The 141,657-nt window shown below is 45.5% G+C and overlaps 2 protein-coding genes and 1 long non-coding RNA gene across 3 annotated transcripts in view; 2 read left to right on the top strand and 1 right to left on the bottom strand.

Moving 5' to 3' along the window:
• Positions 1–29,150: 29,150 nt before the first annotated feature.
• Siah3 (siah E3 ubiquitin protein ligase family member 3) lies at positions 29,151–97,929 on the top strand. Its single transcript, XM_052732727.1, has 2 exons — positions 29,151–29,425; positions 93,649–97,929. Exons 1-2 carry the CDS (start codon positions 29,291–29,293, stop codon positions 94,315–94,317), a joined length of 804 nt encoding a protein of 267 aa, XP_052588687.1. The 5' UTR covers positions 29,151–29,290; the 3' UTR covers positions 94,318–97,929.
• Positions 97,930–108,200: 10,271 nt separating this feature from the next.
• Positions 108,201–118,071, top strand: LOC128107872 (uncharacterized). Its single transcript, XM_052734223.1, has 2 exons — positions 108,201–108,659; positions 113,663–118,071. Exon 2 carries the CDS (start codon positions 114,139–114,141, stop codon positions 118,069–118,071), a length of 3,933 nt encoding a protein of 1,310 aa, XP_052590183.1. The 5' UTR covers positions 108,201–108,659; positions 113,663–114,138.
• Positions 118,072–135,668: 17,597 nt separating this feature from the next.
• Positions 135,669–141,657, bottom strand: part of LOC128107881 (uncharacterized) — an 8,655-nt gene continuing 2,666 nt past the window's right edge. Inside the window, exons 3-5 of the long non-coding RNA XR_008217236.1 lie at positions 138,776–138,829; positions 137,147–137,297; positions 135,669–135,836 (exon numbers count right to left, since the gene is read on the bottom strand). This is a non-coding gene — a long non-coding RNA (uncharacterized LOC128107881). The remainder of the gene's footprint in view (positions 135,837–137,146; positions 137,298–138,775; positions 138,830–141,657) is intronic.

Raw genomic sequence — 141,657 nt, 5'->3', positions numbered from 1 at the left:
GCATATTGCCCCAAATTCCATGTTCTACTGTGGAAGTAGTTATGGCATTTTATTAGTGACAGAACACAGAAGCCATAAATCAAGTCATTTACCAAATACAATGGTGAGGTCCACAGGTGGGTAGGTTACAGCTAAGCAGGGGTGACTCTGCTAAGTGTTGTGCCTGCGTCGCAAGACCCCCAAGTAAGACCACCACAGAGCCGATATCCGATGCAAAACACACGGGTTTATTAATAACAAGCAAGCCCAGGCTTGGTCTGTGTCCAACATTCAACACAGTGGGTGGAGGAGGATGGCCCTGAGCTCTCAGGGTGAGGGGTTTTTAAAGGGAAAACTGCAAACAGGGTGGTACAAGCCTTAGCATCATGTGATTGGGTGAAGATATGTAATCTTTTAATTTACTAGTTGGGGGTTACAGTTGTCATTTTTGGGCAGGCCTGGACAATCCCAGGCTTCGTCCTTGAGCTGCCATGGGGGCTGGCTGGCCTCACATGTTTACATTGACCCATGCACGTAGCTCTAAGTTGGTTAGGGGTCCCAGACAGTAAACAACTGACTGAACCTTGAGCAGTCAGAGTACGTGCAGAAAGGGAACTACTGCAAGGACTATGTCTTTTGTTCATGGCCCTCCCAGAGACTGCTTGCTCAAGTGTCAGGAAACTGAAATTGAGGCCTGATCTCTGAGAGAAGACTGAGCAGCCTCTTACGGCATCCACTTGGTCCTTTCACTAAGCAGTTGCAGAGGCAATCTGATGCCTCTCTTAGCTTTGGGATTGGTGGAGCCAGTGGTCTGCTAAAAATATACCTAAGAGGTATGGATAGTCACAAGGATGTTAGGTCAGACCTAGAGGTGGTAATAGGTGGCTGGCAAAGGGACTAAAATAGCCCCAGATAATTTGGCTCTCCTCTACATTTTAATTCTTGTAGAATCTTTGACACAAGTGAGGTTTTTTTTCTTGGAACTTCAGTTCACACCAGTTGGGGAGATTGAGGCTAGCCTGGGTTACATGATGAGTCTCTGTCTAATAAAATAAATAGATTGACAATAAATAAATAGATTGATAAATAAATAAAAAATAAATGAATGAATAAATGGCATGACAGAAAAGTATGAAGGTAATCAGTGCCATGGAACTATACACTTTATATCGTTAAAATGGTAAATTTCATACTGTGTCTATTTGACCACAGCTTTTTAAAAGAATGTCAAATTGTTTCCCAGGGATCATATGTCAGATGAAGCAATGATAATAATATGGAACACAATGAATGCTCTCAAGTAGCAAGGGGATCCATTTGGGTTTTTCATTAGTCAAGGCAAGGGCAAGCTTCATCCCAGCTCGGTAAAAAGACGTCGTACATTTTGCAAAGCCCGGGAAGGAATGGGAAATGACTACATCGTACAGATCACGAGCCTCTTTCCCAGTCCCCTGGAGCTAGTGATCTTACACACACAGCAGCCAGGCTTTGGGCTACCTGTAAAACACAGGGATTTGATTTTCTCATTAGCATTCCTAGGTCCTGCGAGGAAGGTATGTTATCTCCATGGACTCACAGTCATTAGACAGCCATGGCTCTGGCATTGGTTTTTGTCTGGGCTGCCACATCTTTGAAGGCCTTCTGACTTCTTGTGCCACTCCGACACTGATTCTGAGGACACTTTTTTTCTGCTGGAAGATGTTTGTCATACATAGCATGGGTTCTAGAGAGACATCAGGAAAATCATTGTTAGTGGGGCTTGCAGGATGGTTGTATCATGCTCATACTTAAAATGGAAATGCTTCATTCTTTAGTAAGTCTTCCACTACAGGGATTGGGTTTTTGTTTTCCTTTAATCAAAATTGCTAAGAGTAGCTGGGATGTAGCTCAGGCAAGAGTGCTTGCCTAGCACACACACAGTTCTGGCTTTGTTCCCCAGCATGGCACAAACACTCGGGGAGCTGGCACACAACTATAATTCCAGCACTTGGGAAGTGGGCGCAGGAGGATCAGAGGGTGGTCATCTTTCACTACATAGCGAGTTCAAGGCCAGCCTGGGATACATGAGATCATATCTCAAAAATATTTAAAATAAATAAATAAAACATAAATTGTGAGTGTATGTGAGTTGTGTGTGTGTGTGTGTGTGTGTGTGTGTGTGTGTGTGTGTGTGAGAGAGAGAGAGAGAGAGAGAGAGAGAGAGAGAGAGAGAGAGAGAGAGAGAGAGAAAAGCTTCAGTGACACACCCTTGATATTTTCCAGGTGGATATTCAGTCCAGCTGTACACACAGGGAAATGATGTTTATCCTAAAACTGAATGGAGCATAAAGGAGAGTCTTCCAGGGAATTCTCCTCATGAGGCTGAGCCAGCCATCCCCAAGTGGCTTCTAGAGTTTCGGGAGGGAGGGAGGGAGGGAGGCCAGGACACTATGTGCCTGGGCTGAGGGCCATTTTTCTGCTGAGGAACGAGGCTCCAGACACCACTCTGGCACAGCACCCAAGAGCCTGTCCCGGGTACCTGGCTCCAGCACCCCTTGGTGGAGGGGTGGGCAGTATTTCTGGACCTCCCTGAGAATGACATTTACTCATGTGTCTTATCTCTCTACTTTTGCATCACATTGGCGGCGTAGGTACAATTATGTTCATCTCCTACAGTGGGGGATGGCCCAGAGCAACTTCCGGCTCAGACATAGCCAGTGGGTGCTAGCATGCTCTGTCTCCGTGCTGTCAGGGCTTCCTTTGGCCACCTCAGAGGAGGGAGGAGAGCAGAACCCATGGGAGGGGTTTATCGTTTGGATGGCACTGGGAAGCAGCTGTGGAGCCTAGTGCCTCTAAAGCAACCAAGCAACCAACCAGTGAGACCAAGTTCCCGGGAACAGGGGCGGGGCAAGGGGCGGTGCAAGGGGCGGGGCTTTCCCTTCTAGGATGTGCCCCTCACTAGCACTGAGGGATCAAGGACAGTCACTGACAGCCTAACAACACCACAGTGGTGTCTTTAGGAGCGTTCCTCCCACAGGGACCAGGGACAAGCTCAAAGGGAACGCCAGTGGTTTGGTGAGGCTGCAGGATTTGGACTTTCCCTGTTTTCTGAAAAGTAAGGCTTTCTCCTGTACTGCACACATCCCCTCCTGGGAGCAGGCAGCACAGTGAGCTGGTTAGGAGTTCTGCCAACTTCTACCTCTATATAGCTGTGTGACTCGGGGGAAATCAATTTCCCTCTCTGTGTGTAGTTACTTCTTCTGAAAAAATGGGCAGGATAATATCTACCTCATTCGGCTGTTATAGAAAGGAAAAGGAGCCACTTAACACATGGAAGAATATTACATATCTGTAATCGACAGCCCTTGTTATCACAATTAAGACTGGGTAAAAAGCACGTTGATTCCACTATGCCTTGGCAAGCAAGTCCACCCTCTAAAGCAAAAGGAGGGGAAGATTAATTGCTTTGTTTTCTTCCATTTCCAATCCCTCTCTCCAAGCTCCAAAACCCAGGAACTGTTTGAGCACTCATTCATTGGCAAAATCTGACCTGAAATCAAGGGGTATGGACTGACTCTCACCAAGTGTGAGACCCGTATCTTGCTGCTGAAATGGCCACAGGTTTGCAGAGGTGTGGGCACAGTGCCAAGCTCTTTGCTCAGACACCCCTTGGAAGATGTTGTGGACGTATTTCTAAGATGTCACTGGCTTCTGCAGTCAACAGACTCTGAAGAGACTAGCTAGCCTCTGAGGGTGAGCGGGCCACACGCTAAGTTCAGGAAGCTAGAAATCAGAGATCAAGGTGTCTGTATATTCAGGTTCAACTGAGTCCTCAGCCAACCTATTCTTTGATGTCTCCTATTTAAAAATGTATTTTTATTATTACTAGCCTTATAATAAGTATTGCTATGGGTGTGTGTGTGTGTGTGTGTGTGTGTGTGTGTGTGTGTGTGTGCATGCGCGCATGTGTGCTGTAGCAGGAATGTAGAAGACAGAGGACAGTTTTGTGGAGTCGGTTCTCCCCTGACATCTTGTGGTTTCCAGGAATTGAACTTAGGTTATCAGGCCTGTGAAGCAAGCACCTTTACCCACTGGGCCATTTCTCTGGCCTAAATAATTGCTTTGGGTTAGGCTGGTTTGTGGTGGTGGTAGTGGTGGTGCAGGAATTGAACTCAAGGCTTCTTAAATGCTAGGCAAATACTCTGCCCTTATGTTTGTTCCTAGTCCCTGTTGGGTTTTTGTTTGTTTGGTTGGTTGGTTGGTTTAGCTTGATACTGGGCATTGATCCAAGAGCCTGGTGCATGCCACACAATTGTTTAGCATACACAAAGTTCTGGGATCAATCTTCAGTACCACAACAAACAAACAAACAAAAGTGTGGTGGCACACACTTGTCATCCCAGCACTTTGGAAGTGGAGACAGGAGGATCAGAAGAAGTTCAAGGCCATCCTAAACTCCATAATGAGTTCAAGGCCAGCTCAGAAACCAAAAACTAAACACAAAACAAAACAAATACATCTGTGTATCATATTAATGTAACATGAATCTTAGAAGGTCTTATAATAAAAATCAGAGCCAGATATTGGGGTGAAAGCTGAAAGATCAGAGAGGCAGAACAGTAGCCAGTCACTAGCTGACCTCTACAAAATCCTCAGCCTCAAGAGAGTGAGTTCCTGTTTCCTCACACCTTGTATACCTTTCTGTGTCCTACCATATTACTTGCTAGGATTAAAGGGGTGTGTCACCACTGCCTGGCTCTGTTTCTCTGATGTAGCCCAGTGTGGCCTTGAACTCACAGAGATCCAGACAGATCTCTGCCTCCTGAGTGATAGGATTAAGGGTGTGTGCCACCACTGCCTGACCTCTATGTCTAATCTAGTAGCTGGCTCTGTCCTCTGATCCCCAGGTAAGTTTATTAGGGTACACAATATATCACCACATATTAGTACACAGCTGGAACTTCAGCTGATATATGCTAAGCAATTATCTCACAGCTCTATGATGGAAAAAGGGGAAATTTGTCGCCCTTATTTTCAGTTGAGTTAAGAGATTCAGCGTATCAAAGTGACCGTGACCCTCAAAGACTACAGTGCTAGAGGGGAGGGTGCCTGTGAGCCCCTTAGGGATGAGCGCCATCTGATAGGTGGAGGCTTACCCTCTTTCCCCAGATTAAGCATTTTGTCTGTCTTTGGTGGTCAGTGCTTCCTGGGACTGTATTTGGTCCACTGGCCTTATAAATGATCTTGTGACTAATTAACTCTGCTAACCACCGTGAGTCTTCGCCTCCAGCAGTGCTACAGACATCAAGGGTCTTGCTGGTAAACCACTAATCCAAGTCTATTGGTTAGTTCAAGGGCTTTTAAGCATTCTAAGAATGTAAAGTTCTGAGCTTGGTGCATGATGGGTAACAACTATTCTCCAAATGAGAATTGCTAGGGTTCTTCTTTCAGCTCCAACTCTCTTCACACATATGGCCAATGTAAAGAGCAGACGTGGTCTCTTTCCCTTCACTTTTTATTTTTGAAATCACAAGTCTTTATAAGAAATGCATCGCATTAGGCAGGTGCTCTAGCAGAACAGTGCTGATAGACTGAATGTGTTCTGAGGGGAATCTCTTAGATTGGGCCACACAGCAGGGCTGGAACAGGCAACAGGAGCCATCTGCACACTGAAAGGTTGAGACCTCAGCACCTGCTCAGTCCTCAAAGCTGGGTGTCTTTCATTCCACTGCTGGTGCTCTGGAGCCTTCCTGAGAGCTGTGGACATTCAGGCCACATGGAAGGCTGAAGACGCTGGAGTCTGATGTTGGGGAGGATGTTGTCAGAAGTAGTGACTTGGGAAGAAGCAGGAGAAGCAGCACACACTGTTTTCCTCAGATCCCTTTCTTCCTGTCTGACAGTTGGGAGCTGTGACTCAGTCCGAGGGTGAATCTTTCCCCTTCTGGCAATCCTCTCTGGAAATGTCCTCACAAACACAAACAGAAGTATGTCTTCAGGTCGATTTAAATTCCAATTAAGACCAACCATTGCATATATTTTTACTAAATTGTATGTAAGCTGGTGGAGGGGAGATTGATCAAAACGTTAGACTCTTCACATCCACACTGGTCGGTTGCATGTAAGAGCCAAACCCACAGAAGTTCTGTCCTGTGTATACAGAGAAACACCAGCCAGGCAAGGAAACAGGGCAGCATGGTTGTCAACCCCAGCCTAGAACAAAGCTCTTGCCTGTCATTAATGGAGCAGTCCATAGACCACTGAGTAGTTACAGAGAGGGGACAAACCTCACACGTACAGTGCTGAGTGTAAGTGATCTCTTTGTGAGCATCTCAGACTAAGCTACACAGAACTCAAATTCAGGATGCACTCCTCTCCACCTGCCCTGCCGTGTATACATGGGTGGTAGGATCAGAGAGGTAATGGGTTATAATCATATAAATCAGAATGGCAGATGTGGTAGTTTGAATGCAATTGGCCTTTATAAGCTCATAGGGAATGGCATTATTAAGAGGTGTGGATTTGTTGGAGTAGGTATGGCCTTGCTGGAGGAAGTGTGTCACCGTGGGGGTAGACTTTGAGTTCTTCTTTGCTCAAGCTTTGCACAGTGTGACACTCAGACCACTTCCTGTTGCCTGTGGATCAAGATGTATTAACTCTCAGCTCCTTCTCCAGCACCATGTCTGCTTGCATGCCGGCATGTCCCACCATGACAATAATGGACTAAACCTCTGAAACTGTAAGCCACTCACTTAAATGTTTTTCCTTTATAAAAGTGGCTGTAGACATGGTGTCTCTTCACAAACAGTGGGGTAGCAGAGTTGGCCCAGTGGTTAGGAGCATTTGTTGCTCTTGCAGAGGACCTGAGTTCAGTTTCCAGCACCCGCATGACCACTTACAACTGTCCTTCTCTCCAGTTCCAGGGAACCTAGCACCCTCTCCTGGGTATCGTGGGCACCAGGCACATACGTCAAGCTTGCATACATGCAGGCAAATCACTCATGCTCATAAAATAAAAATAAATAAATCTTCTTTTAAACATCAGGATGGTCTTGTCTTTACAGGGAGGGAAGAGAAAAGGGACGGGTCCAGAGCTGGAGTCCAGGGTACTGACTGTGTTCTGATTCTGAACTGAAATGATGGGGACCCAAGTTTCTGCTTTCTTAGTTTCCAAAATACATCAATCATACACATACTGCCGGGAAGTTAATATATTTCACAATAAAAGTAAAGGCTGGAAAAATAAACAGAAATGTGTTTTATGTCTCACCTCAATACCCACGCTCATATATCTCTCTGTGTGTGAGCAATGCTAGAACAAAAATGCCACCAAGAAGCTGACCTCTACCATGTAAAGCTCATTCTGATATGTTATTCTATTCTATTTGGTACTATTCCCCCTTCCGGTGTGTGTGTGTGTGTGTGTGTGTGTGTGTGTGTGTGTGTGTGTGTGCTCGCTCACACACCAGCTGTAAAGCACTAAACTAATTTCAGAGCCCACTAACAGATTACACAACCCACTGAGAACATTGTCTTAGACTGAAAAGCATTGTTATGAGCATCCCCCTTCAGCTGCCCCAGAAAGGCTGTCCAGTGTGGCAGGCAGCCCTTGTTCTCTGAAGAGGTTTGGCCCCTTATCTGTCCTTTGTGGTCCAAGAACTTAAGCTTTGCCTCTGTGGCATCTACCCAATAAGGGACTGCAGATTGTCGTGCAGGATGTGGCCCCCGAGTCACCTGGTTCAAATAGCCGGGAAGAGCGGTGGGGGTGGGAAGGAGAGAGGTAGTGGTGGAGAAAGGAGGCAGTCCAGGAGATGGCTCCACTGGTGAAGGGCTTTGCCACGCAAGCTTGAGGACCAGCACTCATGTGAGAAGCCAAGTACAGTGTTGTACATCTGTAATCCCAGCTCTAGGAGGCAGAGAAAAGTGGATTCCTCCAGGTCATTGGCTAGCTTAGGTGAATCAGTGAGCTTCTGTTTAAGTGTCTCAAAAAAATTAGATGGAGGTTGCAACAATAAAGACACTCAATATCCACCTCTACCCTCCACAGGCACCTCCACACATGTGTACTACTTGTATGCAGACACACACACACACACACACACACACACACACACACACAAAATGCAGAAGTTTGGGCTCTGTGACTGGAGTAGAACTAGCATCCATAGGATCATAGGAGAGATCAGTGAAAGTGTATCCTCAGGAAATAAATGAGAGGCAATGGGCACAGTTGACATGCAGGAGGAAGGGATACTTCTGGCAGACACTTCCAAAGGCTCGGGGCTGCTGAGATGGCAATGAAGCTGTAATTAAGCCTTCTGTGAAGATCACCATGTGCAGGGCCCATCCTGGTGTGGTGGTGAATTACACGGAGAGGGTGCCTAGTGGATGAAAGAGCCTCCTGCTGACCAGACAACAGAAAGAATCAACAGGCAATTTGGGAACACATCCTCAGAGCTAAATTAATTACTCGAGTGCTTCTGTAGGAACACATCTTTTGAGTGTGGCTCAGGACAGAACAAGCCAGTTCCCTTGACCCAATACACAGGAGTCACACATTTGCTGGGAGATGAGCAGGCACCAGCTTAGACAAGCCCTCATGCCTTTCAGAATCCACGGAGTGAAGGCAGGTTGACCTCTGACCATCATGGACTCTCTCGATTCCAGCAAGCACGGACTCTCACCAGAAGGCAGACAAAGGTCGGTGGAGTTCTGGAGTCCTCTTTCCAGGCCCCCAGCCCTCCAGCAAAGCCCCCTGTGGCTGCTGTAGGGAACTCTGCTCTAGGCTGCTCTCAGATCAGAGAGATCGGAAGAAAATGATTAGAAGATGGAGACTGTGATTGTTTCTAACTAGTGTGGGTCACACTCCACTGAAGCTTCGAAAAAGTGCCTGGAGTCCGCACCCAGGTGTTACCTCTGGAGAGGTCAGTTAGCTGCTGCCCAGTGCCAGCCTTGAGCCGTAAGGAGGTGGGGTAAAAAGCATCTCACTGACAAAGTAGTGACTGGTCAGTCGGGCTAGAGCCCTAAAAAGCAAGAGCCCTCGGTACAGAGTGGGTTTGAGGCAGGCGTGACTGAACAGGAACCAGATAACAGCCAAGAGCCCCAGCGGCAGAGACCCTTGAGCTAAAAACCCTTCCAGAAAAGGTGGTCTGCTTCCTGACTATGCCAGCTTGTGTTGAACAGGGTCTCGTTTCATCCCTGGATTTTCTGAAGCCCTTGTCTGTCCACAACTCAGGAATAAATGTAGGGAGAGAACACACATACAGGCACCCCCCACCACCACATATGGATACACACACACACACACACACACACACACACAAACACACACACAAACACACACACAAATACACATCCATAGACACAGACAGACACATACACACACACAGACACAGACACACACACACACACACACACACACACACACACACACACACACACAGCTGCGGTGTTGCATCCTCTTTCCCCATGAAAGAAGCATTAAGTTTTTGGAAGGGGCCATATGCCATGTTATCTCAGTGGATGTTCCACCAGGGACACTTTAAGATGACAGATGTCCCCAGTTCTCTGCCTTCCTTACGTAGCCCGATGCAGAATGAAGGCTGTGCGTCGACACCGGCTGACTATGGAGGATGGTCTTCTTTCCATGTAAGTGGCAGAGGGCTCCCAATGTGGCAGGACAGCTCTCCTCTTAGCGAGAAAGAGGAATGGCAGAAACCAAAATTGTGTTATCCTGACTGCCAGCTCGTGTAGTTTGGGAAGGACAGGGGAGTAGAGAGTTTCATTCTTTCCTCCTCTGTCTTGCTCCCCATTCTTGTCCCTGTCATCCCCATGCCACTCCTGGGTTAGACAAGACTCCTCCTGAGTTAGCCTGGACCCCTTCGGTCACCCCATCATCACTGGAGATGCCTGAACCCCAGTAACACCTGCTTTGAACCCATTCCATAGAGAGGGCCCATGTGTTTTTAGGGAGTCTCTAAAAGAAAAATTAACTTTTGAGAAGACAAGTGTGTCATAAAAGCTTTATTAAACAAGGACAGTGTATCACAGTAGGTGCATACTCCTTAATTAAAAAAAAAAATGAAAATTAAGCCATGGTGGATTTTTCCTGTCCTGCTTATAAATTCACCCAGAGGGTAATAAGCCAGGAGCACATCCAATAACTTTAATAATTGAGTAATAAATAAGCATTGTGTCTGGGCAGTGTGTATGAGAGAGAAATGCCAACTAGCTGGGGCAGACTCTCCCCAGGGTAGCACAAAGGCAGGTTGAGACACAGCTAAAGGAAATATTAGGATAACCCTCCATGGATTTTTCTGACCTTGGCATGTGTCCAGGACAAGTGGCCACATGCAAAGAAACTCCTCCGTGCACAGCGAGCACATGCCACCAGACTCCTCAAAGCCCCGAGTGGGACCCCTGAAGAGGTGGGGGTTGTTTTAGTGTGGGTTCAGGACAGTCACCGGCAGCTGCCAGCCAATTGCCTGGAGTGCTTAGACCGTCACAAAATTGGATGGATTCCGACTTCAGCATCAATCAGCTCCTCCACCAGGAGAAAGAAAAATATGTGTGACGGGGGCAGGGAACTGGGTTATTGAGTTAGAAGAATTAACATAATGGAAAGAGATGAGGAACCACATGATTCCTTGGCATATATAACTCACTCCTTGAAGCTTTGTTCCTCTTTGTGATGCCTGGCAGGTCTGGTCAGAGATTTGGACAGTGGGTGAGGCTCCATTTAATCAGAGAAACAAGGGCAAGTGGATTTCTCCAATGAAGAAGAAGCAATGGGCGACCGGGAGTAGGGAAAGCTGGCTGGAGCGTGGAATGGAGTGTGTAACTTCTTAGGGGAACTCAAGTAGGATGCTACCTAATTAGAAGTGACATCCTTCCCCCACCCCCAATTTCTGTAAGAGAACCAGAAGACAGAACTGCCCTTGTGAACCCTGACAGGCACCCTCGATGCCATCAGGTCCTGTGGGTATGTGGCAGTGTGCTGGTCTTCCCGCCCCCAGCTCCTTCCCTCCACGTGGACCCTCTGTTTGCTGATGTTTAAGAAACACAGTGACTTGTGCCCTTCTCTGTCCCTTTCTGGCCTTGTGTGTCAGGATCTAAAAGTCTGAGGCCATTTTGAGGATTCTTCACATTTGTGGGGTCAGAAGACTCGGTCTCTGATTGTCAGTCAGCAGTCCAAGAGAAGGGGGTAATGCGATTATCCACTGACATTTCTGTAGTGTCCAACCTATAAAGTGCCGGCTGTTTTCTGCACTCTGAGCACTCAAGGTGAACTCTGCCAGCGTGGCCAAGGAATAGCATCATTGCAGTCCCCGCTGTTACACATGCTGGCAACCCCAGACTTCAGGGGCAGCAAAGAGGAAGTAAAGAAACAGGCCTTTCTCACACAACACACAGGCACCCTCGAGGTTGCTTGATACAGTCTTTGTTTATGTTCCAGAGTTCTGCTTTTTGCTATTAGCCTTAGAATTTTCTTGATGAAATTAAGTTAACAAACCATAAAGAAATACTGTCTTTATGATAATGAGGGTGCCCAGGCCTCTGATGGAATTAGCAGCTGCTTTATTTTACTACCAAGACTGCTCGGGAAGAGTCATCCAGTGTGGGTGTCTGAGAGGTTACCATCAACATTAATGTTAAAAGGACAGTGGAGGGTGAAAAATAGCAGATGACACTGAGAACCGTTCCCCTTCTGGGTGCATACTCCAAACACACGGAGCAAAGCCCTTCTAATTGGAGGTAGGATGCTCAGAGGGCAGCCAATGCCAGGGAAAAGCACTTTTCCCTTTAGTTTTTAATTATGTGATAAATGTATTTCTCTCTCTCTCTCTCTCTCTCTCTCTCTCTCTCTCTCTCTCTCTCTCATGCATGCACATACAAAATGCATGTCATCTTCTTGTCTGTTTGGTTAAGACAGGGTCTCGCTAGGGGGCCAGGCTTGCCTTGAAAACGCACTCCTGCCTCAACTAGGGACTGCAGGTGTTTGCCACCATACCCAGCTCACTTTGTTATTTCTGATGATTAAATTTTCTGCTCTTGAAATGATGGTGATTCATTTCGCACACTTGCCTGTCTTTGCTGAGGGTGGAACTGGAGGCCTTACTAAGTGTTGCCAGCCTGTCCCTGGGAAACGTTCTGGTCTACACACACAGAGTCTCGGGGTGCCCCTGCCTACACCGATAACGGGCACCTTCCTCTCTGTGTGCCACCTTTGTCCTTGGCTTCTGAGCCTAGACCCACTCCTTTTTTGACAGTCCATCACAGGAAGAGCTCAGCACAGCTTGAGGGCATCATACAAAGGGAGACGGGCTGGCAGCCAGAACCTGAAGGAGTAACTGGGATGGGCTGTCAAGACCTGGTGTGATTCTGCTCAAGAGCAAAGGAGAAAAGAGCCAGGTGTCCTCAGAGACAGTGCTCAGCTCCTCCTTTCTGTGTTAAAAGCAGCCAGAACTCGCGTCCATATTGCGCCACGCATCTGGGAAAGTCACATTACCCCACCAAGTTTTGTCTTTCAACTCTTTTCCAGGTTCAAGTGTTCACTGACACTGGTACTGTACTTCTACAGCGACCATTACAGGATATCTTCTGCATTCACATAGCAAGGCGGCCCCAAATTCAGGCTCCCTTTAAATATTTTCTCTTTCACATAGTGCATAATGCAGATGCATAGATGTATGCATATAGATTATATGTGTCTCTCTCTATAGATGTATGTATATTATATGTGTCTGTATCTCTATATAAATATCTTATGCAGTACGTGAAAGAGAAAATATATAGAGATACAGACACATACAATATACATACATCTATATAGGTAGATAGATGATAGGTAGATATATAGACAGACAGACAGATGGACAATGTACATACATGCATACATATGTATGTACTAACCTTGGGTCTGTGGTAGAAATGCCTTTTGGTGTAGATATCGTGTCTTGTTTCATTTCCTCCTTATATTTATCACTTTTCTCAATGCTGTGTCAAAATACCAGACAGAAACAACTTCAAAGAAGAGAGCTTCATTTGGGGTCACGTTTTCTGCCCAGTGTTGTGGGAAGGCAAGTGAGGAAGGAGGGGGCACAGATGGGGAAAGCAGGATGGTGAAGATGGGGTGGGAAGGCCTGGTGGGGAAGGCTGGGTAGAATGCAGGAAGTTCGTGGTAATGGGAGTGTGTGGTCGAAGCTCCTCACATCTTGGTAGATCAGGAAGCAGCAGAAAAGAGACCAGAGCAGGACTGGGTTGTAACACTGAAGGCTGACCCCCAGTGGAGCCTATGCTGGTTAAATCGGTCCTATGCCCAAAGGCCCCCAGCCTCCCATAACAGTGTCATCGGCCAACAAGACAGTGCCATCCGCCGAGAACCAAGTGTCCAAAATGTTCTCATATGAGGAACACTTCATTTAATATTCCAAACTGTGACACTTCTAATGAAGCACAAATAAAGGAAAACTAAAATCTTTAGCTACTGGATAGGAGCCATGCTGCAATCGCTTCAGGAGGACCCTGTTCCCTGTGCGTGTGACTCCTCAGGGTCATGGCTACTAACTTGTCAGGAGGTTCATAGCATCCAAGTGACCCACACTGGGATAGTATTCTAAAGGTTTCTTTGATGGTTGATTTTATATGTCAGCTTGGGTAAACTGTAACACCTGGAAATTTGCCCAAACACTAGTGTAGCTCTTTCTGTGAAAATATTTCTTGGGGACTGGAGAGGTGGCTCAGTCAGAAAAGTGCCTTCTAGAAATGCCTGAGGATCTGTTTGGATCCCCAGCACACACATAAAAGCCAGATGAGGTGGAGGACATCTGTAACCCTAGCGCAGGAGCGTGGGGTGGGCGGAGACAGGAGGAGCTCACTGGCCAGCTAGCCTAACTAATCAATGAACTCTAGGTTCAGAGACAGAGAGATGCTGTCTCAAAAAAACAGAGTGGAGAGCCGTCAAGGAAAATCCTCAACATTGACCTCTGGCCTCTGAGTGAACATATACAGGTATACGAATGAATCTATACATTAACACCACACACACATTAAAATTTAAAAAAGAAAGCACTTTTTCTTTCTTTTTTGTTTTTATTTTGTTTGTTTGTTTGTTTGTTTGTTTCTTTTTTGAGACAGGGTTGGGTGTCCTGGAAATTGCTCTGTATACCAGGCTGGCCGGGAACTCACAGAAATCCACCTGCCTCTATCTCCTAAGTGCTGGGATTAAAGGTGTGCACCACCAGCACCCATCAAGAAAGCATTTCTTGATAAGATCATCATACACAAGGCAATTCTGGTCCATAGTGTGGGTAGGTTTCATGTAACCAGCCGAAGGCCCTCAGAGAATAAGACTCAGCTCCACTGAGGCCACGGCAGCTCTCTCTAGTCTCCTCTCTCTCCCTCTGACTCACAAGGGCCTATTAGCAGCTTGAACACAGCCTTCTGGCCCTACTTCCTCCCTTGGTATTTTACCTTGAAATCCCAGCGGCAAACAGAGATGACGAGCCCTACTCCTTCTAGTTTTCAAAGGCGCTCAGATGAAAATGACAGCAGTGTCCCAGATGCTGGGCCCGGTCCACACCCCAACACTGGAAAGCTGGCCTCAGGGGCTCTGTTCACAGAGCCAGGAGCTGAAGTCCCTGGAGGCAGGCCTCCCTGTAAGTGTGACTCAAATCAGATAATACGGAGCAGCAAACCTGCCTCCAGATCCACGATCTTCTGACCTGCCTGACTCAGCCTCATCCTGACATAGAAACACTGCAGAAAATTATCCTGTCTCAACTGAACCCGAGCAGGGCTCTGGGTTCTTTATTCTTCAGAGTAGACTGCTGCAGAGGTGAGGTCTCCAGAGAGAAAGACTTCCCTGGGTCTGTGAGTCACAACGGCCATTTTCTCCAGCTCAGGGATGAGCATGAGCATCAATCCATCCACGTGGATAACTGCCCCTCTCCACTCTTCAACTCCACCTCTGAGGGGCTCTGAGACCTAACCCTTTCAGGGTAGACTCTTGCCTCACCTCCTGGCAAGCCCTGACTCAGCTCTTCCTGGTCTCTCAGCGGCCACTGCTGGGATGGGGGGTCGGCTTCTTGCTCTGCTCTGCGCTGACATGTCTTGAGAGCATTCCCTGAATCTGTTCTCTTTTTTTCCATACTGCGTTAACTTCCTTCCTTCATCCTTTTCCTCTGCAGAAGAAAAGATTTAGAGGTGGAAGTTAGAGAAGAGGAGGAAGAGAAGGAGAGGAAGAGAGGGAGAGGGAGGGCAGGGGAGGAGAAAGAGATGGGGGAGGAAGGGAAGGGAGAGGGAAAAGGGATGGGGAGAGGAGGAAGAAGAGGAGGAGAAGTAGAAGAAGGAGGAAGGGGAAGAGGGAGAGGAGGAAATGGGGAGGGAGCAAAGTCGTGCCTCCCCCTCTCTTCCCGCTCAAGTCCAGACACAATAAAACACAAACAAGCAGCTTTCAGGCCACAGGAATAGATGCCACAGAAACTGTCACCAAAGACCATCACTGTGGTTGACACTCAAGGGGATAACGCTCTTAAGAAAGCCTTGTTCACCGCTGTTTGGAGACTCCGGAGGGGAAATAACAACATGACAGGAGGCACGGGGCTCCCATTTGGTTCTGGGCAAATTATAATGTGAAAAGCACCCTTTGCCTTTTATCACTGGCACTGGTGGAAGTAGGCTCACTTCCGGCTCTCCGGAAAGAGTCCCTCTTTCACAATCTTCTTTCTCCTTTTCCTAGGAAAGATGTACAGAGCTGTCCTGCCTCTTTATCTCCAGGGCTTCTCCTCCCCTCACCCTCCGGGATGCTCGAAGCAGCTACTGTTGCCTTAGCAACACTACAGCATACACTTGTTGCGTTTGGAACCTTCTGTACCCAACCTGGGCTACGTGGAGGCTGCTCGCTTCCTTTTCCTGTTCGTCATCTACTAAACGTCAAACCTCCTGGCTGAGCCGCTGGTGCCTGAGTAATGCCAGGGGGGCGTTCAGCCCCATGGCGGGCTCTGATTCATTGCGTTGCCTACAGATCTTTCCCACAACACCCTTCTCAAAGTACCCGGCTGTAATGAGGGAGACAGACCCATCGACACACGATAATCCAGGAGGACTGGCCAGTTCCCCCTGTAGAAAACTGATCAGTGAACGAAAGCATAGGGCTATCATGTTGAAAGAGAAAGAGGGGAGGGGAGGGAAAGAGAGAGTCTAGTTATTGCATGGATTTTTTTTCCTCCCCCCCCCCCCTTTTTTTTTTTATTAATTTATTTTGCAATACAATTCAGTTCTACATATCAGCCACGGATTCCCTTTTTCTCCCCCCTCCCGTCCCCCTCACCTTCCCCCCAACCCCCCCCCCATTCCCATCTCCTCCAGGGCAAAGCCTTCCCCACAGACTGAGGTCAACCTGGTAGACTCAGTCCAGGTAGGTCTAGTCCCCTCCTCCCAGGCCGAGCCAAACAATCCTGCATAGGCCCCAGGTTTCAAACAGCCAACTCATGCAATGAGCACAAGATCTGGTCCCACTGCCTGGGTGCCTCCCAAACAGATCAAGCCAATCAACTGTCTCATCCATTCAGAGGGCCTGATCCAGTGGGGACCCCTCAGCCATTGGTTCATAGTTCATGTGTTTCCATTCATTTGGCTATTTGTCCCTGTGCTTTATCCAACCTTGGTCTCAACAATTCTCGCTCATATAAACCCTCCTCATTCTCGCTAATTGGACTCCCAGAGATCCACCCGGGGCCTAGTCATGGATCTCTGCATCCAGATCCCTCAGTAGTTGGATGAGGTTTCTAGCACAACAATTAGGGTGTTTGGCCATCCCATCACCAGAGTAAGTCAGTTCGGGCTGTCTCTCGACCACTGCCAGCAGTCTGTTGTGTGGGTATCTTTGTGGATTTCTGTGGGCCTCTCTAGCACTTTGCTTCTTCCTATTCTCATGTGGTCTTCATTTACCATGGTCTCCTATTCCTTGTTCTCCCTCTCTGTTGTTGATCCAGCTGGGATCTCCCGCTCCCCCAAGCTCTCTTTCCCTCAACCCTCGCCTTAAGTCCAAGTGGATCAAGGACCTCAACATAAATCCAGCTACTCTGAACCTGCTAGAAGAGAAAGTAGGAAGTAGTCTTGAACGCATTGGCATAGGAGACTACTTCCTAAATAGAACACCAGTAGCACAGACTCTGAGACAAACAATCAATCAATGGGACCTCTTGAAACTGAGAAGCTTTTGTAGAGCAAAGGATACGGTCAACAAGGCAAAGCGACAGCCTACAGAATGGGAAAAGATCTTCACCAACCCCACATCTGACAGAGGACTGATATCCAGAATATATAAGGAATTCAAGAAATTAGACATCAAAATGCCCAACAGTCCAATTAAGAAATGGGCTATAGAACTAAACAGAGAATTCTCAACAGAGGAAACTCAAATGGCCGAAAGACATTTAAGGAACTGCTCAACATCCCTAATCATCAGGGAAATGCAAATCAAAACAACTCTGAGATACCACCTTTTCCCCCCTTTTTAAAAACTAAATTTACTGACCTCTCCTATTTTGAAGGATATGGTCATTGTAAATATTTGATTCTTAAAGTGGATTTAGAAATCATATAAACTTATTCCATTTCATTCACTAATATATTAATTAAGTCGTTTGTTTATTTTATATGGTGTCTGGGATTAAACCCAGGGCCTCACACATGGTGAGCACAGGCTCCTGGACTGAGCCACACACAGCAAAACAAACCAGCATTGTTGAGTGCCAGCAATTCTCTTACCTAGAACTGTCACTATTTGTGTTAGGGTTTTTTTTTTGTATTATAAATTTCTTTTAAAATAAAACGAATTTGTCTTATAAATCCAATGCCCAATCCCGACTTTCCTGATTTAACACGCGTGTGGCATTTTCCCATGACTTATAGCAAGATTGCTGTCCCTCACCCCCTTGTGTGTATCCCCCTCCCCCAGCCACCTGATTAATAATCCTCTTCTCTTTCCAGTTTCTTATTCATTACAGAATTCAGTCATTTTCCTACACTTGGCTTTCCTAGACGCTGGAATTTGCTAGTAATTGTAATTTCACTGGTCATGATCCTCCGTCCTCTATGTTTCTAAACCACGGTAGTTGAATCTAGAGGATGTCTGCAGGTGCCAGTTACCCTGTCAAGTCTCCGGTGTCCGCAATGTTGTCTCCTCTCAGGCAGCACTACAGCTGGCTGTCTCTGTTCCGTGGAGGCAGCCACCATTCATGGACATAGCCTCTTACTGAAAGTCTTTCAGTAAAAACGTGCATTTCTCAATTTCTCATTCCTCATGTATTTTCTTCTCCAAGGGTTCTCCTCCAACTACCTGTTAATATGGAGGCAGCTTCACACAGGTGGGCGCCACACTTCTATGAGGCCACACGCGTGTTCAAGAGCCCACAGACTGCTCAGTAACACCTGGTAGAACACCGTGGTTGTAGAGAAATGGAACATCGCAGAAAAACAGCCAAAGTTATGCTGGGCCTTGTGGCCCATGCCTTTTGCCTATAATTCCAGCACTAAGGAAGGGTGAAACAGAAGGATGTCCCTGAGTTCAAGACCAGCCTGGGCTACACAGTAAGTTGCAAATCAACCTGAGCAACAGACCAAGACACTTTTAAGAAAAATAAACAAACCAAAGAGTCAAATTTTACATTGAGCTGTTTTGAATCCCTTTCAATAAAAGCCATTTACTACCCAATTCTAGGTCTGAGTTAACATTCTAGATAAAATTCCTGTAACTGCCACAATTCTCCAAAATGTGATAAAGATAAGATGGGAATCCTGTATAGGTGGTCACACTGTCCCCTTAAAGATAACCCTTGAATCCCAAAGAAGAAATTTCCCGGCTTTTCTGTAGCCTGCCCCCTGAATAAGCCTGCCTACTTTCTTTTGTTCTGTGACTATAAAACTTCATGTCACTTCTTACATGGTGGGTACAAACAGGCAACAGTGTCATCCAGGGAAACTTGCTCTGTGTTCCCAGATCTTGGTTACTCATATTTGGCTCAAAATAAATGCTTCTCATCTCCTTTAAAGCAAATGGTTACCTTATAATAACACATGAAAGGTAAGATACATGCTTTGTTTATTCTCTTTATTTGCCGGTTACTAAAATAATAGATTTAAGTGCCAAACATGACCTAGAGGGAGCTAATTAGTTTCTAGTGTCATTGTGATTGCAGGGATTTAAAAACACATCAGCCCCACTGCCATTAGGATGTTGACTAATGGGCCTGGTGCCCCCTTTTCAGCAGGAACCTCTTCGTGTTGGCTTCCAAGTCTATAACAAGACCATGGCATTGTTTGTGGTCTTTTTCTATTGCTTCCTTACTTCCTGGGGTTATAGATGAACTAAGCTCATCTTACGCCTTTCTACTGCAGCACTGGGGCCAGCCATTGCTTCTGAGAGCCCTAATCTATTGGTTTCTTGTTTCTAGTGGGATGATGATGGAGAAACAAGCCTCTGGGGCACTCCTTTCCTTAGGTCTTCTCAACGGACAGACCTGAATACGTGTCTTCTCCTTCTTCCTCTCCACGATGCCCCTCTTTCCTCTCCTTCTTCCTTTCCCTCTTCCACGTTCCCATCCCTCTCTCCTCCTTTTTCTTCTCTTCCATCTATTCCTTTTATGTCCCTGTCTTTTCTCTCCCTTAACATAAAACACAGCACCAGACACTATGATTCAAATTTAACCTCATCAGCCTCACATCCACAGCACCATTCTTTTATACCAACAACACCAACATAATCATTGATGGCCCTCATCTACAATACACACACATCAAATAACCTCAAAACCCAGTGGCTTAAAGGCAAGGGTAAACACTAATTACATCACAGTCTCTGTAGATCAGCACATCTTAAGCAGTTTAGCTCCTGTTCTGGTCAGAGTCTCCCATGAGATGGCAGATGAAACTTTGTCCAAGGTTTTACCATCTGACGTCTTGACGGGGGGCTAGCATGGTGGTGTGTCCTACAGGGCCTATCATGTGGTTGGCAAGCTCATAGTGTGTGACAGAAAACTTCGGTGGTCATCACATGACTGCTGGAGAGTCCTTCCCTGTGACTTCCGGTTTCTCTAAGATGATAGCAGAGAGCAAGGTGAAGGTAGCAATGTCTCTGAACATGCAGTCTCAGAAACTGCACGCTGTCATTTCTGTCCTGTGGGTCACTAAGTCTTCATACAGTTAAAGGAGAAAGACTTGACCTATTGAACAGGGATGTGAAGGATTATTGGTGAAATTATTAAGGCCACTCCACGTAGTTAAAAGGGAGGTTTATTTAGTGGCGTAATTTACAAATGAAGGGATAGGTAGGTTGCAGGGTCTGGGGAAGACGTAGCGCAGTCCAGCGGTGTTCTCTGGAGAACTCTGCTTGGTCTACCTCTAGTGTCCAGGGTCCAGGAACCAAGAGAAAGCGGCGCATCTGGATCTTGGGTCTTCAGGGTCCTCTCTTGGCCCCGCCTTGTAGGCGTGACAGTTACTGAAGCCTCAATGGGGGTTGGACCTTCCAGATCAAAGCTGGAATGGCTACCCACTACAAAGAATAGTTCCTTTCACTTCATGGCTACAACTTACATTGCTCCTACATGCGGCGTCCTAAGTCCAGTTCCTCATACTTTGAAGACCCTTGATTTTAAGGAGAAAGTGTTTCACTTCTCCCTCCCATGCACACTCAACACATGAAGCATGAAGGATTTCACTTCCTCCTCCCATGCACACTCAACACGTGAAGCATGAAGGATTTCACTTCCTCCTCCCATGCACACTCAACACGTGAAGCATAGGCTATTCAGTATATTATCAGGGCCACCACCATTCAGAACGGGGACACAAGATGAACAGGGGCCCTGATCTGTAGCAATCCTGAGTCTATCAGGGAAGTGTCGTAGCAGCATTGCGACATGCTTTTTATTAGGAGCAAGCCACCTAGGCCAGCTCACGCATAGTGAGGGAAGGGACAATTGTGTCACCTCTTCAAGATGGAGATACATTTTTATATTGATACAAATACAGTCACCAACAGTATAACTACTAAAAGTAGTTAGAGTGTTTGTACTTTTGACTTTTAGAGTATTTCCTAATTAAAATTTGTAGACAAATTGCTATGTTCAAAATTCTTGAGAAATAAATTTCAAAGTGTCAAACTAAGTCAGCTATGCTGGGGCTGTCTGGCTTCACTTCTGTCCCCTGTCTCCTCCAGGCTAACTTCCTCTCCAGCTTCCTGTTTATGATTCCTTCTGAAAACAAGTAATTTCTTAAATAAGTATGTGTGTGTACGTGTCTGTCGTGTGAGAGTGTGTGTGTGTGTGTGTGTGTATGTGTGTGTGTGTGTGTGTGTGTGTGTTTCATCCTAATTCTAGGATGAAAATTAGCATGTTATGCATGCTACTTTTCATATTTATTTCTTCACATTCAAATATAATCAGAGTTGATTTCAGCATTTGACATGCAGTGTTTGTAGATTATGGTCATGTCTCATTGATGGTCAGTGTTGTGTAAAGAATTTGTTTAGTCAGTTCTCTAAGTGGGGATAACCTTGGGGTCTCTAGTCTTTTACTATTTATTTATTACTATTTGTTTAAATTTTTCACTATTATAAACACTGCTATAGTAGCTGGCCTTATATGTAATTTCCTGCTCATTTTTTCCAGACACATAATAGTATGGCAATTACCTATTCCATGTTGTGGCTTGTTTACAAAGTACCAGTTTGATAGATAAAGGATATCATCTTATTTTAATTTGCATTTCCTTGATTTCATTCTGCTGAGTATTTTTAGTTTAATTAACCAATATTTTTCAGAATCACTTTAATGTCATATAATTAAGATATAAAAAGCTGTACACAGGACTGGAGAGACTCCAGTTCAGATCCCAGCATCCACATCAGGCAGCACACAACCACCTGTAACTCTTGCTCCAGGGACTCTGTTGCCCTCTACTGGCCTCTTTGGGCACCTGCACACACATGGCATATTCTCACAGACACATACACATAAGCATAAATAAAAATAATTTAAAGACTGTATGCATTTAATATGTACATCTGGATTGTGGAGCTTTCCTAGAGTGATTTTTTTCATCTGTTGGGGTGTGTGTGTGAAATCGCTGTTTCCAGGGGAGGGTACAGTGAGGGCCTCGTGCTCTGCCATCCACTAACTCGGCTTTCCACTCATCACTTCCTCGTTTCTTTTTCTATTTACTCTATTACCTGTTGTCTCTTATTTTGGCCTTAGTCTTTCAAGTGTAGATTGAGTTCTTTGTTAGGAATGTTAGGAATAATTCTCCATAATTATTACAAATACATCTCCAATGTTTGGTTTTTCTTTTTTTATTCAAATGTTAGATACCTATGTTTTAGTTGGACATGCAGAATTTAGTATTTCATATAAGCAATTATTTCCCTTTGTGATTGCTTCAGTAGATTTTAAACATCTTTACGATTTATACCATTTTGCCAAAATTCAATAGTGCACTCATATGTGCTACTTTAACATATTAGGGATTGTAAATCTTTCATACAGTAACATGCACTGATCATAGTCAACTTTCTGAGAAGTGATCTATTTCTTGTACTGCTCTGCTAGGGTGCATGCTATGGCTTGAATATGGGATTTCTCCCATAGGCCCTCATGTTGTCAACTTGGTCCCAGCTGGTGATGCTTCTTTTGAAAGTGCTGGGAGCTTTAGGGTGTCAGGCTTGCTTAGATAAAGTAAGTCACCCATGGCATGACATGAGGGAGTCATTCTCTCCATCCACCACAAGGGCTCCAGGGACCACACTCCGGACGTCAATCCTTCAAGTTAAGCACCTTCGCCTGCTTAACCATCCCAGTAGTTCATCTTCTCAATAAAGTTGAAGTTTGTATGAAAGGAGCCATGAGGTATGTATTCCTTTCAGTCTGACTTTTCTACCCCACAATCATATCTGTGAGATCCTCTCATGTTATTACTGTAGTTGATGCAGTAGTAGTTTATTCTATTTTTATTTTCTGTGCAGTATTTGACTAAAGAGGAATGGTATAAACTATTCTTTTTTTTTTTTGGTTTTTCGAGACAGGGTTTCTCTGTGTAGCTTTGGGCCTTTCCTGGAACTCACTTGGTAGTCCAGGCTGGCCTCGAACTCACAGAGATCTGCCTGGCTCTGCCTCCCGAGTGCTGGGATTAAAGGCGTGCTCCACCACCACCCAGCCCAAACTATTCTTTTTATTGGGGATAGATAGGATGCTTTCTGTCTTCAACTATTTCAGTGTGTTGCTATGAGAGTCCTTGTACACATGTTTTGAGGAGGCCAAGTTAGCATCTCTGTTAGGTGCTGGAGTAGATTTCTGGGTCCTATGAGATCTATCTGTCTGTCTGTCTATCTATCTATCTATCTATCTATCTATCTATCTATCTATTCTATCTATTTATCTATCTATCTGTCTATTCTATCATCTAGCTAGCTACAATCTATCTATAATCTATAATTTATCTATTTATCATCTATCTATAATCTACCTATCTATCTATAGCAAACAGTTTTCCACCAAGTTTTGGTGTTCTATGTCCTTTCCAGTGCTCTGTATTAATTTGCACAAATGTCTTTTTGCAAAGAAGATGGGGGGGGGGATTCTCACTGTGGATCATGGTTGTTTCACCTCTATTATTGTGTTTAATTTTCGAATGACATGACTAGCTTCATTTATAGAAGCCACCAGAGAGATCGAGATATCTGACCAAGGTCCTATTAACTAGGAATGTAGGACTCAGGCCTTGATTTATCTCCTTACTGATCCAAGATGCAGATAAATGTGATTACTGAGGCTCTGAGGAAGTGCCAGTGTCATGGTGGAGCCTGGCTGGAGGGGACCTTCACTGAGGATGATGGGCTTTGTGAGTTCAGAGCTTTGTCTCACCTCTCTCTCTCTCTCTCTCTCTCTCTCTCTCTCTCTCTCTCTCTGCTTTTTTGGGTATGAACGAGATGTGATCAAGCAGCTTCCTGTCCTGCAGCTATGCTGTGCTTCCCTGCCAGGAGGACTCTGCCCCTCTGGGACTGTAGGCTAAAACAGAGCCTTTCGTCCTTGGGCTGGCAAGATGGCTCAGTGAGTACAGGTGCTTGCTCCCAAGCCTAAGGACCTGAGTTCGAGCCTCAGGACTCATGTGGTGGAAGGAGAGAACTGGCTCCTGCAAGTTGTCCTCTGACCTCCATGTGCACACCATGGCATGTGCGTGCGGCCCCTGCCCCAAATAAATAAATAAAAGACAATAAAAATGTCCAAGGCTTTCTTCCTTAAGTTGCTTTTGGTCATGGTGTTTTACCATAGCAGCAGGAAAGTAACTGAAACAGATGTGTATGGAATCTTAATTCATGATTTCTTGGAATCTTGAAAGCTATAAAAATACTTTACAGTTGGAGAACAGGTGGTATGTTCAGAAAAAGGAACATTATTCAGCCCTGAAAACAGATGAGTTGTCAAGTCATGAGAAGACATGGAGAGCTCTTAATGTACATTATTATTAAGTGAAGTAAGTCATTCTGGGAAGGCTACATACTTTATGGCTCCAGTAGTAGGACATTCTGGAAAAGGCAACCGTTACAGTAAAAAGGTCGGTGGTGCCAGGAGTTTGGGAAGAAGGAAGGGCATGAGTGAAGGGGGCCGGGTTTTCAGAGCAGCATGCCTCTTTGGTATGACAGGGACAGAGCTGTCACTATGCATATGTGCAGGATCCTGATCTACTCTGCATGCTCTGAATCCTGATGTCAGCTGCACACACCCCGTGTTGTGGGTATGTGTGATCGGGGTTTTACCAGTTGTTACAAGGGAGCTTCCGCACTCTGGTGGGGGCGTTGATGGTGTGGGAGTTATCCAGGTGTGAGGGCACTGGCATAGGGGATTCCCTGGTGGTGGCATTGATGGTGTGGGAGTTACCCAGGTGTGAGGGCACAGGCATAGGGGATTCCCTGGTGGGGGTGTTGATGGTGTGGGAGCTATCCAGGTGTGAGGGCACAGGCATAGGGGATTCCCTGGTGGGGGTGTTGATGGTGTGGGAGTTATCCAGGTGTGAGGGCACTGGCATAGGGGATTCCCTGGTGGGGGTGTTGATGGTGTGGGAGTTACCCAGGTGTGAGGGCACAGGCATAGGGGATTCCCTGGTAGGGGTGTTGATGGTGTGGGAGTTACCCAGGTGTGAGGGCACTGGCATAGGGGATTCCCTGCACCTTCCTTTCAAGTTTGCTGTCAATCAGAAACTGTTCTGAAATAGTCTTTAATCAAATTTCAAAATAAAAGGCGCATCCATTTCTATGTCTCAAAGTACTCAGCCTTTGTCTTCTTGATGGCTTCTTTAGATTGCTTACAACCATTTTATTTATTTATTTATTTAGTATTTATTTTGTTTTTTTTGAGACAGGGTTTCTCTGTTTAGTTTTGTGCCTTTCCTGGAACTTGCTCTGTAAACCAGGCTGGCCTCGAACTCACAGAGATCCACCTGCCTCTGTCCCCTGAGTACTGGGATTATTTTATTTTAAATGTACCTTTTAAAAGAGAATGGCAAAAAAAAAAAATCCTCACTGTCACTGGACTAACTTCTAGTAAGGCAAGAAAACAACAACAAAAATAAACAAAAAATAGAAGTAAATGAAATAATAATTCTGTTTAAACCAAGAATGTCAAAGTGGAAGTTTAGATGTTCTGAAGGATGCTTTAAGAGGCCCAGGGGAATATATGCTCACTTTTCTGTTTGTTTTTGGTTTTTTCAAGACAGGGTTTCTCTGTGTAACAGCCCTGGCTGTCCCTGAACTCACGCTGTAGACCAGGCTGGCCTTGAACTCACAGAGACCTGCCTGCCTCTGCCTCCCTGGTGCTGGGATTAAAGGGGTGTGCTACCACCACCTAGTCTATATGCTCATTTTTATTGAAAAAAAAAATCAGGCACAGTGGTGCACACCTGTAATCACAGCACTCACGATGTAGAGGGATATCATCCTAGGCCACATAGAAGATTTGAGGCCAGCCTGGTGTAGTCGGAAGTTTTCCTGTGTCCTGCTCGGTCCCACAGTCGATCAGACAAGTAACAGAAGCTTATATTACTTACAAACTGTGTGGCCTAATGGCTCAGACTTCTCACTAGCTGGCTCCTATAACTTAACCCATTTCTATTAATCTATACGTTGCACACAGCCATGGCTTACCCATACTTTTATATCTTGCTTCTCCTGGCTGCGGCTGGCATCTCTTCTGCCTCTCCTTTTCCTCTTCCTCTCTCTCCAGTTGGAATGTACCGCCTAACCTTATTCTGCCTCACCATTGGCCAAACAGCTTCATTTATCGACCAATCAGAGCAACTCATATTCACAACATACAAGAAGATATCCCACAGCGGTCGGGGCTATATAAAATCCCATCACAAAACACCAAAAAGGGAGGCTGGCCAGAGGCTCAGTGCCCAGGCCTGACAATCTGAGTTCAATCCCCTGAAACCCACATCCTGGAAGGAAAGAACTGACACCTGCAATTTGTCCTCTGACTTCTGCATACAGGACAAGGCATGTGCATGCACACACAGCATGCACACATACACACACACACACACACACACACACACACACACACACACACTTAATATATATTAACAACCCAAAAAACAAAAAGCACCCCCAAAGACAATTAAAACATTGAATGTTATTGTGCTTAATTGCTGGAAGTTTATTACAAATGATATAACTTTTGAAAGTTGCTTCTAATTTTGTAGGAATTAGGAACACTTGCTTATAAAAATCTGACTATAAACTACATATTTTCAAATAACCTGTTAGTTTCTTGTCAATTGGACACAAACTAGAGTCATCTGGGAAGGGGGAACCTTAACTGAAGGATTGTCTCTATCAGGTTTCCTGTAGGCAAGTCTGTGGGGCGTTTTCTTGATTAATGATTGATGTGGGAGGGCTCAGCCCCACTGTGGGCAGTGACACCACTGGGCAGGTTGTCCTGTGTTACATACATAAAAAAGCAGGCTGAGCAAGCCATAGAAAGCAAGCAGGTAAGCAGCACCCCTCCATGGCCTCTGCTTCAGTTCCTGCCTCCAGGTTCCTGCCTTGAGTTCCTGCCCTGCCTTCTCTCGGTGATGGAGTGTAACCCGGAAGTATAAGCCAAATCAACACTTTCCTTCTCAAGCTGCTTTTGGTCATGTGTTCACCACAGCAAAGTAGAAAGCAAACAAGACCCCAGGTTGTGGGGTTAGGGACGTACACCCTATTTTTAGGATGCGCCAATTCAGGTTTGTTTGGTTCAAACACTGTCATATATTTTGCCAGTGCATTTATTGTTAAAGCGCAAACATTAGCATCCTATTTCATTTGCTGTTCAACTTGTCACTTTCAATCAGTGGCTCTCAACCTAGGGGTTGCGACCCCTTTGGGGGTCAAATGACCCTTTCACAGCGGTGGGGGGGGGGATTGCCTAAGACCATCAGAAAACACAGATAGTTACGGTTCATAACAGTAGCAAAATTACAGTTACGAAGTAGCAATGAAAATAATTTTACGGTTGGGGGGTCACCACAACACAAGGAACTGTATTAAAGGGTCACAGCCTTAGGAAGGTTGAGAACCACTGCTTCAGATACTGATTTGGCTTTAAAATCAAGTTAAAGTAAATGTGGGCTCTGCTTTGGTCTTCTAAACCCGGGCACGCTCTTTTCCGCTGTGCTTTAGTCTGTTCTTAAGTGCCTGACTGGGTCACGGCTTTGGGTGTCCTGGGGTCATAGAGAGTCTGCATCTATTGCAACCTGTGTTGTCCTGTGACCCCAACACGTCCAGCCATTGAGACAGGTGTCATCTATAGAGTTTATATTGTGAATGGAGCAGTGGAGTTTTGTTTTGTCTCTGAACTGATATTGTTTCAAGCAAGTTTACAATGTGTTGGCTGTGTTCTGGGCCAGTGCAGTGAGGGTTCAGGAAGAAGCCACAGCCTCAAACCAATGGCTGCAGCTCCTTCCGGAGTCTGAGCCTCCCACAGTAGCAGTAGATTCTATCCACCCGCTCAAGGCAGAAAGAGCCTACGAACTAAAACGCAGTTCTCCCAATTCTCGGGCTTTTGTGGCAGAGACTAAATAAACCAAGGAGTTTGTTCCCAGGAAGCCCAAAGTCCTCCAAGTGCTGCTTAGGAGCCCTCCTTCAGGAGCCAATGGGTGGCCCCACAGCCCACCTTGGGCATGGGGTGGCCAGTGCTCTGTTGCAGTCGAAGACTGGCCCCATCTCTGCCTGTTCCAACACAATATGCTGCTGGCATTCACACAAACAAGCAAGTGCTGTGCTGCCTGTGTTCCTAATCTCTCCTTTAATGTCTCCAACAATCTACTGGTTAATTAGCAATTTACTGCCCACCGATATGCAAATGAATGACAAGCACAGGTTCTCTGCATCTGTAATTATTCCGCTGATGTACAAGCCACTTTCTTCCCCGAGTAGGTTTTTCTCTGTGTGTGTGTGTGTTCATGCATCAGGGATTTCATTATTTTTAGAAGCGAGCTCTGTGCATTTTTTATGCTTTAATAAAAGAGTTCAGTGATTACTGTATTTTGAAATATATATATATATGCATTTCCCCCCTCAATTCCAAATTCATTTGTCAGTTGTTTTTTTTTTTTTTTTTTTTTTGCATAAAGAGTGGGGAGTTAGATTATCAAGGGGCTACAATCCAAATTGCAGAGAGTTGGAGCACAAGACTGAAAGATACACATTTCTGCAGCTGCCAAGTCCTTATCTAGAATCAGTGTCTTGTAGTATTTGATTTTCTCCCAGCAGCTCTGGTGAGTCGAGCCACAGCCGCCTAACCCATCTGCCTGTGGGAGCACAATGCTTTCCTGTTCGGAGGTTTAAATATTTTACATTTTTTTCTTTGGGGTGGTGGTGGTGTTCAGGGCACTAAGAAAGGCTCTCATGTTAAATTAAGTCAATTAATAAATGGAGACACATTAAGCAATCAATTTTGTCAGCCTCTCTCCCCAGCATTATGTATGGTTGGCTGTAATCACAAGATAAATGCAATGTGCTGATCTATGGTAATGTTCAATAATACATTCTCCGCCAGGCTCAATTCATCAGGGAGTTTCGGTAGGGGAGGTATTTGTTATTGGCTGTCTCTGCACCTCAAGGATAACATTTCTGTCCTTTTGATTGGCTGCCTCGCTGCTGCAAGATTCTAACCGTCTTATTTTGATGATGAATATGAAGGCGCGCTAAGCCGGGCTGGAGCCGTGTGTCTCAGCCGCTGTGCTCCATTCAGAGCTCCCTCCGCTGCCTTCCTGTGCCAACAACCCCCCAAAAGTTGTGATGCTTTTCTTTACCCAGTGCTTTGGGGCTGTGTTGGATCTCATTCACCTCCGGTTTCAGCACTACAAGGCTAAACGCGTTTTCTCTGCTGCTGGGCAACTTGTCTGCGTGGTTAACCCCACACACAACCTAAGGGTGAGTCACTTCCTCTTAAGCTTTCTAGCCACCTCCCCGGGGGCTCTAGCCTTTTCTCAGGAGACATCTATTAGGGAGTTCATGCAAATAGTTTGCTGGTGCTAGGATCCTGATGGTCTGGAGCCGCTTGCTTGCCGCTTGCCTCGGCTCCTTCTCGCTCTCTGGGTGGCGTGGTGCTTTGACGGTGACTGTGTGGTGTTTCCTGGACCGGCAAGCAACAGTGGAGTAGGCATGTAGTGTTTGCCCCACACTGTCCTCCGAGCACGGTGTCGGGGCGGAAGGCAGGGCGATAGCAAGAGTCGGGTGGAGGTGTCCTTACCTCCCTCCCAAACATTTGTGGACCAGTGCCCAAGAGAAAAGATCTGAAAAGTTACCCAAATTGACCGCCAAGTAACAAGGATTTAAGTAGCTACAGAACTGAGGAGCTCTGAGACAGGACCTGGGAGTTGTTGGCCAGGGGCCGTTTCTGCAGGAGTTTGCCCTTGTCCTCAAACTGTGTCTAACTCGTGTGTGTGTGTGTGTGTGTGTGTGTGTGTGTGTGTGTGTGTGTGTGTGTGTGTGTGTGTTGTGTGTGTGTGTGTTGCTGGGAGGAGTTTAACGCCTTTCCCTCCTGCCAGCTAGATGTGAGCCTTCTCGGAGGACAGCAGCAGCCCGGGAGGAGGGCTTTGCTTCAATTGTGTAATAACGAAGCCAGCTAGGAGCTGCCGAGGCTGCCTGGAGCCTGCGGGCGGCTGGCTGCTGAGTTGCCAGGGACTGCCTGGTTGCTCGCTCGGTGCTGCTTCCCCTGTGTTCATCCCTTCATGCCAATGCTCTAAGCCAAGATGCAGGACTAGAAGGACCTCTACATGTCGCAGTCCAGATGGGGAAATGAATGAAGAGCTAACTAACTGCCTAAGGATATGGGGAAGATGGGGAACAGGGTAATGGGCATGCTGGGAGCACACAGCTAAACTCCCCGAAGGTGAAATGGTCAGAAAATAAAATAATGCAGGACTCAGTAGGCAGTTGCTTACCTGTCTTCACTGTGCTGGGAGACTGAGGGGGAGGGGGAGGGGCTGTGTCTGCAGCAGGGTCTGGGACTGTCTCCAGGAGACCAAATCTGCAACTCTGATCATTGGGGTTGTGGGCAGTGTTGAGTGATGCTTGTGACGATAAACTCCCATGACCAGATGGATGGTCCTCAGCCCTCTTACTGCAGATCAGTGCTTACAAGTGGCCCCCACCTCCCCCTGGAAGTCTTTAAACTGACAGCTGTCGGAGCCTCGGAGGCCATATTCCTGGGGGCATTGTGGTGGAGGGGACCTGGACTATACTGAGACTGCCACTGGCTTTCTGCGGTACCCAGGCTGTGATGAATTCATGAATCTCCCTGAAGCATTGGTGTGTGCCCTCTCCCTCCTTCCTGCCCATTCATCTCTTTCCTCCTGTTCAGTGTTTGGTTTTGTTTTCTTTATAGCTTGGTTTTATAAATGAGAATTCTCTTCCCATCATCCTTGACAGAGCAAGCACATAGTATCCATACTAAAAATACTCTTGAATTCCATTTCAGGGCCACTTTGGAGACCTTACTCCAATCCCATTATTTTGTCAACTTATATTAGTTACTTCCCTGTGGCAAGAAATGTTGTTTGCTCCTGTTTTGCATTTTAATACCTTTAAAATCATGCAACATAGCAGTTCTAAAGTTTGAATTTATGTGGTTCACTGACTGTACCCAGTGATGGGGAAGGGGGTGCTTAGAGCTTGCTGGGGGGGGCAAGGGGAAATCATCCTTGTATGTTTTCTTCCATGACACCTGCTTGTTGACTGCAACAGTCCTGTTGCCCCCAACTCATGGGCCCAGAGTCGGGGTGCAGGGCTTGAATTAGCTTTGGACAGCTGTGTGATTATTTTTGAATGACTCAACCTTTCTGAGCCTTCCCTTCCTCAGCTTCAAGATAAACATAGGAATAGCTGTCCTGGTTCCTACACAGCTTTCGGAAGCTGCTAAGAGATAGTGTGCATATGTGTGTATGTTGGGGAGACGAATGAATGATGAATGTGTTTGTAATAATCTCTTCTCTAAACACACACACACACACACACACACACACACACACACACACACACACACACACTCAAGTGCATGCGCACATTCCTGTATGTAATGTATAGGCTCTTCAAAGAGTGTCACTTAAAGCTTTAAGGTAACTTAAGATCATGTAAACAGGAACAGAAAAGTAGATGCCATGTGCATTTGAGGAGTGATTTTTCATGGCTTGGTTTTTCATATATATGCTCGTTTGTCTTTTCATTTCCCATTAATGTCCCCTGAGGGACTCCGCTCATTACAACCTCGCTGTAAGGAGACACAGTGTGATGTGTGCCGTAGCGCTTGGGTCCCAGCACACAGAACTAGCAGGGCCACTGTGGGCAGAGGGACCCACCCAGCAGACAAACTGTGTGGGGTCTCTATCAGCTTGTGCTCATCCAGGGACCAGGTGACAGAAGGTCAGCAGACCCACCTCTCAACCTGGAGCTAGCACACAGCTTCAGGCTCTTCAAATGTTTTAATTAATTAATTAGTTAATTAATTGATAAGAACAGCTACCTAAAAGCACCACTGGTCTGCTGATTAGACGAAGAAGTGCATTCGAACTAGAAAGAGTTCTCTACCTAAATGTTCATGTTCATAAATAGACCACATAAAATATGCCTTTGCTATAATAAGCTGTGGTCTATGGGGGGAGGGGCTTCCTTTTTTTGGAGGGAAGCAAAAAAAAAAGCTATGGCAATGCTAACCCAGAATAGCTATTGATCTGCGGTGCTTCCCCGCACTTTGTAAGAGCAGCTGGACATGAGATAGGGACTGAGAGCACAGCTTTCCTTTTGCTGGGCTGCCTGGAGCTACAAAGGGAGCCGTGAAGACTGTGTGGAAAGAGTTCTGGGCTTTCTTGAGACTCTAACAGCATTGTAAGACTGCAAGCAAGTGCTGAGTTATAATTCACGAGCTGAGCAGAGAAATCCTGTATCTGCTATGCTTCTGCAGGTCACCTTCATTAGCAGTCTCACTGACCTGGGATTCCTTCCAGCTGGTGCCTTTCCTTCTAAGGGGGAAAGCAGGGCCTTCCAGGAACTGCAGATACTCTGGTTAAGGCTATTATACTCACAAGCCCACTCTGATTAAAAGGGTCCTTTAGAAGGAATGGCTGACCTGGAACACTGGGGTTTAAGTGCCTGCCTAGAAATAGGTAAGAGACTCACTCCCCATCCCCTGTGTCTATCTATTTGTCTCTGCCTGTACTTGGAACACTTTACCTAGCGCAGAATTCCAAATGGTGCCCCTCAGTTTTCCTTTGCACCCCATGAAAAATACTCCTCCAGGGAGCCAGCATTCGGGCTAGCGATCTCCAGGAGCTGCATATCCCCAGGCTGCCTCCAGATCATACTCCTTGTATCTGCAGTCCCTTTCCAAGGTAAGTAGCTTTTCTCTCCTGGCTCCTCTCCCACTGGCCTAGCCACCAAGGCAGCCTGCCCTCTGTCCTGTGCGGGGTGTCACAGCCAGTTCCTGTAGCCAGGGTTCTCCAGGGAAGGGTCTGTGGGCTCCCCCGAGCCCCTCTCATCCCCGTCTCAGCTCTTTCCAAGCCCGCAGTGAGTTGAGGCAGCTGGGTGACTTCCTCCTTCCTCTTTAACCACAGCTTTGATAAACGCGTTGTCAAAAAGAAATGCTAGCAAAAGGCTTTTCTGGCAAACTTCTGAAAGGCCCTGTCTGATGCTGCCACCCAGTGCCCTCCTCTGCACTGGGCCCAAGAACATTAGTACCTGACCTCCCTGCCATTCTTCTTTCTTATAACTTGTTAACCTTGGATTTACAAACAGCACACACACACACACACACACACACACACACACACACACACACACACACACACACACGGGCGCGCGCGCACACACACGCACACGCACAGTGACAAACAGGACAATGATGGTTTTACTTCAAGAGCATCTGAAACTGGAGGTGTTCCAGTTTCATTCCTTGCAGCGTCTTTGTGCCTTTCATCCTTAGAGCAGCTTGTGTGGATGAATGTGCGTGCTGTGGTGTGGGGAAAGAGGTGGCGGAAGAGGTGGGAAAAGGAGGAGCCGTAGGAAGGGAAGAAGATGAGGGAGGAGGAGTTGATGGGGGGGGGGGGAGAAGATGGGGCTGGAGAAGAGAGGAGAAGGGAGGTCCTCTAAGGAGAGGAAGACCAGAAAGGAGAGATGGGAGACTGGCAAAGTCAAACGCAGCTTCTGCCTCTGCTGTGTGAGGTGACGGTTGGAAACCCTGAACTGCCCCGGGGCTTCGCTAACACACACAGCGCAGCAGGGGTTGGAACGGGAGACCTGAGACAGAGAGGCAGCCTTTGGAGGGTTCACTTTAAAGCAGTTCAAAGCTTTGCAATGAGATTGTTGAAGAGCTGGTATGTGGGGTTACCCAGTTCTTACCCACATCAGAGGGTCCTGTTCTCAGTCTTTGCAACATTTCTCCACATCCACCAGTTTGGAATATTTCACCACTAGTTAGCACCTGAGAAATTGAGGGCGGGGCGGGAGCGGGGGCGGGGGCAAGGGACGCGGAGCCCAGAGGTCTACCCTCTTCTACTTTTATACCAAAGACTCTACAACCTCTTTGGTTTCTGCAAAAAAATATTCTATGACACTATGGGCCCCAAACAGCTGTGGTTAATGGTGATTGCGAATGAGGCTCCTGAGCCACATAACGGGAGGCCCCAAGCCCGGAGCAGGAATTTGGTTAGCTGTGTGCTAGTGATTGAGTTGCAGAACAGGCTAGAGCTGGAAGCCGTGCAGAGGTGAGCAGATTACCTCCGCTTGCTAGGCATTTACCCAGCAGCCTGGAGCCCATTCTGTGAAATTCCCCTGCCTGGGCTCTCTCTACCAACAAGCACCATCTGGGGAGGAACTGATAGCTTCAAGTTCCTCCGAAACCCACAGAGAGGTCGGAGAGATTTGAACAGCTGCCCCCCAGTTCAGACAGACTACTTTTCCGGCAGTTAACAACAGAGGCAGGATAGGGAGCAACTGTCTGAGACGGTGTTTTATACTTAAAAAGTCCTCTTGCCCCCGGCAGTGTAGTGACCTGTTCACGTAGGCAATGTCCTGGACAAGAGGTCTACCTGGGGGATGGAGACTCACCTCTGCGGCTCAGGGAATGATGGAGGGCATATCAAAGCAGGGAAGTTAAAGTTTGTACGCAGCCCAGGAGAGTAAGACCACAGAGGGGTTCCCTGCACTAAGACTGCGCTAGTTTCCTGTGGCTGCCTTGAGCCACAAACGGTAGAGCTGGGAGTTTTAGGGGATTGTGGGATTTGGAGCCAGAACAGGTTGGACTCCAATTTTGTTTTCCTTGAGTGGGTCTCTTCCTAGTTCCTCATGGAAATGCAACGTTTATGCACATTTCTGGGGTCCAGGATGATAATTCAACACGTTACATGATGTGCCATGATGGAATTGTGGTAATTATCATTTCCCTTTCCTCCAACATTGATTATTTTGGGGTTTGGAACCTCTGGACTTGAGTGATATCTTTGACCTTTATGAGCTGCATTTCTTTTCATTTATAAAATGGTAGCGTGTGTGTGTGTGTGTGTGTGTGTGTGTGTGTGTGTGTGTGTGTGTGTCTGTGTCAGGGGAACGCAACACTTTGGCTCAGCACCTGGTCTGTGGTAATCATGCCTGCTGGCATTGCTATTGAGTTCATCAGAAATGCCTTTCCCGAAAATTAATGGTATACCGTGGTTTATCCTAGGCTGGGGAGAGGTACACATTTTGAAACCTTTGGCATAATGTAAATATGACCCAGTTCTTGTGTCTAACTTGGATGGGTAAACAAACTCCTCAAAGTGGATGTTACAAAGTATGGTGGTTTTGGGGAGATGCCCCCTATAATTCTCAGGCACTTGGATACTTGGCCCTCATTCGTTGGTTGTTTGGGGAGGATTAGGGGGTGTGGCCTTGCTGGAGGAGGTGTGTCACTGGAGTGGGCTATGAGGTTTCAAAAACCTTGAGGCAAGCCAGGCAGGGTGGCGCATGCCTTTAATCCCAGCACTTGGAGGGAGGCAGAGCCGGGTGGATCTCTGTGAGTTCCAGGCCAGCCTGGTCTACAGAGCGAGATCCAGGACAGGCACCAAAACAACAGAGACAAAAAAAAAAAAAAAAAAAAAGACAAGCCATTTTGAGAGCTCTCTAGGCTCCCTGTTTGTGCTCAAGATGTGAGCTCTCAGCCTCTGCTCCTACCATCTGCCGCTTCCGTTTCCACCATCATGGACTCCAACCCTTTGGAACAATAAGACCCCAATAAGCCCTCTCTTCTGTGCTGCCTTGGTCATGGTGTTCTATCACAGCCAAGAAAAGTGACTAAGACAGGAAGGTTACAGCGCTGAAGTTAAGGCAATGGAAGACCTCCCTGTTGAAGGACAAGGTTTAAAGCATGCTCAAGAGTTAGAACAATGTTCCAGTTCAAAGTCTAGGTCTAAACCATTAGGCTCAAAGATCATGCAGCCAGTCCAAAGTCACAGCTGGTGGGGCTGCCGCAGGGACAGATCTCACACGTGATCACGATCTGCATTCAGACTGTTGCTCTGCCTGTGCCAATCCCATGAGGGAACAGGCACCTTGGTACAGGAAGGTGCCCTGGTAATATGGCCCGCCGGCAGTGTTGGGCATCCTCTTGGAGGGCTTTGCTCTCCAGCTGGGCCACCATGGGCCATCAAAGAAACAACAGTGTCTTGTATCTAAAATGCTCATGCAGATGATACATGACTTGGGGACATATGAGGGTCCACAGGAAGTCACCGAAGCCAAGCAGCCACCACTCCTGATGGTCAAACAGTGGGAGGGATCGAGTTCTGTTACCAAAGGCTATGTTTTCACTTTGGCTGTAAGCCCAGGATGAAAGCACTGTCAGAAACCCCGCTCTGTGTTTTTAGTAGAACAGGTTCTTCCTGGATAATTTAGAATTGTGAGCTAACTGGGAATGTCAGGTGTATTTTCAAGATACTGTATCTCTTAATAATTCCTGAGTCCTTTGATGTATTTTTATATCACGAGTCCATGATGAAGAATGTGCTCCGTGCTGCTGGGCTGTCTCCAGACCAGCCTGGGGCATCAGAATCCTAGCTAGCAGAGAGTGGCCTAAGATGGGAGAGGTAGGCCTGGCCCCCTTGATGAAGCAGGAGAGGACACAATGTGGGAGGAAGGGGTCATCAAAAGCCATGTGTAGAGGAAAGACAAGGCTAGCTTACACAGAAGGTTCCACAGAGACAGAACCCAAACCAGTTCAATAATATAGGCTTTACAACAGGCAGAGCAGCTAACCCAGCCACTCCCTGACTGTGTACCCAGACATCATGGCTCCTCAAAGTATCTCACAGGACTTGACCAAGATGTGCTGAAGAGTCCGAGGCAAGCAGCCACTCAAGAAGCTCAGCTTTCTTTACCATAAATTAGGTATTCATGTGACATGGTCCAAAATGAACCAGGCCACGTGTCCTGAAACTCTCACACAGTAGTTTTTCACTATCTCGGCCATACTCAGGATAATAAGTCATGGTGATAACAGTCACGGAGGGCTACCATTTACTGAAGGCAGACTGGCTATGTCCAAGAACTGTCTACTGTGGAACTGAGCATTTGTTACTAGGAACAGGTGTATTATTATCACACTCTACCCTATAGAACATCAAAACAGAAAGGTTAATGAGCTTGTCCAATATGGATGAGTTCTTGGTAGGTAAGCATTCTCTTTCTTTGATTAAAATCCTGTAACTTTTGGTACTTCTTGATACGATGTCTCGTTACACTCACTCTTCACAACCCACAACCCAGGCAACTGGCTGAGGGCTAATATCAAATGTACTCTATCTCACTGTAGAGTATTGAGCTAAGAGCATGTGTCATCCACCCTCATGTATATAAACATGGGTATGATGCCCCCATCCCTGCTGGGCATTCTGGGAGGCTTTCTCTGTATTTCTCAAGGCTCCTGGTGGAGCTGGACACCTGCAGCATGCATTGACTGTATTTCTTTCCTCTGTTTGCTGGAACCACCCTCAAGTCAACTACTGCCTTAGAGTACTTATCTCAAGTTCTGTTGTGGGGAACTCAAGTGAGACTATGCATGCAGTTTTTAGTAATGGTTTTGTTTTTAATCACCTTACATTTCCTGAGCACATTCCAAGTGCCAAGCACTGTGCTACACAGTTTCCTTGAATTGCTTTGAAAAGAAAAGGGGGGGGGGGGCTTGTAAACCTCTGAAGACAATCAACCAAAGGAGTTGTGAATATTTTGTTGACAGCCTTTTTAAGAAAGCTCAGAAATTGATACCAAATTCTTGTCCTCCCACCAAATAGAAGAAATGGGTAGATAGATATATGTGTAAAATTACAGGAACATGGATTCACAATGATGATTCTAGATGATGCAGGTCTGCAGTTTCTGAACTTGCTTAAAGAGGAAAAATTCCACTGAATTTTTGATACATGGAAGTAGATGCTAAAATTAGCATGTATATTGGGCTGTAGAGGTGGCCCAGTGGTTAAGAGCACTGGCTGCTCTTCCAAAGGACCTGAGTTCAATCCCCAGCATCCACATGGTGGCTCACAACTATCCATAGTGGGATCTGATGCCTTCTTCTGGCATAAAGTCGTACATGCACATAGAGCACTCATACATAAAATAAATAAATACATCAAAAAAATTAGCGTGTATATCTAAGGTACCTATTGGGCCGCACCACAAGTTTTTTCTAAAAAAAAAAAAAAAGTACTGAACTTGAAAGGAAAATCGCATCACCTCTATTCCACTCATCTGCTTGGAATCTCTTACTGATACACAGATCTGGTTAGCCAATGGGAAAAGGATTGTGCAGAGATAACATCTCTCACAGGGTGAGCCACATTGACGACTTCATTGAAAAAGAGCGAGGGTCTCAAAGACATCTCTGCTTTCCCTAGCAGCAGCTCCTTTCCCCAGACTGCTAGATGAGGCCCTCACTCTGGCAGACGCAGATCTGCAGAATGCTGTAATCATTCAGACGCAAGCAAATTGCGGGGCCTTTCAGAAAACTTACATGCTATTGATTTTCAAGAGACTCGGTGGAAATTTTGTAGAGAAATGATAGTTAGGAATGCGGATGCCGAAGTGGGAGAAGGAGAAGCCAATCATCGGGCTTTGGGTTTGGGTGTGATTTAAGTCCCTCTTGACAAGACAATTTTAAAATAATCACAGGTTATGAACGTAACTACGGCGAGAAGTGACAATTGGTGCACCTTTTCCAAAAGACCACTTAGAGAAAAATACACATTTTCTCAAATACCAGTTAATTGCTAGGCATGATGGCTCATGCCTGTAAATTCCAACATTTAGGAAGTTGAGACAGGAGAATTACCATGAGTTTGAAGCCGAATTGGACTACATAGTGAATTTCCAGGCCAGCCTGACTGTGGTGGTTTGAATGTAATTGGCCCCCATAATCTCATAGGGAGTGGCACTATTAGGAGGTGTGGCTTTTTTGGAGTGAGTGTGGCCTTGTTGGAGGAAGTGTGTCACTGTGGAGGTGGGCTTTGAGGTTTCCTATGCTCAGGATACTGCCCAGTGTCTTAGTCCATTAAGGAAGTTCAAAAGCATCAATGTAAGTATTTTATAATTGGGATATGGTTCTAGCTTCACTTATGTTGCTGGGATAAAACACTTTGACAAAGAACAACTTAAGGTTGAAAGAGTTTGTTTGGCTTATGATTCCAGGTTACAGTCATAATCATCATGGGGAAATTAAGGCAGGAACTCAGGCAGCTTGTCACATCTCATCCAAGAATAGAAAGAGAATAAGTGTATACAAGCCTCTTGGTCACTCACTTGTTTGGTTGTACTGAGCTCAGTTTCTTCATTTATATAGTTCAAGAACCCCTATCTAGAGAATGGTGTTGCCCACAGCGGACTTGATCTACCAACACCAATTAATTTAAAACAATCCACCATAGATAGGCCAACCAAATGTGGACATTTCCTAGTGGAGACTCATCTCAGGCCATTCTAGGTTGTGTCAACTTGACAACTAAAGCTAACCATCACAGATAAAATAAAGGCTGGGAGGACCTTTTATCATCATAGCTATTCCCAAACCCAAAGTGCTCCCCACTTTCACTCTGTATGGTGAGATATGTTCAAATATTGATAACAGTATCTAAAATGCATTTTCACTTAGGAATAGAGTTGTGTTGAGGCAGGGTCACTCTTCTTGTATTTACCATTCTGTGTACTCCATGCTAGCCAGCAGATGAGTTTATGAGTTATTCTCCTGTCTCTGACTCCCATATGGCCACAGGAGTGCTGGGATTACAGATGCTCACCTCTGCATTTGGCTTTTTGAGGGTTCTCATGATCAAACTCAGGTCATCAATCTTGTGTGGCAAATGCCTTTACCTGCTGAACCATCTCACTAGCCCGATAACCATAGCAATTTAGCCAGTGAATCAGAATCTGGAAGGCTACATATTCACTTCTATATGACCATCCTAATATCTGCAAGAAGCAGATTGATGATAGTTTTGAAACAATAGTGCGGGTCAAATTGTATTCCCCTCCTAAGATGTTCATTCATGTCCTTCATTTGGTGATGTCTGTTTTCCAATGACAACTTACGCTAAGTAACCTATACATTAACAACTTTACAACTTTTGAACCTTCAAATAAAAAGCTTTATCAGATAATGAGTTCCTTTTTGAAAACTATTGAGAATGTTATTCACATTAACAAAAGTTTTCCCAGTTAGAAAAAAAAAATAAAGGTTATGGCTGGTGGCAGTTCTCTACTGGATCCTCTGACTGGTGTGTGTTTTATGTGTACGTACACAAAACCTCATTTGTGTCTTCCAGGCAATTGATTATAAACTGGGAACCATAAAGGAGACTTTTCTGTAGGTACATAAGGAACACCCTTATAAAAGAGTTACCTTGTAGAAATACACAAAGAAGCAAAAACTGCTTATAATTATGCAAATAAACACATTCATGATAGGCCTATGTGATACAGATTTTCAAACATATTAATAATCACCATAAGTTATTTTCTGTGTCTGAAAGGTAAAATTCATTGATTTTGGCTATTTTAAAGAAGTTTGGGTGAGGAAATCATTATTCCTGTTTGACGAGAGCCAACTCTGACATGGCTGTGTAAACATTACCAGCAGCAAGCATTTATTTTCTATCACGTACCTTCCCATTCCCTAGGCAAAGTGGAAAGATACTCCTTATCTCCATCCCCGCTCAATTCAAAGACCTCTGTTATGTGACAGGCTGGGAACCAGGAAAAGAGGAATCCTTGAAGTAGACTTCCAAAGGAAGGGATGAGCCAGGGTAGCTAGTTATGTGTACTACTCTCTTTGGTCACTCTTGGGTGTTATTTTCTTGGGGAGATGCTAATGTAGAGCCTTCTGTAAAATAACATTTCTACCACATCCCTAAGGCTCATCCAAGAATCCAAATGCAGTAATGTGGCCCCCACCTCTGATACAGTGCCTCAGAATGTCAGTAGCAGGAGGAAGTAACCACCATTTTGAGAAGATTGGCAAGTGAGTGTTACCCTAAGGCTCATGAGCCATCAAGAACAGCCCTGCTTCTGGGTCCTGAATCCATTCAAGAAGTCTGTACTGTCAAAACTTTTTTCATGATTATACATGGCATGCACTTCTTTTTCCGTCATTCATGAGCATGTATGTAATGGTGTCCTGGTTACTTTTCTATTGCTATGCTAAGATACTGTGACCTAGGAAACTTATAAAAGAAACAGTTTCTTGTGAGCCTATAGTTCCAGAGGGAGAGTCCATGACCATTATGGCAGGAAGCATAGCAGCTGTCAGGCAGGCATGGCTCTGGAGCAGCAGTTGAGAGTTCACTTTCTAATTCATTAGAGAGAGAGAGAGAGAGAGAGAGAGAGAGAGAGAGAGAGAGAGAGAGAGAGAGAGAGAGACTGGGAATGGCATGGACTTTTTGAAACCTCAAAGTTCACCCCCATGGCCACACCTCTAACAAGGCCACACCTCCCAATCCTTCCCAAACAGTTCCACCAACTGGGCACTAAGTATTCAAGCACATGAGCCTATGGGAATCATTCTCATTCAAACCACACAAGTGGAATCTTCTAGAGGCTGCATGATGTATGATATTGCATAAGGAATGAGATTGTTAACGTGTTATTTCCATATTAACATTATAAGCAATATTTGCTTCTTTGTATATTTCTATGAGGGACTTCTCTTATAAGGGTGTTCTTTTTATACCTATAGAAAAATCTCTTTTGTGGTTCCCAATTTGTAATTAATTAACTGGAAGACACAATTGAGATTACACACACACACACACACACACACACACACACACACGCACACACACACACACACACACATATGTAAAACACACACCAGTCAGAGGATCCAGTAGAGAATTGCCACCAGCCATAACCCTCATTTTATTCTAACTGGGAAAACTTTTGTTAATGTGAACAATATTCTCAAAAGTTTTCAAAAAGGAACTCATTATCTGATAAAGCTTTTTATTTGAAGGTTCAAAAGTTGTAAAGTTGTTAATGTATAAGCTACTAAGCGTAAGTTGTCATTGGAAAGCAGACATCACCAAAGGAGGGACGGTCACATGAATGAACATCTTAGGAGGGGAATATAATTTGACCTGCATTATTGCTTCAAAACTTTCATCAATCTACTTCTTGCAGATATTAAGATGGTTATATAAAAGTGAATATGTAGCCTTCCAGATCTGATTCACTGGTTAAACTGCTGTGGTTATCAGGCCAGCATTTGTCCCATGAGATTGATGACCTGAGTTCAATCCTGAGAACCCTCCAAAGCCAAATGCAGTGGTGAGCATCTGTAAACCCAGCACTCCTATGCCACATGGAGGCAGAGACAGAAGAGTAACCCAGAAGCCCACCTGGCAGCTAACCTGGAATACACACAGTGGCAGATACAAGGAGGGTGCCCCTGCCTCAACAGATTGGAGGGAGAGAGCTGGCTCTTGAGTTGTCATGTGACCCACCCTTGGGCTGTGGCATGCACATGCCTGCACACACACACACACACACACACACACACACACACACACACACACTCACACACACACAATAATAATAATAACAATAATAAATAAAAAATTTAAATTACTATGCTTCTCAAGGTGAAAAATTCTTATTAATGTCCTTCAGTAGACTCTTCATGGTGTTTGGGTGTATAATGTGGTGTTATGCATTTATTTTAGTGTTTACTAAAGTATTTAGGTATCTTATTAAAGTAGTTTGGGTACAATCTGTTGCAATTGGCTAAAACACTGTCTAAGGATGAAATGCTCTTAGGTAAAAGGATCTGTGGAATAATTTAAATGTGTTATAAAATAGTTTCATATAGGACAAATCCCCACAATAAAGCCCCAACTCTATGCCTCATGTCTTAGGTAAGGTTTCTATTGCTGTGGTAAAACACCATGACCGAAAGCAACTCAGGAAGGAAAGGTTTTCTTTCATCTTACCGCTTATCGTCCATCATTGAGGGAAGTTGGGGCAGGAACTCAAGGCAGGAACCTGGAGGCAGAGACTGATGCAGAGGCCATGGAGGGCACTGTTTACAGGCCTGCTCTCCATGCTTTCTTATGCCGCCCAGGACCACCAACCCATGGGTAGCACCACCCACATGGACTGGGCCCTCCTACCTCAATCATTAATGAAGAAAATGCCCCCACAGCCTTGCCCATAGAACAATCTAGCAAGGGCATTTTCTCAATTAAGATTCTGTCTTCACAAATAATTCTAGTTGTGTTGACATAAAGCTAGACATCACACCCCATGTGTACAGGAGGAAGTTGAGACATGACAACTTATCAAAAGAGCCATCCCATGGGTAGAAGGCTATGGTTCATACTTTTAATCTTGGTTTAAGGTGTGTTTCTCTTTTCTACTTTCAGAATAGGTTGTCTGGAAGCTTCTGCAAAGAGCACAGCTCCCTCGATTCAAACTGTATAAAAATTCCAAGTTCGGTAAAATACCTGAGAGAAGCCATTGCCACAGTTTCACTAAAATACTCAACTAACAACTGTCTTATAGAAAAGGAGTTTGTGCACCAGACCTTGTTTTCAAACGGTTTACCTGGTTGACAGACAAAATGTTTGAAACTCGAACTAACTCCAGACTGAGATTAGTGGCTGTCTGGTCAATAGCCAACTTGTTCTGCCTTGACAGCGGGGGCCAGCTCTCAAGGGGAATGCACATTTTCCCTAGGCTGTTTTTCTCTAGGGGATGGATGATAGATACATGGATAGATAGATAGATAGATAGATAGATAGATAGATAGATGATAGATAGATAGATAGATAGATAGATAGATAGATGATAGATAGATAGATAGATAGATAGATAGATAGATAGATAGATAGATAGTAGATGACAGATAGATAGGAGATAGACAGACAGACAGAAAGATACATAGACAGATAGCAGAAAATGCCAATCTTTTTATGCAAAATGAAAAGGATCCTTTGAGAGAACTGGCTCTCATGTAGCACCTGCTCCCTGAGAACACAGTCCTTTGAAACATCTTTCTCATTAGTGCCAGCAGCCACATGTTATTGCTGAATTTATTTCCCTAGAATCAAAGAGGAAGGAAGTTCTAATGACCACCCCCTACCAAATTCAGCTCAGCTTCCCCCTAGGCGCCAGGCAAACCCCTCCCCTAAGGCCCTGTACTTTTTTTTGGTTTATTCCTTTACAAGACAGTTGTGGGGAGGGCTGTGTGGAACGGGCACCAATGTGAAGGGAACCTGGGGGAGAGGCACAGAATGAGCCTGTAGGCCACTATCCTCAAGGACCCTGACCCCATAAAAAAAGGACAAGTTTCCATCAGTGACTTTAGGGAAAATACCCCAGGAAGGCAGGGCATGGCAGAAGTCACCAACAGCTGCGGAAGGGGCACAGCACACACTGAAGTCCTCAAGGCTGGGCCAGAGACATGTACTCCCTAGACTGCCTGCTTGTCACCGCCCCCCTCAGGATGGTGATGTGAGGGCAAGCAGGTTGGCACTAGCCTGGTCAACACCAGACTGCCCTCCCTTGCCCCATACCCTGCCTAGGTCTCCTCATAATGAGGAGGGCTGATGAGCATATCAAGGGGTTGCTTCACTAAAGTCAAAGTGCTCCACCTGCTTCTGACAATTAAATAAATGCCACTTGGACCCTGCTCAGCATTCTCACTGGCATACAGGCCAGCAGCATGCTGCTCCCCAATAATCCAGGAGAAATGAGGGACAGAAAGGTTAGCTGGCAGGTCTTACCCCCAGCTTATGAACATACCTAGCAAAGGGGGTTTGCTTAGAGTGCAGAGGTGAAGCCTTACCAGTTCTCCTCCTTGCTTCCCAGAGGGGTCTGAACACTCAACCTTGCTGTCTCCATCTGTCAAATGACAGAGATGACATTTGCTCTTTGCCTCCCTCCAAGGTGCCTTGATGTACAGAGCTAGGGATTTACAGTTGGACTGATTTTAGATACTGCCTCTGTTTCAAAGAAATTTGAAAGCTAGATGTGGCGGTGCACACTCTAATCCCACTTGTGAGGTAGAGACGGGAAGATCGGAAACTCAATGCCAGTTTTGGTTACATAGTGAGTTGGCAACCAGCCTGAGTGCCACAGGAGAGCCTGTCTCAAAAACCCAAAACCAAACAAAGTTTGAAGTTTGAGGTAATTTATACCAAATGGTGGAATGATAGGGTGAATGCAATAAGAGTGGAAGGGGCCTGATTGTATAGCTTAACTCATTTTATCGGAGGTGGCGGGGATTTACTAGGAAAGTAAAAACCCACAGATATATTGGAAAGATCCAATACTGTAATGGTTAGCTTAAATTATCAACTTGACACAATCTAGAATTACCCAGGAAGAGAGTCTCAGTGAGGAATTGTCTACACTGATTTGGCCTATGGGCATGCTGTGGGGATTGTCTCAATTATAATAACTGATATGAGAAGACCTAGCCCACGATAGGTGGCACCATTTCCTAGGCAGGGTGTCTTGACCTCTATGAGTAGAGAAATCCAAGCACAAGCAAGTTAGCATGCCCAGGGGGATCTAGAATCTGCTCTTCTCCATGTCTGGAGCAGGCAGCAGGCATCTGCAGTTACCACTAACCTGTCACAGACTCAAGATAGCAGATGTGGCACCTTACTACCTGAAGTCTTGCAGCTGCGTCCAAACAGACAGATGCGGTGTCTGCAGAGCGAGCACCGGCAAGTATCCCAAGCAACTGGGGACATCCAGTGGAAGAAAGCAGGGCCATAGCCAAAGATTTACCACCAACATTGGACTTTCCAAGACCCAGTTCATGCCTCCTTTTCAGCAAAGGCTCTCCTGGTTATTCTTTCCCCAGAGAGAATCATGCTGCTGCATCTCTGGTCCCCGGAGAGCTTCAAAGCACAGTGCTCAGACTTCATTCTGCTTTCATTCCCTTGGCTGTGTCCTTATGGGATGATGAATTCCCCGAGGGCCCGTATCCCAAGGCTGTACTGTAAATAAAACAATGGGTGCAAATGGAGGTCTAATTCATAAACCAGCTAAGGACCACAAGAGGAAGACAGGAGATGGCAGACGTGAGCAGATTACAGAGGGGCTTGGGATGGGGCTGTGACTCAGCCGATAGAGTGCTTGCCTAGTATGGGCAAATTCCTGGGTTCAATTCCTGGCACCACATAAAATGAGGTATAGACCTGTAATCCCAGTAATTGGAGGTGGAAGCAGGAGGATGCCAAACTCAAGGTCATCCTCAGATGACCCCCCACACACACACACACACTGTACCCTCCCAAAAAGAAAGAAAGGGTAAAATTCACACCTGAGCAGGTAATCAAGGCAGCCGTTCAAGGTGAGCTTGTCTCTCGGAGCACGCTATGAAGTGGAAACATGGTGTTAGGTGGTAGTCGGGTTCGAGGCCAGGGGCAGATGAGCAGTTGAGGCTTCACAGGGCGGGCCTTCACAGTGCAGAGATGAGAAGCCAGCAATGATGAACACATGCAAAGTGCCAAGCACAGCAGGTCTGCTTACAAAAGCCTGGAGTAATTGCTTGGGCCTCACGGCTAAGAAAACAAGCTGTTGAGGCCAGGGTAATTCTAGTAAGAAATTGGCATTCGGGGATTAATTGTTTAGGCTATAATGACTGCTGCAACCCAAACTAATGAGAACAGAAAGAGGTTTCCAATTTGAGTATCAGGGGGGAAATGGGCTTTGCCAGGCTGAATGGGGCAGAACGGGAGAGGAGTTTTTGTGGGAGGTCGGGGACGAGTGGTTGACCTCAGCATTGATTGGTCCAACAAATGAGAAAGCTTTTTTGTTTGTTTGTTTTTGTTTTTGTTTTTGTTTTTGTTTTTTTTGAAAGAACAGCCTGAGAAGTCTAGTGAACAGTTCATGCTGCTGCCTCAGGAAAACTCTTGATTGATCGTTGAAAGCCTGGCTGAGTCCTGACCAGAGACCCTGGGCAGCTTCAGGCCAACAAGGCCAAAATGAGTCATCTGCTTGCTGGGAGAAGAGCCCACTTAGGGCCTGGAGTCAGACCCTCCCTGCTCTCCTAAGCACTGACCTTCAGCAGTCATCTTCCCATCCTGCGAAACCCAGCCGCACGGCAACACTCACCTTGCCAACCCCAGTGGTGGGTTGTGGGTAGGAAATGAGAATCTGCCTGGCACACTGCTCAGCCATCTTCAGCTCACTAGGCAGTGAGGGGAGGGTGATGGAAATACATCAACTGTTTCTGGTCCTCTCATCTGTTTGCCCTGCTTTGCTCCAAACAGGACTCCAACCAACCCGCATGTGGTTTTGTAGCTTCTTCCAGAACTCTGAGCACCATGCAGAATAATTAGTAGTCAACAAAGACTCAAAATCAGAGAGCTGCAATGGGGGCTGAGGAGGCGGCTCGGTGGGCAAGGTGCTCGCTGGGCTTGCACGAGGACCTGAGGGCAGCAATGCATACCTGTAATCCCAGCACTGGGAGGCAGGAACTAGAGAATCCCAGGGCAGGGGGAGAGAGTGCAGAGCTTGCGGGCCAGTTAGCCTAGCAAGTTACTGAGCACAGTTCAGTCCAAGACTGTGTCTCAGAAAATGAGGTGAAGAGTAATATAGGAAGCCACTTGGCATCAACTGTTGTGTGCACACACACACATACACACACACACTTAAGCATGCGCGCACACGCATACACACACACACACACACACACACACACACACACACACACACAGAGAGAGAGAGAGAGAGAGAGAGAAAGAGAGAGAGAGAGAGAGAGTTGGGATGATTTGCTGGTTTGCTAGGTCCAGCTGGACCATACACTGAGAGCCTGGGAGGGACTTGGCCTCTTCTAAGGGAGCCTGGGAGGACTGAGCTTAGGTTCTGCCTTGCAGGCTTCAGGGACCTGAAAGTACTGCAGATCACAGATGAAGGAGAAGAGTTGGGGATAAGATGATGGAGCAGCTTATTTGTTCTACATTCCATTGTTGCCTTGAGCATATTTTTATATATTATATATGTATATATAATATATATAATATTATATATGTTTCTGTTATGAGGAGTAGAACTATAATGGGGAGGTTGAAAGAGTCCTTAGAAGACGATCCCTCTAACAATCATCTAATGGGAGAGATCCCAAGTTCTTCACCAGTCTTCCAGTTCTACAGCACTTTGGATCTGAAATGTCCTGGGAAGAACAATGTTTGAATGTTTGGTCCCCAGGGCAGCAAAGTTCAGACACGGGGTGATTGAGCCTGACTCTGGCTTTGTCATTGAATTAATCTCTTGGGAAATGGGGCCCAGTTGAGAAAGCAGGTCACTGGGGGCATGTTCTTAAAGACTCTCTTTTGTCCTTGGTCCTTCTCTTTCCATCATCTCTCCCTTTTTCTTATCCACCATGAGATAAATGGCTCTCTACCATTGTGTGGTCCCCACCGTGATCTCATGCCTTACCACAGCCTAAGAGTAACATGCGCTGAAGCCGCTGGACCCACAAGCCCAAATAAAGCTGTTTTTCCTTGAACTTGTTTATCTCAGGTATTTTTGTCACAATGACAGAAGCTGACCCAGTTTCCTATCCAGTGTCCTCCTGTTTCTCGGTCTGCCTTCCATCATTAGTGACAGGAACTCAGAAGGCATCCCTTGACTTCTTCCCACTGACCAGAGGACTTTGGGGACTCTGTAGAGACTGCACACTTGGTGGCCAGAGGTTCTGAGAGGATCTAGAGCTGGTGCTCTGAGGATGCAAAAAATAACACATGCTGCCAATAACCTGGAGAACTTGGAACTGTGCTGTATTGCTGGAAGGAATATAAAATGGCCCAGATGCTATAAAAAGTCAGATGGAGTTTCCTCCCAAAAAAATTAACACAGAATTACCACATGACCCAGAATTTTGCTTCCAGCTATATACCTCAAAGAATTAAAAATAGAAACTGAAACAGATACTTATGCATGAATATTAAGCACAACATTACCCACAATGGCTAAGAGGTGGGAATGACCTATATGCCCATCATTGATCAATCAATAAAATGTAGTAATACATACAGTGGGACATTATTTAGCCATAAAAAATGGAATTTTGTTGTACCCTATACCTGAAAGATTAAAAACCTATGCTTTGTGAAATATGCTAGAAACAAATTAACAAACAATGCCTATTTCCATTTGTATGAGTTATATTAAATAAGCAAATCCATGGAGATGTAAGGTAGTTTATAAGTAACCAGGGCAAGGGGAGGTAGAAGTGGGTATTATTGCTGGGTGGCCATGGCTCCTGTCTAGAGTAATGAGCATCCTCTGGGAACAGTGACGATGGCTGCATATTGTGGACATACCTAACTCCACTGAATTATACACTTGGGAGCAGTTAAGGTGGTAAGTGTTATATCAGATAGATGCAGAAAGAACAGCAGCGAATGGCCAGAGATGACTCAGAAATTAATGTGCTTGCCATGCAAGTGTGGGGATGAGACTTCAGATCCCCAGAATCCATGTGATACCAGATGGGTGTGGTAGTAAGGGACCCCCAGAGCAAGCTGGCTAGCAAGACTAGCCATATTGGCAAGCTCTAGCTTTAAGTGACTCTACCTCAACTAATAATGTGGTGAGCAACTGAGGATCAACCTGCCATCAACCTCTGGCTTCCCCCATGTACTTGCACACAGTGCACAGACACACAAACACACATGCACGTGTGCCCACCCACATGCAAAGCATGCATACATAAACGTGGCACATCATACACACAGGGGTTAGGGGACAGCAGAATGAATGGCAAGAGCAAAGCTGGGCATGGCAGGCCCCTCGCCTGATGGGTGACTTCAGTCACCAGTGCACTGCCCCTCACCCTCCAGCTGCTTGGGATGGTCAATTCTCCTTGCCTTCTCCCACTATGGGCCTGGGAATTCTCTATAACTCTCCCCAAGCAGCCTTTGCAAGATACCAGTCTAGGTCAGGCTCTTTGGCTGTGCTCTGTCAAAGACCTTTCTTTGCAGGATACATCTTAGTGGTGGGTGAAACACATGATGGATCACTTAATGATGAGGATATAATCTGAGAAGTGTACAAATAGGAAATCTCCTAGTTGTGTGGATATTATAGAGTGTATTTAACAAACTTACATGGGATAGCCTAGGTTTACATACCTGGTACAGTGAATTGCTCTTAGGCTACAAATCTATACAGCATGCTGTTGCACTGAATGCTCCAGGTCTGTACCACACTGGTAAGTACTTGCATGTAGTTGGAGTTTTTCTGCGTCCACCCATCTCCTGCAGCCGCTCAGACCCAAGTAAACACACAGAGACTTATATTACTTATAAACTGTATGGCCATGGCAGACTTCTTGCTATCTAGTTCTTATATCTTAAATTAACCCATTTCTATAAATCTATACCTTGCCACGTGGCTCATGGCTTAACGATATCCTTACATCTTGCTTCTCATGGTGGTAACTGGCAGCGTCTCCTGACTCAGCCTTCCTCCTCCCAGAATTCTCCTCTCTGCTTATCCTGCCTATACTATACTTCCTGCCTGGCTACTGGCCAATCAGCATTTGATTTATCAATCAATCAGAGCAACACATTCACAGCATACAGAAGGACATCCCCAACACTTGCATATTTAGAGCCATCCTATGCCCAGAAAAGGTACAGAATACTAGGCCATAGACATCTTTCAGCTCCATTGTAATCTAATGGGATCAGCAGAGCCTTAAACATCTATTATTGCTGGGTATGTTCCAATGTGGTGTGTGACTGTATTTAAACAGTGTCTGAGTCTGCTGTGAGACAAATGTCATGAGGTCTGTTTCATCTCTCCATGATAGAACCACTTTCCAAGGCAGGCCCCCAGTAAATACATGCCATCACCAGAAATGGAGAGCCAATGAGCTTCTCCATTATCTTGACCATGCCTCCCCATCCACTCTCTTCCACCACCTATCATCCATAACACTCACCTCTGGTACCTCTGATTTGTGTTATTTATGCCTCTGATGTCCCTGCCTTCTCCTTAGAATGGAAGCACGGTCAGAGCATGGACCTTTTCTGCCTTTCCCATGGCAGTATCTCTATTATAGAACAGTGCCTGGCATATTACTGGGGCTCAGCATATATTTAATCAATGAATAATTAGAGCTTTGTTAATTCTTTCATACACACACTGCTTTATAGACAGAGTCTCATGTACCCAGGAGGACTTTGAACTTCCCATGTAGCTGAGGCTGGCCTTGAACTCCTTATACTCATTTCTCCACCCATCCAACTGCTGGGGTTACAAGGTGTGCTACCGTGTCTGGTACTTCCTCAGTTCTCTTCTCTCAAATCTTGTTGTTCCTGCATTGGTCCCAGCACCACATGTCTACAGATGTCATTTCCTACATGCCTTATTCTGCCATAAGCCTCAGTGTCTCCCTGAAAGTGAGACCTGTGTTGCTGGGGTACGTGCTAGCCTCTCCTGTACCCTGTCTCACAGTCCACACCCACTCACTGATACAGAGCTCTGAGCTCACTACGTACAACCTGCATGATGCAGTCTATTCTCCCACAAAATACCCTTCCCTGCTTCTTCAGTGCATTCTAACCCTCCAGGACTGCTTGGATGTCACCTCATGCCTGAATCTCTCCCTAACGCTCTTGTGTATGTGTCTATCATGGTACAAGACTGCTAAGCCTCTGCCCCCTCCACACCAAACTGGAGGCTCTGAGAAGCCGGCACTCATGAGTTCTTCATACATGGCCCGTTGTCTGGTGGGTGTATGGCAAGCACTGAATGAAGCAATTATTGTTGTTGTTGTTGTCATTAATAATAGTAACAATTGTTATTACTATTATTGTTGTTGTTATCAGTAGTAGTAATGAAGAGAATTCCCTCCTGACTGAGACAGAAGACCCCATGTCTGTAGAGCCACCCTTGCATGAGGCTCCTAAGAGAGTTATCTGAGCCTCGAGCTCTGGGGGGCTTGCTCCACCTTGGAGGTGAGGAACCTGTAGCCACAGTGACTGTTCCTGCTTGGCTCTTGCACCTCCAAACCCCCTCTTTCTGGGTACCTAGAACTCATCGTTTGCTCATCTCTACCCGCTTCCCTGTAAGCATGAACTATGCCAGCCCAATGAGTCAGACTTGCTTTCATAGAGACGGGACAGAGCTCAGATGAGCAGGCCGAGGTGACGGGCACATCACATGTGGAAAAGAGCCAGGAGTTAACTCTCCCTCCCTGAATTCTAGAACTCTGCGTATGGAATCTGCGCATTTTCAATCCAGACTTGGTCCTCTGACATGTTACGACGCCCCTCCCACAGAGCAGGAGGAACAAGATACGTTTAATTTAATTGTCCTGGTTTGTTAACACCGAAATATTGAGATAAATGTTGTATGGGTCTTGCCGATGTTGGAGGTCGCCAAAGGGACAGAGAGACACGGCCTAGGTCAGCCACTGAGTGTAGCAAACATGTCCTCATTCGTGGCAGAGAGGCATTAGCCAGCTTCAGAGGAAGCCCCTATTGGTCTTCTGTGAGGGACAAGAGTGCAGGAGATAGATGTGCGGGGTGGGGGGGACGATGAGGCAGAGGGATCCCGTGGGCTAAGTAAGATACAGCATGGCAGAACCTTCTGGAAGGTAGCCAGTGTTCAACCCCAGGGCCTGGCCAGCAGTTTCTGGGGGCATGCAGATGCTGCAGTTCTCCAAGCGACACACCTGAGATTCACGCACTTCGTGCACGGGCAGTTTTTGGAGTCCCTCAGCGTGGGCTTGCCAGCGAGCTGCCCTGGAGCAAGTGACGGGTCCTTGGAAACCTCCATTTACTTGATTACAAAGTGGGTTAGGCCAGCAGCGCGTCTCCCTCATGGCGCCGCAGAGATGACAGGCCCTTGTGCTCGAGTGGCGGCCGCTCCACGCTTGCCGCCACTGAATTCAATGTGTAGGCCCTCACTTATTAAAGCACTCTGTGTGGAAACAGGCAGGTTGTTTTCTATAAGGTGCTGTTTTTCTAAGTGAAAAAAAAAAAAAAGCAGTTCTTTCTGTCCCAGAGTCACTTCCGTTCTGTGACGCCAATACCACTATCTTCTCTCTGACTGATTCAGTTCAAGCTGCTAGGTCTAGATGCTGCCTCTCTGCCTGGTTACTGTCAGCAGCTCAGCCCCAGGGAAGCTGCAGCAGCTGCTAAAAGGGCTGATTGAAACAGGCTTTCCTGGTCTTGTCATGGACCTTACCCTGGGCCCCCGGAAGGAGCTTGGGACTGGGGCTGGCATTTGATTCCTTACAGCGATGTCTCAACTCTAATTCCTCTTAGAAAGAAGAGGCTTTGATTGTTCTATTAGGCCAGCTGGGGTGGCGCTGGTCTTGGATCTCATGAAGTCCTGACTGTGGCTTCTTTACTATACGGTTGTAAAATTCTGCTGTTCCCTAAACGTAACTTCAAAAGAAGAAGTTGGCTTCGGTACGGACTCCTAAAAGCATTCAGAATAGCATTTCTAAACTCACAGAACCTCTACCTTATGCCTTTGATGGATCAGGGTCCATCTCAGGTCTCACTGGGAGAAAAGGAGATAGCCTCAGCTCTCCTAGAGTTTGAGTGGCATTTCACCAGAGGAGGCTCTGGCTCACAAACCTTAGCCACAGAGATGGATATGCACCTAACCCAACCACTGTGTAAGTTTGGCAGGGAGCAAGGGATGAGGAAGAGGAGGAAATGGTTTAGATGACCCTGTACCAGGCTATGCTTATGGTACCCCATTTGGTTCTCCCAACAACTCAGCAAAATAATTGTTCAAAATGTCTCTGAGTGGAAACTGGATTGGCTGTGCAATTGGTGGGATGCCATGCAGAGGCAAAGCAGGGGCTTCTTGGTTAAAATTAAGACTCTCACCAAGTGACAGCCCCACAGTAAGTCAAGGGAGGACAGTTATAAACCCAGGGCCCTGTGGATGGCACCAACTGATGTCCACAGAGCCTACCCAGTGCACAGAAGTGATAAAGAACTGTTGGAGCGTAAAGGAGGGAAGCGCCAACGCTGGCTGGGAATACTGGTAAAGCAAAAAGTTTTATTGATAGGAGCAGCAGCGGATTGGAGGAGGTCTCCAGTCTGACATAATGCCTCCCTGATTATTCTTTTTACTGAATTAATCAGAACAAGATGTAGGCAGGAGCTTAAGGGTCTCTGAAAGCCTATGAGGCTCATGAGTGTGCCCTGCAGCCAGCCACTCAGACTGAGGATGGCTAGGTCCATCCCTTCTGTCCAGAACTCTCCAAACCCCTCAAAGAACTGTGAACTACTGCTGGACCACTTCGAGGTCTAGATTGGAAATGTCTGCATAATTCTATATTACTTTGGAATAAGATCATTTGCAAGCAACAGGACAAGCAATAGTATCTTAATCAAATGAAGGAATTATTTTATTGCAAAACTGAATGGGGGGACTGGGGAGATGGTTTAGGGGGTAAGAGTGCTAACTCTGCAAGCATGAGTCTGGATTACCGCACCCATCTAGCTACTGATCTATATATCCATCCATCTACGTATCCATCTGTTCAGTCATCCATTCATCACTCATCCGTCCATCTACCCACCTGTCCATCACCCTTTCCATTCATTCACTCACCCATTCACCCATCCAAATAATTGTTTGCCACCCACTATGTGCCCAGGTACCCACTGTGTGCCCAGCCCTCTCCTAAGCTTTAGGAGTATGGTAGTGAGTGAGATAAACAAACTCTCATAGAGTTTATGACCCAGTTCAGAGAGGAAATTAAAAAAATAAGTTAATAGACAAGTCTATTGGGTAAATGTTTTACAAAGAATTAAGACAAACGTCTATGGTCTGGACCATCCATGAAAGCTATCTTTAGAAAAGACAGGAGAGTAGTAGAGTCCCAAGTCCTGGGTCTGACTGAGAAATCCTGCCTCAAAGAAAAAATGGTGGAGGAGTCACCAAGGAAGGGTGACTTTCACTTGCCAAGCACACACACATGCATGTGCACCCCCACATAGATGGAGAAAAAAGAAAAAGAAAACAAAGTGATGTGAGCTCACGTCGGAATTACAAGAATATTCCTGGCACTAGCCATATAGGGCTTAGAGGGAAACACTGTTGAGACAGAAGTCGGTCAACAAGACACCAGGAAACAAAAGCAGAGGGCTCGTGTTGGGGACCAGAAGGAAGAAGAGAGTGTGTTCCAAGTGTTGTGGGACCTGCGCTTGAAGAAAACCGGGATGGTACAGAAGGCCAGGGAGCAGCAGGGAGAGCCATCCTGTGGGCAAAGACCCAAAAGTCTTTGAGAAGGGACCCTGCCCTATGACCTAGGAACTCCCAAGGCAGAATATGTGTTAGCAGTGAGGAGGGTCTGGAGGTGAAGTAGCTGTAGACTCCCACAATACCCAGAGGGTAAATGGCGAGAACCTGCATCATAACAAGGGTGGCAAACACTACTAGTGCAGTCGCTAAGCAAGAAGTAGAGTGTGACGAGGCTGCCATCTTTAGATGCTGTCCTCCTGGTACCTTACCCATTACAAGTGTACCCAAATGCTGCCCAGCGGGTGGCTGGATGAGGAACCCATTCAGAAGTTGAGAAAGAACTGCAGAATAGGACATGCTGTCTCCTACGCAACTCCCTGCTCACAAAGATGCCATGGAAAGGCACCAATGTTCTGTTCCTCTAGCAGAGGGTGAACTGGGAGAGGGCAGTTCCCAGGGTAGGACTGTCAAAGGTAGTAAGAAGGTCAGCTCAATGCTGTACCCTGCACTGTGACACTGAGCACACTGCCCGGCTGAGCCAGAGCTCTGCTCACGGCTGTGAGGTCAATCAATATCCTGCCGCTATCGTGAGGGGTGTGGGACAAGGCGCTGGCGTCAGGGCCACACATCCATCCCTGCCTCCATCATTCACATTCCCTTTTATTAGCATCATGCTCCCAGAGTTGAGATAATGATTTAAAAGCTCTAATTGTGTTACATTCCGAAGCCTGGCTGCCATCAAGGCTGATTGTAATGAGATTTGGGAAGAAGCCTGGCTCTTAGCCGGGGCCAATTCATCTCAGGGAGAAAGTGCTACCATCACCACACCCAGGAATTATTAGCACTTAGAGGGAAGCTGAAGAGACCTATTAATGTGAGCTGCCTAGGGAGTCCTAAGGTGTGAGGCACAATTATATTTCTTATTTATTTCCCCTGGTTTCATATTTAAGGGTGAAGAAAAGATGGGTAGGTAAGACCTCATGAGGATCAATAAATATGTATTAAGCCCTATAATGCTGTCATGTCGCCTCCCCCTGCATCGTGTCAGCATTCTCGAGTGTGAGTGCATTAGCATACCACACTGCTCTCTGGCTTCTCAGCACAGCCCTGGAGAGAGTAGAGGACAGACTGATGGTTATTTATTTATTTATTTTATGTTTTGATAGATGAAGAATATAAGGCCCAAAGAGAATAGGTTCCTTTCTCTACTAAATGTAGAATCGGATTTTAACCTAGGTTTTCCAATTCTGGTACACTGGTTTCTAAGTATACTCCAGGGCTTCGTGTGCCAGGTGGTGTGCGTCTGGGGATCCAAAGACATTTAGCACATGGCGTCCTTTCAGACGGTGCCTTTCAATCTGCCGGAATATTGCCTTCACGTAGGAAGCTGCAAACAGAGGCAAAGCTCTGAAACTGGGCCCCCATCCCCTGGGAATTCTGTTTTCATCAGATGAGTCTGGTTCCAGAGCCATCGAGCTTCTAGAGAAAGGGAGAGCAAGGGGAGAGTGGTGACAGGTGAGGAGGGGAGCTTGTCCCACACCACGGTGGTCACTCTCTGCTCTCCCTTTTACTAATAGCAACACTTTATAGACAGTAGCAGCAGGCAGCTAAGAGGCCACACTCCATCCAACCACCAGCTTTGTGACACCAGGAACACGACCGGCACCTTTCGAGACCTGGATATGGCACCCGGATCAAACAAAAGGCTTACGGAATAAAGGAAGGAAGAAGAATTAACTTCAAAAGCAGGGTGTGCCCATTTCTACTCCATGAGTTTAAAGCTCACACTGACATTTATTGAAACCTCTGGAAGCTGGAATCGCCTAGTATGTGTAACACGATGTAAAAATTGGCCCTAAGGTACAGTCTCGGGAACATGAGATGGAGGGAAGCATATTCTTGAGCTTTGTCGGAGCCCACTGTGGAGACTATTAAAGAGACATTCCCGGTGCTGCTGAAGAGTCAAGAGCTGCTGAGCCAGCCGCCCAAGGCCACAGCTCGCGGGCCAGGCTTCAGCAGCACCACTCCCCACACCACAGGGCCTGCTGGACTAAACCACCAGAAAAACATTTTCCCAATCCCTGCCCAAGCCCAGCTGCATTAGAAAGAGGACAGGACAGTACCAGTTCCAGAGAGGCAAGAAGGCTCTTCTGGTGTCTTTAAAAAAAGAAAAATGCTGAGACCAAAATGTTCCAAATGCTCAGGGAGTCAGAGCAGACGAGGCTCTCAAGGGCTGAGGGTTTCTATTCAGAGTTGTCAAGCCGAAAGGTCTATCAATTGTAGGTTTCATGAAAGAAAAGGAAAATTGGAGCAACTCCAGAGGCAGAATGAGGTTTAAGGTTTTAAAGTAGTCGCTATAAAAAGACCTGCCTGCTAGGAAAATAGGGCAGGCTCGCCTTACCCGTACTGAGTGTAGGGATTAGCTGAGACAGTGGACAGGCCAGCTCTCTGTACTGACGACTACATGCTCAAATTGCTGAGGCAGGAGCTCCGGCCCAGACTAAAGAAGTCAGTGTGGTGGCATGGGCCAAGCAAGCGCTTTGGTACAAGCCCTCGGACATGTGTGTAGCTGGAGCTGAGAGTCCATCACTCAGTAATTGTGCAAGTGTGAACTGTAATTATTTCATCATTCGAGCAAGCCCAGACTGCTGTAGAATAGAATACCCTCTTCATACGCCTGAGGCTCACTTAACACCTAGCAGCTTTAATCTATCCCAGCAGGGCAGGGCTTAACTGAAGGAGGAGATTTGTGTTGAAGTCAGGTTAAGGAATCTCTGTTTGCTTCCCTCTAGGGCAGTGATTCTCAACCTGTGGGTCGCAACCCCACGGGGGGTCAAATATCCGATATTTACATTATACGATTCATAAAGGTAGTCAAATTACAGTCATGAAGTAGCAATTTTATGGTTGGGGGTCACCACAACATGAGGGACTGTATTAAAGGGTTACAGCATTAGGAAGGTTGAGAACCACTGCTCTAGGGTGACCCTCAAGGATAGACCTCAGTGGAACCTCACTTTCTCCTTAATAAAAGAAACCAAGAGACCCTCACAGAAGTGACATATAAAGCTTTAACTCATGGGGACAGAAGGTAGGGACAAGAAGGTAGCAGCTTCAAGCACCTGTCACCCATGCTAAAGGAATACATCTTGAAAGAGAGACATCTTTTTCTGATTGTGTGTGTGTGTGTGTGTGTGTGTGTGTGTGTGTGTGTGTGTGTGTGTGTGTTCATTTTAAAAATTAGGAAATAAAAAATATAAAAACTCAAAATCACCCACAATCCTGTTTCCCAGAGGCAATCATTATTAATAGCATTTTTTGTTGGTTTTTTTCCCCCTAACCTCCCCCTATTGTATTTGGTAAAGTTCAGCTCACTTTTCCACATATTGAGGACTCTTGAGTGGTGATTCTGAACTCAGCTTCCATTAGAGAGCACTTGTATTCAAATGCAGTTTGTTCAGCTACAAATCAGGTCCTCTTATCTCAGTCTCTTCTCAAAGGGCGACATGCTGCCTGCACCACAGGATAAAACTGCTGACTGATCACTGGAAAGGTGCTCTGGGAAGGCTATACTGGAACTGAGGAAATGTCCCCAGATCACACTCAGAAAGTCTCCGTCTCTTCTGAGTGAAGGCAGTGGGATACTGTACCGGTCTGAGTCAAGACCCCAGTGCCTCAAGAAAGCATCATTTCTATGCAAGTCCATGGGGAGCATGGGCCATATTCCTTTGAGACACCAGGCATACATTTATCACTTACAGCAGGGACACATGCCACAAGATCAGGCTAGGAAGCACACAGGTGTGAACATCCCTGTGCCAGCCACAGCTGGCCCTGTCAAGTCACTCCTGGCACCCAGTCCTTCATCCCTGGTCCATGAAGGGTGACGTTGAAAGAAAGGTCTCCAGAAATCAGTTTGGCACATGGAGAAGACTCCCCAATGCCCCCAATTCTTTCCCTGCCCCACTGCTGAGCACAGAAGCTCATGAGTGCCGTTCTCTCCCAGCCTCATTGATCAGCAACCCAATGACTGGTAACAGTTATTTCCCGGGGGTAGGGCACATCTCACTGATGTTATAATTAAGAGGGCCACAGAGTCATTTGCATAACACTCTCTCATAATTAGAATCTTTGTTGAAGTTAATTAGGACAATGGTTATGACTCTCTGTGGTAGAGGTGTATGTGTGTGTGCAGAGACCTGCTGTCTTTCCCAATCACGTTCCTTTTTTTTTTTTTTTTGAGAAAAAGTTTCTCAGTAGCCTAGAACTGGCCAAGTCAGCTAGGTTGGCCACCCAGTGAGCCCCAGAGACTCACCTGTCTCCGCCTCCCCAGTTCTGAGATTATGAGTATGTACCAGCACATCAGCCCAGCTGTTTACATGGATCCTAGGAATCTAACTCAATTCCTTGTGCTTACAAGACAAACACTTTAGTGGCTGAGCTATCTCCCTAGGCCAGGTTGTCCACTGTGAAGACAGCTATTCCCATGGCACCAACATTTATTGACGGCATTCTATGTGACAGGCATTGCATTGGGTCTGAAGGCGATATGGTCCAAACCCTTAAGAGGCTGATGGTGTAATGGGAACAAGGTGTCTTAATTACTGTTCGGTTGCTGTGAGGAGACACCATGAATGAGGCAACTCATTGAAGAAAACATTTAATCGGGGGATTGTTCACAGTTTCAGAGGGTGAGTCCATGCTCATCATGGTGGTAAGCAGAAAAACATGGCACTGGAGCCATGACTGAGAGCTCACACCTGATCTGCAAGTTATAAGCAGAGAGAGGGACATTGGGCCTGGCATGGGCTTTTGAAACCTCAAAGCTCGCCCTCAGGAACACACCTCCTCCAAAAAGGCCACACCTCCTAGTCCTTCTCAAACAGTTCCACTGACTGGGGACCAAACATTCCAAATATATGAGCCTACAGGGGCCAATCTCATTCAAACCACCATACAAGGTATCAACCACATATTGTGATTGGGCTATTAGGACAGCCAAGCATGCTTAGCAACAGAGACACGTTCTGGTAGATGTATCCTTCAGCATTCCATCCCTGGCACATCATAGCATGCACTTACTCAGACCTAGACAGACTAGGACAGGCCTGCAATGTGGCCGCTTGATGCATTCAAGTGATGTATATGAGGCTGTTGCCAATGGAAACCAAAAAAAAAAAAAAAAAACCTGTTTCTACATGGAAAGGGGACACTCAAAATAGTGATAAAATTTAGTAATGCATAAATAGTTCTATAATCATTTATTATTATCATCAAACATTGCATGCTGCCCACAATTTTCATGTGCTATATTTTCATACAACTGGTGGCACAGTAGGTGTGTTTACAGCGGCATCGCCACAAACATGTGAGTAGTATGTCACACTGTGGCCTCACCACAGCTACTGTGGCACTAGGCAGTAGGGACTTTTCAGATCTACCACAGTCTTGCAAAACCACTGTTGAGTACATGGGGTAGGGGTGGGGGTTGACCGGAGTGTCCTTGTATTGTACTTCCGGTGACTATAGCTTAGGTCACTTGAACAGCAAAACTTTATTGTCTTGTAGTCTTGGAAGCTAGAATTCAGAAACCAAGGTGCTGGCAGATCGGGTAGCTTAGTGGAAACTCCTATTCGCTGTGGAGTCCTGCCTCTGTTCAATGAAATAATTACCTGGATGCTAAGAGGGACTCCGTGCATCCCTGTGAGCTGTCATTGTCACTGCTAATTGCTGCTACTTGTAGGCAATGTTAGTTACAGCATTCTTCTTCCTGCTGGTTGTCACGCTCTGAGCCATCACACCGGCCCGGCTGTCCCAGAGTAGCTGAGATGCAGTCACAAGCTCCACAAGTGCAGAGAGGCCTGAGCAGCCTCCATGAGCATCCCCCCAGCCTGTGAGGGAAACAGGTCAACATGAGCAGAGCAAGGAGGAGATACACTACTGGAGGGTGTGTAATTACAGAGTCCTGGACAGGCTGTCGTGCTGCCAGGGTTGTGCTGACATTTACATTCATGTGAATGCCCTTCTTGGGCCTTTTATAACACAGCTGCCTTAATTTATAACAGGACCTTAAAATAGACGCACATCGTTTCCCGGTGCCTGTGTTAGTGGAAATCAGTGGCTGTCACACCTGTTCTTCCTGAGCTGGACCATTACCATATTTTGCTGGGTAAAGCTCCCATCGATGTCTTGACTGTGGCCCAACCATTGGCATCTAAGGTGGAAAGCCTAGCAGAAACAAGGCCTCCTGGTTGCTCAGGGCAGGAGCACTGCACTCTTTTGGACTAGAGGGATGACCCTTGAGGCTGGGTGAATGGTGGCACAGAGCAGAAACATCAATTATACAGTGATGTGAGCTCTTTATGGTGTTCATCAAAGTCCAGCAGATCTGTGAAGCACAGGGGTCCCACTGGACCACGAGGCTTCAGTCCTCCATTCAGCTGCCTATGGGAACCCAGGCTAAGCAGCCGAGTTTCTCTGGGCCTCTGTTTCCTTGTCTCTGTCATGGAACTGACAATGAGTCCTGGCTCCTGCCTCTGCTGTGAGAACAAACGAGAAGATACCTGGAATGTGTTTCATGTGGGGCTTGGATCCTGGAAAGCACGACACAAGTCGTGACTGTGATCATCATACTTTATGATCCCGCCCTCTGCCATGTCACCCTAGCCTTTGTCAACCGTGTCACCTATGAAGAAAACAACCGCAGGAAGTTCATTAACTTGTCTAGACTCTATCCTCTAGACAGACCTGGGCCAGAGTGGGATTCAGAGTTGTCCTACCATGAATTCTCAGATCATGCTGTGAGTACCTGGCATCTTCAGGAAATGCCAGGGAGCCTTGTTTTTCTTCAGGGTCAAGATGTAGCAATTTCAAATGTTCAAAGCCTGAAGTTATTTAGGCTGCCACAGGGATAGTAAGGGTTCCCCAGGGAATAGACAGTGAGCAAGGATAGACAGACAGTCATCCCTCAGTATAGGGCATTGGCTCCAGCCTCTGTGCATACCCAAGTCTACAGGTACTCAAGTATGTCATAGAACTATATAATATATATGTCATACATATATATACATATATGTGTAGCTTGAGTTTTCCTGCCTGGCCCACAGTCAGGACAAATCTCTATCACCTGCCAGTCCCACAGCCGTCAGACCCAACCAAGTAAACACAGAGACTTATATTGGTTACAAACTGTATGGCCGTGGCAGGCTTCTTGCTAACTGTTCTTACAGCTTAAATTAATCCATTTCCATTAATCTATACCTTGCCACGTGGCTCGTGGCTTACCGGCATCTTCACATGCTGTTTCTCATCATGGCGCCTGGCAGTGTCTCTCTGACTCAGCCTTCCACTTCCCAGCTTTATTCTCCTCCTTGTCCCACCTATACTTCCTGCCTAGCCAATGGCCAATCAGTGTTTTATTTATTGACCAATCAGAGCAACACATTTGCCATACAGAACATCCCACAGCACATATGTATATTATATACATTCTCCTTAATATTTGTGATCACAAAATTATTTGAAACAAACATTGTTAAAGCCTTTTAAATCATTGTTACTGTTATGTTGAATAATGGTAGGAAAACCTGTGTTTGTGTTCATGACAGATCCACCATCACAGACCTACATCCAAGCTCCACCTGTAGGTAGTTAAATTTGAGGATGCAGGACTGCTGTATAGACATATGGATATATTGTTGTTACATACACTTAAAGTTCTGGTCTTGGTATTGGTGCCCCCCTGATTCACAGATTGAGACCTACTGCACACCATGGTAGTATTATGAAGTGGGAACCCCAGTGAATGGCTCTACACCCATTCATATATGAGCAGTATTAATTGGATCAAGGGTTTGTTAATCAAAAACTTATAACATGAAATTGAGAAGGAGATGGGGGGTGGGGGGCTAGAGATGATGGAGGGAGGTATGGTAGATGGAGATGATCAAAATGCACTGCATAAATATATGAAAATTTCAAAGAATAAATAAAACACTGAAAGATACTACCTTGCCATGCTCTGCGTAAGACTTGATCTTGGACTTGCCAGCTGAGAAAGGATGTCTGCTGTTTATAAATTAGTTTAAGGTATTTATTGTAGCAGCTGGAATTGACTAACTCCCATGGTTGTACATGGTTGTATACATATACACTACACTACACACACACACACACACACACACACACACACACACACACACACACACAAGTAGAGAGAGACTGATGTAAGGCATTAAATGCTCATGCACTCGTGAGGACTGGCAAGTTCAAATACTCAGGGTAGGCAACTACGGACGATGTCAGGGTTTGAGTCGAGATATAATCTAGGGCAAAAATGTCCTCCTTTTTGCAGGATCTCAGTCTGTTTCCTTTTGAAGCCCTCAGCTGATTGGATGAGGCCTGCCTCTGCCTCCTTTCCTCTAAGTCCACTGACTCAAGTATACACCTCACCTAAACACGACTTTCACAGAACCAACTGGACTCCTGTTTTACCAAACATCTGCTACTGTGACCTCACCAAGTGGACACATAAAAATTACTCATTACCTTCCCCAGAAATGCAAAACAGTCCTCACCACAAGAACACACCATGATTTGGTTTGTTGGTTTGTTGGTTGGTTTATACTGGATCTCTGACGGCAGTAAACTCATGACTTCCAAGTATTCTGGAAAGACCGGAGCGGTGTCGCGCTATGAGAAAAGGATGAGAGTCAGGGACAGTGAGGACCAAGCCTAGGAAGGGAGCTACCTCTTCTTAGCATGTGCTGCATCTGTGCCTACAAACTGCCCTCCTTGGTCATTTTTGCCTCTGTGGGTCTCACTCATCATCCCAGTTATCTTCTTGACACCCTAGGATGGTGCTGTTTCTCCTGCTGAACATTCCCTGGCCCCCAACACCCATCTCGTGCACTTCTACATAATTGCCTGTTTACTGGCCAGTACACTGAACTGTAGCTTTGTGTGGAGTGTGTGCCTAAAGCATCCTTGAACAGTTGCATGAGTATTATGGACTGAATATCTGCATTCCTTCAAAGTCATCTACTGAAATCCTAGACCCCCACTGATATGGGACTTTGCAGGCAGAAGTAATTAGGTTTTGGTAAGGATATAAAGATGGAGCCCTCTTGGTCATAATTGGTCATACATTCCCTGTAAGAAGAGAGTGTAGAGAGCTTCCTGCCTCCTTCTGTATCTCTCTTCTCACTCCCAGCTCTCCCTACTTCTCTCTGTGTTCCCATCTCTCCCTTCCTCCCCCTCCTTTCTTACCATGTGAAGCAGGAGAAGAGTGGGAGTGTACCAGCCACACACCAGGAATGGGTTGTCCCTGGACACCCATTGCCCGGATCCTCGTCATGCACTCTAGCCACCAGAGCTGAGCAGGATCGTTGTCTGATAGTTAAGCCACCTAGATTGTGATGTTCTGTCGGAGCAGCTCGGACTGACAGAGACAGAGGATAAAGGAAAGAGTGGATAGTTGTGTGGGGCTTCGTGGGAAGGCTGCGGTCACAAGGTAGCCTGAGCAACTGCCCCGGGGACAACACTGAGGACCCTGGAAACGGCATTCCCTGGCTCCTTTGACACTGAGCTTCTCCTCTTGCTTTTCTGCGCCACTGAAGCCACCAGGCAGCCTGTCTTGCCCTCAGCCTTTCCCCACTTCCGCTCTATAAGAATCACAGTGACAGATGTGGACAGCCGCTGCGGGGATTCAGTCCTGAGGTGGCTCACATGTTCCCCTGGGCCTGCCACGGTCTCCTCCCTGTGTGGATCATGCAGACAGCCAGGGAACCCCCCCCCCATGCCCTACTTCCTGCTGGGAACCTTGAAGGTCTAGTAGGCTTCAGTAACCTTGGCTTCCTTCCCATTTGGGGGGAAAGATGTGGCCTGCCCTTTCCAGCCCAGGATGTGCTCAGCACCTGCATGTGCCGCCTGCACATGAGCTTGTGAAGACACCCCAAACTTTCCCTGGATGTGCTACCTCCCCACCCCCACCCCTTGGTAGAGTATCTTCAAAGGCTTTCATATCATTGGTGAACCAGAAAAATCTTACAGAATTCTATACTGGGATTACAGCCCATATCTTCTTCATGGTTTTTAAAGGTGTCTTGAAATAAGAGTGTCTAACACAGATACACACACACACACACACACACACACACACACACACACACACATCTGCACATACACACACATCTGCATATACGCATACATCTGCACTTCACACATATATCTGCATATACACATATCTGTATGAACACATGTCTGCACTACACACACATCTGCATTACACACATCTGTATACATACATCTGTACTACACACACATCTGTACATACACATATGTACTACACACATCTGCATTACACACACATTGTATTACACACACACACACACACACACACACACACAGAGGAGCCTGCTCATGGGTATACATGCACCTGTATATCACAGAAAAATGTGGCATTAAGAAAGCTGTATCCCACGCCGGGCGGTGATGGCGCACGCCTTTAATCCCAGCACTCGGGAGGCAGAGCCAGGCGGATCTCTGTGAGTTCGAGGCCAGCCTGGTCTCCAAAGCGAGTTCCAGGAAAGGCGCAAAGCTACACAGAGAAACCCTGTCTCGAAAAACCAAAAAAAAAAAAAAAAAAAAAAGAAAGCTGTATCCCAGGCTTAGTGACTGGGTGATGACGGTGATCATTATAACCTTTGTAACATTAGTCATATCCTGCTCTCACACACGTGTGAAGGTTAACAAGAGGTCTTTCATACCGTTCCAGAAGTCCTTTGGAGAAAGCTCTTAAGCAAGCATTATTTTCGATTTCTTTTGAAAATATTCAAGAAACACATTGGGTCACATCTGTCCTTTGCCTGTCATGTCCTAGTTGTGGGAGCTTAAACCAGCCATGTGATTTCTCTTAGTGATTTCTCATCTGTAAAATCAGCTCAAGGGCTTGTCTATGCTCGCTCTGGGGCTTGAGCAAGGATGAAATGAGAGGCTGTGAGTGAATGCCCCATGAAGACTACAAAGCCTGGGACACAGTACCAAACCCTGGTCCTGCCCTGTCCATCCTCAGGCCACATCTCTGGGTCACACAGCTTAGGGCTCACTGATGGTTTATCTTTAGTTATTCCCCGTTTCTGGTTCACAGACTCAGATTTGAACCCTCTGATCATGGGGCCAGAGCAGAGGGTCTCTCGCTCGCCAAAGATGGGGCTGTCTTCCCCCCAAGAGCTCAGCTCCAAACGACCTTGGATCCCTAGGTCAGCAGAGGAGAGTGCTCAAGAAAAGAAACAAAAGCCCAGAGCAATAGACTCCAGCAGACTGGCCGGAACATTCAGGAAGAGACGTAGAGGCAGTGATAAGGCAAGTAGTCACGCCTTCCTACGCCGCGACCTTGGAGCACTGGCATCTGAAAATAGCTTCTTGGGTTGCAAAGTGTCACCCAGTGACTTTCATTTAGAGGTCATTGCAAGTGCAGACCATCACATTCCTTATCAACAAAGCCCCATTCTAGAGCTGTTAAAATGTAGTCTGGCTGAAAACGTCCATTTCCCCTGAGAAGCGTTCATCTCTTGAGAAGCATCCACCACATTCCCTCCATGGCCAGAGCACTGCATCTCATCTCTTCTCTTCCCACTAGTTCTGCCTCTCCGAACTCTCAGAGGAATCCTGACAATGGCCACCACCATCACCATTACCAGCAACAACCCTGACTTCCACTGTGTCCCAGGGAGTGTGCTTATTTTTACATGGAATTCTTTCCGTTACTGAAATTAACCCGTGACAGGAGTTCTGCTTTTTGTTCATACTTCACAGATAAAACTCAGAGAGGTTAAATAAATATCCCTGGACCACACAGCACGTGAATGGCTGCATTGGGACTCAGGGTTTCAAAGCCCGTTCTCTAAGCTTCTAACTTGTTTTGCCTCTCTTGAGCACATCAGAACAACCCTTCAGCCATATGCCCTCAGAAACCAACCCTTAGATGTGGGTGTGCAAGCTGCACATGCTTGGTTTTGCTTAAACTCTGTGCTTGATTTCTGGAACATCCATCCTAGGCCCTTGTAGCAAAAATGCCAATTTTTACTGTAACTAAAAGGTTCATGGTGACCATCAACTAAGGGAAAATTGCCTTTTTCAGCTCCAGAAACGTCTAACTAATTAGCAGCAACACTATAGAGCCAACCTTTAGCAGCTGAATTTATCCAAATTAATTATTTTGTTAGATTATTGGCAGCCCCACCCATACAGCAGTGTGCTGTTTCTCTAAAGCTCTGCTCCCACCCCTAAACCCAGCAGAGAGGAACCAGCCAGCCCAAGGCAAATGTACTGGCCTCAATTTTTAGTCCTCCATTAGCCCCCATAACAGAATCTTTCTATTTCCAGAAGACGATTTGCTTTTATTCCAGAATATGCCACTAGCCTGAGCCACTAAACACCGGCTGCTAGTGGCAGAGTCTGAAGAATACTCTCAAGTTTTAAGCATTCAGAGTGGTTTGCAGCGGTACTATATCAGCCCCCAACGCATGTGAGAGCCATGATATATGTAAGCAGCCGGTGTGGGCGATTCCCCACTCGGGTACCTGTGCCAGCCAGCAGTTCATCAGTCCCTTCACACAGCAGCCAGAGTCAGTGAATGAGGGATGGCGTCGACCTAGCATCTCTCACTTCCTTTGGCAGCTGGAGGTGGGCTGAGCATCTGGGGATCCTGGCATCTCTTGTGGGAGGGTGGAGAGGTCTAGATCTAGAATGCTGGCCGTGCCTGTCATCTGAGCTCCACTAACCTTGGTGACCTGTCCCTTCAGCTTGCTGCGGCAGAATGCAGGACCATGTCAAGGCTGAATGACAGTCCTCATCATCCTTACTCTGAGTTTCTTGGGGTTGTTCCTTTTTTGTTTCATCCCCCATCAACTGCATTATATTTAAGATTATTTTTTCCTGAGACCAGGTTTCTCTGTATAACAGCCCTGGCTGTCCTGGAACTCATTCTGTAGACCAGGCTGGTCTCGAACTCACAGAAATCTACCTGCCTCTGACTCTGGAGTGCTGGGATTTAAAGGCATGTATCACCACTGCCTGGCTATTTTTTTTAATTATAAAAGTAGTGTGCATGCTCTTTACAGACATGTAAAAACCTTTGAGAAACACATTCCTTATAATTCCATCCAGAGAAAACCACCATTACCTTGGGTTGGTGCTTTTAATAATTTTTAAATGTAATATGTTTGTGTTTTATAAGAGAATTCACATTACCCATATGTGTTTCTTTGTGTGTGTGTGGTATGTGTATGTGTGTGTGTGTGTGTGTGTGTGTGTGTGTGTGTGTGTGTGTGTGTGTGTGTTCCTACATATGTGCGCATGTGCAAGTAGAGGTCAGAGGTCAACTTCAGGTGTCTTTTCTCAGAATGCCTTTCACCTTATCTTTTGAGACAAGTCTCTCACCACTGGCTTGGGGCTCAACAAGTAGGTTAGGCTGGCTGGCCAGGGGGCCCCCAGGACCTACCTGACTCTGCCTCACTGGAATTGCAGGTGCCCTCTATCACTCTTGGCTTCTTCAAATGAATGGGCTGGCTGAGCTAGCTCGCTAGCATCTTGTCTTGCTTTTTCAAAGGGAATTTGTTGTAAACATCTTTATAGCATGGACACAGAGCCTTCTTTGATAAGTAGCGTGGGGAGGGGACTTCTCCACTCAGTGTTCCTCGATTTGAGTCCTGTCCAATCCAGAGGTAGACGACCTAAACCATTGATCCTCTTATTTGGAGAAGCAAAACCGAAGACTCCAGGCATGAGCCGGGGGCATACCTGACAGTTTTCCCATGAGATACAATCTCTAGTGGGCATACATGATTTATCTGAGGCCTCTATTACAATATCCAGAGATTCTGAGTCCATGAGTCTGTCGACATGACGAAACAGGCTTGTAATGATTTCCAGCTCACAGTCTACCCATTCCCAGTGCAACCTGAAGTGTAGAGCAAAAATTATGAAGTCTGTTTTTAAAGGTCTCGGTTCTGTGGAGCCCCCGACATGCCTATTTCCCTTCAGCAGCTCAGCCAATTACCTGAAGACCGCAGCTGCTGAAAGGTCAGAGGTCAGACGGGACAGCCTCAGGATTTATGTCCACTTCAGGATGCATTGACCCACATCAGCTTCCTTTATGAGTTGGGACCAGGCAGGGATCGTCAATATTGTTACAACAGGGTTGGAAGCCCGTTCTCTCCCCCAGTGGGGCACACCACTGCTGGCATCAGCCTTACAATGTCTTTGCTCAACTCAGCCTTCAGATGCAAAAGGGGAGTAAATTCCGAGCACATTCAGAATTGGAGCTGTGCAGGAAAGGTGCCATTCTTCCCTTTACAGCTGAGTTTAATTTGCATGTGGGGTCCCATCCCATGAGGAGCAGAAACTTAGTCTTGGCCACCTGGAGATACCCAACCTTGCTCAGAACAGGGACCAAGTTTTGGAGGTCTGTGAAGTGACACTTTGGCAGGTGTTTAATTGGCTCTTCTAGAGGAAAGTGTGTGTGTGTGTGTGTGTGTGTGTGTGTGTGTGTGTGTGTGTGTGTATCTCTGTGTGTGTGCATGTACACATTTATTATAATATATTATATATTTGAGGCTATAACAATATATAACACAATTTACAAATGACAATGAAACACATGGTAATTTTTATTTCATTTTGTGTGTGTGTGTGTGCTGTGTGTATATGTTTGTGTGTGTGCAAGCATGTGGAGGCTAGAGGTTGATAATTTGTATCTTCTTCAATCACTCTCCACCTTGGTTTGAGACATGGCCTCTCACTGAACCCAGAGCTCACCAGTTTGGCTAAATTGCTGTCCAGTGAGCCAAGGAGCCTCCTGGATCCACTCCCCAGAGCTGGGCTCACAGGCATATGCCACTGCACCTGGCTTTTTATGTGGGTGCTGGAGATCTGAACCCAGATCCCCATGCTTGCATGGCAAGTATCTTACTTTCTGAAGATAAAATAAAGGTAGAATTATTAAGCATTTATTTTATTTTATTTTAACGTCCATAAAACCACACAAGTACCTTCACTGGCTTTATCAGATTCTTGTGTTCGTAACTGACGTACAGCTGTGAGCAAACCATCGTGTGACAGACTCGGACAGTGATGAATCTCCAGTGCAGGAAGGAAGTCACTCTGTCATTGTGTGTAACTTCTTGAATGTTGGCTGACACTTTCTTGTATGTTAATAAGATAAAAGTGAAGCAGCAAAGTTCACTCACTCCTGAATGGCAAGAACTTCTGAGCTAAATCAGACGACAGTTTCAGCTCTGGAAGGAACATCTCCTTTATTGTTCGTGCTGTTCAACACTCAGTTTCATCTGAACCCACAGCAAGTACTCTTCCTACCAGGGCTGACTTCAAATTCCTGTTCAAGTACTCATTCCTACCAGGGCTAACTTCAAATTCCTGTTCAAGTACTCTTCCTACCAGGGCTAACTTCAAATTCCTGTTCAAATATTCCTACCAGGGCTAATTCCAAATTCCTGTTCAAGTACTCCTACCAGGGCTAATTCCAAGTTCCTCTTCAAATATTCCTACCAGGGCTAATTTCAAACTGCCAATGTCATATCATAGGGCATGAAGTTAGGAAGCATGCTTAACATTATGTAGTATTACTTTTACAAGATACAGATGTGATAGAGACTTGTAAGACAATTAAAAATAGTAAGTTTGATATACTTTGTCCCTGTGTTTCTAATCTATTTGGGGTAATTATATTTATAGAATTTCATTTTAACCATGGCTATGCTTAATAATCAGCTCACAAAACTCCTAAGATGTTAATAGTCAATGCACATAGACTGACACATTGTTGGACAGATGTGGATGGATTTGATAAACATCCTTTCTTGTTCTTTTCATTCATCCAAATGGGAATCATATAATATATAGACTTTTGGAACTGTCTTCTTCACCCAGTATGAGGGTTCCAGAGTTAAGTCACGTTGTAGCAGGTAATAATGATGATGATGATGATGATATTGGCATATAAACACTAGCTTACTAATAATAAATAACTCACATAAAATATAAAGTGGTTCTATTTTTAAAATATAATATACAAAAACATTCTATTTGTCAAAGTTCTAAGCAGTTTACTTCTTAAGAATCTATCTTTGGGTACAATTATACATGTCTCTGTAAAGGGGCTATACGTATTAATAGTTTGATAAACACATACATCTTATAACTATTACCTTATGTCCTTCTCATCCCACCCCACCCATCTGGCAATGTTTTCAGGAGAAACTTCTTCATGACACGCTTCTCTCTACCCTACTTAAAACACAGGCTCTCAACTTCTTAGCTGGGTTTCCTCATTGTCAACCTTGACTCTGAGCACTCTGGCCTCCCAGAATGGCTGAATTAACCATAACCCGCTGTCCTGGATATATCCTGGCTTTCTGTCTACCCAAATGACCACTCCTCCTGTTCCAAACCTGTTCTGTGCAGAGATAGTCCCCACTCATCCTCCAAGGCCTTGCTCGACTCCCCCAAGAGACTTCTCTGGGTCTAACTCTCACTGTCTTGCCTCTGTACCCTTCAGCAGGGAGGGCTTAGGTCCATCATAACACTGATCATGTATGTCATGTACTGGTCCATTTTCAGCCGTTACAATATGCTGCCTTCTGGGAATAGACACTGGGTCTTATTAATCATTCTATCACCGGGTTCCGTCATCATTTCTGACACATGGAAGCTGATCAATGAAGTTTGATGGCTAACTGAATAAATGAATTTATAAATGAAACTAAATCCATTCACTTCAGCCTTAGGCATATCAAGACATATTCAGTTACTTGCTGCATGTCCACCAGTGACTGAAGAAAGAATATTCAAAATAGAGGCCTTCTTTCAAACTACATAGAAGATTAAGTCAGTCCTTAATCTTTTTGTAACCTTAAAAAAAAGATACCTCCCTACACCCTACAAAGATGGCAACCTTTTTTTTTAAGGTTACAAAAATTTTATGTTCTTCAAGCAATGCTAAATTAACTTGTTGCTAAAGAATTATAAAAAATTTATACAGCTGCTAGAAAACCCAAGGAGTCAGTTGTACACATTATCCCAAGTGTAAAATACTGCAACTTTTTCTTGTTGATAATATTTTTTTCATTCAATATATTCTGATCACAATTTCCCCTCCCCAGCTCCTCCCAGGTCGTCCCCACCTCTACACCCACCCAACACCACAGCCTTTTCTTTCTCCTTTTCTCTTTTTGTTTCTTTGAAAAGAAATGTATTCATCTATTATTCTTTTATTGAAAATAGATGTCTTCATACAATATATTCTGGCTACAGCTTCCCCTCCCCCAACTCCTCCCAGAATCTCCCCACTTCTCCCCCCCCATCTGAATTCACACTCCTCTCTGTTGTTAGAAAACAAATGGGCTTCTCAAGAACAATAATAAGATAAAGCAAAGACAAACTGGAATAGAACAAAACAAATAAATAACAGAAGAAAAAGGCCCAAAGAACAGTCATGAAAAACACATACTGACACAGGTGTACACAGGTTTGCACACATAGAAATCCCATAAAAACACAAAATGGGAAGCCAATATATATATATATATATGTATATGTATATGTATATGTATATATTCAAAAGAAAAAAATCTGTGGCAAAACATTATGAGACAAAAAACCTCCAAAGATGCCAATGAGTTTGTTTTGTGTGGCTGTCTACTGCTGAGTGTAGAGCCTGACCTTAAGGGTAGTTTGTGTCCCCAGTGAGACTCCGTAGGAGAGAACCAATTTTTTATTCGTGAGAGGTTATCAATTGCAGATAGCCTCTGGGTTAGGGATGGGGGCGTTTGCCCACGTCTCCTCTTAGTACTGGGACCACATGTGGCATAGATCTGGGCAGGCCCTGTGCATGCTGCCAGTCTCTCGGAGTTCACATGTGCTTTGGTCCTGTTGTCTTTAGTCCTGTTGTGTATATGTACCACATTTTCTTAATCCATTCTTCGGTTGAGGGACATCTAGGTTGTTTCCAGGTTCTGGCTATTACAAATAAGGCTGCTATGAACATAGTTGAGCATGTATCCTTGTGGTATGATTGAGCATTCCTTAGGTATATGCCCAAGAGTGGTATAGCTGGGTCTTGAGGAAGATTGAGTTGTATATGTGTTCTCTTCAGCAATAGGGCCTTGCCATCAGTTTGTGGAGAGCAACCAATAGCCAAGCAGTCTTTTTTGTCCATTGCTGCTTCAATACAGACTCTTATTCTGCTGTCTTGAAGTTCCTTCTACATATTAGGATAGCAACATACACAATGCAGATCTGGAGCCAGCTGGGGACTCCTATAAACCCCACCAGGGCTGCTGATCTATGGTTCAGAATACAGCATTACCAGCTGCCTGTCCCAAGGAATGAGCTGTGGCTCTTGGTGACAGCAAATGGAGCTCTTCTGTTTAGTGTAGAAATATTTCTACTGAGAACTATCCTGACAAGGCTGAAGTTTCCCGCACTCTCTTTTCTGCCTAGAGACTACATCCCCAGGTCCAGAAGAAAGACTAAGTCAGCAGCATCTGTCTCCTGCCTCACTCCATGATACCTCAACCCTCATCATTAGGACCAGTTCGATAACTGGGGGGTAATGAGTTCTCATCATTCATTGAATTTTTGATATTGTAATAATTCTCCTGAGAAATGTCACAGTTTCTAGGGAAGATATTTTCTTCTCTTGCTGCCATGTCATGAATCATCATGAACAGATAGCATCTCCACAAACAACTCACCTCACGGCCCTTTTGTGTCTTCATCACTTGGCCTAGACCAATGCCCGGGACCCAGAGTCGGTTGGGTAGCCATGCCATCACCTGAGCAACTGTATTAGTAACTTTTCTTGTTGCTGTCACAAAATACTCGGCAAGAGCAATGTCACGCGGCAAGGAAGGATTTCTTTTGGTTCACAGTTTGAGAGTTCAGTCCATCGTGGTGAGGAAGTCATGGCAACAGGAGTCAAGCCGCGACTTTGTCATCCACACTCAGGAAACAGAAAAGAAATGAATGCTGGCATTCTAACTGTTTTCTCCTGTTCATTCAGAGGCCCTGGTCCAGGGGATGGTGCCACTCACATTCAGAGTAGGTTTTTCCTCTTTGGTTCAGTCTTTTTGAAAATAAGATCATAGATTCATCCAGAGGAATGTTTCCATGGTGACTCTAGAGCTAGTCAAGTTGACATGAAGCTTGACCACCACAGTAATCAATGTCCTTGACCTTGCCTAAGAAATTACAAGAAGTACCAGGTATAAAAACACTTTGTAATGTGGAAATGATATCTCAAGGTAACTGTTCTTTACTAGAGAGATGGCAAGAGGATGTACACAGATCATGAAAGGCTGTATACATACATTTCCATTGTAGGTTTTAGTCACCAACATTAGATGGGCATATGTCAGGGCTGAAGAAATGACTCAGTGGTTAAGAGCACTGGCTGTTCTTCTAGAGGACCTGGGTTCAATTCCCCGCACCCACATGGCAGCTCATAATTGTCTGTAACTCCAGTTCCAGGGGATCCATGGCACCATCATGCACATGGTATACATACATATGCATGCAGGCAAAATACTCATATACATAAAAGAAAATTAAAAAAAATCTTTTTAAAAAGGGCATATGTCCATTCATATATCCAGCATATGGACCAACTAAAAGTATGAAGAGATCTCTTCCCACCCTCCATTCTCCCTACCCTCCTCTGGCTTTCAAAATGCTCTGAACAGATGGTCCCAAACTTATGGTCTTTCAACTTCACTAATGCATCAAGAGCAACACATTGGGAAGAACTTGTGCTTTGAGTTTATAACTGTGGTCTTTTGGGGGTTGGCTACATGGTATAGTACTCTGGGGCGGCAGCAGCAAACTGTAGCTCCCAGTTGGTCCTGATCATACAGGGAAATGATACTCCACATCAGATGAAGGCCTACGATAGAATGCTCAGTAGGTTAGCTACATCATAATGATACACTTTAGATTCAGGAAATTTCTGCCTGGTGATAGGACTCTTAGGATGTAATTACATGGTAAATTGAGAAATGTCGTTTAAATCTGCTCATGCCTTTCAACACAGCTTCATTTCTCCTTGTTCTAGAGTCAGTCCCTGAAAAGACCAAGTCCTCCCTTTCCCAAGATGTTCCAAGAATAAAAATGGAAATGCCCCCCCATAGGCTCATAGGGAGTGGCATTATTAGAAAGGATTGGAACATATGGCCTTGTTGGATTAGATGTGGCCTTGGAGGAAATGTGTCACTGAGGGTGAGGTTTTAAATACTCAAGCCAGGCCCAGCATCTTTCTCTTCCTGCTGCCTGCCAATCAAGACATAGAACTCTCAGCTCCTTCTCCAGCACCCTGTCTGCCTGCATGCCACCCTGCTTTCTGCCATGATGATGATAATGTACTAAACCTCTGAACCTGTAAGCCAGCCCCAATTAAATGTTTTCCTTTATAAGAGCTGCCACGGTCATGGTGTCTCTTCACAGCAACAGAAACCCCAACTAAGACATCAGCCTCTGAAGTTTGCTCCCCATCCACAACCCAGACTCACCTACTATTCCTGGCTCGCTTTATTGTCACCTCTTACACAAGCCTTCCCTGAACATCAAGTCATTTGATTCTGAAGGGAACCCATCCTGCTTCGTGCCCTGCATCAGACGGTACAGCAATATAGGGCTGCGTATATGCTAGGCCCTGGTGAGCTTCTGAAGGCTGAAGCAGCAACATCTATGGCCACATCCCCCTCAACACTTCTAGTGTATTCTAGATGCTCCACGGGCATAGAGAAATTATGCCTGCCTTTAGGTTCATAGTCATTTCCCCCCAGGGTCCTGGAGGAACCTAAAAATCAGAAGTGGACCTTGGCAGTCTGTCTTTCCCATGGGATGGTTGTGGAAGTAAGGCACACCCCACTGTCTGCTGTGAACACAGCACCAGGAAAGGTCACCCACGAAGACAAAGATGTTCTGTCTCATTACCAATTCAGTTCCAATGGAAGCCCTTGCCAGGACCCTTAATTTCTTGTGTTAAAACAACAAATGGTGTGACCCCAGTACAATCTCTAATAAGTACCATGGGTCAACAATTACTCATTTGAACTAGGGCTTCCTTCTGCCTGACAGGCTAAGATGAAAATTTGTGTTCTTACTGGCAAGAGCTATAAATTAGTTTTATGCCACTGTTAAACCCAGAGGCAAATCAGACAGGATTGAAAGTGGGGGAGGGGCACCATGTAAAGCCTGACTGCTTCCCACAACAAAGCCAGCAGCTTTGGAGACCACATAGACATTGAGACCGAGCCAAATAGAAATTCACACAGTGACTCTGGGACAAGACCTTGTCTCCTTTGAGGATCTGAATGAAAATCCTTTTTATCCTAGATATGTGGGGGTGGGGGAGGGGTTGCCAAATGAGTGAACACATAAATATGGACTATATGGAGCAATCTCTTTCAGCAAGGTCCAAATAAAGCCAATTATATGGCATCCATGTGAGTTCTCCTTGGGTTCTCCAAAGTCAAGGAAGCCCCTAAAATGGCACTCTTCATTTACATATTTAACACCTATTATTTCATGACCATCAGATTGGGAAAATAATTTCCAAGAACATACATGCAATATTTAGGCATTTATGATAAAGAACATGGCAGGAGGAGTGACTAGCAAAACGTTAATAATACTCCTGTTAAGATGGCGGCATTGTGAGAGTATGCTCTTCTTATCTTTGTACAATGCAGGACTTTCTAACATTCTTGAGATTGGACTGCATTACCTCCTAATCAGAAAACAGTAAGTTTAAAAACAATTCCCCACCAGCCCACCGTTATCTGAGGTAGAAAAAGAGATTGTTGATATGTCCCATCTAGAGGAGAAGAGCTTGACTTTGGGATGTTACACACACATCCTTTCTCTGCAGAAGATTTATCCTCCTCATTATGTCTGCTCTTTACTTCACATTAGGATTAGATCCAGGTCCCTGGCTCCTCGGCCGACTAATGAGCTGAGCAGGTTAGGAAGGAAAGCTCAGCTTGGAATGGCATGAAGTATGAGTTACATACCATCTGCATGGGGATGATTGAGTGTGGCAGCTGGATAGGGAGGAACAGGAAGTGCTCCCAGGAGTCAGATCCCACCTTCTCGATCCTTTGTCCATGTGTGTCAGGAGAAATGGTCTCCACCTCCCAGATGTAAGGTTGAGATGATACCCATAATGTGCTTAGGACAAACAGTATGTGATTCAGACACAGCCCTCCATGTCTCTACTCACCTAAGACTTCCCTCACAAGTGGAGTTTGTCTTTAAAACATCATTTCTCATACTGTCCAGGAGAGAAGTCTCATATCCACTTTGTAGTCATAGAAACTGAGGATTGAAAGAAAAAGGGACTTCCCCTTGCTCATCAAAGCAGAGGAGGAACTTGGTCCACATGGCTACTCTGTTTTTCTCAGAGCCCCGTCCCCTACCTCATCAGCCACCACCGAGTCTGCTTGTGGTGCCTTAGTTCTCTTTCTTATCCCACACAGGGAAATACAAGCTTCATTCTGAGACTCATCCATAAGGACTTGTGACCTTTAGACACGGATTAATGTGCAGTGAGTGGTGGAGACCAAGGGCCATGGGCATGAAGAGTTCTAGCAATGGCGGGAAACTGAGGAGGCTTGGGTTCATTCTGGCTGTTTGCCACAAGGCTGGGACATTGACAGAGATGGCCTCAAAGACTTGTCATTTCTTTGTTTTCTGGGGAAGACTTGGGTACGATTATCAGCTTGTCTTTTGTCAGAAATAGCCTCCAGTATTAGCATCACATAGGAATTTTAGAGGTAGCCATGGAATGGGGGCAGGGATACAGAGAAAGACAAGGTCTTTCAAATCATCCTCTTTGGCACGTAATTTATGCATACACAAATTGTTTCCAAGGCTCCTTAAAGGAGTCCTAGACCTTGTCTCACCTACTGAGCAAGGTTCTGTTTGCTCCTCTTCTGAACTTCCTGTCCCAGTGGGTTGAGAATTCAGAGACAAGAAGGCAGGGAGGCTGGGACAATTTGCACTCAAGACATGTTAAAACATATTCTTTGACATATTAAAGTTTTGAAAGGGTTTATTTGAGTAGATAGTCCAAAAAAGGAACCTCTAAATCAAAGTGGGTAGAAGCAGTTGCTGGAGAATTGTTGTAAGATGGGTGTAGAAACAAAACAAATAAATTATTGGATGGGTTAAAATATGAGCCATTGCTTTCTTTGGACATCCGAGGTAAGGAGGTCAAGACAATGTAACCAATGTCCAGTTGGCTGCCTGAAATAGACTGAGCTTGAGTTTTATCTGGATAGTAGAGGAATCCAGTGTATTACAACCACTTTGACTAACAGTCCTTTGTATTAGTCAGGGTTCTTTAGAACAAAACTAATAGAACAAATATATTTTTTAAAAGTTTCTTGAATCAACTTGTGCTGAAATAGCAACAACAGCTGTCTCGTACCTGAGAGGCTGAGAACCCAGCCTCTGTCCTTGAGGTTGGTGCCTCAGCAGTGGGAGTAGTCCGGTAATCGATAGCTGTCTCACACTGGAGAGGCCAGCGATCCTGTAGTTGCTCAGAGCACAGGACTGGGCCCACCTTAGCAGTCCCAGTCTCGTGCCCAAACCCTGGAGGACTTCTTGAGAGCTGCGGGTCTCAGTCGACAGCGGAAGCCTGGAGGCACCGGCTCTAACTTCAGTGAAGAAGGCAGCAGTCACGGAGTAAATCAACTCAATAGCTCGACAGCAAGACAGACAGCCGAGCCAGCCAAAGACAAATCATCTTCCTTCAGCCAGGCCCTTTTGTATCTCGCCTGTTACCAAAAGGATTTGGGGTGGCTCTTTCCACATCAATTAAGGCAATCAGGTCAGATTTTCAGCTGAGGTTCCCTACTCAGGTCATCCTAATTTGTGGAGAGTTGACTTTAAAACCAACTACAGCATCCTTCTACTGAAATATCCTTCTACTCTGCCAGAACCTGATCAAGATACCCTCTGACCTTTCTCCTACAGGTGACATAGTCTCCTTCCCTTTGAGAAAAGTGACTGCTCAGAGGAGAGGGACCACACTTGTTTTGTTCACTGTCTTATCCTCAGCACCTCACAAACCATAACATAAAATGCACAGTGATGGGTGAACAGATGGATGGATGGATGGATTTATTATATATAGGGTTGTGGAAACCAGTAGGTCCTGAAGAAAAGCACATTTGTTTATGTCTTATTACTTAAAACTAAGAGAGAGAGAGAAAAGCTGCTTTGGAAACCTGCACATGAAAACCTCATTAAGCTAAATAGTAGAAAATTATGGGCAGCTATAAAAATGGATAATTTATTAATTAAAGCTAAATTCTTTACTAACATACGAATTTAAATACCGTGAGAAGAAGATTAAGGTACTTCCATTCTATGGGTAAGAATTCCCTCAAGGCTCTGCTTCCCCAGTCCCCCTATGAGTCCCTGCTCTACCAGCTGTCTGCAGGGTTCTGCTTGACTACTAAATCAGGCAGCTAGCCAGCTCAGGGTACAGCCTCCATTACCTCTATTGTGAAGGTGACAATGGAGTCTGGTGGGATGAGAGCAAAGACAGAACGTGATGGCTGAGGTCATTTAGGAGCTTCTCCTTGCTTCCTACTGGGGTATCAGGTATTTTTGTGTGGGGTGGGGGTAGGGAATCCCAGGTCTGATGCAAGGACTCAAGGCAGAGGAAGTGCACCTCTCACTCTTCAAGGTGCAGTGACCAAAGCTCCAGCTTCCCTGGGAGCTGGCCCAGCCCCTCTGCAGCCACGCTTGCGTTTTAACAAGTTGCATGGGTGATCTGTGCGCACACTGCACAGGGCTGAGGACTGTGGGTCTAGCCCACTAGGCAGAGTAGTTAAAGGGCGGTTCTGGTGCTTGTGAAACTGCTAGGAACGTTCTATGTGATTTATACACCTGTGGGGTTTGGGGTAGGGTGAGCTCCAGATGCCTCCTCCCCTCCACCGATCCCCAAGGCATGGGGAGGAGAGAAAGGAAGTAAGCCCACTCTCCCCGGTGGTCACAGGGAACCCAGCCACAGGCGTTATGCAAGATAAAGAACTTTAGTCCGGAGAAGGCTGAACTAGAGGCTGGGGACTTAATCTCTCATTAAGAGACCAGGCCTCTCTGGATAGGTGAGACAGTTGTTTAGTTTAGGGCGCCCCCAGGCAGTGGGATGGGGATTGTCTCTGGTGCATGAGCCGACTTTTTGGAGCCCAGTGCCTATGGTGGGACACCTTGCACAGCCTTGGTGCAGGGAAAATGGGCTTGGACCTGCCTCAACTGAATGTACCAGGCTCTGCTGACTCCCCATGGGAGACCTTGCCTTGGAGGATGTGGGAATGGGGAGGTGGGTTGTGGGGGAAGGCTGGGGGTTGGGAGGAGGGAAGAGAAGGGGATCTGTGGTTGGTATGTAAAATGAATAGAAAACTTCTTAATAATTAGAGAGAGAGAGAGAGAGAGAGAGAGAGAGAGAGAGAGAGAGAGAGAGAGAGAGACCAGGCCTTTTGGAGAGTCTAGAAGCTTCATAGAAAGAGAATGCTCTCCAATAGGGAAAAGGGGGAACAAAATAGACCGAGGTAGAAATGGAGCCATGATGAATTCTGGGAAGAAATGCCTACATGGGGACAATCGCCTTGCAGTAGCACCAACTAATTATCCTAGAACACTAATAAACTCGTTCCTTAGAGACATACCACAGCTTTAATAACTCAGAGATGAACTGTAGATGAATGAATTATTTGGTACTGGATGGATAGCTAAGCTCCCAAGCCCAGAGGACAGCAATTTTCCCTTCTTGCTTCATACCTCCCCCAAGCCTGATTTTTATTAAATATACACCTCAAATCTGGCAAAGATCTAGACTTTAATAAAACACCTGCCCCACCTCACTATAAGAATACTGAGTGCTCTCAGGAGCTGTTTGAGGCTGCACTGTTCCTCAGGTTGGGGTGAGGGGAGCCCTTTAGTCTCAGAAAGGAGCTTTTCTGGCTCTAGGATCACAGGACAAGTTACACTCTCCCGCAGGCAGGCCTGTGGGCTTCTTCAATGCTAGTCTTGGTTTCCCAGGCCCTGTGGCTCTCTAGAACTCACCCTCAAAGCTCTTGGTCTCCATTGTTCCGATCCAAGTGTGGCTCTCACGCCCTTCTTCCCATCCCCCAGCTAGCTGTTAGCATCACAGGCAACAGATGCACCATCCAATAGATGAGCCCAGCAGATGGAAAGGTGAAAGGCAGGGCCTCCTGAATTCTTAATCCTGTGAGACAGTCACATTTATCGGTGACCTAGCAACAAGAGTCATAGACACCCCTCCCACCCCACCCCCAAGAGCCCTGAAGGAAAGACACTCAAGGAAGAACGAAGTTGCTGATGAGGATTATAAGTTATAATTCAATCTGTTCATAGGATTGTCTTAAACTCACAAAGCATCATTGCCTTAACCAAATGCTTCACGATGATAATGGCGATGGTGGTGGTGGTGATGATGGTGGTGGTGGTGGTGGTTATGGTGGTGATGATGATGATGATGATGATGATGGTGATGGTGATGGTGGTGATGATGATGATGGTGGTGGTGGTGGTGGTGGTGGTGGTGGTGGTGGCTGCGGCAATCACTTATGGATGGCCAATTATATTCCACTTACTTAGGTAGGCTTGCTCTGTGCATTGTAGCCAGTATTCATTGGCAAGGTGGAAATATTCAGTTAAAGACTTTGGCTAATGAAAATATTAATCCCAACTGAAATTATCAGCTAAAGTCTTGTTAGTCAACTAAGAACCACCCACACTCCAGAATCATGGCGTGTTTCCACTGTGCCATATTTTCACTATATACATGCTCCATACCCCCTATAAAGTCCTCCTTCCAGACCTGGTCTGCCAATGTCTGTTTTTCCATCCCCTGCTCAGAGGCAGCCATTCTGTGCTCCCTCAACCCCATTAATCTCTTGCATGAGGTCTGTTGCCTGGTGTGATTTTTGTGGCATCCTTTGGCCCTGATCGCCAAGATACTCCTTCATCGCAAAACCCTTTCGATATTTAGAAGGGCCTTCATGATTTATAATCTTGTCTACTTTAGGTAAAACTCTAGAAATTATGTCAAGTGTGGGTTCTTAGCCCCAGTCAACTAGTTTTTGCTGATGTTGGTGATGTTGTATCTACTACCTTTGTCTTTCTTACTTTGGGCTCTAGCATTACGAACATTCTCTGCATCTCATTCAGTCCTTACCCACACTCTGGGAGATCTTATAATTCCCACTTTATACATTGAGAAACTGAAGCATGAAAAGGTTAATTAAAGAGTCCAGGATTCATACCCATGTTTGTGTGACTTCAAAAATCAATTTTCTCTCTATTCAGCATCCTTAACTTCCCATCTATTCTTGATAAAATAATATATATATATAGATATATCCCATTTTAAAGATACACTCTTATGAAAGCCTAATTGGCCAAAAGTGGTTATTTGAACTTAAGCCTGCACTGGGGATATGGGGTGTGTGTGTGTGTGTGTGTGTGTGTGTGTGTGTGTGTGTGTGTGTGTGTGTGAAATAGCATGGCCCTTTGCTCCAGATATGTGTGATCTGGTTGTTAGCATGGCATGTGAAGTGACAGGAATTCTGGGAAGGGCTCTATGAGCTACGTCTATGCCTGGGTGTAGACAGCACGTCTTTTGATAGTGACATCATCTCAAGTTTCACTTATTCAGGCCAGAGTCAAATACTAAGGTAAAATATCAGAATTCTGAGCAGAGATCCCAGGTAGGCAGGAGAAGGGACCCTCCTTTTTCCCTCAGTCTTACTGTCAGGGCCCAGAAGGCTTTGAGGAATATGTGCTTTTTAGCATGGTTTCATCCAGGGTGGGAGACTCGGAGACAGTCAAGGAGTCAGGATTGGTCAGGTCTAATATGATATTTTAGTGCACTGTCCATCACCTGAAGCACTGGTCAGCTTTAAAGTCTGGTGTAACTCAGTGAGGTCCGCTTCCACTTGCTTCTACTCTGATCCTACAAACCAACAGTTTGAAGACGTGTCCAAGAACAAGGATACAAGGGACTGAATAAATACTCTGGTTCCCACTGCCCTCCAGATCTTTACATACTCAAAGCCCCAGGATTGCTACAGCCATCCCTGGGAGAAAGTCACCGGTTCAGAGTTGGGCAGAGCTTTGATTTTTGTCTTTGTGAGGGGAGGAGGGGAGGAGAGCAGGTTTAAGTTATTATAAACAGTTGCTGCGGGTCCATTTGTTCAGCCGAGAAAGAATTCAGAGATAGTCAATGGGAAAGATGCCCTCGTACTGACAGCCCCAAGTTCCAGAGACTTTCAAACTGACGTTCCATGTCCGGAGACTGACAGCTTTAAGCCTTAAGCATTAGAAGCTTGTGACTCTAAGTTTTCTAAGTTAGAGGCTTACTGTTCTAGGTGCTCATGGCAGAGGTTGGTTCTCTGGGCTTAGAGAACCAACACCCGGTGACTAGAGTTACAGTTTCCACGACTTAGGCGTCGGGACCCTCAGCTCTTTAACCCTTGGTAGCGCTCCTGAACTCCTCTGTAGTGGCCGCAGCTCCCCTGGCTCCTTCATCACAGCCACTTATCTCAAGTCATTTCAATGTCTGGGCCGTGCCTTGCTTTCTCAGTACTCATGCTGCCATTCGTGGTTGTAGCTCCCATAAGTTCTGTCCTCTGGTGCTTTTCAAACCCTCCAGTCCCTTCCTCGTGTGAAGACTCTGAGCTTTGGTTTTCCAACCCCTTAACCCTCAGTAGCTCTCTGGAACTGACAGACATCTGTTAGCGTTTCTACTTTGGACCAGGCTGACCTCAAACTCGCAGAGATCCGCCTGGCTCTGCCTCTCGAGTGCTGGGATTAAAGGCTTGAGCCACCACGGCCCCGTGATTCTAGAATTTCTCAGCCACTTCTTTGCTGTGGCTGTCACTGCTGCTGTTACTGCCAAGGACAGAAACCCTAGGGTTTGGTTTGCTCTGTGCGCAAACCAGCCCACCCTATTGTCTCCATGATAAAGACCACAAGTAGACAAAAGATAATTCACAAAGCCTTTATCACGGCCAGAATACAGGGTACAGGCGAGCATCTTAGGCTAATTCAACAAGACTGAGAAACAGCTGGCTTGTATTGCCAGAAAAGGGGTATGGCATTCGCAGTTCTACCAATCACAGTCTTGTATGTATTAATCTTTAGTTCCACCAGTCACAAGCCTCACATTACACCAATCTCCGGGCTTCTTGCTGAATGGCTCCAGAGGCCCTCCCTCTCAGCCAGAGTGAGAATAGCTGTAGCAAGTGTAGGGTCTTCTAAAGTTTGCCAAGGATTGCTTTGGCTGGAGTGGAATCTTCCAAAATAGTGCGAGTTGCCTGGAGCAGTTGTTACTGGAGCAAGGCTCCCCGAAGCAAGCATCATGATCTCAGCATCAGCCATGGCTGCAGTGGGCCTTGCAGCTGGAGTCGACTTTCAAAGCGACCACAGAGAATCTAAAGCAGTCAGGCCAAGGAAGAGACTCTAGGCTGACAACTCCCCGCTCAAGTCACGCAGGCATAGGTCAGTGCTCCTCAAGCAGCTAACTGGTCCACTTCTGGTCATGTTTGCTCATTTAAAGCATCAAAATGTGTCGTAATAAAGATCATAAAGATCTAACATGAAATTAACATTCTGAACAGTACTTGACGTGGTACTTACCCTCAACCAAATACCCTGAGGAAAGATTGGTCCCAAATTATTGAGCCCTTTTCAGTGTCGAATAATGTGGTGGAGAGACACAGAAGTCCATAATGAAATTCCTAATCCCAAGAAACTTGTATTGATATAAGGAAGACAGATGTAATACTAGGACCTATATTTTTGATATATACTTTAATGTGTATTATGATTTTATAGTATTGTTAAGCATTATGGAGTGGAATGATGTAGGATGAGATATTGAGCATTGCTTTTGAGGATGACAGCCCCAGAGCAAATGTTACTTTAGGGCAGAAGTGTGGATTTTCTGACAGTGTATCAGTCAAAGGACATGGGCAGTGCAAGGGCCCTGTGCAGGTGTGTGGGGTCAGCAAGGTCAACAGACAGCACAGGCCACTGTGCACAGAGCAGAATGCATGAGATGGAAGAGACAGCTGAGAGGGGGCCATGATATGCTGGTTCCTGGTGACCGTGAGAGGAAGTTCAGGTTTCATTGTAAATGATGAAGAACCCTTAGACTATTCAGTGAGACATGTTCCAGCCTTTCCGAGGACAAGGACAGACACAGGAAGACCCAGGTCTCAGTTTGGGATTTTGGATACCATGACAAACTACTACAACTTGGTGACTTACGACAATAAAGTGTGTGCTCACACTGTCCAGAGAACAAACAGTCTGGATTCAAAATATCATTGAATCCGTTCTCCTTCTGAACACCCCTGGGAGAATCCACCTGCTTCTTCCCATCCCGATGACTCCAAGCATTGCAGGGTTGTAGCTGCGTCTCTCCAAGTCTGTCTCTTTCTTCAATGGCCCTCTCCCCTGCACCCATGCTGGAGGAGGCTCCGCTGAAAGAAAGCACTGGAGGAACCAGGCTTGTCAAACACACTGGCCTGTTTTCTTCAACTGGAGGAAGCAAATGATACTTGGACACCTGGAACACTGGAGTGACTTGGTCAAACAACCCAGTGACCCTTTGCGATTCTGTTAGGAGCCAGCCTCCACCTGAATTTCCCCCAAATCCTGAGAATTGTTTAGGCCCTAATCCTGGGCTTTGTCTCTCAGTGAGTAGAACTCATCTTCACGAAAGAGGCCCCATCCTCCATCCATCAGTAAATCCACCCTTACGCTTACTGCAAATGCTTTCTCTTAGGTCCTAGCCCTGAGCATGGTTTGTCAGCCAATAGGACTCACTCTTATTATAACAGTTATATTTTGCAAGGGAAGCTCTATTTCCATCCTGGAAGCTTTGTTATGAAAATTGTTCTGTGGAGACTTCCCCCGCAAAGTCTGACTGTGTTTAAATGTGTAAGAGAATTAAACCACAGGATCAGATTCTCTGGAAGTTTTGATTCGGTCTGACTGACCAGCTGTACTGTGTTTCAAAGTTCATTTCCCTGCAGGCCATGATACCTGCAGAGAACTCACCACCACCCATGTCGCCTGCTCTTGTCTCGTCTAAGAGGAATTGTCACTGGATTTGGGGACCATTTGTATAACCAGAATGTATCCCAAGACTCAATTAAATCATACCTGCAAAGAACCAATTTTCCCAAATGGAGACATCACAGTCACATGTTCTGGGGTTAGCACATAGGCATATAATCTTAAGGGTCCCCTTCTAGCACATTCTATCTAATGAGGAAGCTACTATAGTAGTAGTCCTGAGAGCTGTTACAGATAATCTGCATCTGAGCAGCGGTCTCAGAAAGTAAAAAGTGATTGGATCATGTGGGGAGGGATCGCAGGGAGGAGTCATTTCCCCTTCACACATAACTATCTGGGAGCTGCCACCTTCAAGCAATGCTGTTGAAGATACACTTGTAGACAGACAGACACATGGCTCACCTTTCTGGAGCTCAGGCCACTGTCAAGAAAGACTCTGGGTAAATGTGTTGTGTATAAAAGGAACACGCAACAGACTAGACCCTGCTGGAGGAAGGGACCCCTCGTGGGTGGATACAATGTAGCTGATCCACAGCGGCTCTGCGGAGGATGGGAGGGCTGGGAGCTTAGGATGGGACAAGTTGAATTTGTAGAGTTCTCCGTCATGATGATGTCTTTGAAGAACTTTGAAACAAGCATACCTGGAGCAATCAGGCGGTCAAATTGTCTCATGCCACCCAGGACACACTCCTGCCCACTCAGAATCTGTAAGCACACCTGCTTTCCGTGTTTAGACTTGCATATGTAACAGTTTCTAGAAGGCTACCTAAGGTTAGGGCTCTCAGTCAGCCGCAGCAGCCTCTGTGGTTAATGGCTCAACACTTCTGCTCCCAATTCCTGGCTGGCCCGATCTGCTGAGCTTGCTCTCTCAGTGAAGCTCGACACATCTCCCACAGTCATCCCGTGGTCCTGAAGCCATCCTACGCGGATGACTTCAGTTAGTGGGGTTCCAGGTAATTAAATTTTAACCTTTAAACTGCTCACGTAGGCCCAGATTCCACTTGCAGCTGCAATACAAAAGTCGAACTCTGCAGAAAGTTGCTTCTAAGAAAAATCTTCTCATCTACAAGACTCATTAGCATGCTCCAAGTCTCACAGATAAAAAAATCAGAGCCAGAGATAAATGGAAAGAAAGCAGCTTCCCTCCAGCCGAGTGCTCTGACTGCAGGTCTGCCCTGAACACCTGCAGGGCTCACGGCAAAATTACAATCAAAAGTACTCTCTCTCTCTCTCTCTCTCTCTCTCTCTCTCTCTCTCTCTCTCTCTCTCTCTCACACACACACACACACACACACACACACACACACCACACCTAAAATATTTCGAAGTAAAAACTCCAGGTATGAGAGACTCTACAAATATGTTTCATTTTTTTCTAACTTAATAATTAATACCTTCATAATAAACTATGTGCACAATTCCAGTCAACAGTCTATCTGTATCCCCTTTCTTCCAAATCTGGCTCATTCTACACTGTGAGGGGCCTCCCCTGAAGTGGAGCAGACACTCTGGCTCACACAGTCAAATTCTTCTGACCTTCCCCCAGACACCCACTCATTGGCCACTCTTTGAGTCCAAGGATTTGCCTTCTGGTTGATGGATCAATGAATATCATAGACTGAAAGGAACTGTCTCAGCTATTAGGAGGGAATTCCAGCATCCCAGCCATCTGGATAGAGTATGGAAATATGGATAGAATGTGGTAGATTGGAGGGCTCTGGATGGACCCATGAGCTACCATCTTAATATTGCTGTGAAGAGACACCATGACCAAGGCAACTCTTATAAGAGAAAGCATTTAATTGAGGGCTTGTTTACAGTTTCAGGGGCTTAGTCCATTATCATCATAGCAGGGAGTATAGCTGGAGAAGCAGCAGAGAGAGAGAGAGAAAGAGAGAGAGAGAGAGAGAGAGAGAGAGAGAGAGAGAGAGAGAGAGAGAGAGAGAGAGAGAGAGAGAGACTCTGGGCTTGGCATGGGTTTTGGAAACTTCAAAGCCCACCCCTAGTGACACTCTTCCTCCAATAAGGCCACACCTCTTAATATTCTAATCCTTTCAAATAGTGCCACTCCCTGGGGACTAAGCTTTCAAATATATGAGCCTGTGGGGCCATTCTTGTTGAAGCCATACTCGTCTTATGGGAGGATGGCCCTAGAGATCAACAATAATCGTTGCTTGGCTGGAGTTACCTGTGTGTGGATAGTAGGTAAGTGTGGGGCTCTTGAGCCATTTGTTAGGTCAATGATCCTGTTGAGGTACATGAGAGAAAATCAGTCTAGATTTATTCATGGGATGGACAGATTTCCTGTGTTAACTCAGCAGACAGCACTTCCCAATTTATTTATCCCTTACAATTGAGAAGAAAACGACTGATGTTTTCCAGTAAACCCTAAAAGGTAAAAGCAAAAGGAATGCCTCGCTGGCACGTGACGTTCCTTCCTCAAGGCTTCCCTTTCGCTTCCCACCCTGACAGCTAGAGATGAGCCAGAGCCCACCTCCTTGTCAAGCTTGACTGTAGCTTCTATGTTCCATTCCTCTCAGGTGCAGCATGAGCAACTTCCACCTGTGGATTCATGGACACACATACACACACACACACACACACACACACACACGGATATGTTTCTCCAGCAGCTGAGGAGCCAGGATGGAGGAGAGAGCCACCAGCGCATATGGGCAAGAAGGGGGTCCAGTTGATGAGCCATGTGATCGTTCTTTCATTCCAATAGTGCATACTCACTGGGAATCTGTTAGCCACCTGGAGCTGCAAAATGCTGGTCTATGCCCACCACGGGACACGGCACTGGGCCAACTAAATATAACCCCTGTCGTCAGCGACTCCAGCCTGATGACTGAGGAGACCGGGTCACCAATGACTGGCTTTCAGTGCAGGTTGAATGTGAGTTGCTTTACGACCATGTCACAGGTCAGGGGGCAAGGCGGTAACCCTGTCATCAGGCTGGGACCATGTCCTGACACAGCTGAGTGAACCAGTGTGTCCTAGAGGAGGCGATTAAAATGCATCTGGGCTGCAAGTGTGTGCCAAGCATGTGTGTGTGTGCCAGGCACTGTACTCACATCCACAGTGAGTCTCGTGAGACGATAACTCGGATAAACCAACTGATGCTGCTCGGCAAGGGAGTGGACCTAAAAGCTGAAGGCCCCGCGGCCTCAAGCCTAGGGACTCAAGGGTGCATTTTGCTGATGTTCTCACGGTGACATTCCCATTTTCTTTCTGATCCCTCACGTGACCAGGGATCTCCTTTAAAAGAGGACCAGCCTCCTGGGAGGCTTTGAGATCACAGACTAGTGTCCATGTGGTCATCTCCGTGGATTTCTTAAGTTATTTGTCACTCCTGGGTCTTGTCTTTGAGATCACAGACTGGTGTCTATGTGGTCATCTCCGTGGATTTCTTACGTTATTTATTTGTCACTCGTTGGTCTTGGTTTAAAACAGAAGTTTTACCCACCAAAGTTGTCGCTGTCTTCCTTTTGCAGTAGCACCCATTTCCCTCTTACCGAGTAAATTGATGGCATGGATACATCCTGACTCACCAACACCTCCACACCCAACTGCAGGGGTCTTAGTCACCAGGAGAGAAACTGCATGCAGAAATAGTTCTCTTTGTTCATTTTTTGGTGGTGGGGTTGGGCTCTCTCTCTCTCTCTCTCTCTCTCTCTCTCTCTCTCTCTCTCTGTGTGTCTTTCTCTCTGTGTTTGTGTCTGTCTCTCTCTCTCTGTCTCTGTCTCTCCCTCTCTCTCCTCTCCCTTTCTCCCTCCTTTCAGTTCTCTGATAGTCTCATCCATGTACATAATGAATCTCAGTCATTTTCATTGCCCTCTCTCATTCACCTCCCTTCGAAACCTTCTTCTTCCCTACAAACTCCCTTCCGCCTCCATGTCTTCCTGTCGCATGTGATCCGCTCATTCAATTAGAGTTGCTTCCAAGAGCAAGGGCAGGGTTTTTTTTGTTTGTTTGTTTGTTTGTTTGTTTGTCACAAGGGCCACTGTTCAGGAGCTACACCAATGAGGAAAAGGGCACCTTCTCTCCCAGCAACCATTAACTGCCAATAGTCCCCCCCCACACACACCATTAGGGGTAGGGCCTCAAGGCCCCCCTCCCAGCCATGATGAAATGTTGGCTGGACCAGTCTTGTACAGGTCTTGTACGAATGACGACATCTCTGGTGAGTCCATGAGTACAGTGGTCATGTCACGTCCAAAAGATCTATTTCTGTCTGTCTCCCTGCCCTCCGGCTCTGACATTTGTTCTTCCCCATCTTCAGCACTGTTCTCTGAGCCTTGGAGGGAGACATGCAGACGTCCCATGTAGGGCCAAGCGCTCCACCATCACTAACCCTTTGCACTGTAACAGGCTGTGAGTCTCTGCATTAACTACCCCTTCCGGCCCTTAGGGGCTTCTCTGAGTACAGCACTAATCTACGCTTATAAAGAGGAGTGTTTACAAAAGCAGCTTGACAATTTTTTTTTCTGAGACAGGGTCTCACACTACAGCCCAAGCTGATCTCAAACTCATGGTCATCCTCCTGCCTCAGCCTCCCAAATGCAGGAATTACAGCCTGTAGTGAAGTAAAACCTTAAGCTTATGTAAGTCCCGTCTCAGAGGCTGGGTACCAAGTATTTACAGAAGAAACTTGCAGGACCCATTCGCCGAATGGGGAATTTGTCTGACTTCTCCTAACTGACTCTCCTCACACATCACAGAGAGTCCATTCAGAGCATCTGCTACGCTGATTGACAAGCCACTAATTTCCCCAATGAGAACCCATGCGTAAGTGTTAATTAGCAGCATCTGGTGTGAATCAGAAATACAGATACCAATTGAGGCAATTGTACTCATTATCTCTGGTGTATGGTCTTTTCCAATAAAACGTTAGGTGATCATGCTGAGGTGCGAATTCCCGAAACAAGCATTGACAGCACCCGGGAGCATGGTGTTAAAATGTATGCATTTAGATCCCACTCGCCGTGAGAAAGTATTTTAAAGAAGATTACAGGCATGATCATACAGCCCACAGGAACATGTCACCACCCAGCTAAGCCACGAGATTCAGCTAAGAACTGAATCTGGGGGTGGGGGCAGGTATGTGCTACATAGAAAGGATGCCCTGTCTCAGTGACGATGATTCATTGTGACTTCTTAGCTCACTTTGTTGTTGTTGTTTTGTTTTGTTTTGTGACACAGGGTTTCTTTGTGTAACAGTCCTGGCTGTCCTGGAACTCATTTGTAGACCAGGCTGGCCTCGAACTCACAGAGATCCGCTTGCCTCTGCCTCCCGAGGACTGTAAGACCATTCCCGGCCTTAGCTCACGTCTTAACCATTGGTGGAGTGTTCCAGTGTCCTCCCGGGCTTGTGATGTTCATAGTCACTGCAGGTTTTGAGAGAAAGATGTGGAGAGACAGGAAAACCAAATAAGCAACATTCAGCTTTTCCCTCTGACTGTCTTTCCCAGAAACAGAAAATGGTTAAACACTAAAGCATTAAGTCACATTTATCCTCACTTCCGGGCCGACCTGACTGCTTACTTGAGATCAGGCCTTGACATTAGCCCCATCCTGTAATCCTTGCTCCCAGGATTCCACCACTCAACCTGTTCGTTCCTCCACTGTCTGGATAAAGGACCTTGGCAACATCGAACCTGCCCCTTCTCCCAGGATTCAGCCCTTGCTCACGAGTACAAACAAACGTCAGTGCATCACTGAAAGCTGTTATCAGAATCTCCTTTCTGTTCAAGTAGCATGCATGACCCGGTTCCTCGAGGCCAGTGAAAGGAAAATCAACCCTCTGAGTGAGCCTCCTGGCCACGGGGATCAGAAGCTGGAGAGAGGGTCCCGGATAATTCCAAGGACAGGTTTCCCCTCCTGAAGCCAGGATTCAGAAGGACAGCCATTACCAAGCAGAGGAGTGTGGCTGATCAAATTAAGAAATGTGTTTTAAAATTCAATTACACCCTCGGTGGAAATAGTCTCACTAATGGTTAGGGATAGAATTATACCCAGTCTATAAAGCCTAACATTTCTAAACCCAATTTTGTGCATTATTCTAAAGGTTAATTCAAAACCTCTCTTCCAAATGGGAAATTAAACACAGCCAATAGAAGGAGGGCATCCACTGCCTGGCTAAGGGTTTATCAGTGGTAAGAGTTCATTAGTTTTAATTAGTGTAATCACTAATGTTGCATTAACAGTTTAGTAAAGGAAAGTAATTACTCACACATCCACTGTAGTAGATGGGAAGATTAGGATTCATTTTCCAAAAAATGATTAGCATTTTGCCAATTAAACAAATCCCTTCTCCCTGCCAGCAGCCCCGTGACCTCCCTCACCCAGGATCGTTTAAATGAAACATACTTTGCATCAAAAGATGGAACAGGGAGGAATGGAGAGTTAAGGCTGCGTTTATTTTTAGTTCTTTCTCCGGGTGCAGAGAGTGTGCACGTCTCCACGAGTTCATAATGCCCTACTCCATTTGCATAGCCATTTGCTCCAGTCTCCTCTGATTATGTCCCTGTCTTCCACGTGACGCCGCAGCGATTGAAAAACCAAAAATGGCTAGCGATGGTGGAGGATGAAACCAGAAAGACTAGGTGGAAGGGCCATCACTTGGGTCCAATACTGGGACTCCATATTAGCACGTCTATTGGTGTTGAGCCTCTTCGGGTCTTGTTGAGGTTGCCGTGTTGCGGCAATATCGTGTCATTCCCAGGGGACACCATCTCACAGCAGGTGTCCAGGTCCTCTGGATCTTACAATCTTCCCCCTGCCCCTTCCACGATGTTCCCTGAGCCTTAGGTACAGGAGTCGTGTTGCAGATGTATCTGTTGGGGCTGGGCACCTCGGGACCCGTTGTTCTCTGCGTTTTGACCAGTTGTGGTTTTCTGTAATGATCTCTCCATCTGCAAAAAAAAAAAAAAAAAAAAAAAAAAAAGGCTCCTTGATGAAAACCGAGAGTTACATTTATCAGGCAAAGCCAGTTTGAGAGCTGGCCTGTGGGTGTGGAGATGGCACACCCCAGAGAAAGAGGGAGAGAGAGCAAGAAGGAGAGAGAGAGAGAGACAAACAGACAGACATGCAAACATTCCCTGTCTTCACTGTACAGTCTGCCTTTAACACTTCTAACATCAGGAGAGCCGCACTGGGCACCAGAGACAAGCCTCGAACCCCGCTAACGCTCTTCTCTTTCCTTCCAGTATGTGTCCGGTAGACGGGCCATCACTCAGAACTCCACAGAGCAAGGCAGCTTCCACCCGCTCCATCTTCCTCACCACCATCGCCACCACCGTCACCGCAGCCACCTGTGCCACCATGCCCGTCCGCGCCACCTCCACCACCAGGAGGCAGGGATGCCCAGCGCTCAGGTGACAGCCTGCCTATGCCCGCTCTTCTCCTGCCAGTGGGAAGGTCACCTGGAGGTGGTGGTGCCTCATCTGCGGCAGATCCACAGGATTGACATCCTGCAAGGGGCAGAGATCGTCTTCCTGGCCACGGACATGCACCTCCCCGCGCCCGCCGACTGGATCATCATGCACTCTTGCCTGGGCCACCACTTCCTGCTGGTGCTCAGGAAACAGGAACGGCACGAAGGGCACCCTCAGTTCTTTGCAACCATGATGCTGATCGGGACCCCCACCCAGGCCGACTGCTTCACCTATCGCCTGGAGCTCAACAGAAACCACAGGCGTCTCAAATGGGAAGCCACCCCGAGATCTGTCCTGGAGTGTGTGGACTCGGTCATCACGGATGGGGACTGCCTGGTTCTCAACACCTCGCTGGCCCAGCTCTTCTCTGACAATGGCAGCCTCGCCATCGGAATCGCCATCACCGCAACCGAGGTCGGCGCCACCGATGCCGAGATGTGAGACCAGGAGCCGCTGGATATTCCCACTGCCTGTGCACCTTGGACCTCCAGCTGTCAGGACCTTCTTATTCCTCTTCCTTCCTTCCTTCCTTCCTTCTTTTCTTTGTTTTTCGTCTCAGGTAATTTGTGGTATTAGTTTTCATCTGCCCATGGGGCATCACGTTATGTAAACATCTGTGATTCAAGATCTTGGTGTGAAATCTGTCCTGTGTTGTTGGTAACGTTTTGTAGAACGTTTGGAAGGTTCTACCCGAATAGTTATTTCCTGCAACCACTGGTCTCTTTCTCTACTGCTCCCAAAGGGAGCAAATACCTAGAGGCAGAGCACGGGTGTTACCGGAGGCTCGGCTTCCAAACAGTTCCTTCCTCTTCTTTTCGGCTGTTTAAGACAGAGCCTAACTTGTCATGGCTGAGGCGGCCAGCCGTGATGGACGCCTTCCCAGGAGTCTTGGGGTCAAAGCTAAGCTGCATGAGCATGAGCGACAGTGTCTCCTCCACAGCGGAGTCACCTAGAGACACACTTTGTGTCAGAAGCAGTCACCTGATCCAGGGCTGGGGACAGCTGTCAGATCCCAAACCCTCTGTCTTTCAGGTTCTCCTGGCCTCATTCCCTGGCCATGCCATTCCCTTTGGCTTTGCAGTTAAAGCCCAGATGTTCTTGATGCCTTTCTGAAAATCGCTTTGCCTCTGGTGAGAAGCAGGATAGGTATGATGCAGGAGAAAAGCTAGAAGAAAGAAGAAGGCATCCGATTAACCTCTAACCTCTGGGAGGGCGTGCTTGCCTTGGCGAGACGTTTTAAATACATGAATTATGAATCCATCACCCCCCACCACCACCACTAGAGTAACACCTTCTTGTATCAGACAGAAAGCTGCTCTGTCCTTGATGGTTTATACATACGAGCCACCATCAAACAGCGGGACTCCAGCCTGAGGAGCTGACTCTGACACACTCTAGCCCCCCCCCCCCCCACTTTCCTCTCCTTCCTCTCTAACATGCTCTGTAGCCCTGTTCAGCACATAAGCATGGCTGCTTAGGAGTAAGCTCCGAATATGCAGAAGGAAGCCTCAGGAACCCACCTCACCTCACCCTCCACTCCCGACCTCTATCCCCCCAGCCCCCAACTCCCACCCCCACACCACACCCACCCACCCCTCCCCTCACTCCCTACCCACCTCCAGCCTCCTCCCTCCTCTCCTCCCCCTCCCCCTCCCCCCTCATCTTCCCCCGCCCTAGAGGCTGCTCTCTCTTGTTTTGTTGTTAGAACAATACATCAGCCTTTGGGGAAAGACCTTCCCGCACTGGAGGAAAATGGGGGTGGGGGTGGGGGCGGGGTCTTCACTCTGCTTTCTTTCTGTTCTAAGTTGCACACCTTAAAACCTTCCCCATGGGTCCACGTGTCCACAACATCCTTTCGGTCACTGTCCAGGTGCTAGGGGAAAACATGGCACCCCAAACCAGCCCAGCTCTCCACAGGGCTGTGTGGGCCTTTCTCCAGCTCATTCCCTTACCTCAGGCACACCAGCTGGGCCTGGCTGGCCTCCGAGTGAACACTCAGTTTCGGGCAGATTGTCCTGGCTACTGTCCATCGGCAATCTTTTCTCCACCAAAATTAATTCATCTTAAAATACACTACCCGTCTCCCAAACTGGTTGATCTTCCAGCCACTTTTGCTGCGGCACTGGGAGATTAGGTTTATAGAACTGTGAGAACACAGTTCTTTCCAGTCATCCAGTCATTGCTGGGTCTTGGATCTAGGGCTTCATCTCTCCATCTAGGGCCTGAGGAGCATAGCTAACTTTACTCACAGATTAGCACAAAGATGAGGCTCTGAGGTATCCTGAAGCTTGTGTCCTGTGGGCTCCAGGCCATTAGCCTCCAACCACAGAGGGCCCAGACCCAAGGCTGCTATATCAGCCCCGGGAGAGACCAGCTGGTGTGGCTCCTTTCTGGCAACCCAGGACCTCCCTAGCTGTCTAGAGGCGTCAGAAGCCACAGTTCCTCTCCTGGCTTCTGATGGTCATTTGTAACGCACAGGTGCCCCAACTAAACACACACACAACACCTCAAGAAGAACACATGTAGTGCTTACAGGACTCGGAGCTCCTGCAACATGGCCTTCCCCTTGCTGCTGAGCCAAACTAGGAAGGACTGCAGGCCGTGGTTACTGCACACTGCATTATAAGTAAGTGATCCCAGGCACAGACTTGAATGGTGGTTCCTATTCATCTTCAGAACAAAGGTTAGGAAATGTCTTGTTTTCCTCCAACTATGGTGCTCCCAAGACGGCTTTTCTCTCCACACTAATATGGGAAGAACAGAAGACAAAGGAGCAAGCTAATACTGGTGAATTGGAAACAGAGGAGAAGAGTGAGAAACAGCGTGTTTGAGCGTCAGTGCTACCAAAAGGCTCTCTCCTTTAGTCTTGAGTAAATCCTCATCACTCTCCTCAATACGCAGGTTGAGAGATACGCCATGACCTTGTCAAGGTCACACGTCAGACCACATGTAAAACTCAGCTCTACTGGTTCAGACTTAGCGTTCTCAATAGGAAGACGATCCCCTAGTGTTCAGCAGGGTCTTGCTTCAGCAGTTGGAGATTGGAGACTTGAAAACTGAGTGGGTCTTCACCCTGGAATGATGAGGAGAATCCAGGGGGAAAGGCTGGAGTGAAATCCGCTTTTAGTGGCATCTTAGCATTGTGGAAGCGAGCTGGTCCCAGGGAGGCGGAAAGGAAGAGGCCCATGGAGGTCTCTGTGGCCCCGTGTCCTTTTGCCTCCTTCGCCCACCGCCAGGGCCTCGTGCTCATGGATCCTGGAACCTGGGTTCCTCCTTCATGCCAAGACACTCAACTTGAGAAATTCCCTGAGGAATTTTTGTGTTTTAACAGAAGGCATAGACAGACAGACAGTAGCACTGATGAGAGACACGGCTGTCTGTATTTGAACTGGCAGCTGTGAGCAGTTTGTCCAGAAGGTGTTTAAAGAGAAGGAGGCCTTGCCTTGAGTCTGAGCCTACATGAATGATGGATGGAGGTTTAGCGATACGATGAAGATTGTTCCTAACAGTGAGTATGCGTATGAACCTGTACCTGGGATAGTTCTAACATTCCAGCAGCCACTGGGGACATTTAGAAATGATCAGGATAGCTGTCACAGTGGGCCTGTGGCTGCCACTGACTGAAAGTTTCCTATGTGACCCAGGGGGATAAGTCCTTGGAACTTATTATCCCACATAATCCTCAAAACAACCACACGAAGCTGCTGCGATGTGTCGGGACGGATGAGAAACTGCAGTTAGTAAACAGCAAAGCCAGCCCCACAGCCAGGCTTCCAACCAACTCCATCCATGTCATCTCTATGAGCTCGTGTTCCAGAGTCTCAGAAGGACCCAGTCATCAAGTTCGAGCGGCATGGAAGCCCTGCTTTAGTATTTCAGTACTAAATGTACCCTTTCTCTTCCTCTTGTCTCCTTTTCTTCCAGCCCAATAGCTGACTTGTATCCACATTGTTCCATTTTTAGAATTTTGTAGGTCAGTTATTACAACCATTATTGAAAATTAACATATATAATCTTACAATTAAATAAATTCTATTTAAAACAAGGACAATATTCAGGCTTCATTGCTTCCTGATTCTTTCTGCGCTCCTGATGACATTTGCCTCACATCAGCAAGGAACATGCTCACAATGCTGCACCGGTGCCTACCTACCTCCCAACTCAGCATCCAGGGGCTCCACGGTGAGAGCTTGCAATCAGCTAGGCTAGAAGGATTTACACTACAGCCATTGGCAAATACTCTACGCCAAAAGAGTACCAGAAAGTTAATTCTTAAGCCTTTACCGTCATAGCACTGTCTAAATACTGCTGATGCCCACAGGGTGGGGAGAAAGGCCTTTGAAAGGAGACGTTCTTGGTGAGTACACAGATGGCAGTCAAGCAGAAAGCTGTCTGGGAAATGCGACTCTACTGGAGAAGAGACCCTGGGGCCTCCAAGTAGCTTCCAAGAGCATTTCTTACCCAGAACACCCTTCAAACTTCCCTACCCTGGCCTATGCTGCTGTGAAAAATCCTATCTGTTGGCTTTCATGGAGAACCACGGCCCACAAAACCAGCCTATTGGCAACCCCGACCTAAAAGCAAAACCAAGCTCTGTAAAACTGGAATCCCCTCCATCACTTTCTCTCATAGCTTCCCCTCCCTTCTTCTCCCTTACCTATAGGTTAATGTTCTCTAAAGAAATGCTTTACTTTGAAACTAGAGATTGGAAACACTCAACATTTGAGGAAGACATAAGTAGTGGTTTCGAATACTACATAAAATGTGTTGCCAAGGAAGGCAAGGGAGACCCTGGTGTGTTATGAATCAAGAGGCCGAGAAGGCATAGGTGAGGGGAGGTCATGGGAAAGACAGAGGCCAGCACCTTCCTTCCTGCTCTGGCTACTTTACTTGATACAACCCAACAAGGAGACTGCCAGGGAGGGCGTGGTTCCCACTGTCACAAAAGTCACAGGATCTTAGAAGTCCTGTGCCTGGAAACAGGCAGATAATCTGAGATGAATTGTGAATCAAGGGGCTGGAGAGACGATTCAGTCCATAAGATGTTGGCTGTATATGCGTGATGACTAGAATCTGTCCCCAGCACTCACATAAAAGCCCGCGGATGTAGTATGTGCTTGTAATCCTGGCAATGGGAAGACGGAAAGAGGAGGATTCCTGGGTCTTCCCAACATTATGTGAAAATATTTCGCTTTGAGTGTACCAGAAACATCCCCTGTCCTTTTAAGACCTTGTTTGGAGAACAGAGATAAGGAAGCAGATGGACATTTCACTCCAATTGACATATATAGAATTTTCTAGTGACTTCAGAGACAAGAAGCAGTAGTGAATCGGAATGCTACCTTCTCTTCACCTCTTCCTCCGTGGAAAAGCCACTAAACTGCAGTTGATACCATTTCTTTGAGCCCTTTGCCATCTGCTCATTCTTAGTATTGGGTTGTTCCCTGCAACATGAGGGAATAGCAATGTAAAGCCACGAGGCAGAGGGCAGTACACAGAGATTCACTGCTGTGAATGCTGTCATGCTTGCCCTGTGTTTCATTATCTCCCTCCCGCTTCACGTGGGCCTCCATTGAAAGTCATCATTGAATGGAGGGAAGAAAATGCTGCCAGTGGAGAATTGAAACTGTGATAACTCCAATGTCCCCGGAACTATTTCAGCATCTCACGCTGCCCTGAGACAGGGGACCACCGCCTCTCTCCCTGCATTCTAAAGAGAGAGAAGGGTTTCACCCCTGGCCCTGGCCTCCCAGATCCCCTTATCTCAGCTGTCCCCTGCCTCTGCCCAACAACACTGTCTCTGAAATTTATTTCTGGGTCTATCAGATCACTTGTCAAAGAAGGCTTCATGGTTTAATTCTTTAATTCCAGGCCACTGTTAGTTACTCCCAAGATCAGAATTGAGCATGGTTCTAATCCTATTGCCTGTCAATTCATTTTAACCTCAATCTTCCTACCACCTTATTCCCAGAACTGTTTCCTGCTCTCACAAAAGCTTAGAGAGAGAGAGAGACAGAGACAGAGACAGAGACAGAGAGAGCTCATGCCTTGAATTGATCTGAATGATCAAAAGTGACCAGAAGGCTAACATGAATATTCATGAGCTGGGCACCTTTCAGGCCATGTCATTGACAATGTTTTATACCTCACAGTAGCCTAGATCCTCAAAGACATACACCAATGTTGCCCAATGCTGGGGAGGGAGTGTCCCCTAAATAGTGGAAAGGGAGCCTTCCCAAAAGTCAGCCATGGGAGGAAGGAAGGCCCATCTCACCTGCACCCTGGAATCTAGGGGTTATTGAACTATTAATTACCTGGAGAACTCAATTTCCAGGCCTCATAATCCACAGTTCTGATTCAGGGGACCACAGTGGAGCCCAGGACTCGATTGTTAATGCTGTCCCCTACAAGTTCTGAAATCCAAAGCCAGGGTCCAGTGAGAAAAAATGGGGCACAAGAAACACAGAAAGCAGGTAAAGTCCCCTGTAGAGACCAGCTGGTGATTCAGGAGGAAGGCAGGGAAGAAGTGACTGGAGATGGCCCAGGCCGCATTTGGATGATGAAGCAAGACATAACCAGGGCTCCAAAGGGTCTTGAGGGGTTAGTGTCCTCTGTCATCCAGTGTTACAGAGGTCCCTGCTCTTGCCATTGGGAGGAGGTGTAACAGAGGAAGGTGGAGCAGACAGAGGTGTGGGAAAGCCTGCACAGACTGATGGGGGTGCGACAGCTTATCAGTCAGGATGGATGGATGAACCAGTGTAGAGCAGTCCCCAGTGCCAAGTGTCACACAGAAACAGTCCCCAGTGAAGTGACTGCTACTGTGTAAATCTTCCTCTGAGCACAAGAGGTTTATCCTTTAAATCCCTGCCTGGGGGAGGTGGAGATGGGAATTCATCCTTAAATCTCTGTCCCTTCCTGAGTACAAGTTTCCCAGCAAATCCCCCGGGGATGCAGTTATTTACCCTGAAAATCCCAGGCTGCCTGAACAGGGCTGTCATTGGGGCTTTCCCTGGGTGATGTAAATTATCAATCTCCTTCCTCCAACCGCTCAGAACTAAACCCCACATAAGCTTTGCCTAGAGGCAGCAGAGAAGGAAATCTCTGAACTACTTCCCATTAGCCTAGAAGTAGAGGAGAGACTCTGCATTTGCCCTGTAAGGGGGCCAGTGGGAAAAACATCCATTAGGTATCAAAGCTGGGAGCTTTGGCGACCACCCAGTTAGAAGGTAATTGACTCTTCCATTCTCTATGCCTCCTTCCAGGTACCAAGTCAACTTCCATTAACACACAGGAGGTGGACATTTCTCCATTTTTAGATCCAACATTGAGGTTAAAGGGAATGGCCTTCAGTTGGAAAAATCCGGATTGTAATTCTAGTATACCACAATAGGATACCACAAAGAATGTTCCAGAAAATAAGCTCAGAGGAAGATTTCTCATTTTGATAGATTTGCACAAAAGTTGTTTTGGGAGGCAATTTGACTAATTGGACAGACATCCTAAATCACAAACCCATTCTGACTGGTTAGTCATTAAGTACATTTGATGAGAGGCATGGGAGGCCCACCCATGGGTATGAATTTCACTATTTTATCTAATTCTCTCTTTGTAGTTTTGATCAGCCATAGAAGGTGATACATAGTAGCATATGTGAGAACCAAAGTTAAATGCTGGAGGCTATTGTTTATGTTTTCTCTCTCCTAAACAAGTTCATTTGACCCAACTGTACTGGAAGTGCTTGATTGGATGAGGTGGGAGGTATGTGGGCAGGAAATACATCAGGATGTACGCTGGACCCTGATTGGATGTAGGCCAGGAGTCTGTGGCAGAAAATTCATCAGGATGTATGCTTGCCCCTGATTGGACCTATTGGGAAATACAGTGGCCTGGTGGTTTTGTCTTTTTAAGACTCTGCAAGACATGACTTGTGGCCATTTCCTGGGAACCCAGGAGTGGACCTGGCCAGAGTCCATCTTCCTGGCCAGTGTTTAATTAAAGCTTGCTTCAAATTTGACTCAAAATTGTGGAACTGGTTTTTCCTCTCACAAATCTCAAGATTAACACATACAGATCATACCTCACCTGCAGTAACCTAAGGGATGGGTCCTCAGAACCCCCCACCCAGGTAAAGGCAGAAAGGAACTTCAGGTTGGTTGGCAGGTGAACTCAAGGGATCTTCTCTTCTCTACCCTCACTGCTCCCTCCCTTCCTGCCCAGTGCGGGGATTACAGCACTCACCGGTGAGCTCAGCTTTTAACATAGATGTGAGGGACCCACACTTTGGTTGTCAAGCTTGCGTGGCAAGTTATTTACTGAGCCATCTCCCCAGCCACCAGAGTTGGACTTCATTAACAGAAAATTTTAACACAGATTCAAGCCCAGGAATTAATGGGAAGAGAGGCGTTCTGTGAGAGACCAAGACATGCTCGAGTGTGGGTGTGGGCACTGTCTTTATAAGAGCCACATCAAGGATGCTGGCGGGGTTTGAAGTTATTATCTTGAAAGGGTTGTATAGGAGATTAACTGTGATCATAGAGGGGCCACCAGGTGCTGGAGAGGCTCATAGCTGATAAGGTAAAACCGTAGATAATCAGAATTGTAAGGGAAGTTAGGAGACTCCCAGTGTAATGAAAGTTTATAGTTTGATTTGTGAGATTCCCACAGAATAACAGGTTTATGTCTGGAAAAGGAGGGATAGGAGGTGAGTGAGCAGAGTTCTTGAGAACAATGGCCACCAAAGTCACACCAGGCTAAAGACTTTGGGGCCTTTGTCTTGCAGACACAGAATGAATTTCGTGAACAAAGGAAGGGTGAATTTCAGAAAGGAGTTTTATTACAGGAGGAGCTCAAGAGAAAGGAAGCAAACAGTGTACCTTTAGCACAGGGGGGTTCCTAGAAAGGGCTGCAGCTGAGGGGCCTGCTGAAAGTTAATAAGGCCCTATTGGGCAGAGGTGGCGGGGGTGAGTAGCTCGGTCCAGTTGTCCCGCCCACAAGGGGTACCTGGACTGGAGTTTTGGACAGATTCCGGGGCATCTGGTCTCCCATAGCTTCTAGTTATCTGTGCTCATTAAAGTTGCTGTTTTAAAAAGGAAGAAAGACAAAGACAAGAACAGAACTTGAACCAGCACCCTTTGGCATTTTGGCATTTTGGCATTTCTGAACTTGGTCAGGACAGCACTGCCAATGGAACCAAAGATATTTCCTGCTTCTGGACAGGACAGAAATGGTTGTCATGGACAAGAGGCAGATCTGCTGGTTTTCAAGTCTCTGTTCCTAAACTGGCTGGTGTCTTCCTCTTGTTCTCATTAGGAGTAAGTGTTGGAAAACCGAGAACCACCCACATTCCTGAACCAGATGCTCCCCCAGCCTGCCTTCAGTGACTCAGTGCCAGCGGCCACATCATCACCGGCCACCAAATGCTACACATTTATATAGGAAAGGTTTACATGCAGCTTGGATTTGGACGAAGGGGCTAGGGGTGAGGTAGTTCTTTGAAGTTACTGGCTGAACTATAAACATGAGGTTACTGACGGCTGACAGGATTCAGGGTATCTACAGAGTCATAAATTTTTACTCCATATGTCCTGCTTTTGTGGAACCCAGGGTAGATACATTCAGATTTATTGTTCCAGTCCTACTCTCCCTTGAGTTCAACTTCTGGTCAGTTGAGCCCATTACTCCCCATATCGGGGACTTGAGCGACTGGCAACTTCAGGGGAGGAAGTTGTAGCCACTGTCAAGAGTGCAGAACTGCATTTTTTTGGCGCCTTTCCTTTGCCTGGAGACTCTCTGAGAGGGTGGAGTTTGGAGAAGGGGGAGGGGGGAAACGAGCTTCCAGGAGTATGCAGAGGTGACCCGGAGGCTCATAATTTCAAATTGTCTTTCTATGCTTCCTCATTCTGAGGGCACAGCCGTGAGTGCTGTGCTCCCGTGGTCTCCCAAGTCCATTTTAGGAAGACTTTGCCTCAGTGACTTCGTTCTCTTACACATCAGGTAATTCTAAGAATAACAGATTTTAAAAACAATACACAGCCAAATCAGAAATCAAAGACCTCAAAATGCTTCCCAGCCAACAGCTAACCCACCATCCATTTCATCACCTGGCTTCCTTTGAACAGTGACAAAATCTAAGTGAAAACACAATAAAGGTCATGGGAAGGCTGTCTATATTCCCTGAGCAGCAGCCCTGTACCTTCCCTCAACTCAGAAAAGGAGTTCAACAGAAAAGAATAAATAAAACGGTCTGAGGGTGTTGCTGAGTTGGGGAAAGAGCTTTAGAAGAAGGCAGGGACTTGGATTGTTCAGCAATATAGAGAAACCCAGTTAAATCTGAATTTCAGAAAAACAACAATAAATTTAGCGTATCTCATGCAACATTTAGGATGTAGTTACACTTCAGTGTTTACCTGAAATTCCAGCTTCACTGCGTGTCTTATTTTTTTTGTTTTTTTTTATTTGTTGAATCTGGCCAATGTAGGAGAAGAGACACAGAAAGGAATCTAATAAAAACCCTTCTTTTAGGATAGGGATGTAGCTCTGTGGTAGAGCATTTGCCTAACATGTACAACAAGGCCCTGGGTTTGACTCTCAGTACTGAAAAGACAAGTCTTTTATCATGAGAGTGGATTACTATCTGTATCCTTCTTGCTAACTCCACTCCTTTTCCGGGGAGCCCAGTGGGTGACTCCTTTTCTCTGGCTGCAAGACTGTAAGGTCTCGGACCTGTCTCAACTAGAAAGTCAAACACTGTTGGGTGCTGCTTGTCTCTGCTTCTTAATAAGACCAACGTGCCTTTATTGGTTTGGTGTGTGTGTGTGTGTGTGTGTGTGTGTGTGTGTGTAAGATGTGTGAATGTGCACGTTTGTGGGTGTGGGTGTGGACACACCCATGCCATGCTGTGCACAGGGAGGTCAGAGGACAGTGGTCCCATCTCAGTTCTCACCTTTCTGCTTTGTGAAAGACAGTCTCTTCCTCACTTTACAAGCCAAGCTAGCCAGCCTGTGTGTTTCTGGAGAGTCTCCTGTCCTCACCTCGTTCCTGTACACACTTGAATTACAAAATATGCTTGAGCCACTGTGTCTGGCTTTTATGTGGGTTCCAGGGTCCAAATGAAGGTGGTCAGGCTGCAGAGTCAGCACTTTTACCCACGGAACTAGCTCCCCAGCTCCCGGTGTGCCTTTAAATCCCAGAGTTTCAGATAATAGAGCATTCAAGCAGAGGGAAGTTATCAATGTAGAAAGTGGTCCCCGATGTTCTTGATCCACTAAGAAGAGTATTTGGGGGCAGGAGGAATGCTTGAGCACCAAAACATTGCTGAGTGTCTGTTGTAGCAAATAGGAGGACCAGAAGGGAAGAGACTATGTGGTTCCTGCCCTCAGCAAGTCTTAGTGTACTTGAGGCAACCAAGTACCCTTCATCTAATCAAGCAACCTTTGAGGTTGGTCATAGCACACAGCACGCACATACATACAAGCCATCAGCAACCATCAAGGTTGGTCATAGCACACAGCACACACATACAAGCCATCAGCAACCATCAAGGTTGGTCATAGCACACAGCATACACATACATACAAGCCATCAGCAACCATCAAGGTTGGTTATAGCACACAGCACACACATACAAGCAATCAGCAGTTCCCAATTAGCAATTGCCACAGCTGGGCTGGTTGACACGCCTCTGCAGACTGGCAATTAAGCAGAAAATGCACCCAAATGTAACGGTTTATCGTTTACAACAACGGGAACATTTTGGTGCAGGGTCCATGAGTGCCCAATTCAGTAGGATAATGTGCCAGGGTCTGGGTGTTGCTTTGTGCGCACACAATACCTGTTCATTAAAGAAAAAGTACCCAGAGATTAGAACTCTTATTTATATATGGGCTACAAACGAACATGTCCAGAGAGAAATAGAGAAATGTGTGTGTTCTGGAGTGTAAGCGAATCCCTCTGAGGAGCCAACTGTCTTTGTAAATTAATCTGGTCCAGAGAGAGTCATTGTCACTGAGCTTAGATACACATTGCTGAAAACATAGTTCTAGAGGGGCTGGAGAGATGATTTAGTGGATAAAATACATGGACCTGAGTTTGAGTCCCCAGTATCCACATAAAGGCCAGTTGTGGCAGCATGCGCTTAGGACCCCAGTGCTGGAGGTACAGATCCTGGGTGCTTGTTAGCCGGTCAGGCCAGCCAAAACCTGAGCTCCAGTGAAAGACCTCATCTCAGAAACGTAAGGTCCAGAGCAACAGAGAAAGATATACTATGTCTACTTCTGGCTTCTACACGTGCACATATGGGTGCACACATCTGCACATACATGTGTACACATGTGAATGTACCACACACACACACACACACACACACGAACACAGCACATACATATCAATAAACAAGCAAACTCCTTTCAACAATCAAAGGTAGTTCTGGAACGATTAGCCGTTCAGACTCAGACACACAGAAATACGAGAGATTTGTGTCCAAGTGCCACCCAACAGCACCACGCAGCACTACACAATGAAGAGGAGGCAGCGGATGGCCCTGAAACTGGTGTGGCTTGAAGAGCAACTTGACTGTTGAACGCCCCGTCACTGAAGAAGAGCTCCAAGATGATGAAGGGAACCTTGAATCTGCTGACAGGTGACCTGTGTCCCTAACACTGCAAGTCTTTGTCCTAACAGTGAGGGGCATCCATTGATGGGAAGTCCTGTGAGTGACTTCCTGGAGGCAGAAGACAGACACAACACCTGTATGATGGGAAATCCAGCTTACAGCAAGAGATAGAATCTTTGGAAAATGATACTTCATGCTCCAACAACCTCGCTGTCTGTGTTTTAAGATGTACCCAGGGTTTGTTTTCATCGGGAATGATAAGATATCAGACAGAGACCATGGCTTTGACGGGAAAAGCATCGTACTTTTGGTTTGGGGGAGGACCCCCCCCAACCCCACCCCAAGGCACACAGAGAAGACCAGGGTCCATCAGGAGGCAGAAGGATGGAGAGAAGCCTAGGCAGAGCCTTCCTGTTGCTTTCACTGGAGTAACAGGGGAGGCAGAGTTAATGTCTGAGCAAGCGTGCAGTCGGCTAGTTTGAATAAGGTGGGAGGGAAGTGAAGCCTGGGCGAGAGGATTTGGGGGTGATTTAGGGCAGAGAACAGGGTCCTAGTTTGATAAAAAGGACCAGACATAGGCTCTGGATTAGTAATTAGCTAATCATGGAAGGACAGTGCGTCCCTCAGGCCTGTAAGACCCAGGTGCCAACACATCAAAACATATAGAAAAGGATAAAACACAACCAAATCAACCTCTTCCCTGTAAAACCCCAATTTTCTGGACAAATGAAACTATAATCTAAAAGCTTTTATCTCTTGTAGAAAGGTCCTACGGTGGGAGGGATTGTAATCTTGGTGGAAAACTCTCCCTTCACAGTTGGCTGGGTAAGTGGGGTGAGACCCAAACCAGGACAGTAGAGAACAGGAGAGCGTAGAGAGGGACGGCAGCCTGTCAGGAGTGAAGAGATTCATAAGATGACAGTCATTCTAAGGGTGTGCCCCGGGGCAGGCAAGGAAAGGAAGATATGCTAGTTAAGGTTCCCGGTTACAAACAGCAAAATCCGTTTCAGCTCGTTGAATCAGAACATAATAGTAAGGCTAGGTACACAGGTGCATGCCTGTAATTCTAGCACAAAAGAAGCTGAGAGGGGAAGATTTCAAGTTCAATTCCAACCTGGGCCCTGTCTCAAAGCAGAAGAGGAAAGAGGATGGAGAGGAGGAGGTGGCACAGGAAATATTTACAGGATATTATAGGACTAGAGAGTTACTGCCAGGGACTAAACAGACTGAAAAAAAAATCCCACCCAACTACAGCATATAACTCTTCTAACAGAAATACCATGGCTATTGCTTTCTCTGCTAGATACCACGATGGCGGGTGAGGCAGGATAGAAAGAAAGATGGTGAAAATTACGGGGACATGGGCAGGGGAAAACCTGGATTCTGGGTTTCGCCTGCTGAGCAGCAAGAACTCCAGTAAAATTGCCAGCGTTTGCTGTACCAATTGGACCTATCGCCTCCACAGAGGCAGCATCCCTTTCATACGAAGAACATTTGCTTAAGACCTTTTCCCTTCCCAACTGCAAACCTACGATTTTTCAGGACTCTCACCAGAAACCCCATTTACAGTAAAAAAAAAAAAATAAAAATAAAAATAAAAATGTCTACATCCCTCACCCAGCTGTAGTGGCTCCTGGTTTTACCAAATACTTCCATCCAAGGCACCTCTGGAGCCACCCTACAATCTCACTTGTCAAAAAGAGACAAGGAAAATATAAGTTTCTCAGCAGCACTTTGAGATACATCTTGAGGGCCACCGAAAGCCTATACGTGGGAAATGATGTGACTCTCCTGTGAGAAGCCCACACCAACACTTGGATGTGTCTTTCCCCCCCACGAGCACTGTAAGGAACACATGTAAGGCCTAGGGTGAACAACCCTGGTCAGGAATGATAAGCAATAGAATGATGTAAGTAAACCACAAATGGAGTAGTGATAAGCTATAAGCTATGTATGGAAGTAGGGATAAGACTAGAAACCTAGCCAGGAAAGAATATAAAAGATGAAGCCTCAGACCCGACCAACAGAGCTCGTCAGGCCCTCGCGCGAGACGACTCTCCTCTGCCAGAGACGTGAGATCCTGTCCCCAGTGCAGACGTGGCTGACCTGAGGAAGGCTGACCCAAGATCCAGAGGAACAGACGTGGCGAGTCCGGACCTGTATACCCGGAGAGGTACTCCTGCTTCCATTTGGAAGACAGGATGAATATTGCTTGTAATCTTACTGTGTGAATAAATGAGTGTTATACCAAGTCTGAATCAAGAGTGATTATTCCTCCCCCGTAACTGGGGTATGTGCTCGCTACAGTTGGCGTAGTCGGCAGGATTTTGGGCTTAAAGCCTCCTTGACCACTGAGCACTGAGGAATGTAAAATAAGTAATACAAAAGAATTGGCTATTACTCTGGTGGAGTAACAAATTACAGGAAACCAAATAAACTAGCAAGTGACCTCAAAGCCGCTCTGAGAAATCAACTCCTCGAAGTCAACTCTGAGGACCTAAAGAAAATCTGAAGGTCCAAGGAGGAAGAACTGGTAGGAGAGAGAGTATCAGAAGCAGACGGGAAACACCACCCTCCCTAAGGGTGCGGAGTACCGAAAGAATACCGGACACCTTGATGCCAACCCAGACCCCTGGGGAAGAGCGGAAGGTGCTGGGAAAGAGCTAAATGAGGCGCTGGCTGGCCAAAAGGATAGAAAGGATTGCGGATTTGAAATTTGAAAAATTGATAACTGATTCTTTGAATCAGTCTAAACGAATTAGTGACTGGGAGTGGTACCGTAGGAAAAAATTAATTAAATTTTTGTACGGCTTGGTATACCACTTACAATGAATAGATTAATTAAGAAATTTAAGAAGACTAACATCTCCCCAGTGACAGGTAGAGAATACCAAGATGAGGTTGAAGAACAGTGGGGAAAAGTAGCCTCCAAGGTTAAAAATAAGGCCGGCATGAAATCAGTAAATGTAACTAACACATTAACAAATCCGGATGTGGTAGAACAAGAATTAGAGGGATGTAGCAAGGCACAAACTACCGCACTGCTTATGAAAACGGTGCAGGATATTGATAAGGACAGATTAATGGGCAAAAGGCTAGCCTTAAACATAGTGAGGAAGGAACAGGAGCGTAGCGCTACTCCTGGATGGAATGGATGTAACACCGTACCATCATTTCCTGTCTCTACCCAAAGTAAGAGAACTCCTATTAGAAGTACTATATCAGCTCTGAACCCCTTCAGCACTGGAGGAGGTAGTAATCGTCCCAAATTTGAAATGGGAACGAAGTTTGAGGAAATCAGGCCATATACTCCTCAGGAGATCTCAGAATTACGGAAAGATTATGCCCAAAATGTACAGAAAGACGCAGAATATATATGCCGACTGTGGGAAAAGGGAGCTGACACAGTCATGTTAACTGATCTAGAAATGAGAAAGATCAGAAACATAGTAGAGAACCCCTCAGTATCAGAAGCTCTAGAGCATGTAATTGAGACATCAAAAGGTGATACACATCCACTATTAGATTGGATTACTGCAGCTTGGAGATTTGCATTTCCAACATTAGACCTCACTCAATTTGAATCAGCAGCACAGTGGACAACATATGCACAAGCCATAAAACAATGTAGAAAATTAGGCATATTGTATTTCATATACAACCAGGTACCCACACCTCAAGCCGCACCTTTTACACCACAATTTAAAAAGATCATTATTAAAGGAGCTCCAGCACACCTTAAAATGAGCCTAGCTGGACCCCTGCAGGCATGTCAAACCATCTCAGATGCCATGGAATTCTTTAAATCTTACAGGGAAATGGACATAGACAAGGTAGTATCATTCAATGTTAATAAGAAACAGGACAAGAAGAAATTTACACCGCGGTTTTCGAACATAAGACCATTTGGGAAAGCTAATCAAATGCCCATAAGACAGAATGCAAATAAACCATGGAACCCAATTAGAAGGTTGACAGGAAGGAAAAATATCCCATGGAGAGAGACACAGAGCAACCCATGGAGACAGACATGCCAACCAAAACCTTTTTTAGGCAATCGAAATTTCAAACCAAATTTCAGACCAAAATTTTTCAATCAGAACAATCACAGGCCCCCAAGAGCAGGACCCCCCAGACGCTACATACCAAGACGGACTTGATCAACCCGGCTGGTAGACCATTCGTAGCTATACCTATAATAACTAACAAAGGGCCGAGAATAGTAAAATGGCTAATAGATACAGGTTCTGAAATTAGTATAATAACGGAATTTACAGAACATTTTAAAACTGATAAAAGGATTATAATACAGGGAGTAGCAGCAGAAACAGAAGTACCAGTAATAAAATTAAGACTCAAATTATATAATAAGGAATATGAGATTGAAGCAGCTAGCTTCAATGCACCCTGTAATATCCTAGGCATTAAAGAAATAAGAAAATTATTCCCAGACTTTCTAAATAATAAGAGAATAGCTAAGGTCAGATGTAATCTAGCAGAAGTAAAAATACAACCTATTAAATTACCACACACACCCCCGACCTTCACGGCACAATACCCTATCAAAGGAGGTATTAAGGAAATAACAGAGACTATACAAACTTTGCTAAAAGAAGGCATTATAGAGAAATCTCAATCATTCAATTATAACAGCCCAGTATGGCCGGTGCTGAAACCTAATGGCAAATGGAGATTTACAGTTGACTTCAGGAGAATAAATGAAAAAACACCTAAACTTCCAGGACAACTTCCTGATGTGGAAGACATCTTTCTTAGAATTAAAAATTCAGCTCCAAAGGCAATGGCAACTATAGACTTAAGTGATATGTTCTTTGGAATCCCATTACACCCAACATCTAGGGAACTTACTACATTTACATGGCAAGGACAGCAATATCAATTCTTGAGACTCCCTCAAGGGTATTTGAACAGTCCTATTATTGCACACAACACCTTAACAACTACATTAAAGAGTTTCGAGCCAGAATCAGACTGTAACATATACACCTATGTAGATGATATAATGATAGTAGGACAAGCCATTGACAAAGTACAAAGTACATTAGAGAAACTAATTCAACATTTAAGAAATGAAGGATGGACTATAAACCTAGAAAAAGTAAATAAAGCAGGAACAGAAGTAAAATTCTTAGGGGTACATTGGACTACAGAAGGACCAACAATACCCGAAACAATAATAGATAAATTAAAACAAATTAAGCGACCCCAGAATAAAACTGAGGTACAACATCTAATTGGCCTATTTGCATATTGGAGGCAACATATTCCATACTTACAGATCATATTACAGCCTTTATATAAAATAACAAAGAAAGCACAGGATTTTGAATGGGACCAAAACTGCGAAAATGCCGTTAAATTGGTACTGGAATATATAAACCAGTATAGCCACCTATATTATATACAGCCCGGTGACCACGTATTTGTGGACATCTTGTATATGCAGGGTTATGGTAATTGGAATATATTTTCAAAAAATAAAGACAGGGAAACGCCAATAGGCTTCTACTGCAAGAAATTCCCATGGTCAGAGAACAAATATTCGCTGTTCGAAAGAACCATATGGACAGCCTACGAGGCATTCAGGACAATCCACTCACTGCTCAAAGAGAACCATGTGACTCTCCGATCACATATACCCATTTTGGACTGGGTAAAGGCACCAGGAGAGGCGTGGGCTGGACTACCCATGGAAGGAAAGGTACTTCAATGGAAATGGTACCTTCAGGAGTTCCTTCGATCAACACCTCTGTCAGCAAAGGGGTCGGTACCAGCGGTATCGGAGTCGATACTTCAGTCCGACAGGCCCATGACTCCAGAGGGATACATTTTCCCAACCTCAACCCCTCCCCAGAAACAGGTACCAATGGGCCATTGGGGGACTAGAGAGTACGATCCCTCTCTGGTTAATGCCTGGTTCACCGATGGATCAGCAACCACGGTGAACAACAAAGTGAGATGGAGAGCAGCCGCTTATAGACCTGGGGATGGAATGGTCATTACAGACCAGGGCACTGATAAATCAGCCCAACATGCAGAAGTTATAGCCGCACTATTGGCGATAAGACAAACTATAAAGGACAATTATAAACAAATTTATTTATACACCGATTCATGGTGTGTGGCAAATGGCATAGCAGTATGGTCAGGTAAATGGAGAAATAATGGATGGAAAATTAATGGTAAAGACATATGGTCAAAGGCAGCATGGCAGGAATTGGATGCAGCAAGCAGACTAATCAAAATCATAGTATACCATGTAGATGCACATACCAAGAAACAGGATGAGACAAGTAAAAACAATGAAGTAGTAGACAAACTAGCTTCAGCGTTAAGTATAAAGTTAAAAGGTACATGGAAGGCAAACATTAATCCAGAAACAGGAAAAGGTAAAATACAGAGAGAATGGATACAGGTAAGACCATCAACTAAGGACATACCTATAAGTACAGAAGAGATACTGAAAATCCATGAGCAGTTAGGACATATAGGTACACATGCACTAAAAAGTTGGTTCGATAAAAGAAATCTTAAGATAACATGGCAGACAATAAGGAAAGCAATCAATAGTTGCAACAATTGCCCAAAGGCTATTACAAGATTAACACACAATTACCAAGGGATAATAGGACACCGAATGGATTTTAATAGAATCCTACAAATAGACTTCATAGGACCGTTAAACAGCTTCAAGGGAAAATATTGCTGCACCCTAGTAGACATAACAACAGGTCTCGGGATGGCCCGAGAAAGCACACACCCAGACCAAAACACAACAATACTTACAGTCTGGGGATGGTGTGCAGCATATGGAATACCTGATATAATACAATCAGACCAAGGAACTCATTTCACAGGAGCCAAAACACAAAGAATGGCTAGAAACTTAAACATTCAATGGGACTTCCATAGAGCCTATACACCGACAGCAGCTGGAGCAATAGAAAGATGGAACGGAATGATTAAAAAACAGCTAGAGATGCATAAGGGAATACCACTGTCATTAGCAATAAAAATAGCAACTTATGAATTGAATACCAGACCCAGAATAAATAGGAAGTCACCAATAGAAGAAGCTATACAAAAACAACACACAATAGATTATCCTACAGTTATAGATAGAGAAGTAATAAGGAATCCTAATTGCCTTTACAGGAACCGGAAGAATAACAAATTATCCCCAGCAGAAATAATAGCACCAGGAACAGGAAACAACGTGTGGATAACTCAAGGTAAAAAGGACTTGAAATTAGTCAGGCTGGAGGATATAGCATAAATGTGTGTCAGGGAGGTGATATTCATAAGGGCAACCCTCCTGACGATTTGGCTAATAGCTATTGCAGTATACATAGTACTGCCAATCTTAGAATTTGTTTTTCCCTTCTGTAACATCATTTACCAAAGAAGCTACTCATACAACATAGTCAACAATACCAATCCTGGATACGCTTCTGCAGCATCCAGAACAGCCAACTTCACGGTATGCTGGATACACTATCTGCACAGGAGGCAATAAGAATAGCAAAGGTGATGTGCACATTGAAGGCAAGCAAGCTATATGCTATTGGAGCCTTTGTGTGCTCATTTTTCTGTCTCAGGTTAGCAGATGTGATGGCAATAACAGCATACCAATGCCAGCCCTATTGGACAGTACACCCACAACAAACAGACCCACCACCACACCACATGTTATACAAGTGGGCACTAGGAAACAGAATACCGTTGCTATACCAACAATTTATGATCTAGAAGGCAAATTACCGCTATATTGGTCAGCAGAGAGAAGATTTACACATTACATAGGAAAAACACACAGTTTTTGGCAAAAATATGCAGCATGTTTAACATATGCCTGGTATAAGGGTTGCGATCAATATAGAATGGCACTTAGCATATACCATCCAAACAAAGAATATATGTTAGAATCAGGGGATGATGTTAACACCAACATACATGAGCAGAACCCGTTAAAATGCCATTACAATGAATTATGGACCAACATTACCAATCACGCAGCCATATACAACATGTATTGGACAAAGAATTCACATATCAGAACAAACACATTAAGGGTAAACTCACACTATAGGACCAATACAATGGGAATAGAGACAGAACCAGAATTTGACTGCGAACTAGGCATGAATAGCTCCTTTGTGAGACAATATTTCGCACCAGTAATAGCACAACAAATGGAGGAGATAGGTATGCTATATAATAAGACATCAGAAAGGTGGGAAGAACAAGTGTATAATTACAATGATGACTATTATGATGGTGATTACCCTGCTAGTACAACACCTAAAGTAACTACAACACCTATAAACCCATGCAACCCTATGAATTGGACAGTATGCAATGATGGTGAAATGGTAAAACCATGGCCAGTAGTATCTGGAATAATACCATTACCCAAACCCTGGGGAAATAGATGTCCCAATAACTTATGGAGATACATTCAAAAACATAAGCTAGATGTACCAGGACAAAATAATACTAACTGGTTATGCGTAGCAGACTATCCCAATTTACCATTCTATGGTAACTTCTCTGTATTATATAGCACAGATAACCCATCAGTAAAAGGAAAGGAATGGAAATGGGATGACTGGACAAAAATATTGCAATTAGGAGTAGAACATTGGAGATTCCCAATCATACTTACAGATATTATACAACAACCTTGGGCTTCAATGAGACACACAATGAAACCTAAATATGATTGCAACACAGACACCATAACACACATTTGCATACTTACAGTAAATTCCACATTACACAGGGAAAAACACTCTTTTGCATATGCATGTATAAATATGTCCGAAGCAAATACAAACATTAGACAAAACAACAATACAAAGACTATAGTGGACCTACATGTAGGACCTTTATTTACTGGAAGAACATCAAGGTCAGTACAAGATTTAATAGCAATCACAGATATAATAGGCCAGAAAATACCATGGCTAGGAATTTTTGTGGACAGTACTGCAAATATAACAGCTACTAAACAGGTCCAGGCAATAATGAGATTTAATGACGACCAACAGTCATATCCAACATATTTTACGCAAGCAAGTAATTTGGGATTTTTTAACCTAACCTTAGCAAAATCACTAACACAAGGTACCACAAGCTTGAGAAACAAATTATCATGCTTTACCGAAACAAATAATACAGCGGTACGGACTAACTGTACCACAAATAAAGCAACCACAATAATAAATTTGAATATATATGGTAAAATTACCATAATAAACAAACATATGTCACTAGCAAAATTTGACAGCACACCAATATTAACCATAGGCATGATACATGAACCAAAACATAAAATACATAACATGCTAGGTGGCAGTAAGATATCAATTTGCTGGTTTCACGAATCTAAAGACTTACTGGACATGCCCATACCCTGGGAAGTCAGTGCCAATGTTACTATAGATGAAGTAGCAGCAAAAAATATTTTCATATTTAATAGGGCAATTGAACAAAAGGCATACAATTTCACAGGTATAAGGGAGGTAGAATATATCCCACCATATGTACAAATGACAAAGGCTATGAGAATCAATAAGGTTATGGATCCAGATGACCTAATGGTACATTATAAAAATGGGATAACTAGATCAGGGAGTTTTTGGCAAACTTTGGATTATGAAATGGATAGAGTAATTGAATTACAGCACCATAATCTCCCATATTATTTCTACATGTTAATGCCAAATCCACAATATAAAGAATGGAATAAGGCTGAATGGGTAGCACACAAACCTAGAGGATCAATGAAATCACATACACAATATTGGGATAAAATATATTATCTCCCGATATCAAGAAATAAGGATTTTCTCAGCGAACATTCCAACACACCATTAATTATATTTAGAGGAAATATGACCAGACCAAATAAAGAAAATATTGGATTATATACAGCTCATTTTCCAAAAGGATACCTAATACCACCAGAAGGAACCCCAACAGTAGTCAAGGCACCAGCTATTATACCAGACCTAAAAAGTCCAGCTAAATTAGTTTTATACCCTAGGATTAGAAAAATTGAAATTACAATAGATTTGACAGCACTGAAACCACCTATAGAATATTGTAGTGATGTGAATTTTAGATTTGATTTAGACTACTCATCACCAACAAGAGTAGGAAGAAAACCACTACAAGCAATGGCAGTAGCAGCCTTTATGGCAGGAGCAATTTTAGGTGGAATAATGGGTGGAGGAGTATCAGCAGCAATGATAGAACCAATAAAGGCAGAAATATACCACATACAAGAAGTAAATAAGAAAACAGCAGAAGCTTTAGCAGCTATATCAAATTCTATAGATGGCATGCATACACTAATACAAACTATGCAAGGCGAGATAAAAATGTCACAAGACCTTTATAAGGAACAATTCTCCTATCAAGCAAAACTTATTAATACTAACCATAACATGATGATGTGTCAAATGTATCGAACTCAAGTCAGTAATATGAATAATGAATTAAATAGTTTATTTAGCACAGGGTTAGGGAGAAGAACAAGAGAATATCAAAGTATACTAAACCCTGAATATGAAAGCTCATACACAGATGGATTATGCAATATACATTTAGTACAGATCTTCTTACAAAATTCATTTTCAGCATATCATTCCAAGGCGATACCACAGCTATATACTGAAAGAACAGGAGTATCAGAATGGAACCACCAATACTTAGTACCCATAGACCATTACTTATGGACCAATATGAATGACACACCAGTGTACATACCATTAGAAGACTCCATATCATTAGGAGCAAATACATACGTTTATCCACATTTACCAGAAAGCACACTTGAAACTAGTCAATTGGCAGTAACTACTATCACACAGTCACTAGAAGATACGGGAGATTACACTTTCTTGATATGTGCTAAATATTTACCTACTTTAGTTAGCTGCATAAATCTTAATGAAACCACAATGAATGATGATATCACAACATTCAATATTACAGAATCAGGATGCTATATGGTACACAACTGTAGCATCCTACAAATGAATTTCACTAATTATGATGGTAAAAACATAACCAAACAAAGAGTGACCACATTAACACTAGAAGAAAAACATTATTTTGATGGCTCACACTTATTTAATGACCCAACAGAATTAGAACATCACCAAACATTTGTAAAACAAGCAATAGAGTTACAGCACATTGCAGATTTCAATCAGAAACAACTGGAATCCATACATAACAAAATTAAAGAACAAGATGCAGCCATACATACATCACAAGCACAAACGCACAATCTAGTGAATCTGTTAAGAACAAATACATACATACATAAAGACTGGGCAAAACAGATGCAGAAATGCAGCTTTTGGGATTATTTAGGCAGACTAGTCAGATTAGATCTAATATGTACACCAATTTACACATGGTGGCACTGGATAAAGTTAGCAACCTTTTGGTTTTTAGTAATTTTAGGGATAAGTATTGCTTTATGTTTGTCTAAAAAAATCAAATGTTTGATAATAACTCCATGCTTAAGATGTCTTACAGGAATCAAGTAACAGGAAACCCACTTTGGAATCCGTCGGGCAGACGCTTCGATTTACTTAGTAAAAATGGAATGAGTAATTTACTATATACCACATACCAAAAATATATGGAACCATTGTCTGATATTTTCTATAGAATAGGTATATTATCTATGGCAGGAACGATACAGGGATGCAAATACTGCACCCATAAATATGCAATGTTCTACCTATCAGAACCAGGTGAGGTAGACAACCTCCCAATGCTCTTGATGCACTTAACGTTCCACTTGACAATAGAAGGAGGTATACATGATATGAGATTAATTGGAGATGGATACATGAGATATTATGGAACCATACAATCTAGTGTATATAAAGTGAATGGAATGTACAAAATACACAGAAATAACATGGATGCAGCCCTACATATAAGCGCAGCTTTAGCTGCAGCATATGTGGGCCGCGGTAATCACAGAATATATGAAACATATAGAACATGGCTAAAACATAATCCTGATGAAGCAATAATAAGCATTGATAAAGATTTCCTGAATGACCCACAGTGGGAAACAGGAGAACCAATGTATTTACAAAGCATATGTACTAGAATATTGTGTAGAGATTTTGTTATAGATGTGTTAAAAGAATTTGCAGCTTATAGCACTTGGTTGAAGTTATATAATGCATATATAGAGAAAAAACATAAAAATAAACCACCCAGAATGAGAAGGATAAGAATGCTAGGATTAACAAATTAGGATAACATATTGTAAATCTCCAGGCTGCGACCTCATGTGATGCCTTTTATGTTGAAGACATTTCAGGCATCAGGGGATGGAATGTAAGGAACACATGTAAGGCCTAGGGTGAACAACCCTGGTCAGGAATGATAAGCAATAGAATGATGTAAGTAAACCACAAATGGAGTAGTGATAAGCTATAAGCTATGTATGGAAGTAGGGATAAGACTAGAAACCTAGCCAGGAAAGAATATAAAAGATGAAGCCTCAGACCCGACCAACAGAGCTCGTCAGGCCCTCGCGCGAGACGACTCTCCTCTGCCAGAGACGTGAGATCCTGTCCCCAGTGCAGACGTGGCTGACCTGAGGAAGGCTGACCCAAGATCCAGAGGAACAGACGTGGCGAGTCCGGACCTGTATACCCGGAGAGGTACTCCTGCTTCCATTTGGAAGACAGGATGAATATTGCTTGTAATCTTACTGTGTGAATAAATGAGTGTTATACCAAGTCTGAATCAAGAGTGATTATTCCTCCCCCGTAACTGGGGTATGTGCTCGCTACAAGCACAATTCTCTCTGTTATGCTGTTGTATATGGGAGGTCCTGGCGGGTAGAGCCCAGGTGCCCCACAGCGGATGAGAGACAGAGCTGCCATGCAGACAGCGCTCAGTGAAGAGTTTTATTTGGTGGGGAGGAGAGGGAGAGAAAGAGAGAGAGAGAGAGAGAGAGAGAGAGAGAGAGAGAGAGAGAGAGAGAGAGAGAGAGAGAGAGAGAGAGAAGGGCGAGGGGTGTGCACCTGGTGGGAAGGAAGCAGAAGAAAGAGAGGAAGGGGCGGAGTTTATCCTTTTATACGCAGGGCGTTGCCAAGGGGCGGGATCAGAATAGTAACACTTTCCTTAACCCCTGTGCTTAACATGTATGTTTAAAATGTCTTTAAAGAATCTGGAACTTTTCTTGGAAGGCCACACCCGTGGCCTCTGTTGTTCTCTATTCTTTCTCTAAGCAGCTTTCTTTTGACTTTTCATAAAGTCCAGCTCTGCTTCCTACTGCCTGAAATCTTTTCTAGACTGCAACCAAGGATCTGGTTTTATTTGAGTTGAGGTGCGCTCCCCACCCGCAAAGCTTCATGAAACTCTCTGGCCACTGCCGACCGAGTCCAGCTGTTTGCTCCTGCTGACAGCAGACCAGCTGCTCTGTTCCAGGGACCTCAGAAGAGGCTGCTATCTCAGCCATCATGCCTGATGATTAAAATAAAAAAGTCCTCCTGTAATACCCAGCATCCTACATGCCAGGAAATTGGGGAATGTAAGCCCACATTTTCCAGCTCAGGAAGTCAAACCAAGAGGGGACTGGGTTTGGACTGACCAGCTCACACTGTGCTGTGTCGAGTATGACACTTCCCCCATGGGCGACGTGTTTGAACCCTAGGTCTCTAACTGGCACACTGTTATGGGAGGCTATAGAACCTTTAGGATGTGCATCCTAGTCAGCAGAGGTGGGCCACTGGAGGTTAAATCCACTTCTACGGCTACCTAAGCTCGCTGCTTCCTGATGTGCCCAATGTGAGGAGCCCCCTCCTCACCCTCCCTCTACTATGGACACAACTGACCCAGAGGCCAGACCTTCCCGCCATGGTAACCACATCCTCCAAAACCGGGAGCCCAAAGCGACCTTTCCTCCCTTAAATCCTGTCAGATGGGTTATCTCCAGTGGCAAGAAAAGAAACCAATGGGGGACTACAGGAAGGAATGAGACTCCAGCGTTTCAAGGAAAAAAAAAAACAAAAAACAAAAACAGATCAGAAGCAACTGTTGTGGAGATAAACACCCATGTGCTCCACTGTCCCCGTGCCCCTGTGAACCAGGGAGCAAAGGCTGAGTAATCCCAGGACAAAGGCACCAAGACCCTTTAAGTAAGTGCACAGCATTTTGCCCGCAGACATATTCCCGAAACAGTGAACTAAATCACACGCTAAGAACCACATATAATATTTATCGCCCTCAGCATCCCACCGTGAATCCTTTCACAAAGTGAATAACCGCCCTAACGTATTTCTTCTGTGTGAAACTGGATTTAATATATTGAGCTTTCTTAAATCAAGACGCGTCATCCCCCTGGAACCTTTTAAAAGCATGGAGCATCGCAAATTTCGTGAAAGGAGGCCATAAAAAGTCCCAGCTTTGCAGTGATGGACACAAGAGAAGTGCGAATAGAAGGGAGCCGCTACCAATTCCATCGCTACGCTCTTCCCCTGGGTCGGAGGAAGCCAGTGACTGTTTATACATACCAACAAGACTTACCCAATAGTCTCAAGGGCGTCAGGTCACACTCAGAAGTGTGCCGATAATGGCTATTTTGAGGGCTAAAGAGCCCAAGGTGATTTGGTCCCCAACCTGCGACACCCTGTCTTTCTGCCATCAGTACAGCTGTTTTTCTTTTTTACATTGATTTTTATTTGTATGTGCGCTTGTGTGGGGGGGGTGCGCACACACATGTATGCCACAGGTGTGTGGGTGCCCACACAGGCCAGAGGAAGGCATTGGAACTCCTGAAGCTAGAGTTACAGGCCACCTGGTGTGGGTGCTGGAAACCGTACTCAGGCCCTCTGGAAAAGCAGCAAGCTCTCTTAACCACTAAGCCATCTCTCCAGCCCCTCACGGAGGTTTTAATCAGTCAGCCTTGCAGAGTGTTTAATGCGGATGTGTATTTTTTTTTTCTAGAAATTTACTTCCAAACAGCTAAAACGTGGCAGTATGGTTGTAAAGGAGGTGAACTGTGTGATCCTAATACCTGCTCATGCCCCATGAGCAGCTAAAAGCCCTTGGGGTATCCAGTCACCCTGGCAGGAATGTGTGTGCTCTAACTACCCATCCCAGTGTTGGAAGGGGAGTCAGTGTCCTCACAGAAGGCAGCTAGGGCATGGTAATTGACACCTCACACTGGTCCACAGCATGCAAAGCAAAATTGCTGAGATAGTGGTGGCTGTGTGCGTGGGGGTGGGGGATGGGCCCCCTGTACCAGCTTCGGCTTTTTTTCTTATTACTTTTATCAGTCTGGCCCTGAGACCTGGAGGCCAAACGCTGTACATAATGAAAGATGTCTCTGCCTGCCCACTCAAATCTCAGCTCATAATGGAGATGGCTTCTCACTAACAGATTCCTGTACTCCTTCCCCAGAGCCCTTGTCAGATAATAGCACCACAGAAGCAATAACAGAGGAGAGACCAGCTGACACACTTCCACGCCCAAGAGGAGGAGGGGGCTTCTGGGTTGCACTTTCTGGAGCAGAATCAAATTATTTATGGGCCATTTAGATGCAAATGTGTCGTACATTTAGCAAACAGGTTGCATATGCAGACAATTTAGCCACACAATGACTGCGTAAGGACAACCCATCTAATCTCCCTGCATCAACTGTGTCTCTTCAAAGGGGCTTTGGATTTTCTCTGAATTGATCAAACTTGACAAGCAATTTCTACCTAATGTTTAGGCAGGCCTCTTTTCCCTTCTCTATCTGCAGGTGAGAAATCCTATTTTCTGCTAGTGTCGAAGGAATGTAAAAGGCTACGGACGCAAGCGAAGGAAAAAGAGGAAATATTACATGGAGGACTGTATCGCCACAGAAAATAGGTTCTGGTTTGGTAGCTTTGAAATTGCCAAACATTTCCATTTGACACAGCCCCATCCTCTTTCTGCTTCCTGAGTGGACGAAGGCAAGAAAACAGGGGACAGCCGAGCCTTCTCTGTACAGAGACAGCGTGTTCTTGCCCACATGCCCAATGGAGTCTGCATTCTTGTAAAAGAGTCACTGTGTTCCAGGGACTCTCAGAATCAATGAAAACAGCATTACGAAAAGAGACCAAATTTGAAAACTCAGCTCAGCCTGGAGTTTATTATCAAAATGTCAGCTTGATTCAGTTGTGCTAAACAAGCTGGTGGATGGGAAAGAGGGAAACCAATAAGCCCAGCAGCCCAGCAGGTCGGGGAGGTCAGAGGCATCCGCTGGATTTTTCCATGGCAGGCTGATCTGAGCACGCGGCCGAGGGGCTGTGCCACCTCTCAGGGAGTTCTGACACTAGCCTGGAAGGCCTACATCCTGATCTCCCAGCTCAAGTCTGGGGGGGCGCGGGGGTTTAGATCCTAATGCTACATCAGTGACTTAAAAAATAAAACCCACATTTCTTTTGTCCATAGCCAGGGGAGGGATGGCAACCTGGGAATTGCCCCCCAGCCTCCCCAAAGATTCCACCTGGGAGAAGTCTCCAGCCACTGCAGGTGGCCCTCTGGCCTGGTCCCTGGGATACCTGGGGTACACAGCTACATTTACATACTTCTCTAAGAAACTTCCCAGCTTCCTCGAAGGCCAACAAATGCCTTGATTCGAGAAACAGTGATAAAACACCAGGGACTCTGGGCTAAGGGCTTTTTACATTTCTTAAGAAACAGATTTTTTTTTTTAATGTCATTGAAAGAATTTGAGATGATGTGATTTTTTTTATAAAGCTTTTTATTTGGGATCTTAGAATTGTAAATGCACAGATCCCAGATCCCAGTAGAAACCACACCATACCCCTTTGGGGAGCAAGCTAGGGACTCTTCTTAAGGTCACAAGGAGACGGTTACAGTGGTGAAGCAGTCTGTGTGTCAAGAATGATGACTGCATAGACATGGTGGCACATGCCTTTAGTGGCAGCATTAGGAGGCAGAGGCAGGTGGAGCTCTGGGAGTTCAAGGCCAGCCTGGTCTACAGTGCCGTTTCAGGCCATCTAGGGCTACACAGTGACTGAACAATTTTATTTCTACCACTCGTTGGTAGAGCCTAGCCCAGCCATCCACATTATTGTTCTAACAGAGTTCAGTTCCACAATCTCCCTTCTCAGCAAATACTTTCTCTTGGCCTAATCAGGAAGGTCCCAGAGTGGTCCCTACAGAACAAGAAGGCATCCTGGTCACAAAGTGAAGTCGATACTGTCAACTCTCTTTCAGAGCTTTTTGAGTTTGGTTTTGTTTTAAGTCAATGAACTTTGCATATGGAACTCATGTCAAATGAATCTTCCTCACCTCTAGGTCCCTACCAGTGTCTTCACACACAGGCATAGGTGCACGAACACACACACACACACACACACACACACACACACATACCCCTCACACTGTAGCTACCCTCAGTTTCTACCCCCTGCTCTTCATAACCAATAAAGAACACCAAAGCCTGACAGCAGTTGAAAAGGCTAAAACCAAGTTCCACCCAGAAACTACTACAGATAAGCCCCCAGGTCAGAACTAGGCTCAATCCAGAATTCATGGAAAACTAGTAGTTTATGACCAAGGAACAGATTGGAGAAGGAGATGAAGCTGGAAAATTAGGAAGAGAAGACACCAGAGCAGGGGAATTAGTTGTCCTAACTGTGGAGGAGCCCCAAAACAGCTTGACCACACAGCTTCCATGACAGGCTTAGGGGCCCTGACACAGCTTCTGTGACAGGCTTACTGGCAGGCAACACCCAGATCCAGGAAAAGCCATAAGCTGACATCACCCAGGGATCCACCCAGGGATGGGGAAATATCTAACATCCCAAACATTCCAACCATTAGATAAGGTGGCCAGATGTCCTTGAGCCTAGTACACACCTATTTCCCCATCTTACCAAGATACCCCTAGACAATTGTCAGTCACTCAGGGTCCTGAACCTGGAAATCCCCTCACCCCAACCTCTGCTATGATAAAAACCCCACCCTGCCTGGGTTCTGGGCTCTCTGCTCTTACCCCTGCATCAGACAGACAGAGGGACCAAGCAGAGCTTGAAATAAAGGTTCTTTGCTTTTACATGTGGGATTCAGTCTCTGTGGTAGTCTTTTTGGGGTCCCTGTGATCTGGGCATAACACTAACAGGGCTTTTCTGAAGGCAGGCCGGCTTTATGGCATGGTAGATAAGGAGATTGGCTAGATATTGAGAGAGATGGGACAGCATAGGCTGGAGCTCCCTCTAAATGGACTTAATAGGATTCTGACTAAGACTCAGGCATGCAGACTGAGCAAGGATGACTCCAAAGCCTCATTGACAAGAGCCTAGGAAGAACCTGACAGATAGGCCAAAGGGAGCTTTACCTTAAGGTCCAGACTTGAAAGCCCTGCTGCATCTACTGCTTCTACCCACTGAGGTCTTCCCTCCCTGCCCCTGCCCCCCAGCTCTGCTTCCTCTGTCCTTTCAAAACCATAATCCCTTTGTTCTCATTTGACTCATTGAATTCTGTGCCACATTCAATGTTGGGGATGCTCATGGGTTTCTCCAGGAGGCTCACTTGTCTCCAGCTCCTCTGATGTTCCTGCATTCTCTTGCTGCACTGGAGCATCCACTTGACCCTCTCACTCCTGAGTTCCTGCTTCTGGAATAGTGCTACTTGCCTCTCAGGGATGGAAACTACACAGCCGTTATCCCCCGCATAGTACTTGAGATTGGATCCTCACTTATATTGAGTAAATGTTCTTACGCCTGAGCTGTATTCCCAGCCCACTTCTTAATTTTTTATTTTGAGATAGTGTTTCACTGAATTGTACAAGCTGGCTTTGAAATCACTCTGTAGCTCAGCTGACCTTGACCTTGCAATCCTTCTGCCTCAGTTCCCAACGTGCTAAGGCTATAGGCCTGTACCACTGGGCCCGGATTCCACAGGCATCTTGGACCCTTCCCTTTGTCCCATCCCACCTTCCCACTGCACCTTGGACTGCTTGATTCTTCTTCTACATCTCAAGTTCTCCAAGATGCGTACTACATGTCTGAGGTTAAGGTTCATGTTCAAATCCTCTCCTGCGATTTCTCTCTGTGTCCTGTCACTCTCTGGCACTGGTCACACTCGTGATAGCTTGAATCTTTGTGTTTATTTTTGACCTGCTTGAATACACCAGAACATCATCGGAGAGTTATCTGATGCCGTGATTTGAACCTTTCAGAGGTGGGGCCTGTTAGGTCACAGAGTCACCATCCTAGGATGGGAGGACCGCGGGGCTCTCCAAATGAGTAAGTTCCCTCAGTACCAGGTTGGTAGAAATCAAGTCCATCCCACATGGTTGACCTCTTCTGGATATGGCTGCTTCTCTTTCCTTCCCCCCGGCCCCCCTGTTTATAACTGCTTGAAATCTACATCAGGATACCTGCACTGTACTGCTTGGAGCCTGCAGGTATCAGAATCACAGATTTTTAAAAAGCTCTTCGTGTATTAACTCATTTGCTGTGTGTATGCACATGTGTGTGCTTGGACAGAGTCTGGCGTCTGCTGTCTTCCTCAATCTCTCTCCACCGTGTTTATCTGGTGCAGAGTCAACAAGCCTGGAGTTTGTCAATTCAGGTAAACTGTCTGGCCAGCAAGTTGCAGGGATCCTCCTGTTCCCTCCTCTTCACAGCTGGGAGTACAGGCACACTCCCCATTGTCTGGCTTTTCAGAATGTAGATTCCCGGGCTCAAACTCAGGTCCTTGTGTTTGATCCATAAACACTTTTGCCAACTTAGCTGGTCCCTCTGGCCCCCAACTTGTTTCCTTTCTGAAAGTATTTTACTGTGGTAACACAGAATGAATTTAAAGCCATTATTTTGAAAATGAGTAAACCTTTAATTGTAATTGCGATCTCTAGAGTGCAGATTGTGAGTTTCTATGTTACGATGAACCTACAAATGAGTTCTGTCGACACAAAACCATGCTTCTCATCTTAAGGGGAATAAGAGATCGTTTATCCTGGAGACATTTTGAGTGAGTGACTACAGCCCAGGAACACAGATTTAGGTTACTCCAAATGCCATGTTCTGTCATGGTAGCAGTTTCACAGTTTTATAGAACAAAGAAAGCCATAAATCAAGGCAAGTTTAAAGTACATTGATGGATATATCAGAGCGGTAGGTACAGCAAGATGGGGGAGGCTTTTCTATAGCCCCAAGATGTTATCTGATGACGTTGTTCTTAGCGTTTGGGTTGGTGGAAGCTGGTGGGTTTGCTAAGCTAAGGACTCCAAAGTTATTTTTACCTAATAGTTATAGGATGTTAGTTCTGACACAGGGGTAGACAAGGAGTGGCTGGCTGGGTCTAACACTAGCCCAAGATAAGGTAATTAGCCTCTGGATTTGTAATGTTCCAACTGATCCATAGTATAGAAGTTTTAATCGGTCAGTTCTTATTCACAGTTCTAGCCTGTGTCCTGTTCTTATAAAAAGGTGTAATATAAGATGCTGAGCATGTTCTTGCCAGCAGCATTATGTGACTTAATGTCTTAGTTACTGTTCTATTGCTGTGAAAAGACACCATAACCAAGGCAACTTTTATAAGAGAAGGCATTTAATTGGGGAGGCTTGCTCACAGTCTCAGAGGGTGAGTCCATAAGCATCATGGTAGGGAGCAAACAGGTATAGAGCTGGAGCAGTAGCTGAGAGCTTTACATCCTGATCCACAGACAGCAGGTAGAGAGAGACACTCGATCTCTGTCTTAGGGTTTCTATTCCCATGAAGAGACACCACGACCATGGCAACTCTCATAAAAGAAAACATTTCATTGAGGTGGTGGCTTACAGTTTCAGAGGTTTAGTCTGTTATCATCATGGCAGGGAGCCTGGAGGCTGGGAGTATGGAGGTGTACAGGCAGACATGGTGCTGGAGAATTCTACATATTGATCCAAAGGCAACAGGAAGTGAACTGAGACACTGGACGTGGCTTGAACATATATGAGACCTCGGAGTTCATCCCCACAGTGACACACTTCCTCCAACAAGGCCACACACACTCCAACAAAGTCACACCTCCTAATACTGCTGCTCCCTTTGGGGGGCCATTTTCTTTCAAACCACCACAGTCTGACATGGGCTTTTGAAATTTCAAAGCCCACTTCCAGTGACACACTTCCTCCAACAAGGCCATAACTCCTCCAACAAGGCCACACCTTCTAATCTTTTCCTAACAGTTTAGAGGTTTGGGACTAAGCATGCAAATGTATGAGTCTATGGGGTGGTAGGGCATTGTCATTCAAACCACCACATTTGATTTTATTAACTTCCCTTCATCTTACTTACAACAAAAAGCCAGAAAGTTTACTTTATATTTAGCATGATGTTTTCAATATAAAACTGCTACTGCAGTGAATTCCAAAGCATTGATAAAGTTTAAATCGTCTTTGGTTGACATCCAAAAAAATGGAAAAAAATCATAAAAACATATTTACAGGTTAGTTTTTTTATAATCACTTCCACTGCCATGGAAAAATCCAATGAGCTCAGTGAAGAGTCCCTAGTTATTGCTTCTGTCTCCAACAACTGTGTGCGTCTGTGTGCACGTTCATGTGTGTGCAAGGAGGTACAGATGCGCACACTTGCCTGTGGAAGTTAGAATGAGGTCAAGCTCAGTTGACATTCCTTGGGATGACCATGCACTTGATTTTTTGAGACAAAACCTCTCCCTGAGACCTGGAGCTTGCCTACTGGGGATGAGGCTAGGCTGGCTGGCCAGTATGACCCAGGGATCTATCTGCCTGTCTCCTCCTCCCCAGAGCTGGGATTACAAGCAGATCCCATCACACTCGGGTTTGTACTTGGGTTCTGGGAATTGAACTTGGGTCTCCATGCTTGCACATCAAGCGTTTTATAGACTAAGACATCTTCCCCAGTCCTCCAGCAAGTTTAAAAATCATTTTGATAGTCTTGGTCCTAAACATATATAAAGTTTTCACGCATAATATAAAACGAGGAAATTTATTTGGAAAGAAATCAATCCCTGGAAAGAAATCAATGGTTGAAAAAAAAAATTCCTGGTTAAATATAATTAAAACAGTGGCACTGATAATAAACTTAACGTGAGTTTCTTTCGTGCAGAACTCAGCAACCACCAAATGTAAGAGGCATGGGGCAGGATGTGAGGGAAACCCAGGGCCCTCTCTGTGTCCATCATCTTCACAGGACCTGATGTGCCCACCATGCAGGAAGCTCCTGTGGTAACTGGTTTGGGGTCTGTCATCCCAGATCTGTGTCTGCCCACCATGCTGTGTCCAGACTCCAACACAGGGATGGATGGGCCTGCAACAGAAAATTCACGGCTGTTCGCTGAATCATAAGGAGAAGCCTGACGAGGTTGGTCTGCAAATCGCCTTGACTGTCTACCACATGAAAAACCTCGTTCCCAAAGAGTGGGAGGAACAGCCTTGGCCAAGGTGGGCAGGGTCCCTGCTATCAATAATTTTATGTTCCAGTGGGAAAAGACTTCTTAAAAATAAATAAAGAAGTGGGGGTGATATGTACTTACTTCACGTAGCGATATTTTTGAGAAAACATTGAAATCTTTTTCTTTCTTGATCTGATCAGGCTGCTGAAGTTATATGACACCCCTCCCTATACCTGGACAATATTAAGATCATGAGACTGGCAGGAAGCTTCCTGGTAGGCTGGAGCCCAGGGGAGGGCAGAGGAGCCCAGGAGCAAAGGAAATGTTCTTTGAACTAAAAATGAAGCACTCTGTGCTGAGCACACAGCGATTCCCGAAGTCTCTGATAGCCCTGAGTCATGTGAGACGGATCCAATGACCTACCCCACGAGGGGATGGAAGGAGCAACAGACACAATTTAGAGGGTGTGATGTAAGTTCCAGGGCTCCTTTGATTAACACCCCAGATCCACAGCTCTCTGCCTAATCTCTTTGAACTGCTAGGGTCGCAGTTAGAATAACTCCTTCTATTTCTCTGAGTTGCATGTAAATGTTTCTGCGTCTCCCTGGAGACCCTAGGGTAGCCCACTGTCATTTCTCTCCCACTAATTGGAAAACCACATAAGAAAATCAACATTGCCGATTCTGTAAGAACTTGAATGACGAAGCAGCCTGTCCCACATTCCCTCGCTCCTCTGTTCTTTGACTAAATATGCTGTGTGACTTGAAAGGATGGACGTTGGGGCCTACTACATGGCCTTGAGGTCATCAATTTTTCATTATGTTAAAACAGTAATGTCTTTGTTGAGAGAGGTCATTTGTCCAGAAATCCCTTGGACTCCCATGGGCTGGAATAGAGGCTTTACAAGTTTAAATGACTCTCTTTGGGGATATCCAGGCATCCGATTCATTTGTCCGCAGTGGAATTAAGTTGCAGCATCAGGAGGAGGCAGTGTGAGCATAGGTGACCCCATGTGTCTTCACTCTTTGTGTTCTGTGCTATTTCACACCTGACGTTTGCAGGGTCTCAGGATGTCATGGCTGTGTGTGGCGATGGAGGCCATGTGGGGTCCACAGGAGAAGAAGGGCTTGAAGTTCCCTATGCAGAACACACAGTGGAGCCTGACTCTGTTACCACCCCAGGTACTGCCTCCCTGATGTTCAAACAGGCCACAAGGTCCAGAGATTAGTTGGCTAGTCAGCCTGTTTACAAGACCCAGCCACCCACAGGACTCCACTAAAGAAGGAAAAGCCATGTCACACATTCCCAGCCATAGGTGTCCTTTATCAATCAAATGACAACGTTGGAACCCAAAGACTACTAACCCAGAATCTACTGATGGCCTTACTAGTGTATCCCTAGAATCTCCAGTTAGTGAAGGGTGGGGAATGGGCAGGAGAGTGCCTGATACTGTGTTATGTTTTTTCTTAGTTCGGTCATTCCACATTACTTTCTCTTGCCTTAACTTAAGAGATATTAAAATATTCCAGGCTATTAAAATAGTGAACATCATTGGTAGAAATGTAGTAGAATGATGTTTTTAAAGCATCATATCTAATACCCTCAGGAAAGGCATTAATGGAATTTTAATGAGAAGTCAGCCTACAGTCATTCTGATAATTCTCTTAACTGCAAAAACTGTCTAAATAACTGGCAATCACAGAGATGCACATAGCTAGCACATAGTTAACATATATACATAGCACATGTATAACTAAGAAAATCAACCCACAACTAGACAAAGATGGTTATTTTTGCATGAGCGCGGCAGAATGCTAGTTGCCAAATCTGTCGAAGGCTTTACAAAAGGGAATGTATTTTTTTTTCTTAGTGGGTTTCTAGTTTGGGCAAATTTACATGTGACAAAAGGAGATGCCTGTGGTACACACAGAGTCACTTTCTATGGCTCAGTACAGGACACCAAGAATGTTACTGCTTTCTCTTTACTCAGAATGACACCTGAGCTAGGAAACACAGGCCTTAAAACCCAGGAGCTACCAGCAATGTGCTTCCAAACCTGGGTACTTGAGGGGGCGTGCCCCAAAGGGCATAGTATAATAGAAAGGCCCCAAGGCCACACCATTTTGTAAAACCTTGTGCTTTTATTTTTTAGGAAAACCGGATCTCTCTCACTTTGTCACCTTGCAATGTTCTAAAACTATTGATGAGAAACTTGGCAACATAAAACAATGATTTATATCCACAGGTTTTTAGGTAAGGAATTTGCAAAGACCAGAGTAGAGGTCTTCCTTTATTCATGATATCTGGGATCTCTACAGGGGTGACTCAAAGGTAGGTAAGAGCACTTGGGCAGGGGTGGAGCCATGACAGCTAAGGCTGGCAGAGATGCTTCCAAAGGGGCTTCTGCTCTGGGTCTGGTGCTCGGTTGGGAAGACTTAAGAATGAATTTGTTCTCAGACAGAATGTCCATGACTCGGGGGTCCAAGAGTGAGTCTTCACACAAAACAAGCGGGAGATGCATGGCATTTAATGTCCCACCCTTTGAAGTCTCACACAGTATCACTACACTGATCCCAAATCACACTCAGATTCAAGGAAGGCCATAAAGGCTATCTTCTGATGAGATAGGTATGTGTCAAAAGACTTTTGACTGCATGTTAAAGCTGTTACTAAAGTCACCCAAGAATCATGCTCATTTGTAACCCTGGGCTCTTGAAACCTAACAGAGGTCTTTTCACAACTCAGCCCAAGATAATGAGAGTACCAAACAGTATGACGTGGGTCTGTCTGGGAGGCTGGAAGATATCAACAAAAGAAACCTACCTCTCATCCCCCTGAAAGAAGGACTGAGTACAGTCAGTCTCATTCCCAGTAACACCCAGACCGCTGTGGGATGCTCATGCAGGGCTATTGAAAATAAGCAGAAATTGACTTTAACTAATCTGCATCTTTTTTTTTTCTTTAGGTTTTAAAGTAATGGAGATTGAACTGAGGGCTTTCTGCATGCTAAGCACATGTTCTACCACTAGGCTACACTGGTAGCTCTTACCAATATTTTTCTTGTACCTAACTCCATACCAGAGACAGTAGCTGCTCCTAGGTCAGGAATGAACAAATACAAGCCTCCACATCAGGCTCAGATCAACCCCAGTACTCATGAGAAGGCCTTGGTTTCCAGGGTACTCCTTCACTGGGAACACTTGACTTCCAGTGTCCAGCATCTTCCAGGTGCTGTCTTGACCTAAATTTAGGTGACTGTCTCCTTCTACTCTATCCAGAATTCTGTGGCTAAAGCCCCCTAACTTTGATAGCCTGACAGAGGCAAGAAGCTATTCACCATTCAATATGGCCTGCAGGTGAGAACACAGATAGGAACTGATGGAGGATCGGTTAGGCAGGGTACCATCAATCAAAGTAAGCAGGCTCTGCAGACCACTCATGAGCTCACTTGACAGCCCACAGTGTACTGAGATGCTTCTTGTATTGATTTTCAAACATTTGCTCTTCTTCCCTCTTCTCGCTGTGGCTTTGTGTTGATTTAAGTCTAGCAACTTCTACTTTTTATGGGGTTTTTGTATTTATTTTTATGCATGGATGTTTGGCCTGAATGTATGTCTGTGTACCACAAGCATGCCTGGTGCCGGAGGAGGCTAGAACATGGTGTCAGAATCCCTAGGACTGGAGTTATAGACAATTGTGATCCATCATGTGGCGATGGGAACTGAACTCTGTGCTGTTAACTGCTGAGCCATCTCTCCAGCTCTAGCATCATTTGATTTGAATAGTGAAGACTCTGACCACCCCTCCCTCTCCTCTCTACCTCACTCCCCTCCTTCCCTTCCCTCCTCTCCAACAGTTATTTGAACCACAGGTGTCCGGACTTTTGATATTGTGATGTGACATTGTTGTATACAAATGTGTTGGGACACATTCATAGCTATCCTGGGGATGCATGCAGCCCATGGGTCACAAGCTGGAAGGGCACTAGGGAAACGTCAATGACCAAAACAGACAATTTGATTCTGCCTAGCAGCAGCAAAAAAAAACCAAACAAACAGTAAGTGGTATTCAATAGTAAAATGTGGAAAGGCTGTGGGAAAATTGGAGCTGGCAAGAAGATTACAAACACCAGTGTGAGCCAGGTGGTGGTGGTGGCGCAGCCTTTAATCCCAGCACTTGAGAGGCAGAGCCAGGTGGATGTCTGTGAGTTCAAGGCCAGCCTGGTCTACAGAGCAAGATCAAGGACAGGCACCAAAACTACACAGAGAAACCCTGTCTCGAAAACCAAAAAACAAAACAAAACACCCCACCAGTGTGATGGTAGAGTTTGAATTAAATATTGAAGGATGAAATTAGATGGAAAAGATGAATGAAGAAGTAAAGGAATGGAGTTTTCCATAGAACCACTGAAGGAAAGATGTGTGCCAGACTGAGCACAGCTGCATCCTGGGACAGGTCCCTGGCTTTATGAATGAATAACCCAGACACTAGTGTTTCGGGGCAGATGGAAGAGAGCACATAAAAGGGCCTGGGGTTCTAAGTTTATTCTGGAAAATGACGGGGAGATGAAGTTACTGTTCTTTAAGGTACCACATAATCTAACAGATTCTCAGAAAATTACTTTGTCTGCCTTCCTGGGGACAGACTAGAGAGGAGGGAAGAGTGGGATGAAGGAGACCACTTACAAGGCCATTACAGAGGAGCAGGAGAGAGGAGATGGAGGCCAGGATAGGGAACCATTCACACAGATGTAGCAATGTGGTCAGCCTCAAGACAGGCCTCAAAGATAGGCCGTGAGAACTCGTGGATTAGATATGGAGTGTCTGAGAGGATGGCATTAAGGGGCACCCCGAAGTTTTGGACTGCTCTGGAATAGATGAGAGAAGACAAGAAGTACTGCTGAGACCTGTTAAGTTAGAAATACCCGCTAACTGTCCACGAGCATATGTCCACTGGGCAGTTAAACAGCATGGACACTGCCTCCTAAGGAGATAGCCTAGGGCTAGCCCTCCTGGAGGATGCTGGGAGCTAACAGGTGATTGGCAGCCCAAGCAGCTCCCCCTAAAGATATGAAGCCCTTTAACCAAGGAAGTTAGGTAAAAGGACATCTAACTCTCAGCTCCAGACGCAGGACCCCTCCCCTTTGGCGGCAGACCCATAAGGCGTGGGTCTGCCGCCAAAAGATAAGCTTATCTCCTCCAAGGGTCTGTGAGAGCCCAGGGAAGTGGACACACACTCTGCCCTCTTATAGCTGAACACAAGGAAGGACAGAGAGAGTCAAGAGTTACCGTTAGTTAGAGGAAAGACATCAGCCTGTAAGGTTTTAATGTTAACCTACAGAAAGTACAGGAAATATAGAAAGAGAAAAGCAGGAGATTCCTCTGCAAATGTTCTTGTTTGTGAGGTTTACTGGGAAATTGAGTAGAAAACTGAGGGAATTGAGCACCTACTTAGGTTCCCAGAAGTTCTACAAGCCCACCCCTGATTCACAAGCCTTCCAGGGTATGAGGCTCCTCTCTGTGGGCAATGGCCTTCAGAAATCATTTCAAACACTAAGTTGTTAGTTTTTAAACATTAGGATCTTTTGGAACTTGTCAAAACTTAGGCTCCTGGATGACATCTCTAGGGACTTTGATTCAGGTGATTTTTCTGGAAGAAAAATCCTAGGAGTATCAAGCCATGTGAGCCATCACTACCATGACCATAGATAGACGGACAGATAGATAGGCAGATGATATATAGATAGATGGTTAAATAGATATAGATAGATAGATAGATAGATAGATAGATAGATAGATAGATAGATAGATTCTCAATAGCAAGACTTAGTTCTCTATGGAAGGCAAGCCTCCAGGGAAGGGTCACCCATCCACAGCTGTAGACAAGGAGAAAGAGAGGGACTACCAGGACACTGGACTTGCTCTTTGTAGGGGGCCCAGCCAACAAAGCTTGAGGGGCTTTCGTTTCGGTGTCCGTCTAATTCCTGGAGATTTGCTGGTGTACTGAGAACACGTGTATCTGCTTCAACCGAATGTCATGGTTACACCTTTCACTCTAATAACAAATGTGACTTAAATCGTTTTTCTAGAAAATGCAGTGAGTGTATTCACACAGCATTTACATATCTGTTTCTCTTCAACAACAATGGAATGGAAATTTTTACTTGAGTTGAACTCTCTGCCCTTCCTGTTTTTAAAAGTCTTTTTCTTTTTTAAATCATGCTATTTTCTCTCTCTCTCTCTCTCTCTCTCTCTCTCTCTCTCTCTCTCTCTCTCTCTCTCTCTGTGTGTGTGTGTGTGTGTGTGTCTGTCTGTCTGTCTGTCTGTCTGTCTGTGTCTGTGTGTGGGGTGGGGGTGGCTGTACAAGTGCCACAGTATGCACATGTGTTTAGGTCAGAGGACATCCTTCAGTACTGGCTTTACTTCTTCTACTGTGTAGGTCCCAGGGATCAACCTCAGGTTGTCAGCCTTTGAAAAAATCACTTTAACCCACTGAGCCACTTGCCCAGCCCAGTGAGTTGTCGTTTATATAATTCAGCTGCTACAACATGGAAGCCCACTGTGGGCTCCTATGGCCTGTCTTGCACTGAAAGTCCTTTGTTCTGGTGAGCTGTGTGTATTTATTGAGCCCTAAGTTTAGCCCATATGCTGAAATGTTAATTATGGTTCCTTGAAGGGAAGGAGGTTGTCATGTACACATGTGTCCCAAACAGAGCTGTTATGACTTTACTATCATCAAAATAAAAGACCAGGCCGTGGAGGACTCTGCATTCTTTATTTCATGTATGCCTAAAGGGACCAACTTTCCTGAGCACTTGTTAACCATAAGTTCATGAAGGAAGGAGAAATGGATCTGTCCGACATCGTAGGATTTGACCCTGCATCTATGTGACTCCAAAATCAATTCCTTCTCCTCTTCTTCCTTGTAGAAAACATACCAAGGTCAGCCACATTTTCAGTTCAGCATTGTACTCACCACTGTGACAAAATACCCAAGAAAAGCAACTTAAGAAAGGTTTGTCTTGGCTCACAGTCCCAGGGTACAGTCCATCATGGCGGACAAGCACAGTGGCAGAAGCTTGAGGCCACATTGCATCATGGTCCATACCGGATCTTGACCCATGGGATGGTATTGATCATAGTTAGATTGGGTCTAGAAACTCCCTCAGAGACATCCCCAGAGGTTTATTCTAAATGCCATCAAGTAGATAACATTAGCCATTACAAGCATTTCCCCACAATCAGTCACACTAAGGAGAAGTGGCAGATCCCTTTATCTCTGCTGCTACTCCTGGTCACTTCAGAATCACCTTTGACGTAAAGTCTCTGGTAAAGAGCTCCATCCCCCACACACCAGAAGCTGTGCAAAGGTTAAACACTCTACGGCGGAGAGATAAGAAAGGAACCACCTGGAAACCCCCTTTTGCAAAAGCATCAGCAGCAAATGAACACAAAATGTTTGCAAGCACATCTTTGCTCCTCATCCTTTGGCGCCATGTATTCATTCAACCTTTTAAATCACAGGGAAATAAACACTTCCCAATGACTGGTCTACTGCCAACATAACAGCCTCGCTGTTAACAGTCCCAGGACCTCAGTAGATTGGGGAGGAGGGAAGGAGAGATACAGAGAAAGAAATGGATGGAGGAGTCATTGAAATCAAGAGAACCGCTCCATTGAGTGCTTCCTGATCTAATGTATGTAAGTCAGATGCAATAAAGGCTGGCTGGCACTGATCCTTGTTCACTTTCTGTAAGTCCTCAGGTCCGGCGGCTGCCCTGCTCTCCTCAACTGCCCCTGAGAACCACAGTCAAAGCTCAGGCCTGGTTTTTCCACCTGTTCTCTGTCACCTGGTGCCTCCTCAAGCAACAAGAAACAAGCTATTTTTTCAAAATGATTAGTACATTGACTGTTTTCTGAAACCCTTTTCCCCATCCTTATTCAGACTGAGAGATAAGAGGTCACCCCTGCTGTGGGCCAGCTCTTTCTGGTCTCCCATGGTTGAGTGGAATAGGGACATGTAACTGGTTTGAGCGCATGAATTATTTGGCTTTTACACTTATTTATTTAGTGTGCCTGAGTGTATATATGTCTGGGCACATATGCTGAAAGCGGTTCTCTCCTTCCATCATGTGGGTGCCAGGGATTGAACTCGGGTCCTCAGATTTGGTGGCAAGCACCCACACCCATCTCACTGCCTTATGAGAGGTTTTCTTACTGCAACATACTCACACTTGAACAAATTTGCTTTGTCGCCGTATTTTTAATCCTGAGAGGAACGGTAATCGAGAGCAAGGAAGTCGGTAGTTTCGAGACGACAAGATGCTTCCACCAGTGTGGTCTCTGATTCTGAGGAGTGGCAGATACTGAAGATTCCTGGTGTCTGGGGGGATAGGAGAAGGGAGGGGAGAGGATCTTGGATTGGTATGTAAAATGAATGGAAATTTTCTTTTTTTTTTTAAAGATTTATTTATTTATTATGTATACAGTGTTTGCCTGCATGTATGCCTGCAGTCCAGAAGAGGGCACCAGTTCTCATTATGAGAGCCACCATGTGGTTGCTGGGAATTGAACTCAGGACCTTTGGAAGAGCAGCCAGTGCTCTTAACCACTGAGCCATCTCTCCAGCCTGGAAAATTTCTTAATAATAAAGAAATATATTTTAAAAAAGATTCCTGGTGTCCATGATAACACCCAGCTCTAGAGAACTGTCATATGAAGACCCAGACACTCTTCTCAAATCTGCTTGAATTCAAGTGCTGCCTGTGACGCTGGAGTCCGTGATTTTTCACGCCCGATACTCCAAAGCTCCCTGCAGAGACGACCGATAGACATCATTGCAGACTGAGAAGTAACAGGTGCACGTAAGAACAGCACTGCCCTTCCACCACGTCCCTGTTTCCACCAGCACGGGATCCTAAGTGTGCATGCCGGAGCCACACTGACCAGTAGCAGTCCAACTCCATCACTTCCTAGCTTCATAAGGATGTGTGGGCAAGTTGTTTAATGTCAGTTGTTCTCAGCTGTGAAGAAGCAAGATGATTACCTACCTCTGTGGGATAGTAGTGAGGAACTAACAAGGCAGAGACTGGGGAGGAGGCTCAGTTATAGAAGCGCTTGCTGCACAGCATGAGGACCTGAGTTTGGTCCTCAGAACCCATGTGAAAAGCCAGGCATGGTGGACCACGCTTCTAATCTAAGGGCTCAAGTTTGCTGGCCAGACAGTCAAGCTTAACCTGTTATCCCTAGGTCCCAGTGAGAGATGCTGTCTCAAAAAAAATAAATAAATAAGGTGTACAGTTCTGAAGGAGGGACTCCTGAGGTGTCTGACATATGGCCTCCACATGCTCTTGCCACTCCACGTAGTTAAAAGGAGATTTATTTAATGGCGTAACTTACAAATTAAGGGATAAGTAGGTTGTGGGGTCTGGGGAAGGTGTATCGCAGTCCAGCGGTGTTCTCTGGAGCTCTGCCAGGACAAGGAAGATGTAAAGTACCAGTAAGCCACGAGCCACGTGGCAAAGTAAAGATTAATAGAAATGGGCTAAATATAAGAGTAAGAACTAGACAATGGTAGGCCTGAGCTAGTGGCCAAGCAGTTTAAATGTAAGAGTCTGTGTGTTTATTTTATAAGTGGGCTCCAGGACTGGCAGGACTTGGCGGCGGGAGCTGGAGAGAAATTCTCCAGCAACATAGCTACACAGACATATGCACACAGACACACAGACACACACACACACACACACACACACACACACACACACTAAAAAGAACAAACAAATCAAAATGAGAAAAGAACTTGGACTAATGCCTTTCTCACATTGAGCATCATATAAACAGCAATTATTCATACTAACTTACTGTTAGTTGATCTGGACCAGGTCAGTCTTCAGTGACAGTGTCTCTAGTGGGAGGCTAGGAGATGAGAAGATAAAGGAAATAGAAATCCAGGCTCAGAAGGTCTTACACAAGCTATGTCTATGTCAAGCAAGCTTGTTAAGCAGTGCAGCATCTTATGAACTGTCTGGGGAGTGGGGAATGGGACGGAGTCAGCAGAAAGCTAGCACACAATGAGGTGAAGTCAGTAGGAAGCAAATCAAACGATGTCGCACAGGGGAACACAGGGTTTCTCGCGGGTAACAGAGACTGAGCACAAAACAGCCATGGGGTGTGTAACTCCAAGTCTCCTAGCCGGGGGAAAAAGCCAAGTTCCAGGAACTAAAACCTTCACTCCTTGGAGGCAATGGCGGAAGCTCCAGACTGGACCCCGCCAAGTCTGCCCCTGACCAAGAAATAACTAGGTCCCCTTTGTCCTTTCACCAGGGCCTCTGAGGAAGCCTTGGATCAGCCTCGACAGTATTACCACTAGCTACACTTATTTCCATCATTGAATAAACATCCTTTTGTTATTAGACTGATAAGTCTGAGTACGTATATATAAGGAATTTTTACGATCAAAACATTTTGAAGCAAAAATAGATTCTGAATATTATTTTTCCAATCCCAAAGTTAGCCGTTCAGATGGCTGGGTAGACTCCACTGTAAAGCACTGTGTTTCCACCAGTGGTACACACGTGGAGCGTGATCAGGAAGCACCCAAAGGGCTATTCTTTAATACATACGGAACCCTCAGGTCAGGTGACTGAAAGAATTTGCTAACACATTTGAAAGTTTCTTGCACTTCCACGAAATAAACATTCTCCAGAATTTTCAAGGAGATGTCACAGAAACTGCTTAGGGTTCCAAATACAGCTCGGGCTGTGTTCTCAACTTCCACCCTCCAGACATATGATCAAGCCACTTTGGTTACTTACAAACAAAGGCCACATAGGCCTCAGTTTTCTCTAAATCCCAAGAGACCAAGATGTCCCTTTTCACTTCAGCAGGGTCGCTATGCACAGATTAGCCCTGCCCCCACTTTTTTTCCCCTGTAGTTCTGGCACTTGGATATCTGGGGATTTGCTGATTCTTGCAGTGTCTGGAGACTGGGTCCCAGCAGAGATCCACAGTATGAGACACCATTTGACAACCCCCCAATACCACAGACCAGGTATCAGATGACAGGAGAGAGCCGCTGAAATCAGTGAAGTTAGCCAGTCCGAAGCTCACTTACCATGCTTTGCCTTGACTATTTTGTGGCAACCACACTCAAGACCCAGGCCCATGCTCTCCTCTCTCTCTACCTCCTGACTGACCCTGATCTTCCCCAGGAGGCTGTGCATGGCACTGTTCCTCCTCTTGGGATCTATGGGCAACTACTTCTTCAGTGGGAGCCATCTTCTTCTACCTGTTGGCTTTGCCATACCCGCATTTTCAAATGGTGGACATGTACATGTTGTGAGCATTGTATAAAGCGCAAGTCCAAACAACTTCTTGGGGAGCTTTATGGACTGTCTTTGGTAATAGCCATGCAGCTAGCAGATGGGCCAATTCTCCCTTTACATCATGGCGTCATTGAAAAGATTAACAGCTTAGAAATCATTTTGTGAAAGTTAATAATATAAATGTGTTCTTGCAGATCTTTACTGTGTATCTGGAATGGACCAGGTTCGTGATGATTGGACACTGGATCATAGCTGAGACCACCAAGAGCTTCCAGTACCAAGAAACAGTGTTTCCTGAAGTGTAACAGTAGTCATTGAGTGGTTATGGGTCATGAGTGGTAGGGAGGGGAGCTCAGAGGACTCCAGCAACATACAGCCAGAAAGAAAGCAAATGACACTAAGAAAATTGTCTTAGTGTTACTATCGCTGTGAAGAGACACTGTGACCATGGCAACTCTTATGAGGAAAACATTTCATTGGGGTGGCTTGCTTACAGTTTCAGAGGTTCAATCCATTATCATAACAATGGTGAGGAGCATGGCGGCATGCAGGCGGATGTAGTACAGGAGGAATAGCTGAGAGTCCTACATCTTGCAGGCAACAGGAAGTTGACTGAGACAGTGGGCGGTATACTGAGCAAAGGAAACCTCAAAGCCCGCCCCCACAGTGACACACTTCCTCCAGCACAGCTACACACTCCAACAAGCCACACCTCCTAATAGTGCCACTCCCTGTGAAATTATGGGAGCCAATTACATTCAAACTACCACATTAGCAAATGTAAAAGATGGATGAAATTCTTCCTCTCCATGAACTTCTCCTCTTGCCTCCTGCTTCCTTCACCTACTCAGTCACCTCCATTTATTAGCATTTACCTTATACACCCAGATTTTTTTTTCCAAGACCAAGCACTGGCCCCTTCTGGGTCATGAGATACAGAATGTTCCTGACCCAGCAAAGATGGAATCAAGAAAAATAGGTTACTGGGCTGGAAGTCTTTCACAGCAGAGGAGGGATTGCCTGGCGGGATGTTCCAGTAGAGGACAGGTGAGCAAGGAAAGCCTGCTGGTCATGCCTGGTTTTCCCTAGCTCTTCCCAACTCGTGTTAAAAACAGAAAGGAGAAGTATGCCTCGTAGATCCTTTTAACTGGATGAACCCTCCAAAGAAATGTTCTATTCAGTAGGTCACGGCAGCAGAAGTAAATGTGTGCCACTTGCAGGCTGAGCATGTGTTTGGGTGGAGTGCTACAGAGCTGCAGAATCGAAGGTGATACCCACTAGCCACATGCGACTGGGAGAGCTTGATATGTGGATAGTTCAAACTGAGAGTCTTTTAAGTGTAAAAAATACACTGAATTATGAAGATTTGGTACTGAAAAATGCAACTATAACTCATTAATGTTTTAAAAATTAACAGTA

Source organism: Peromyscus californicus, unplaced genomic scaffold (genome assembly GCF_007827085.1).
Source record: "Peromyscus californicus insignis strain IS unplaced genomic scaffold, ASM782708v3 Scaffold_12__1_contigs__length_115047231, whole genome shotgun sequence".
NCBI classification, from domain to species: Eukaryota; Metazoa; Chordata; class Mammalia; order Rodentia; family Cricetidae; genus Peromyscus; species Peromyscus californicus.
Note: the sequence above shows the minus strand (reverse complement) of the source record. Positions and strands in the feature narration are given on the sequence as shown.

Bases quoted from the DNA above. Each gene is read 5' to 3' on its own strand.
- Siah3 (XM_052732727.1), top strand. From the start codon at position 29,291: ATGCTTTTCTTTACCCAGTGCTTTGGGGCTGTGTTGGATCTCATTCAC. The intron at 29,426-93,648 runs GTGAGTCACTTC...CTTTCCTTCCAG, and splicing joins ACCCCACACACAACCTAAGG to TATGTGTCCGGTAGACGGGC.
- LOC128107872 (XM_052734223.1), top strand. From the start codon at position 114,139: ATGCCAGCCCTATTGGACAGTACACCCACAACAAACAGACCCACCACC.